The following is a 144179-nucleotide window of genomic DNA, read 5'->3' as shown; positions in this document are numbered from 1 at the left end:
TTTCTCCAAGATTGTAAGGAATCTGGCATCATCCCGAAAGAAGCCGTATGCTTTCAGGTGAAGAAGTGTGAGAACTTGTTGATGTTACGCTGATCGTTAGGAAGGTCACTAAAACGCTGCAGCCTCTGTAAGCTCACAGCTGGAAGATAGTTTTGCTCGACGTTAACTACAAAACAAAACAAAACAACTCGGTTAGCTTGGATACAATGCTCAAAAGCAACCCTTGCGTAAGCGGGGAATCAATGTCTTACTTGCATCCGAAACGAAAACACCAGTTTCCCGGGTTTGCAGAAGAAAAACGGAGAATCCCAGTGCGAGACCTTCTTCAGGACGTCGACTAGCCTGTTGAAACATACCTTTCTCGCCTTGGAAAGATAGTACATTTGGCCTTGCCCTTTCTTGAGCCTATACAGGTGAATAAGCTCTTCGACAGATGGCTCGCCCCACTTTGCGATCATGTACGCGATGTATAGACCAATGAGAATGACATATGAATTTGTGGACAACTGGAGAGGAATGATGTTGAACCACTTTAGCATGTTATCGATAAAACGATGAGGAGGAATAGATATCCCGCACCTCAGAAGGGTCTCAGAGATCAGCACCCATCAGGGCTGGGGGTTCTTCCGAGAATGTTCCCCTAAGACCACCAAGTTAAGTTGCGGCGCATAGACCTCTCTTACACATTCAAGATTCTTGACAATAATCAAGGATTATGGGTCATTGCACAACCTATGGGCTACGGATGGTTGGGAATGAGCTAGCTGAATCGAAGGACAGTTGGACAAGCCTGCAGCGTTGAGGTTCGAACTTCGTGTGATGAATTCTTCGAAAACCTTAGGTGTCACGTCCCTAAGAACTGCCAAGCCCACGGGTGAATCGAACATACTATCTATGGTATGACTGTTGGAGGAAGACATGGCTATAGCTCGCTTCTGGTTACTTGAAAAAGAAGCAAACAAGTGTCAAAGCTCGAGCAACTCGGCGATCAGTCCATACTTGCTTCCAATTCAAGCACTTGAGATAGCTCGCGCAATACGACAAATGTATGTGACCTATCTAGGATACCGATAGCTTTCACGTTAAACCCTTGTAAAACCTAAGACCGTCGAAGATGCACCCAAAAACCTTACTAAAACCCTAAAATATACAATGTGGCCACTACGGTAACCACCCTTTGACGCAAAAGTCAGGAAAATGGAAAGAGAAGAGAAAAGAACCTTATCGAAATAAGAAGTGCAGAAAACTCGCTGGAAAGAGTATCGCGATAATGATAAAACAACAGCAAATGCACAAGAACACTAGAGAACTTTCGTGGACTGAATGAGGATTTTGACGACTTCGCCACTTTTTATAGTAGCTTACATGGGAGACGAAAGGGTAGGGTTTAATCGCAGCCATCGAGTTGTATTGAATCTCGACCCTTCATTCATCGAGCAATCTCAGTCATGGTTGTTAGTATCCTACGATATCTGATACATATCATACGATACGATTTGATATAGGTCACCAATGATACGTATTAGAGAGTATATCTTAAATCTTTCGATATGTTGATATGTATCCTACGATACGATATGCATCTGTTTGTATTCTTAAAAATATCGATAAAATCGATACGACCTTATTAATTTGGGCCAAAGGCCCAAACAAATTTTCGGATCGGAACCGGATCACCCAATCCGATTCACTAAAATCTATCCAAATTTACCCATTTTGCATAGAGAAAGTGAAGAGGAACATGTGTTGCCCATTTTGTATGATAATAATATATAAGTGGAGATATAGATATTGATATTGATCTTGGAAATGATATGAATGGTTGAGAGAAAACAATATAGATTCTTAATTTTGTGATTAATTTGATTATGTAATACCAAAATTTAAAGCTAATAATACCACAAATTTCTTTAATTAATTTTGGGGATGATATTAATTTTTAGAAAGTTTTGATTATTTTATTAATTTTTTTTGAAAAAGGTGTATCCTACGATACATGATACACAATTCAAAAAATTAAGTTTTCGATACACGATACGATACGCGATTTGACAATCATGATCTCAGCCTTTAGATGTGGCCACATGTCGACCATCCACTGGGGGCAATGAATCATTAGACTGTCACACTGATAACCGTCGTTACACGTCACCTCAACCTCGCGCGTGGACAGCTGTAGTCTCCTACGCGCGACGAAACGTGACTGACAAAGGTTGCCGCATTTAATACGACACAACGACACGAAAATTTTATGTTTGCCCTAACTTTTTATATTATGAGTTTTGTCAGGCATTGCAGGAAATAAAGACCCAAGTGTGGAGTACGTCGGCTAGACATAAGGTCAACCCCTAATGCTCGATCGAACCTGCACCCAGAGGCTTGCTGATAAGACCTAGCTTGACATCAAATCGAGCAATAGTCTTCGAAGCCCGAAACGAGCATCGAACACTAGGGGGTAGATATTGTGTGTGATTTTTCTGCCAAGCTTAGGCTATCATGAGGATATAGCTCGACCCAGAACCAGCTCGGCAACGATGTTTGATCGACCTAGCATAAGTTTGTCAAGCTGTAGCTCGACCCAGCAGAAGCTAGTCGCAAATAATCTGAGCAATCATTCAATCAATTCTAGGATTATTTTAATCCCCGATATTGCAGAAAAGATTAGATCAACAACAATCTCTGCACAATCTCAACACCCAATCGCAAGAATATCGAAATTACATTTCAAATCAATTGTAATCCCTTTGTTTTCACTCTTTCTTTCCTACAAATCTTGTATATAAACCCCCTCAAATTATGAAAAAAGGGTTACAAAATTTTCATAGAATTTACGTTGTAAGCTCTCACTACAAATACAAAACATTAGACATAGGCTTAAGAGTTTTACCTTGCTGAACTACTTAAAAAACTCTCATTGTCTTTTACTTTATTGCATCTTTATACCTTCATCGCTAATTATTTTTAATTACACCTACATCAGTTCTGATCCTAGTAAAGTCGATCAAATCTCGTTGGTTGGTACAGATTTTTGTATCAATAGTTATAATTAAAACTTTAATTATAGTTTTCCTAATATTATCAGAAGAATGTTAATAAAGATTTAAGGGGAAAAAAAAGTCAATAAAACACATGATTACATGTGTCAAGAGGTATTTCAACATTTAAAAAAAATAATGGGGTACAATTGTAATTTCTCGAAACTTGAGGGATTTGCAGTGACTTTCTTATTATTAAGCAACGTCAACATCCAGCATTTAAAACAGGCTGAGCTCTTGTACGAGCGATTGACCACGCAAATCACCATCGAGCCACGTGTCAAGATCCGGTGGGGGGATAATAAATGTAGGTTAGACGTATGTACGAGGTGTCGGCGACTTTCAGTCTCTAACAATAAATGCGGGTGTCGTTTTGGCGAGATTGGCGTTCTGTGATTTACGACAGAACGAAAGTGTGGAAATCCAAATGGCATTAATTGTAAGTTGCTCACGGTTTATTGTGTTGTTGATAGGATCAAGACTTTCAAGGCATTCAAAGAAAATTGTCTTTTACTTTTAATGAAATTAAAAATTCAAAGATATTTGATGTGATTTAATTTAATTCACTATTATCCACTCATCGGATCTTGCAATGTTAATTAATATCAAGTCAATTTTAGGAAAAATATTGGGTGTGAATGTGATGGATGTGTGTGATTGTTACTACTTTTATCTTTATTTTAAACATTATTATAGAGATTATACTTGGGAGATTTGGCAAGCCTATCCGTCACTTAATTAATTTTCATGGTCCTAAAAGGACTAGGAGATAATATTCCAGTAGCCACCCTGTTAGGATATGGATGGAGTCAAACTAAGAAGTTTGAAGAATTTTATTTTATTCTTTTATTATCAAAACTTATAATAGCTCTGTATAAAATTTTTGTAAGTACACTATTATTTATAAACAAAATTCCTCCATAAAATATAAAGAATAGATTAATTTTTTTTTTTTTTTTTATGTGAAATCGTTAGACATTTGAATTATATGATATTTTATTATATGATATGTTTTATTAATGAAAAGATAAATCACCTTGAAGATTACTAAGAATGCTTAGGAAATATGTTTAATTGGTAAATAATATGATTGGAAAAATAAATAGGTGGGTATGTTATATATATTACTAAATTACCCTCATTTTTAAATATTAATATAATAATATTATTATTTTTTTGAATAATTTTTTTAATCCCCTACATTTAAATTTTTTCTAAAACACCCCGGCCATATAAAATTTTAATTTATAGCAAAATTACCTCTACCCACCACAAGCCACTGTCGGTAGCCAACCAACACCACCGACAGTCGATGAAATGTTGCACGATTGGCTGTATATGGTTGACCATGCGTCGGCAAAGCCATTTTTGGCCATGGATCACAAATCCATGACCGTGAAATGGCTACAAATCCATGGTCAGAAAAAGCCTTACCGATGCACAACCAGCTAGATCTTGCCGATCGTGAGCCATTACGACGGCTGATGCTGGCAGCCAGCGGTGGTGAGTAATGGTCAACAGTGGTCTTGGGTAGCTGGGGGTATTTTGTTAACTTTTAAACTTTTTTATGGCTGTAGTGTTTTAGCTAAATTCTCAAATGTAGGAGGGCTGGGTAATTGTTATTTGGTAGACATTTGAGGGTAATTGTGTTCAAAATGGTACTTAATTAAGGGCAAAATAGGTACAAAAATCAGATTAATTGGTAATTTTTTAATAATAGCCTTAGGAGAAGGTATCAGATTACCCTCTACATTGCCAAGAGTAAACACTAATTACAATAAAAGATACTTGTAATATTTTATTACTTGTAAACCAAACATTAGAATCTTGCAAAATAAATGAAGATTAACCCGGTTATCTTATGTACCCCCGATCCAAAGTCCAAACGCACCTATAATGTTAAAATTATCTGCTTCGATAAAAAAGTATTAAAAACATTCATATTAAGGGGTTTTTCATAATTTTGTAAGGAGGAGTTTGATATTTTTTTAGGAGAATTTTGTTAATATTAGGGGTATTTTTGTTGAAATCGCATTTTGTATGATATTAATTACTTGTTTCTCATGCATCGTTAAGATTGAAATTTGAGGCTTCTGTTTTTACTTTGTTTTTGTTCTCTTTTTCGACTTCTATGTAATTCTTGAATTATGTAAATTTGTTCCGTAAATGTTTATACGGCAATGGACTTTGGTCATTTTATTTTATATCATGTTCCGTAATTCAATTTTCAATGTAAATGAAGAAGACGAAATAACATAAACTCAAATTAGATTTCAAGTGGGCCGCATATGATGCATAGCGGACCCAAAATGGCCCACTATAATGAATGAATCCAAACAATAAAGAAAGCCGATAAATTAGGCCTTTTGCAAGGCATTCTTTAATCCTATCAATGTGGATAGGGACGTAACCAGAATTTCTAGTGAGTGGGGTTAAAGTATCTAAGCTAATAAATTTACAATAAAATATATACTAAATAATAAGCATCAAATCTTAAACCTAGGTTTTTCTAACAATTTTTACTAACTTGATAAAATTCAACCCATAAACCTATGAAAATTCATCAAATCCAACTCTAAATAACTAAATATCAAGCAATTGACTAATATATCAAAATTAAACTAAATCCCCAAAGTTCAACAATTTAGAGTTTCACCAATTATTTAAACTCATTCAAAATTAACTCAATAACTAACCAAAATTTATAAAACCCAACTTAAAACAAGAACTAATTAACCTATACTTTAATATAAGCAATATTAAATTAAAACCCACATCAAAGTCTAGGAACTTAGTCTTTTAATTTCAAAACCATTTATTAAACTAAAAAAAAACCCATAGCTCATGATCTTTCATCAATTAAGAAAGCTAAAAAAATATTTAATAAAAAAAATGAGCATCATCATCTAAACTTATAACCTCTAGAGTAGCATTTCTTGAGTAATCTAACCAAAGGTAGAAGAGAATATGAAAGAAAAAAAAGAGAAAATGAAGAATAGAAAAATGTGAAAATTTGTTAATTAATACAAATTTTTTTGGGGTCAAAATTATTAATACTATAAGATTTTTTTTTTTTTTAAATATCGAGATGATGTTTTTTCTGTACCATATTGTTGACGCTGGATTTTGATACCAACTATTTGCACATATAAGATGCTCAGCTGACTTAGAAATTACACGTGAATGGAATGAAATGAATAAAAGCAAGACAATTTTTAAAGTGGTACGGATGCTCAAAGTGAATCCTACATCCACTGTCTTTTTTATAAATGAAAAAGTACAATCAGATCGCAAATAGCGATCAGAGAAATAGAAATACATAGAGGGAGAGTGAGTGTTTATGTTATCAGAATCAAAATCCCAAAAAATGAGAACAGAGCTCTCTGTTTATAGTAAGAGGTTTCTGGGTAATGATTACGAGTCTGCCAGTGGGTAGGTACCATATAGTTCCTATCCTGCTTCCCATTAGCTAGTTGTATAGAAGATATTCTTAAATCGCATAGGGCTTGGGCTGGTGGGTGACTCCTAGCCACTCACTAGCAGACCTTTACCTGCCAAGTTGATGACAACCTTACTCCTTCTATCCTTGGACGACGTAGCAGTGCCTGGGTGGCACAATGCCTTCTTGAACTTTGATTGGTCCTCGTTGATGTAAGCCTATGTCAGCCCTGATTTTTTAGGCATAACAGAAGCCCCCCAGTTCTTAAGGTTCAAGGCTTAAACTTTGAGAACTTCACGATTATGCCATGATTTAACTCATCCTGAGGATCGCTTGCTCGAACTGTAAGAGGAGAATGGTTGAAATAACATAAGGTTCACATTCTAAATCAACCAGCGAACTGAGAGGAGTTGCGATGTGGATCGTAGTGAATTGTAAAAGCGACCTAAGGTGATTGTCCCCTAAAGGTTCAACGACTTGGGGTCAGATCTTGCACAGTGCTATATCAATGTGCTTTGAACTTTACCCATCGCTTGTGACCTGAAAACACTTAGAATATTTTTGTTGAAAATCAGAAGTCACTTCGCTTCGAGCTCAATACATGGAGAAGAGTGTTTCATTTGAATAACATCTTCAGATGTTTTCTATTACGCTTGACAACTGGCCTAGTCAATAAAATAATATTTATCTAACAAACGTGTCTTTGAGCAATAAGTGTCAACCATGAGCATTAAATGCAAGCCATGCTAAAACGACTTTCTCTTTTTAAGTATTAAATGTGGATGAGGGCACATTTAATATGGTGGAGATAACCATGCTGACGTCTAGTGTCTTCAATGGAGGGAAAAGTCGATTGATCTTCACGAAGTGTGAAAGTTACTTTTCACGAGGATTGGCGACACATGGTCACATCCAACGGCTAGGAACGCGTCTTGCTTAAACGTTGCTTGCAAAAGAAACCAAATGTCGCCTTTTTCCCTATAAAAACCCTAAGCCCACTTCATGATTTTTACATAACTCGAATCTTCAGAGAGAAAAACAGAGTTTTTGCACTCAAGAAACCAATTCATCCTTCTTCCCAGTTGATACGCTGCCGTTACGACAAAACGTTTGTCCCTAGCAACCAAGAGGTAAGGATATCTCTTCCCTTTCTTTTTTTCATTCCTGTTAAAAATCGGTTCTTTCACAGCAATGGTGGGTTTGAACGCCTGGTAAAGTTACATGATGCGCATTCGTGGGTAGTGTTAAAAAAGAAACACTCTTAAAAATCGAAAACCTAGGGCATAGATCCTTGGGAACTCATTCTCAAGGATGTTTAGGGATTTTAGGGGCTAAGGAAGGAAAATTAGGGTTTTCTTATGAAACAATGTGTATGGAGACTGAGTCACCTCTATGTGTCACCCCTTTTCAAACCTTAGGAGCAATGGATGCTTAGAAGATGAGAGCAATCGAAGAAACAAGCGCCTAGCCCTCAAGCACCTCGGCGGGTCTCGCACGGTTGGTGCTATTAGCAGCCACTGAGGATGAGATTCAAAAGACAGTAGACCAGTTTGTGATCAACATAAACGTCTACCAACATAGGTCGCACATCACTCAAGATCCTCCAGATAGAATGGCTGCGATCTTAGAAGCAATCTTCAAATACAGGGTGACAATGCCTTTTCACCCCTTTATCAGATCGATCCTTGACCACTTCGAGGTCACGCCATTCCAACAGACATCCAATGCGTATACGATAGCGGTTGCTATGTATATCGCATGCCACGAACATGAATTCGGCGAGTTAACTATGTTGGAACTTGCATGCGCTTACTACTTAAAGAAAAGCAAGGACAAGAATTTCTTCTACCCCTCGAAGCGATCTACGATCGAAGGAGGGATATTTGGCTACCCCAGCAATGTTGAGGCTTATGACACAAATATTTCTTCTTCGAGTACAATGGTATTTGTAAATTTAGAGAATTAAGTAGGTTTTTCTCTTTTATTTTTCAAACTGATTATCATTTCCTTTAACTCTTTTTTGGTAGTTAAGCCTAATGAAATTTTTCTTTTTCGTAGAAAACAAGATGACTAGGTTGTCGTCTCTAGTAGATTTCAGTCGCATCGAGGCGTTTGGTCATTTGCCTAATCAGAGTCGCAATGCAAGACTAATTGTAACCACTGCCAACCAGCAAAAGTATGATTTTTTCAGCCCCGAGGCATCTTTAGAAACTCTAGCTCGTAAGTATCTTCGTATCCAGCCTTGTACCAAAGATAACTCCTTTTTTTTTTTTTTTTTTTTTTTTTAATAACTCATTTTCTTGGTGTGCGATGATCATGCCATCAAGGTTTCCAAAGCTGTTGATGAAGGCTAGGGGGTTTTGCATTCCCTTGGGTCAACCCGACTAAGCAAGCCGAAGTGACCTTTGGTGCCATCCCCACAGGAGGGATACGGATTGGTGCCAAAAGGCGATTGCCCAAGAAGCGAGACGAAAAAGCTTTTCGGCTCGTGGTTGCTCGTGCCACGAAACAGAAAATCATGGGCCAGAAGACCAAGAAAAGGAAACAACTAACCGTCGAGGAGGAAACAGAGTTAGAGTTAGAGGGTTTCGGGGTATTGCTGGAAAGAACTCAACCCCTAGCACTTCGATAAGCCTCAGGAGCTCACACAAGGGAGCGGGAGTGACCACGATTGCCTAGAAGAGAGCATGCAAGCAATGGGTAGAGGATGCACTTGCCCCTTTGGGACTAAACCCCTCCGTGCTAGATTCCCTAGAGCAACTGCTGAAGCACTTACAGTCGGTAATGAATATCCTATTGTAGTGTCAACTTGTCATGACCTTTAAGGAGTTTGTGGCTTCCTGAACTATCGATCTGGTGGCTACCACTCTCTGGCTGCACAGTAAGGCAAAGTGGCATGTTCTCTTCGAGAACTGTCTAATACTAGCTGATTCCTTAACTTTTTTATGATTTTTATAAAAGAAAGCTAATTTTTGTCTTTTTTCCCATGTATTCCTTGCTCACCCTAACCAGACCCAGTAGAAGATTGATATGGACTCTGCCGACAGACTCCACGAGTTGAAGGAGGAGAATGCCAAGCTAAAATAGGACCTCACAGCCATGGATGCAGCGGCTAAAATGGCTCACATCCAAGCGAATCAATATCTGGCAGAGAGAGATTTTGCACTTCGAGCTATAAACTTTCAGAAGGCCGAGCTCAAAAAGAGAGATGGGGACAATAAGGAGCTCTAACAGACTGTGGTAAGACTTACCAAAGAGATAAGTGAGAGAGAAAAGGAGCTGAAGGTGAGCACCAATCACACGAAGGCGATGGAGGAGAATCACTCTCAATTGTCAGAGAACTCTAAGAAGTAGAAGAAGGCAATGGAGGCGGACCTCGAGCTGTCTCAAGGACGAGTCGTTTCATTAACTGAGTAGATGAAGCAACAAATCCTTCAGCTCGAGAACAAAGCTACTCATTGGGCAATGCAAGCTATTTATAGCTGGTGGCCGAGGAACCCAGAGATGTACATCTTTGACCTTCCGGATGAATACCAATTCATCCTTGTTTCCATGTTTCAAGTTGAAGAGACCAAGTAGTAGGAGGAATGGGAACTTCCTCTAGAAGATGATCAGTAGAACATTCTTGAAGATCGAGTGGACGATCCAGAGGTTGACAATCATCCAAAGGATTGGGAGGTCACGCTTGGGGGGCCTGGAAATGAAGAACAATGATCGCTCTCTTTTCTGTTCTTATAGTTCTCCCATCTTTTAATTTTTGTAACCTCCTGTACATATTTTCTCAGTATATAAAAGGAACTTTTGGTCACTTGTGATAGTACTTTTATAACTTAAGCACTTCACAAAACAAATATAACTTATTTGACCATTGAACTTGCAAAATGTTATAAAGAACGAGATTATTAACAAAAAGACTTGAGATCACGACACAAGTTTCTCTTTGAGAAGAAGCGAAACAATCTTATTCATAATACTGATAAGAAGGAAAATTTTACAAGTAAAAAGAAATGATCAAAGCGATAAGCGAGTTTGGAATTACTGATAATAAGGGCAAAAATGCTCAACATTCCAAGCTCGCAGCACTTCAGAATCATTAAGCTTTTTAAGGTGATATATCTTAGGTCGTATTACCTTTGCGATATGGTATATAACTTTCCAGTTGGGTCCCAATACTCCTGTACTTGGTTCTCTTGTACTGAGAAGGACTTCTTTCAGAACCAGGTCGCCAACATGAAAGTCTCTTCTCCTGACCTTGGAGTCGAAGAATCTTTTGCCTATTGCTTGTAGGAAGCTATCCTTAATCGAGCTTTGCCACAATGCTCTTTAACCAAGTCGAGACTTGCATGCAAGAGTGCTTTATTGTCTGTCTCGTTAAAAAATTCCCTTCAAAGTGAACCAATTCCTACTTCCACTAGAATCATCGCCTCGTAGCCATACACTGGTGAGAATGATGTTTTTGAAGTAGAGATTCCCAGAGTTGTCCTATATGCCTGTAGGACTTTTGGGAAGTCATTAGCCCAATTACCCTTGGTTGCGCTAAGCTTGGCCTTTAATGTGTGCTTAATAGTCTTGTTGATAGCTTCAACCTGACGATTGGCTTGCAGTTTTACTACTAAGGAAAACTTCTTACAAATCAATAACTCGTTGCAAAACTACTTAAATTCCTCATTGTCGAACTGTTTCCCATTATCAGAGATGAGTCTATGAGGAATCTCGTAGCAGCACACTATATTTTTAAAGATGAAGTCTTCGAGCTTCTTAGTAGTGATCGCAGCCAAATGCTTAACTTCGACCCACTTAGTGAAATAATCTACTACGACTACTATATACTTGATGCCCCCTTTACCGGTTAGCATGGGCCGATGAGATCAATTCCCCATATAGAGAATGGGAAGGGACTTGTCATTGTCGTTAGTTGGTGGGAAGGAACTCATAGAACATTTGCAAATCTCTGCACTTATCACACTTCTTCACAAAATTGAAGGTGTCCTTGTGAAATAGAGGCTAATAATATCCTTGAGGAACAATTTTATTGGTGAGAGATCATGTAGTAGTTTGATTACTACATATCCCTTCACGTATATCCCTCATGTTATAGTCCGCTTCATCATTGTCTATACATCAGAGAAGGGAATGCAAAACCCTCGCTTGTATAATTAATTCCCAATAAGTGTGTAACGAGCAACTCTAGTTCGCAGGATTCTTGCCTCAATTTTATCGCTGGGTAGAGTACCATCTCAAAGATACTAAATAATTTGAGTCATCCAGGAAGTAGATTCAGTTGTACCTATAGGTTTCTCAAGCGAGCTAATGCCAGGAACCTCGATGTACTAAACTGGACTGCTATCCGAGACATCAGAGTCCAACGAGAAGGATATTTTTACCAAAGCATCCGCGATAGAATTACTGTCTCTCAAGATTTGATTGATCATATAATGCTTGAAAGGCTTGAGCACGACCTTAACTTTCCTCATATTGCTAATCACGTTCTCTTCTTTGGCTTGATATTCTACCAGGATCTAATTAAGAACCAGTTAGGAGTTGTTATTGATGTCAATCATTTCTGACCCCATTTCTGTTGTTAGTTGCAGACTAGCAAGTAGCACTTCATTTTCGGTCTCATTATTCATAGTTTTGAATCTAAACCTAAGGATTCCATGAATCCAAGTCCCTTTAGGACTAAGGAGTAGAAGACTAGCTCCGACTCTTCTTATAATCGAAGACCCATCAACATAGAGGCTTTAAGTTGATAAATTTTGAATGGTTTCTTGGACAACTTTGCTGGCCAGTTGTTCGAGTCCTCGATCTGGCTGATAAGAGAGCTCTAAAATAAAATTAGCAACAGGCTACCCTTTGACTCTTGTTTTTGGTCTGTATGCAGATTGAGCTAGCTTAATTCTATAGCTAATTTAAGCAACTTACCTGAAGCCTCTTGCTTCTGAAGAACTTGTTTGAGTGGGTAGCTAGTTAGACATGGATGGTATGAGCATGGAAATAAGGTCACTGAAAGAACAGCATGCATGCATGAAGAGTGGTGGAAATGGAGAAGAAAGCATGAAATGATGGATTCAAAAAAACGGTTTTTAAACAAAGCATGGAAATGAGATTATACCTTCTCCTTTGCTTTGGATTGATGAAGATTGGCCCCAAAAAGATGAGACCTTCACACTTTAACACCACCTTGAGAGATTAGAGAGTGGCAGTGGGTTTGAGAGAGAGTTTTAGTTTGTTTTTGACTGAACAAGTGAAAAATGAACTAAAATGCAACCTTTTGCATTTATATATACTTGGGCAATTTTGCAATTATTTATTTTTCACTTCCAAGCCCAATAAAATATTATTTTATAAAGGGACCCCACGAATTTAATATGCTACCCTTTGAATAATCCATATTATTCAAGGGCCCATGTAAACTAAACTAGTTTACATTAACAACCCATAAATTTACCCTTTTTACCCTTTAACTATCAAAATGTTATTTTTGTTCATCTCATTAATCCTAACACTTTAAGATATAATAATTAAATATAATTAATTATTGCTTGACCATTTTAACCCTTAAAATGTCACAAAAAATTTTCTATGTAACTATTACTATAGAAATCCCGTCATTACCCTTGGAAGGTGCTAGCCCTCTTCGGATAATTATTTCTCTCTCTCATCCTTCTCTAACTTCTCAAGGCTATTGGTGTGACCATGTAGGTCCACCGTGGATTAGCCGTGAGCCAGTTCTGGATGAATCCGGAAACCTGTCCGGAGGCCCAACGACTATGGTAAACCTGTAGCAATGTGCTATAGTCCCTAAACCACGATGAAGAAATACTTCATCAAACCCATTTCAGATCATAAGTACCATGCAGGTAAAGTCCCTCCATTGAGATATCCTGATCGAGCATGGATTCATGGAATGTCAAAATCCTAAACTCGATCTTCTACTGAATCGTCGATCAATATGTCCGGAACTCGTCATCACAAACTTGCTTTTATATGACTAATAATAAACTCTGGCCAGAGATTCTGTTTTTCGACATTTATCGATGTTCATCTAGGAACTTGAATCCGGATGGAGTCAGCGGTACTTCCGATCCTATATTTTCGAGTCAATGGATCCCTTCCTGACCATCGTTTGTTTCCGCATATGAACAACGTATGACCAAATAGGCTTTATTATACGAAACATGATTAGTCTCATACTTATACACCGTATGAACCATACGCATCCATATCGGATCTGACTACAATGTCTCAGGTCAAAGGACTACATCGTGCACTGATATAATCAAACGATAAATCATTGACTACATGCTTTTCCAAGTGATTTATCGTTATTCGGTCACGTTCGAAAAACAGTTCACCAACCGTTAATCCATACCAATGCCCTAGTGACATGACTATCATCGTCATCCGTACTTATATCAACTCATGATATCTTTCGGAAGCATCTGATATGCCTACTATGCAATATAGTTGCCCAAATTATATTGCTTCAGTAGAGAACACTTTTAGATAATTCATTTACCGATTAAATGAATCATCTGGACAATTCATATACATACTTTATTTTAAATGCATGACTGAATAAAGGAAGCAATTTATATATATGAATTGAAGAACTCTTTCTTCTATTATTTATGATATATATAGATACAAGACAACATGCTCTGAAACCGACAACACGAATAGTTTCTAGGGCATACACTAATATACACTAACAGTCACAACTTCCTGGAAGTGATTAGCAAGGCATAGGCTAATCATTCTATCTCCGAATACCATGTCTCAGCATCCAGGAGTCATCTGCTCATGTAATGCATTGGCCACTGAACTCTGCCTTCTTCCCAGATAAGAGCTATGTTGACCGCATACTGAGTGATAGACATGTAGATAAATAAAATTTCCTTGGGAAGAGGTTTGGATAGAAGATATGGTTTTTTGAGATCTTCTTTTATGCTTTGGAAGGCTCGCTCATATTTTGGAGTCCATTCAAACTTCTTGTTGGTGTTGAGTATATTAAAGAATGGTAAGCAATGATCAGTTGCTCTCGATATGAAACGAATGAGAGTCGCTATCTTCCCATTCAAGCTCTGAACTTGCTTTCGATTTACGGGACTTTTCATAACTAAGAGAGTTCGAATCTTTTTGAGGTTGATCTCAATCCCCCCGTGGTTAACCATACACCTTAGGAATTTCTCTGAGGATACTCTAAACGAACACTTTAGAGATTAAGCTTCATTCTATACCTTCGGAGTATGTCGAACATCTCAGTGAGATGTGATATGTGATATGAAACTGTATGCGACTTAATTAGCATGTCATCGACATAGACTTCTATCGATTTTCCAGTTTGCTCGGAAAACATACTGATAGACCTCCTGTCAACATAGTCTATAAGTCAAGGGGGCATAAAAAGGGAGCACTAAGGGGACATGAGTGTGAGTGAAGGTTGTTACACTAAGGGGAATGAGTGTGAATGAGGGTTGTTACAATTTGTTACGGGATTTTGCATGCATGTGGCTGGATAGAATAAAGTTGTTAAATTAAGGGTAGTATAGGGAGTAATTGGGTATAAATAGCTAGGGAGTTGTAGAGGAGGCATTAGGTTGATTCAGATAAGTGTTGTGGGAGGTCTCCAACTCCTCGAATTGCTAGGAATTGTTCTGGGGTCACTTTTTCTTGCTACTGTTATTTCATTCAGCTTTTAATAATAATATTCAGTTTAATCAAATTGATTTTTATTTCGATTCTGCTCTTGTGTGTGTGTGTTGGGATTGAGTTGCTTGAACGGGTGGTTCCATCAGTTTGGTATCAGAGCCTGGTTGGGTAATGGTAAAATCCAAAATGGAAAATAGAATGGAAAATGTAGAGAAAGGGATAAGGAATGTAAATGAAGATATGGGCACAATGAAGACTGATTTGGGTAGTTTCAAGGAGTACTTAATAGAGATACGAGAATTGATGAAGCTAAGGGAAGAAGGGGAGGAAAAACGTTACCAGGAGAAAATGTCGGAAACTCTAGAAAATCAAAATTCTAGCAAAGATAAGGGATGTGAACGAAATCACAGTGGGGATAACGAGAAAGACGACAAAAAAATCCGCAAGCTCGAGCAACCCATTTTTAACGGAGATGATCCGTTTGGCTGGACTTTCAATGCTAACAGATACTTCGCCATTAATCGATCCGAAGAGAAGGAGATGGTGGAGGCAGTAGCCATGTGCATGGAAGGAAGAGCCTTAAACTGGTATCAATGGCTGGAATCCCAAAGACTAGTCTAGAGTTGGAAGGACTTCAAAGTGGCTCTAATTGACAGATTCAGACCATCCTTTCAGTGGACAGCCTATGAAGCATTGGTAGCATTAAGACAAACTGTTTTGGTGATAGAGTACTGTGAAGAATTTGAAGCACATATAGCTCCATTGAAGGAATTAGGAGAGCAGATGCTGATGGGAATCTTAATCAATGGACTGAAAGAAGAAATTAGGGCTGAGTTGTGTATTATACAGGCCAAGGATCTGGGTGAAGTGATGGAGCAGGCCCATCGGGTTGAAGAAAAAACTGGGTGCTAGAGAAAATTAGGCCCAAAATGACTAGAGCCCAAAATGTTAAATTGGAAGGATACTCACGGGTCACTCCAAGCCCAAAAGTTGGGCGACCCGCTTTGTGGTTCAATACCACCAAAAACCTAGGGATAGCCACTCATCGTCAATGCGAACTAGCAACAGGAGAGAAATACCACCATCGACAACAACTTTGAGCTCTAGAGGCGAGAATTTTCATCGACTAACAGAAGCAGAAATCAAACTCAGAAGAGAGAAGAGGCTTTGCTTTATATGTGACGAAAAATTCATCTCTAACCACCAATGTAGGAGCAAATCTCTGCAGATCTTGTTAGCTTGGGAAGATGAGGATCCAGAGAAGGACGAAACAGTACCAGATAACAACGAAGAACTTAATACTGAAGGTAATCCTCTAGCTCTATCCATGAATTCTATTGTGGGAATCACCTCTGACAAGACTCTGACAATGAAAGGGGAGATTGAAGGGGTGGAAGTTATTGTGTTGGTTGACAGTGGGGCATCCCACAATTTTATTTCGCATGTGCGCAAACTGGGCATACAAATTGAAACAGGAAAAAAATTTGGGGTAATGGTTGGTAATGGTGTCACGATAAGAGGAGAATGAGTTTGTATGGCAATACAACTAGAAGTTCAAGGCATCAGGATTACCCAAGATTTATGTTCTTTTGAGTTGGGTAGAGTTGATGTTGTTCTAGGGGTGACATGGTTGAGTTCCTTGGGTGATGTTTGCGCAAACTGGAAAAACCTGACAATGAAATTTGAATGGGAAGGCAGAAGGGTGAACCTATAGGGAGATCTATCCTTGGTTAAGACAGTGATATCTCTAAGAGCCATGTTAAGGTCATTCTAGTCTACCGGAGGAGGCTATTTAGTCAAATTCTGCTCTATGGAAGGGGGGCCAGAACAAGATGGAGAACCCACCGATCCTAGGATTTTGTCATTTATGGAAGAGTATAACCAATTGTTTAACCAACCCACTAAACTACCCCCACACCGACAGCATGGCCATGCCATAGTCCTAAAGGCAAGAGCTCGACCACCCAATATATGCCCCTGTAGATACCCTTATTTCCAGAAAAATGAAATAGAGAAAATGGCGAGAGAAATGTTGGTAGTAGGGACCATCCAGCCTAGCACTAGCCTTTTTGCCAGCCCAGTATTATTAGTCAAAAAAAGAGATGGGAGTTGGAGGTTTTGTGTTGACTATAGGGCACTCAATAAGATAACTATCCCCAATAATTTCCTATACCCACCATCGAGGAGTTGCTTGATGAATTAGCTGGGGCTATTTTCTTTTCAAAGATTGATCTACGATCTAGTTACCATCAGATTTGAGTGAAGGAGGAGGATATTCACAAAACGGCCTTCTAAACTCATGACCACCATTATGAGTTCCTAGTAATGCCATTTGGCCTAACTAATGTGTTGTCAACCTTTCAAGCACTAATGAATGCTATTTTTAAACCTGTTTTAAGGAAATTTGTGTTGGTTTTCTTCGATGATATTCTGATGTACAGTCCTGATCTTGATTCTCATGTGATCCATCTAGAACAAGCCCTTAAGATTCTACAAGACAACGAACTGGTAATGAACATGAAGAAGTGTTTCTTCAGTCAGCAGAAGCTAGACTACCTAGGCCATATAATTTCAGCATAGGGAGTGGAAGCAAATCCACACAAGATTGAGGCAATGGTTAAGTGGCCTGTGCTGACTAATGTGAAAGGTTTACGGGGGTTTTAGGCATCACAGGGTATTACAGGAGGTTCGTCAAGGGATATGGCAGTATTGCACAACCACTTACTAATTTGCTAAAAAAAGATGCATCTCGTTGGAATAAAGGGGCTCAAATGGCATTTGATAGACTCAAGGAAGCTATGACTATAGTTCCAATCCTAGCAGTCCCAAACTTTATACTTCCCTTTAAAATTCAAACTGATCCTTCAGATCACGGAATGGGTGCAGTTCTGGTCTAGTAGTCCAGACCCGTAGTTTACCTAAGCAAAGCCTTTTCACCACAAGCAAAACAGAATTCCGTATATGAACAGGAACTAATGGCCATTGTTTTTGCAGTGCATAAGTGGAGTCCGTATTTATTGGGAAAACGATTCATCATCAGGACTGACCAAAGGAGTCTACAGTTTCTCATGGACCAGCGAATAAAAACTCCGGAACAGCAACAGTTGTTGTCCAAACTAATGGGGTTCTCTTTTGACATTCATTATTGGCTGAGAAAAACGAACACGGTAGCAGATGCTTTATCACTGAGAGGGGAGGGGCTAAATTTGAATACCATTTTAGTAGTAACAATTTACAAAGTATGATGAGCTAGCCACTAAAGCACACCAAGATCCCAAGCTACAACCTATCATTCAGGATCTTCTCTTTGACCTCGACAGCTGCCCACACTACAGACTTAGATAGGGGTGTCTTTTGTACAAAAACAGAATTCTTTTACCAAAAAGCTCCAAATTTATAGCTAAACTTTTGACAGAATTCCATTCCAGCTCAAGTGGGGGGCATTCGGGGTTTTTCAGGACTTACAAATGGGTGTTAAACATTGTGTATTGGGAAGGGATAAAGCAAGATGTTCAAGAGTTTGTAAAGGCTTGCACTATTTGTCAAGTCAATAAATATTTAGCCCTCAAGCCAACTGGGCTTCTACAGCCCTTGCCTATACCAGAGCAAGTCTTTGATGACTTAACAATGGATTTTATTGGAGGTTTACCACGAGCAAGATAGTATTCTTTTGGTGGTTGATCAGCTCACTAAATACGCCCACTTCATCCTCTTGTCTCACTCTTTTAGTGCAAAAGAGGTTACTAAAATATTCATGAGGGAAATTGTTAAGCTCCACGGTTTTCCCAAGTCCATAGTGTCGGACCTAGATCGACTCTTTATGAGCCATTTCTGGCAAGAAATTTTCAGGGCAACAAGGACCTCTCTAAAGTTCAGTTCCGCATACCACCCACAAACGGATGGCCAAACGGAAGTGGTTAATCGGTGTGTAGAGGCTTATCTGCGATGCTTCTGCAGTTCCCAACCTAAACAGTGGCCAAATTGGCTCTCTTGGGCTGAATTATGGTACAACACAACCTACAATCGTTCCACAAAAATGACACCATTTAAGGCCCTTTATGGCAAAGACCCCCCACTTCTTCTCAAGATGACCGATTACCCTTCCTTAGTGGAAGATGTGAACTAGTAGCTCATTCACCGCAATGCCATTATAAATGAACTTAAACACCACATGGAATCTGCTCAAGGACACATGAAGGAGCAAGCTGATAAACATCGCAAAGACATTAGTTTCTCTCCGGGAGATTCTGTGTACCTAAAACTGCAGCCTTAGAGGTTCAGGTCTTTGGCCAGAAAATTGAATGAGAAACTCAGTCCTCAGTTCTATAGACCATTCAAGGTGTTAGACAGAATTGGTCTGACAGCTTACATACTGGATATGCCCCCCATTGCCTTTATTCATCCAATGTTCCATGTGTCCCAGGTCAAACCCAGGGTGCATAACTCCATTCCAGTTCAGCCACTCCCTACTTTTCTGACCAAGAGATGGAACTTCAAGTTCAACCACAATCAGTCTTGGCAACACCGTCCCTACTCGATGGCACCAAAGAGGTCCTCATTCAATGGCAGGATCTGCCCCCCTTTGAAGCTACATGGGAGTCCTTCGACGTCATCAACACACAATTCCCTCAATTCCTCCTTGAGGACAAGGTGGCTCTCCTCGTAAAATTTGGGGGGGGGGGGGGGGGGGGGGGGGAGTATTGATAGACCTCCTGTCAATATAGTCTATAAGTTAAGGGGGCATAAAAAGGGAGCACTAAGGGGAAATGAGTGTGAATGAGGGTTGTTAAAGTTTATTACGGGCTTTTGCATGCATGTGGCTGGATAGAATAAAGTTTTTAGAGTAAAGGTAGTGTTAGTGTATATTAGTGTATGCCCTAGAAACCATTCATGTTGTCAGTTTCAGAGCATTTTGTCTTGTATCTATATATATCATAAATAATAGAAGAAAGAGTTCTTCAATTCATATATGTAAATTGCTTCCTTTATTCAGTCATGAATTTAAAATAAAGTATGTATATGAATTGTCCAGATGATTCATTTAATAGGTAAATGAATTATCAAAAAGGGTTCCCTACGGAAGCAATATAAATTTGGGCAACTATATTGTACAGTAGGCATACCAGATGCTTCCGAAAGATATCATGAGTTGATATAAGTACGGATGACGATGATAGTCATGTCACTAGGGCATTGGTATGGATTAACGGTTGGTGAACTGTTTTTCGAACGTGACCGAATAACGACAAATCACTTGGAAAAGCATGTAGTCAATGATTTATCGTTTGGTTATATCAGTGCACGATGTAGTCCTTTGACCTGAGACATTGTAGTCGGATCCGATATGGATGCGTATGGTTCATACGGTGTATAAGTACGAGACTAATCATGTTTCGTACAATAAAGCCTATTTGGTCATGCGTTGTTCATATGCGGAAACGAACGATGGTCAAGAGGGGATCCATTGACTCGGAAATATAGGATCGGGAGTACCGCTGACTCCATCCGGATTCGAGTTCCTAGACGAACATCGATAAATGTCGGAAAACTGAATCTCTGGCCAGAGTCTATTATTAGTCATACAAAAGTAAGTTTGTGATGACAAGTTTCGGACATATTGATCGACAATTCGGTAGAAGATCGAGTTTAGGATTTTGACGTTCCATGAATCCATACTCGATTAGGATATCTCAATGGAGGGACTTTACCTGCATGGTACGTATGATCTGAAATGGGTTCGATGAAGTATTTCTTCATCGTGGTTTAGGGACTATGGCACATTGCTAGATGTTTACCATAGTCGTTGGGCCTCCGGACAGGTTTCCGGATTCATCCAGAACCGGCTCACGGCTAATCCACGGTGGACCTACATGGTCACACCAATAGCCTTGAGAAGTTAGAGAATGATGAGAGAGAGAAATGATTATCCGAAGAGGGCTAGCACCTTCCGAGGGTAATAACGGGATTTCTATAGTAATAGTTACATAGAAAACAATTTGTGACATTTTAAGGGTTAAAATGGTCAAGCAATAATTAATTATATTTAATTATTATATCTTAAAGTGTTAAGATTAATGAGATGAACAAAAATAACCTTTTAATAGTTAAAGGGTAAAAAGGGTAAATTTATGGGTTGTTAATGTAAACTAGTTTAGTTTACATGGGCCCTTGAATAATATTGATTATTCAAAGGGTAGCATATTAAATTCGTGGGGTCCCTTTATAAAATAAGATTTTATTGGGCTTGGAAGTGAAAAATAAATAATTACAATATTGCCCAAGTATATATAAGTGCAAAAGGTTGCATTTTTGTTCATTCTTGACTAGTTCACAAAAACACAAACCAAAACTCTCTCTCAAACCCAAGGCCACTCTCTAATCTCTCAAGGTAGTGTTAAAGTGTGGAGGTTTCATCCTTTTGAAGCTAATCTTCATCAATCCAAAGCAAAGTAGCAGGTATAATCTCTTTTCCAAGCATTGTTTAAAAACCGGTTTTAGAATCCATGCTTTCATTCTCCATCTCCACCACTCTTCAAGCATGCTGATTCTTTCAGTTAGTATAAAAAGTAATGGGTATAAATAGCTAGGGAGTGGTAAAGGAGGTATTAGGTTGATTCAGATAAGTGTTTGTGGGAGGTCTCTAGCTCCTCGAATTGCTGAGAATTGTTCTGGGGTCACTTTTTCTTGCTACTATTATTTCATTTAGTTTTCAATACTAATATTCAGTTTAATCAAATTGAGTGTTATTTCGATTCTGCTCTTGTGTGTGTGTTGGGATTGAGTTGCTTGAACAGGTGGTTCCATCACATACGGTTAACCAAATGCTTGTAGGTTACCTTAGCATTCTTCAAACTGAAGGGCATAAACTTATAATAGTACAGTCCCCGATCTGTGATGAATAAGGTATTTTCCTCGTCAGGCTCATACATCAGGATCTAATTATACCCCAAGTAGGCATCTATGAAGCTCAACAACTCGTGCCTAGAGGTGACATTGATGAGTTGATCGATCCTAGGCAAAGGGAAAATGTCCTTCGGATAGCATTGGTTGAGATAAGAGAAATCAACACAAGTTCACCACTTGTCATTGGGTTTCTTCACCAAAATCGGATTGATGACCCAACTCAAGTAATGAGCTTTCCAAATGAACCTGTTTGAGAGGAGCTTATCCATCTCAACTTTAAGAGCAATACATCGCTTCGGATCCATGGCTCTTCTCTTCTGGTGAATCGACTTGATTGCCCTATCGATGTTGAGTGCATAACGTATTATATTTAGGCTGATCCTAACCATATTAGCATGAGTCCATGCAAAAAATCAGTATTTTGTCTGAGGAAGCTCCTTAAATCTACGGTGAGTTGAGGGCTGAGATTACTCCTGATTCTCTACACTTGCGTCAGCTCATCCTGGTCGACAGATACCTTAGACAAAGACTCAACTAGCCTACTGTAGGAATACTTCTCATGAACACGAGAATCTATGTAATCTTTCGCTAGACTCAGCTGTGGTCCAATCCTGCTGATCACCATTGCCTGCTCAAGAATGCACATCAGCTTCCCTTTCCTTTTGCATGCCATCTGTACTGCTCTCACATAACAGTCGTGAGATTCGCTTTGAGACCCTTTCATTTCCCACACCCCGTTGGAGTGGGAAACTTCATCTTCATATGATAAATGGAGGTGACAGCCTTGAAACTTCGTAGTAGATGTTGTCCCAGAATGCCATTAAAAGCAGATGGACAATCAATCACTAAAAATTTTGTCATCTTGGTCACTTCGTTGGTCTCACCCAAAGTGATAGGAAATGCGATCGTTCCCTTGGGAATTAGATGATTCCTAGTAAAACCATAGAGAATGATAGATGCAGGCTTTAGATCTACCTCATCCAATTGAAACTCCTCAAAAGCTCGTTGAAACAGGAAGTTCACAATGCTGCCATTGTCCACCAACATTCTGTGAACTTCGCACTAACCTATTTCAGGCGCGACGAGTGCATCCTCATAGAGATGATGAAATCACACCGCCTCTTTCTTTGAAAAGGTAATCTCTCATTTTCTGTGAACTTAGTAGGTCATGATGTCGTGCTCATCACATTCTCGGGGTCATGGTGAGCTTCTCGAGCATACCACTCCTTGGTACCTCGAGAATTTTCAGTGAGATGTTGTTCTCTAAAGATGATCCCCATAAAGTAGAGACCCTTACGACCATGGCCCTTCTCCCAAACGAGAGTTGGACCATCAACGTACTCCTTGAAGTGCCCTTACTTGATGAGGTATTGAATTGCTTGCTTGAGAGCCCAACACTCATCAGTGTGGTTCCCATTATTCTGATGATAACAATAATACTTCTTGCTGTTTCTTGTTGAAGGGGGATTGTTCATGGGCGTTAGCTCTCCGAGTAGGTTGGCCTCTTCTGACTTATCCATAATAGTAGATACTAATGCGTTCAGAGGTCTTATCGCAATTGGTATGCAAAACCTAGGCATAGGGTTTCTTGGGCTCAAACCGCTGCTTCTTTCCTTTTCGATGATCGTGATTAGCCTCTTTGTGATCAACTTTTCTACTACCTTCCCCCCAGTCAGGAGCATTGGTCAAAGGACCAGGGTCGTGGCGATTGAGAGCAGCCATAGAATTTTCTATTCAAAGGTACTTCTCCACAATGTCGTAGAAGCGAGTGAGGGAAATGTTATCCTTGGATTGTAGTTTTTTCCACAGGTTGGTTTGCGAGTGAACTCCTGCAATAATGAGAGTCTAAACAGATTCTTCAGGAGTATTAGCCACTTTGTGCAGCTCCTTGTGGAACCTATCAATGTAGGACTGGAGGGATTCATTCTTCTCTTGCCGTATGTTGCTCAGATAGCTCAATGACATTGAGAACTTTCTATTCGCCTGGAAGTGTCTTAAGAATAATTAGCTCATTTGCTACCACAAGTTAATAGATCCTAGCAGAAGCGATCTAAACCAGTGCTTGGTGTGGGTAGCTAGGGTCATTACCAACAACAACATTTGGCCAAGTTGGAAACTTAGTGAAGCTCCATGAGGTCGTTAAACTCATAGAAGTGATCCTATAGATTAGAATTCCCATCGAATGCTCGCAAATCGGGCATTCTAAACCTTGATAGGAGAGGAGCAGCTAGCACTACTGGAGAAAAGAGAGATGCCTCAGTGATCTACCCACGCTCATTTCGTTGAGCTTTAAGCTGATCTGGAACTTGCTGTAACTCTTCAATCTGAGGTAGCAGAGCTACCTAAGGATTACTTTCTGCAACGTGGGTTCAACCCTCATGAGTATGGTTGAGGAAAGACCGCTGATCAAACTTTTCCTCACCTCGGCTAAAAGCTCCAACATATCTTAACACATGCTGACTGCAACCGTATGAAGGCAATGAATGGTTCGGGGAGTTATTTTGACCTATATGGTGGTCAAAACCGACCCATAGTTGTTGGGGGTTTCCCTGCCTTACACTCTTGTGGAGGTGCCCATGCGATGTGGCGTGGGACGGTTCATGATGCGACATATTGCCAAGTCGCAAAGCCATAGGTATTTCTACCTGTTTCACGATCGGTATTTGCTGGTCCCTTAGAGCCCTTCGGCCCATTATCTACCACCTGCTTTCCCTTGCCTTTACGTGTTGTAGTGTGCGTGGCATGAGCCTTTGCCTATTTTCACGTTTTAGTGCGACCTACAAGCATTTTTGGTGGTGGCACCGGCTTGTCAAACTCAGGTGGTACGACTTGATCCAAATGGTCTAACTTTCAGTTAACCATTTGGAGAGTGTTATTGAACCTCTCCAAATAATCCATCATAATTGGGTCGAGCTGTGAGCTCAAAAGAATGTCTGCTGTGGTACTATGCTGAATCGGTGCACCTCGAGAAAAGTGTCATCCTATATTCGGGGTACTTCCTCGTTGTTGGGGCTAGCTCTCTTGGTTTCGAAACCATGGGCCATTTGCTAACGAACATAATTGATTGATCAGAGAGTCTTGATGAAGAGCATATATTAAATTAGGCCCTCCTTTTAGCGCCAAACTGTTCATGCTGGATTATGATACCAACTATTCGCACGTGTAAGGTGCTAAGCGGACTTAGAAATTACATGTGAATGGAAAAGAAATGAATAAAAGGGAGACGATTTTTAAATTGGTATGGATGCTCAAAGCGAATCCTACGTCCACTGTCTTTTTTATAAATGAAAGATTACAATCAGGTCGCAAGTAGCAATCAGAGAAATAAAAATACAGAGAGGGAGAGTGAATGTTTATGTTATCAGAATCAGAATCTCGAAAGCTCTCTATTTATAGTAAGAGGTTTTCGGGTAATAATTACGAGTCTGCTAGTGGGCAGGTGCCATACAGTTCCTACCCTGCTTCCCATTGGCTAGTTGCACGGAAGATATCCTTAAATCGCACAAGGCTTGCGTAGGTGGGTGTCTCCTAGCCACTCACTAGCCAGACTTTACCATCCAAGCTGGTGATAACCTTACTCCTTCTGTCCTTGGATGACGTCGTAGCGCCTAGGTGGCACAATGCCTTCCTAAACTTTGATTGGTCCTTTCTGATGTAAGCTTACATCAGTCTTGATTTTTTAAGCATAACACATATAAACATCTTATTAAAACATACCATATATTGCTCACAGAGACATTTGAACCAACTTGTCTTTCAAAATAAAACGACTTATCATACAGGCTTCAGATACCCAAAAGCTTTTCCCTCGTTCAGTTTTATTACATTGGTGTTACCGGGGATGTATGTAACCTCACCTCCAAGTACTGGTCACTTCGGACCAAGATCCATAAATGAAAAGCTCATCTAAATTAAGGGGGCCGTACCTGTCAATAATTAAGCACATCTTAATTGGAATTGGAAGCATATGAAGATGTAGTTTAGATAATTGATCTGCTCTAATTCTAGGTAATTAATGTGTGATAAAGGCTCTCTTTGGCCTCACATTCATGATAATTGTGTATGTAGTGTGGTTGTTGCATTTATGGAAATAGACAAAATTTAGATACTTTTCAACATTCATATAGAAAAAATTGAGAATATCATGCAGATACCATACAGCATATTATAAACCAACAATTTTAGAGTGGTGGTATACGTGCAAACTATATATATATAAACGATGTAGTACAACTCTCTTATTGCCATATCATTCACCCGTATAAATTATCATTTACTAAGGTGATTTCATATATAAATTCATCCATTTACTTAATCATACATTAGTTTGTATGAAAGAGTTTGTCTAAATAATTTGTACATATAGTATTACTCGTAATTTCATAAGGATTTCAACCCTACCATGCATATTGCCACCGCTAATTTTGATGTTATGTCTGAATTTTTCTGGCTCATCTTGTAAGCAGAAATTAATTAATTATAAGATCAAGGATTGTTGAAATAATATTTATATTTAAGATGTCTATAAGAGGGAAGCTTAAAATCTGTAAAAAGAGGTGTTACCACGGATGAGTTTGATAGACTTTTTGGGCAATTGCTTAGTGAAAATAACAATTATGCCCTTAATTTATTGAATTTTTATATGTAAAGTGACGTGATATAAAATGAACAATGAGTGTTTAAAAAAAAGTTAATAAATGATATATCAATTAAAGATTTTTTCTTTGATTACTTACTAAAAATTTAGGAATTGCCTATTTGTACGTGCAGAATAAAATTGTGCGAGGAAACCGTGGTTTTTAGTTTATGTCTGATTTTTTCTAGCTCATCCTTTTAGGAAAATTTGATGAATTATAAGATTGCGGTATGCTGTAATATAATATATTTAAGGTTGACTTTGGTTTTGCAGCACAGTCTCCTGGTATAAAATAGGTTTTGTAAGCATAAAGTCTCAATTGAAAACCCTACAATAGCCCGTGGGAATGTGGTGACTCCCATCCCCGTCCTGGCCCGGCCCGCCCCAGCATAACATGTCAATAGCCCATAGATTTTAGCCCATTACTCATTTTATAGGAATCTCAGGTGCAGATTACCCCAAGCCCAATTTTTTTTTCACTTAGCCCATTTAACTCTTTTAGAGCTAGCCCTTAATTATCTCCAACCTTTAAAAAAGCAGTTTTTTTTTTTTAAAAAAAAAAAAATTGGAATAGTGTTATTTAAGCCTCATTGATATGTGTTAAACTTATCACTTACTAAAAAGTACTTTAATCTAACATAAATTAATTATTCCACTTTTTATGTGAAAAAAAAAGGATAGTAACATTTATAAGTTATTTGAATAAAATATGTTATTATCATCAATAATATAACATATATATTTTTACATTTACATATATATTTAATTTAGTCATTTTCTCTAGTAATACCCATTTGTATATGGTTTCACTCAATGTTCCTACAGCTGTAATCACATTTGATCATTAATATGTGAAAAAAATAATTATAAAAGTGATAATTTCTTGACAGATGTGTTTTTCTTTTAACATTAGTAAATTATTAATTGTGTCTGTGTATGTGACACAATTTATGTGGTCTCTCCATCTTTATAATGCAATGTATGAATTCTTTGAATTCCACATAAAATTATTCATTCTTCTAATAATGGTAAATTTTAATTTACAACAATTAAATGTCAATTTAAGTAATTATTTCTCTTGTATAAAATTCCCCTTCTTCTAAAATTTGTTTAATTTGCTTCATTGATTGATTTTCAACTATCAAATTATAAAGATTAACAAAATTTAAACTATTAAACCTGACTACAATTTTTAGTAAGGCTATACATTAAGGCTATTACATTAAGTCTTATATTAATAAATATATATATATATATATATATATATATATATACCGGGCAGGCGAGCTGGGGCATGCCCACCTCTGTCCCCAGGGTTGGGAAACTTCATTGGGTCCTAGCCCAGCTCAGCCCCCTACTGTTTAGGGGAATCCTCACTAGTCAAACGCCCATCCCTAAGAATAGCCATGATCATAAAAGAGATCAATTTTATTGGTAAGGAAAACCCTTTGTCCAAAGAAAAATTAGTCCATAAGAGGGCAGCATAGAATGTGTAAAACAAGGTGTTACCATGGCATGAATACAAGATGAGTTTAAAAAACCTGTGGACAACTGCTTAATGAAACTAACAATTATGACTGTGATTAATAAACATAAGTCAATAACTCTCCATACAAACTCTTATATATGGTTTGTTTAATATATAAGACTTCTTTGAGTAGAGCTTAAGGAAGAAGAGTTCATTAGAGTTGAGCTTTTATGTAAATTTTGTTAGTTATTTGGCTAGGAAAATGTAAAAGATTTGTCTAATATTAATTTATCAAAAAGGGTTTTAATATACAATAATAGATAAAGAGAAATTAAAAAGATTGAATAGAGATATTTTTTAAATTTCAACATTTTTAATAAACTCAAAAAACGCTTATGCGAAAAGTTCAAATTTTGAACTTCTCTTAGAAGCTATAAAATTTTTAATGACCGTGTAAGCATTTCTGAAATGCAACCAAACAACCAAAATAAAATTCAAAAGTGTTTATAGGATTAAAAAAACTCTTTTGGCTAGTAAAGAAGCCCAACCAAATAAGTTCTATGTGACGTAATATAAATTAAATAGGTAAGTCTACATAAAAAATCAATTCAATAAATACGGATGAATAATATGGCAATTAAAGAGTTATACCACATCAATTTATGTATAATAATTTGTATATGATGTAACACCATGTGTCAATAAACATAATAGTAATTATCAAGCTTTGAATTGATGAAAAATGGCAATTAACTATGGTCATGACTATAATATATATATTCTGAAATTACTTGATGAATATAAAATACATATATTTGTAAATTAATGTGATTGATAATTATTAATGAAATCATGGTATCTATAATATAATACCATATAAACAAATATTATTTTTTAAATTATAAACTTTTCAACATATTAATTTTAAATTATTTAAGTAGCCCCAATTGGATCAAAAACCTGGTCAATCACTTTATATATATATACATATATATAATATCTATGAAAAATTGATAATTAGAATTTTCTTGAATAAATTTCACCCAAAAGCCAGCTGTTAATTTTTTTCTTTTTTTTTTTTTAATTTAAAAATCAATTATAAAATAAAATAAGTTTTTAAAATAAAAGCGCGGTAAAACTCTTGAGGAAGTTTCATCAAGCCCAACTCTTCTCAAAATCTTGCAGCCAAGTCCATTCTCATCCTCAGTCAAACGCTCTCCAGCACGAAATTGAGCACAAAATTGAGCACGAATCAGATTGTAATGGAGAGAACCAGCAACGATCCTGGGCTGGGTTTCAGTTTTCTCAGTACAGAGGTAGCTCCCTTACACATCACATTTAAGTTTTTCTTTGTATTAAAGTTTTTGAACTAATTGGATTCAATTTAGTGCACATTGGGAACTTAGGGCAACTAATAACTTCAAATCATCAGATTATGAAAGATTATTAAGAAGATTTTGATCCAGGTTACGTTGTTTAGGTCGAGTAATAGCATAATTAGGGTGTTGAATATTAGAGAGTCTTCAAATTCCTTCTCATAAATTGTTGTAACTGCTTCTGTTTGTTTAATTTTTGAATTTGTATTTTAAGTTACAACTGTACACTTATCTTTAGTGATAAGTTTCCAATCTGTTACAATCTTGTGTATTTATATCTGCTACTTTAATGAGAAGTCGTGTGGCATATTTCCTCTCCTTTGTTCCTCTGTTTCTCTCATTAATTATATGGTATCAGAGCATTTAATTGCTGCTACTCTCTTCTTCAGCCACCAGTACCATGACAACAACCAATAATTCCAACTCTCCACCTGTTATTCAAAACACAAATGAACCAAACACATCTCTCATCTCCATCAATATCGTTGCCCAAGCCCCACTGAAACTCACCACAACCAATTACATTTCTTGGAAACTTCAATTCCATACTCTCTTTGTCGGCTATGACCTCTTAGGATATATAGATGGATCCAAACCTTGTCTACCCTCCACTATCATTCAAAACAACACCACTGTACCAAATCCTGCTCGCAATACCTGGATTAGACAAGACCAACTGATCTTTAATGCTTTAGTTGGATCTCTTTCTCCCACACTTATCCCGTTCATTGCTAAAGCCAAAACATCAGCAGAAGCTTGGTTGATCTTAGCAAACACATATGCCAAGCCATCTTGAGGGCGCATCAAGTAGGTAAAGAATCAAATTAAAAATCTAACCAAGGGGTCTCAAACTGTTATAGAGTTTCTTCAATTGGTGAAGTGTTGGGCTGATAAACTTGCTATTCTTGGGGCACCAATGGATGAAGATGACCTCACAGACAAAATTCTTGATGGTCTTGGGGATGACTATAAAGAGCTTATATGTGCAGTTCAAGCCCGCAATACCATGATCACGTTTGATGAGCTCCACGAAAAGCTTCTAAATTTTGAAGCGTCTCTTCAAGGTACAAAATCTGAACCCTCTCATTTCCCAGCCTCAGCAAATCCTGCAAATCGTAACACTACAAGTTGGCGTCCCTCTTTCAACTATCGTAACACTAACAATAATTAGCGTCCATCAACACACTCTGGTAACGACAGTACAGGTTGGCGTCCTTCACCCAATACCAATAATCGCTCCCCAGCCAACGACCTCCTTCTCGACCTTATCTTGGTTATTGCCAGATATGTGGACTATAGGGGCACACTGCCAAGAGATGTCCCTCTTTTCGCTTGGTGCCAAATCAACCCAATACAACTCCAGTTGCACTAGTGAACAGCACTACGACATCATGGCAACCTCGAGCTCATTTTGCAGCCAACACTACTCCCACCACTCCGCAATGGCTACTAGACAATGGTGCTTCTCATCATGTCACTGTCGACCTGAGTAATCTATCTCTTCACACACCTTATAATGGTTCAGATGACATTATGATTGGTGATGGATCGAGTCTTCCTATAACTCACACTGGTTCTACATCTTTTACCACTTATAACACATCATTTAAATTAGACAATGTTTTGTGTGTCCCTTGCATGAAAAAGAATCTAATTTCAATTTCTCAATTTTGTACATCAAACAATGTCTCTTTTGAATTCTTACCATCCTCTTTTCATGTGAAGGAACTTCGCATGGGGGCAATCCTTTTGAAGGGTCACACGAAGGATGGGGTGTATGAATGGCCAATTTCCTCTTCCCCAACATCTCCATTAGTAGCCTTTTCCAGTGTCAAAACTTCTTCATCTAAGTGGCATCATGGATTAAGCCATCCTGCATTTCCCATTTTAAAACATATTGTTTCGCATTATCAGTTAGATTTGTCATCCTCTCTAATCTCTGATTTTTTGTGTAATGTTTGTCACTGCAATAAAAGCAATAAATTACCTTTCTCTACATCTATTGTTGTCTCCTCTCGACCACTTGAAATTATTTTCTTTGATGTGTGGACTTCCCCTGTTATCTCCCATGATGGTTTTAAATATTATGTCATATTTGTTGATCACTTCACTAAATACATTTGGTTTTATCCCCTTCAACAAAAATCTGAAGTTAAAGAAGTGTTTATCAGATTTAAAGCCATTGTGGAAACACACTTTCAAAATAAAATTCATACACTTTACTCCGATAATAGTGGTGAATACTTGGCTCTTCGACCTTTTCTTGCTACCAATGGGATCACTCACCTTACTACTCCACCACACACTCTTGAACACAATGGGTACTCTGAAAGACGTCATCGTCACATTGTCGAAACAAGTCTCACTCTCTTCTCTCATGCATCACTTCCTTCAACGTTTTGGATTCATGCCTTTGCCACTGCTGTTTACCTAATAAATCGTATGCCCACTCCCACACTAAATCTATCATCTCCCTATGAAAACATTTTTGGCTCTCCCCCAAACTACTCTAAACTTAGGATTTTCGGTTGTTTGTGCTACCCATGGTTACATCCTTATTCATCTCACAAACTTGAGTCTCGTTCCAAGCCTTGTATTTTTCTAGGCTATTCTCTTACTTAAAGTGCTTATCTGTGCTATCATCCTCCCACATCTAGAATGTATGTCTCTCGTCATGTCAAATTTGTTGAGTCCATCTTCCCTCTCTTACTTTATCCATGCAATCTGTTCGTCCACAACCTGACACCGTCTTCACATGGATTCCTCCCATCATCACAGTTCCAACCAACCAAGCTTCCACCGGGACATTTAACACACCATCTGCAGTTCAACCTTAAGGACAACCCTCATGTGATGCTTCGTTCCCTACTACCAGCACAACCTCACACATACCACACGAGTCTCCTATCCAACCAACCACCTCTATACTTTCATCCGACACCCAACCAAACACATCCCCGTCCATAACACAACTTCACAGCCACCACCCATACATTCAATGACAACTAGAGCCAAAAACAAAATTCGAAAACCAATCCAGAAACTTAATCTCTCAACACAACTCTCTCACCCTTGTAATGTTGAACTAACCACTGTGACCCAAGCCCTCAAAGATCCAAAATGGCGTCAGGTCATGTCTGAGGAATATGATGCTCTTGTTCGAAATGGGACATGGGAGCTTGTCCAATCAGATTCTAGTCACAATATAGTTAGATGTAAGTGGATTTTTTGAACTAAACGTCACTCTGACGGTTCTATTGACAGGCATAAAGCATGCTTGGTTGCGAAAGGCTTTCATCAACGACCAGGAATTGACTACCATGACACTTTTAGTCCTGTGGTGAAGCCTACTACAATCCGTTTAGTTCTTAGCCTTGTTGTGAGTCGTGGTTGGTCTCTACGGCAACTGGATGTAAACAATGCCTTTTTGCAGGGTCATCTCTCTGACGATGTTTATATGTCCCAACCTCAAGGTTTTGTTGATTTAGATAATCCAACTCATGTTTGCAAGCTTCGGAAAGCAATTTATGGGCTTAAACAAGCTCCACGAGCATGGTACCATGAGCTTCGCAAATTTCTTGTTGCTTCAGGGTTTCACAATTCTCATGCCGATACATCTCTTTTTTGTCCTAAACACTAGTGGTAACTGTTTCTATCTTCTAGTTTATGTGGATGGTATTATTCTTACCAGTAATGATGATGCTATGGTTCACAAGTTTATGCAACTGCTTTCTCACCAATTTTCTCTAAAAGATCTGGGACACTTATCATATTTTCTTGGTGTGGAAGTTATTCGAAATAATCATGGTATACTGCTCTCTCAAAGATGTTACATTGTTGATCTTCTTACTCGTACAAAAATGATGGATGCCAAACCAGTACATACTCCATTACCTACCAGTCCTCCAATTCCATTGCACTCATGTTCTCCTCTCAAGGATCCCACAGAGTATAGAACAATTGTTGGCAGCTTACAATACTTACTAATTACATGGCCAGACATTGCCTTTGCTGTTAACAAGCTTTCTCAATACATGCATCAGCCAACCTCAGAACATTGGATTCTTGTGAAACGTCTCCTGTGTTATCTGTGTGGTTCCTTTAGTGATGGCATTCAACTTTACCATGATTCACCACTCTCTTTACATTCCTTTGCTGATGCAAACCCGCTTTCTCTACATGCCTTTTCTGATTTTGACTGGGCTGGCAACAAGGATGATTTCACATCTACTAGTGCCTATGTTGTTTATATTGGTCGTAATCCTATCTCATGGAGTTCCAAGAAGCAAAGAACAATTGCTAGATCCTCTACGGAGGCTGAATATAGGTCAGTAGCTGCCACAGCTGTAGAGCTTAACTGGATAAGTTCTCTCTTGACAAAACTTGGTGTTGTTCTTCTTCAATCACTTGTGATTTATTATGACAATATTGGGGCAACCAACTTGTGCTCAAATCCAGTTTTTCACTCCAGGATGAAGCATGTTGCCATTGGTTTTCATTTTATTCGTGAGCAAGTTCAAAATGGCACCTTACGTGTTTCTCATGTTTCAAGTGATGATCAACTTGCTGATGCCCTTACAAAACCTCTTCCCAGGTCTCGGTTTCTTTCACTTAAATCCAAGATTGGTCTCGTCACATGACCCCAATCTTGAGGGGGCATATTAGAGCGTCTTTCGATTCCTTCTCATAAATTGTTGTAACTGCTTCTGTTTGTTTAATTTTTGAATTTGTATTTTAAGTTACAGCTGTACACTTATCTTTAGTGATAAGTTTCCAATCTGTTACAATCTTGTGTATTTATATCTGCTACTTTAATGAGAAGCCGTGTGGCATATTTCCTCTCATCTGTTCCTCTGTTTCTCTCATTAATTATATTGAATGATGTTGATTTAGAAGAAAATCTTCAAAATGTTTTTTTTTTTTTTTTNCTTGCTTCCACACACTCTCCATTCCCAACCTTGATCTTTGACCGATGAGAATAATCTATGTTCACAAAGCTACTCAGATCAGGTGTCATGTGATGTGTGCACCCACTGTCAATCAGCCATGTATCATCACAAGTTTGGATCAAGCTAGATGAGGCCATAAACAACTATTTTGTCTTCTGCACAGACTATTGTTCATCAGCTGTTTGAGCTTGCTGTTGGGGCTGCTCTCCCTTGTTTCTGCATACTTTTTCAATATGCCCAAACTGTTTGCAAGCCCTACACTGTATACTAGGTCTGAAACAGCATTTATACTCCGCATGTCCCTTCTTTTTGCAATGAGAACAAGCTGGAAAATTTCGCATCCCACCAGCTTTGTTCCATTGGTTGTTGGACCTTTCTTTTCCTCTCTTTTCTCCAGCAGACTTTTTATAATTTCCTTGCATAGGTTTGCCCTTGTAGGTTGCCAGCATTGCCCCTTCATTTGCATCTTCAAGCCTTATGAGCCTTCTTTGCTCTTGTGCCTGCAGAGCATGGACCAGCTCAGTCAAAGTGATCTGAGTCAGGTCCTTTGAGTCCTCCAAGGATGAAATCTTGGCTTCAAACCTTTCCGGCAAACTCACCATTACCTTCTCCACTATTCTGCTGTCCAACATTTCCACTCCAAGTAATCTGATTTTGTTGAAAATGCTCATCAGCCTGTCAACATATTCTTTCACTTTCTCAGCCTCCTGCATTCTTAAAGATTCAAACTCCCTTCTTAAATTCAAAACTTGCATGTTTCTTGTAGTGCTACTTCCCATGAACTCTTATGTCAACTTGTCCCATGATTCCTTGGCTGTTTCGCATGCCATGATCCTTGTAAAAACAAGGTATGTGACAGTTGAGTGGATATGGGATAGGGCTCTTGGAGCCTTTGATGCTTCCTCTTCATGCATTTGAATTTGGTTGAGGGTGGGATTTGGTCCCAGCTGAGGGGGTTGTCTCTCTTCCTCTACATACTGCCAGAGTCCTTGGCCCCTTAGGTAAGCCTTCATTTTGATTGACCAAATATGGTAGTGTTCACCGTTGAACACAGGAGGTAGAAGGGAAGCTGTTTGAGTAGTCATTTGTTTGAAAGAAAATAGGTCTGATGCAAGGCAGTTTCCAGGAGAGCTGGATGTGTTGTTTGGAGAAGAAAATGTTCAGTTTTTTGTTGGAATCAACCAAGCTCTGATACCATGTTAGTGTTCTTGTGCTGGAGTTTAACAAAGAAAAGAAAAAGTGCTGGACAAGATGAAGAGTTGCGTTTTCTGCATTTTGAAATGAGTTTTAATTACAGCAGATAAAGCAAAGTTTTTACACTGACTTATACCTACTTTGCAGACATATAAAAACTTAAATTAATCCTAAGCCACACACTTAATGTCAACTAACAACTACATCATCAGAACATCCCTTACAATCTGGAATGCGTATCACACTTTTACAAAATGAACTAAACTTGCAGCATACCAAATACACCCCTGGCAGACTTCGGTTCAGGTTTTGCCGCCAACTTACTTTCAAAAGACTTTAACAAAACTACTGCATTTCCAGCCATGCATCAACGTTCAACATTAGTTCCCCTTCGGAACTTGACTTCACAAACTCAAACATACGAGGTCCGATCCCTTAACTTCCTCAACTTAAAAAACTTTATGTGCGCAACAATTCTGAAGTTACCATCGATTTGCATTCCATGTTTGCAGCTCCTTAACTAGAAATTCTTGATATTTCAAGTACTCTATTTAATGGATCATTACCTTCCTTTTTGGCCAACACAACTTCACTACGCCATTTCCAAACATGGAATTGTTTACTTCAGGGGCCCATACCTGCTTCCTTCATGAACCTTTCAAAATTAGAAACATTATCGCTTGCTTTTAATAACATAACAGGTCACCTATCGCCTTTGATATCCAATCTGAGATGCCTTAATACTTTGAATATGATGCAGAATTCTTTGGAAGGAACCATACCCACCTCAATCTGTAACATGACCTCTCTGGAGTATCTCTCTTTGTGGGACAACTTTCTTACTGGAAATTTACCAGGTTGCATCAGCCAGCTTTCCAGACTTGAGTTTTTTCTAATCAGTCAGAATAAAATGAATGGAACAATCCGGTCGTTGTCATCATTGTTTAAGAACGCAAATCCAATTATGATTATGATGAGTGATAGTGGGCTGACTGTGAAAGAAGTTCAACCTCTCCTTCCACCCAACTTTCGGCCTCAGTTTTTGGACCTAAGTGTATGTCTTTTAGGAGGAACCATCCCAGATTTCATTTCTAGTATGACTCAGTTAGCAACGTTAAGTTTAGCCTATAACAACTTATCAGGAACAATTCCACCCTGGCTATTTAATCTACCAAATCTCGGATACCTGGATCTCTCTTTCAATAACCTCCAAGGAGTTGTCCCACCACATATTAAATTACAGTCATTCATGGCACCGACGACATTAAATTTAGCAAACAACCAGCTCAAGGGAAATATCCCTTCCCTGATTAAGAATGTAGAAGTTATAGACTTGTCTGGGAACAGTTTCACTGGCCACATACCATTACAACTCGGAGTTGCAAAAATTAAATATTTATCATTATCTGGGAACGAACGTTATAGTCATCAGATCCCTTTACCTTTCTATCATTCTGGTAATTTATTGATGCTACTTGATCTTTCAAACAATAGTCTGAGTGGGACAATTCCTAAAAGTTTAGGAAATTGCACCGCTCTCATTTTTCTGAACCTTGGAGGGAACAACCTCATTGGAGAGATTCCAAGTGAACTGGAAAGGGCAAAAAATCTGAGTTACCTTGACCTTCCTGACAACCTTTGTAATGGTAGTTTTCCAGGTTTTATTCAGAAATTTCAGAGTTTGGAAGTTCTCAAGCTGGGGTTTAATAGATTTCAGGGAAGGATCCCACAGTTCATTGGAGCTCTCCAGAACCTCCATATTCTTGTGCTAGAGTCGAATTTCTTCAATGGATCAATTCCTTGGGAGATAACTAAGCTGGAGAAGCTGCAATATGTTGACTTTTCGAGTAACAAACTTTCAGGTCCCATCCCTGAAAACCTGAATGGTTTGAAAATGTTGAAAACCCGACCTCAGGATGGCTCTATTCTTGGTTTTGTCATTTCATCCATGTTCGCTGCAGTAGAGCTAACTGTGACGATGAAGGGATTGTTACAACACTATGTAATCGTCCGCTCATATCACAGTGGCATTGATCTCTCGTACAACTGTCTGACAGGAAATATTCCAATTGAAATAGGAACTTTAGAGGGTCTCCCTATGGTCAATCTCTCACATAATTGTCTCTATGGTGAGATCCCAAAGAGCATTGGAAATATGTCTGTTTTGGAGTCACTGGACCTGAGCTTCAACAATTTAAGTGGGGAGATTCCGGCAGAAATCACGTTGCTGGATTATCTTTCGATGTTCAACTTGTCATACAACAATTTGAGCGGGAAAATTCCATCGGGGCAGCATTTCAAAACTCTGAACATAGATGGATCGGCATATATTGGCAATGAGTTGCTGTGTGGAGATCCCCTTGGAATCAGTTGTACTGGTAAAAGCAATTCCTCAACTCCAGAAAGTGTTGAAGTTGAAGATGCCTGGTGGGAAAAGTTGTTTTATGCAGTTGTAATTTTTGGCTATGGAGTTGGCTTCTGGGGTTTTTTTGGGATTTTTTATTTGATGAAGGACAACTGATGGAACATTTACTGGAGGACCATCGATCGGATTGCATTTGGAATCATCCAACGCATGCGAAAACAGGATTAAAATAACAGAAAAGGACTAGTAATAATTTCGCATAGATGCATTCTCAGATGTTTACACCAGTGCTGTTATCTTAGCAGTTGAATATTGTAAAGTATTTATGTAAGATCTGTTAATTTAATTACTATAGGTTTAAGCTGGAGAACACAAAGAGAGTTGAAAACAGAGCTCAAAAAACTTAAGCTAAAAGTTCTGTGTATTTTTCATTGAAGTTATTCAATATAAATCAGTTAACAACTCTCTGCTAATTACACCAACTATAGCAGACATTTTCAACTTTTGAATTCAAATCTAACCACTAATATTACAATCATATTACACATAATAATCTTGAGTTAAATACCCTTAAGTCACTAAGCAACAAATCATTACAAAAAACACTCCCATGCACGTTGAACCACTGCTGTATGTAACCTTTAGCAGCTTTCCAAACACAAACTTGCATACTTGAATATTTGATGCATTTCCAGCAAGGTATCACTGCATCAACACTCCTCCTTGATGCCTTTGCTGGAAACACCAAGTTTGATCTAGTTCCTCAAACTTGGCTTTAGGCAAACTTTTAGTCATAATGTCTGCAATCTAGTCCACACCCCAGCAGTGCATCAAGGTCACTTCTCTATTATTTTCAGTCTCCCTTACTGCATGAAATTTAATCTTAATATGCTTGGTCCTGTCGTGGAGAACTGGATTCTTTGCCATTGCCATTGCTGATTGATTATCACACAATATTGGTGTTGGCCTATCTTGTTCCTGCTTCAAATCAGACAAGATTTTTCTTAACCAAGCAGCTTGGTTCACAGCTGCTGCGGCAGAAATGTACTCTGCCTTTGCTGTGGACTGAGCCACCGTGTCTTGTTTCTTTGACAACCAGCTAATGGTACCTTCATTAATGTAAAACACATACCTTGAGGTACTTTTCATGTCATCTAAAGAACCTCCCTAGTCACTGTCTGTGTATCCCTGCAAAACTGGTTTTTCTGCCCTCTTAAACCAAATGCCAAGGTTTGAAGTTCCTTTCACATACCATAACACCCTATTTGCTGCCCCATAATGTAATTCACTTGGACAACTCATAAATCCAGAAAGATAGCTAGCTGTAAACATCAGGCGTGTGGCTGTTAAGTACAGCAAGCATCCCACCAGACCGCTAAACATACTCTCATCCACTCTTTTCTCACCATCATTTTTTATCAGCTTTAGGTTAGAGACCAAGGGTGTATCTGCAAGTTTGGAATTCTCCATTCCAAATTTTACAAGAACCTCATTTGCATATTTTTGTTGGTACACAAAGATTCCAATTTTAGATTGAAAAATCTGCATACCAAGGAAGTATGTCATCTCCCCCAAATCTGTCATCTCAAATTCAGATTGCATGGACTGTTTGAACTTATTCAATTGGTCTGGATTGCTCCCTGTAAGCAGCAGATCATCCACATATAATGACACAACATTTCAGGTCACCCTTGGCTTCTTTAACATAAAGGGTATGCTCATTTGGACTTCTTGCATAGCCTAAACTGTTAAGATGATCACTTATGCGGTTGTACCAAGCCCTAGGTGCCTGTTTTAGGCCATAAAATGCCTTCTCCAATAGGTACACCTTACTTTCTTCACCCTTCACCTGGTAGCCTTCGGGTTAGTCCACAAAAATCTCCTCATCCAAGCAGCCATTTAGAAAAGCAGATTTGACATCAAGTTGGAAAATTTTCCAACCAAATTGGGCTACCATGGCAAGGATCAACCTTATAGTATCATGTCTAGCCACCAATGCAAATGTTTCAGTGTAATCCACTCCTTGCTGCTGTGCAAATCCTTTTTCCACAAGCCTAGCCTTGTGTTTGTGGATTGTACCATCAGGATTAAGCTTCAACTTGAAAATCCACTTCACTTGAATTACCCTTCTATTTTCAGGTCTTTCAACCAGCCTCCAAGTGTTGTTCTTCTCAATCATAAAAATCTCCTCCTGTATTGCATTCCTCCAAGCATCTGATCCAATAGCTTCAGCATATGTTTTAGGTTCTAACATAGCCACATTGCACCTTGCATAAACATCATCCAAAGTTCTGGTCCCACGAACTAATGGTTCTTCATCCTCTTCAGTTTTAGGTTCATCAAATGCATCTTCAGTTGGTTGTTGTACTTTACAGTTAGCAACAATCTTCTTACTCTCCCAATTCCACACTGCATTTTCATCTATCCTCACATCCCTAGTTATCACAATTCTTTTTGTCTCAGGAATGTACACTCTAAATCCTTTTGATTGGCTGATGTAACCAATGAAAATACCAACCTCTGCCTTATCATCCAGCTTGGTTCTCTTCACTGCTGGAACCATGACATAGCACACACTTCCAAACACTCTCAAATAGCCAACCGCTGGTTTAATTCCTGTCCCAGCCTCGGCTGGTGTTTGCCCCTTGACTACCTTATTGGCAGCCTATTCAGGAGATAAACTCCTATATTGACAGCCTCAGCACCTCTAGCCATCTCCATGATGGTCCTGTTTCTTCTCTCACTTACTCCATTTTGATGTGGAGTGTATGGAGCAGTGAATTGATGTCTAATACCTACTTCTAAACAAAGTGAACTGAATTCCTTTGAAGTGTATTCAATTCTATTACCACTTCTAAAGGATTTGATCTTTGTTCCAACCTCATTTTCTACCAGCAATTTAAACTTTCTAAACACTGCAGGGACCTCACTTTTTTGCTTTAAAAAATACGCCCATGTCATCCATGTATAATCATATATCAAGAGTATAAAATACCTGTTTCCACTCAAGGATTCTATCTGCATAGGACCACAAACATCTGAATGAATCAACTGAAGTTTCATTGTTGCTCTCCAGGTCTGATTCGAAGGAAATGCAGGTCTGCTCAATTTGCCAATTTGGCATGCACTGTACATAGTACTTTTCTCCTCAATTTCTGGTAGGTCATGAACCATGTTTTCATTCTTTAACTTTTTGAGGCCATTATAATGATAATGACCAAGATTTTTGTGTCAAGTTTCTAACTCTTCTAACCTAATTGATAGAGCCAAATCATTGGTGTTTTTCCACTCAACCGGGAAGCTTTTACCCAGCATCTTTACACACATCAATTTAGCCCCTTTAGGATCTAATATAGTACATGCTTGGTTTTTAAAGTGTAAGGAATAACCCCTCTCTAACATTTGTCCCACAATCAATAAATTTTGACTAATTCTAGGCACATACAACACATGAGAGATTATCTTTGTACCTGACCAAGTTTGGACAGCAACATCCCCCATGCCTTTGACCTCGATGAATTCACCATTTCCTATCTTGACTCTGGAGCTATACGATCTGTCCAGACTAACAAAATTTCACAGCTCTGTAGCCATGTGATTGGTGCAGCCACTGTCAATTAACCAAGCTTCATTGATGGTTTGTGCAGTGTAACAAGTGGCCACAAAAAGTTGCTCAGCCTCCTCACATTGTTGCTGATCCTTCTCCAACTTTTGCTTGCTGTGTTGGTTGGTTTCCTTTGTTCTTACAAACTCTCTCAATATGCCCGAATTGCTTACAGCTCCTACACTGTATACCAGGTCTGAACCAGCATCTTCTCTCCGGATGCCCTTTCTTTTTACAGTGAGTGCAGGCTGGAAATTCTTTCACTCCACCAGGCTTTTCCCATTGGTTACTACTCTTCTCTTTCCTCTTTCTATCTCTAGCATACTTCCTTGTTTGTCCTTGTGCATGTTTGCCTTTGTCGCTTGCAACCATTGCACCCTCACTAGTGTCTTCTTGCCTCAAGAGCCTTCTTTGCTCTTGAGCTTGGAGAGCATGGACAAGGTCAGTCAATGTGATCTAAGTCATGTCTTTAGAGTCATCTAGAGAAGAGATTTTGGACTCAAATCTCTCCGGGAGACTCACCAAGACCTTTTCCACAACCCTTCGATCTGTCAACTCCACTCCCATTAGCCTGATTTTGTTGACAACATTCATCAGTCTATCAACATAATCCTTCACTTTTTCAATTTCCTGCATCCTTTGCATCTCAAATTCTCTCCTTAGATTAAGCACCTGCATATTCCTTGTTGTAGTGCTTCCCATGTACTCTTCTCTCAATTTATCCCATGTTTCTTTGGGGTTTTCGTATGCCATGATCCTGGCAAATACAAGGTCAGTCACAGCTACATGTATGTGAGAGAGAGCTCTCGGTGCGTTGGCTGTTTCTTCCTCATGCAACCTCATTTGATTCAACATAGGATTATGTCCAAGAGGAGGTGGCTGCATGTTTTCTTCCACGTACTGCCACAGTCCCTATCCACGAAGAAAAGCTTTCATTTTTACAGCCCAAATGTGGTAATGTTCCCCATTGAATACCAGTGGAGCCATCAAGGCAGATTGAGTTGCCATGTCCCTGTTTTTGTGTCTGTCGCAAGGAAGAAAAAGAACAGATGCAAGTTAACGTTTTGAGAATGTAAGGTATTTTGGAAGTATGATCGATGGTTTAGAATGCTAAGTTTTTGGTTTTTGTAAGCTGCTCTAATTCCATTTGTAGGTTTAAGCCGAAGAACACAAAGAGAAAGTTGAAAACAGAGCTAAAAAATCTTAAGCAAAAAGTTCTGTGTATTTTTCATTGAAGATATTTAATGTAAATCAGTTAACAACTCTCTGCTAATTACACCAACTACAGCAGACATTTTCAACTTTTAAATTCAAATCTAACCACTAATATTACAATCATATTACACATAATAATCTTGACTTAAATACCCTTAAGTCACTAAGCAACAAATCATTACAAAAAACACTCCCATGCACGTTGAACCACTGCTGTATGTAACCTTCAGCAGCTTTCCAAACACAAACTTGCAGACTTGAATATTTGATGCATTTCCAGCAAAGTATCACTGCATCAACAATTACTCGTTAAAAAGAGAAAGGATAGTTATTTTTTTATTTACTTTTTCTTTTTTCTTTTTTTCCAAACTACAGAGGTTTATGTGATATAAGGAAAAACCTGAAGGCAGTGCAATATAATTTTTCCAGGATTTGTTATTATAATTAATTTGTCTTTTCAATTTCTACAGCTGATTTTTTTTATTATCTTGTGATGAACACTTTTATTTCTCTGTTAATAAATGCGTCTTGTTCTTATTACTTTTAACTAATAACGCGTAAGACTATCCTCGATATATATTTCTTTACACCCATGTCAAAAGATTCAGATTATAGCTCATTCTTCTACTTTATAATATTTGTTTAATGTGTTGAATTATTCGAAAGGGATAGATATAGGCATGTCATGCTTTGAAAAAGACATTCTAATATCGTATGTGCCGCCCTGAAGTAGGCCTCTTTGATTTTAATCTTACAGTCTGCCTGAAAAAGAAATGAAAAAGAAGTTTCATTGACTTTAGATGATAAGAAGCCATAGCCAGATGTAAGATTTCATCTTATTCAAATGTTATTTTGTAATTACTTCAAATGAAACTTCTAGGACTTTCATCCAAGTGTTTAACTGATGCCAATCAATAGTTATAAATCAGCAATTAAATCTGCAATAATAAGGACATGTGTATACTAGAACCATGAACCTTCTGATCCATGTTTCCTTGTTATTATTTCCCCTGATCTCTAATCTTCCATTCATAGCTTGTTACTATGATCAGGAAAGAGCAGCTTTGTTAAGCTTCAAATCACATCTTACAGACCCTTCAAATCGGTTGTCGTCATGGCAAGGCCAAAACTGTTGCACTTGGCATGGAATTAATTGTTTAGAATCACTTCATGTTACTGCTATTGATCTCCCAAACCCCAATCCAGATGCATACAGGTTCACAATCAATATGAATTCAGTGTTTTGAGTTGTCGACTACTTCAGCATTAATGGGTTACGCAGACGCATTAGAGGGGGTCCCGTTGACTGGGCAGCGGGTGTGAGGGCAGTACCCCTAGGCCTGTAGGTGGTTTGGGCCTCTTCCATGTATAACCGTTGTAGGATTTCTTTAAGTCATTAATTCCTTATTAGGCTTGGACTTAGGAATATGAATCCTTGTAAAACTAGGTTTTGTCACTTTAAACATAGTAAATAAACATATTTTTCTCTTGTAATGAGTGGGATAGTAATCATAGGACAATTCATTCGTTGAAAATGAGAGAGGTGAGGAAATATTGCAATAATATTGACTCAGCTGGATGTAGCCCATATTGGGTGAACCAGTGTAAATCATGCGTGTTATTTTCTTTATGTTTATTATCTGTGATTTGCTTTATTGTTGTTTTGTTCTCGCTGCTATCTCTATATTGTTCAATCCCTACCCTGCTTAAGGATATATAAGCTATAGACTTGCCCAGGAACAATTTCATAGGCATCATCCCAGGCACATTTAACAATTGAAGAAATCAGATTTTTATCATTCTTTGGGAACATATTGTACGGTCAGATACCCTTCTCTTTCTGTCATCCAAATAGTGTGCTGATGCTCCTTGGTCTTTCTAACAACAGTTTGGTGGGAACAATTCCTACTAGTTTAGGAAATTGCACTTCTCTCATCTTTTTGAACCTTGGAGGAAATAAACTTAGTGGAGAAATTCCAAATGAACTAGAGGGTGCTGAACGTTTGAGCTATCTTGACCTTACTAGCAACCAGTTTAATGGATCTTTTCCATCTTTCATTCGGAAACTTCAGATTTTGGGAATTCTTAAGCTGGGATGTAATAGATTTGGAGGAAGGATACCTGAATACATTGGAGATCTCCAATACCTCCACATTCTGGTACTAGAATCCAACTCTTTCAATGATTCAATTCCTCAGGAGATAAACAAACTAGAGAAGCTGCAATATTTAGACTTGTAAGGCAACAAGCTTTCAGGATATTTGCCAGGAAGACTAACTGGTTTGAAGATGATGAGAACTCGATCTCAGGATGGAAACATTCTTGGTTATGTCATCTCATCCATGTATACAGGGGTAGAGCTAGACATGGTGAGCAAAGGATTATTGCAACAACGCGAGGTCGTGCGCACGTATATCAGTGGCATAGATCTCTCAGGCAACTCTCTTATAGGAAACATTCCATCAGAAATAGGCATTTTAAAAGGACTCTATATGCTCAATCTATCACACAATCAGCTTTCTGGTGAAATCCCAAAGACCATTGGTAATATGTCAAGTTTGGAGTCACTAGACCTCAGTTTCAACAACTCTAGTTGGGAGATTCCTGGAGCAATCACATTGCTGGACTATCTCTCAACTTTTAACTTGTCTTACAACAATTTGGCGACAGAATTCCAATAGGGCAGCACTTTGACACAGTGAACATAGATGGATCAGCATACACTACAAATGAATTCTTATATGGAACTGCAATTGGAATCAATTGTACTGGTAACAACAGTTCCTCAAGTTCAGGAAGGGTTCAAGTTGAGGCTCCCTGGCAAGAGAAGATTTTTTTTGCAGTTGTAATTATCAACTATGGTGTTGGCTTGGGGGGCTTTTTTGGGGTTATTCATTTGATGAAGAAAAACTAGAGAAAGAACTAATAACATTCAGAATCATCCAATGCATGGGAAAATAGGATTAATACTGTTTGCCATCTGAATATTGTAAAATTCTAAAGCAATAGCAAGTGGCATATCAAGATAATTATACAACTTATATCTCATTTCTCTTTGATCTGTTAAAACAATAGTTCAAATATATATAGAAAATTTTGAAAAAAAATAATAAACCAAAATCATTTCATAAGTTAACCTTGAACAGACACAGAGAAGATTTTGACTTGATCAAAGAATTCCAAGTAAATCTTCACCTGAAATTATTGAATTATATTTCAAATGCATAACTATTAAATTGACAGAGAACCTAAGAAACTGCAATGGAACTATACTTATGCTCAGGGACTTACCAGCAGGCACTTTGAATTACATTTCATAGTATTTGATTTTAGGTTGATTTTTTATGGAGACGTTAATGTGAACTTGCTCCAACATGGCCCAAAAGACTTAATAACAAAAGCGTTTACAAAATTCAAATCAAAGGAAATAAAGTGAGTTAGACAATGCGACTTTTCTTCCCCACTTTGATGCTTAAGAAGTAAAGAATGGAATAAGGATAAGATTCTGTTGATGGCAGTGATGTTTTACTGAAAACATGAAGACAGGCAGCAGGTTTGTAGGTTTTTGGCACCAAGTTTGAAGTTTGCAGAGCTGAATTTGAATGATGGAGCTGTAAATTTTTTAATTTTTAATGATGGCTTTAGGTGGTAGCAACCAGTTGTTAGGTTTAGTACCAACATTAGTTTCAGATGAATAGTTAAGAGTGTATTTTGCAAAATATCCTTGGAATATTAGGTGAAACAGTAGATGATATTTTGTATAAAACACTCTTGTTTTATAAATGAAAAACAGAGCAAAATTTCAGTTTATTTTTTCCCTTCTCCATCTCTCTCACATCTATTTTGACCTCTCTTTCCTTAGTATCCTCTAGCTAAAAACCTACAATTGGTATCAAAGCCATCATGATTCTTAGGGCCAAAAACACACTCTACAATTCGTTCAACCCCATTAAATGTTTTTCATGTAAACAAACCCAACTCCTCTTCTCCACCCTCTTCAATGGTGAGTAGTTCCATATTTGGGCTGTCAAAATAAAGACTACTAGAGAGGCCACAGTTTATGGCAATATGTGAGGAAGAGAGACAAGTCCCTCAGCTTGGAGCAAACCTAACACTAATCAGATAAGGATTCATGAAGAGATTAGCAAAAGCTTAGAGCATTGTCGCATACATTCTGCTTTCACAGACCAGGTTTTCACAAGAATCATGGCATGTGAAACTCCTAAAGAGGCTTGGGATAAGCTAAGGAGGAGTTGAGGCAGCAATACAACATGCAACATGCAAGTGCTTAACCTGAGAAAGGAGTTTGAAATGCTTAAAATGCAGGAGATGAATTTGTTAAGGATATGTGGAAAAGCTAATGAATGTAAGAATAAAATAAAACTACTTGGAGAGGAGTTGATAATAAGAGGATTGTGGAGAAGGTTTTGGTTAGCTTGCAGAGATTTGAAGCAAAGATCTCTTCACTTGAAGACTCCAAAGACTGTCCCAAGTCAGTTAGCAGAACTTCTGCATGCTCTTCAAGCAAGAAGCAAAGGAGATTGCTGGTAGGAAGATTCAAGTGAGGGAGCTATATTAGAAAGCCAAAAAAAGGGGGATTTCAAGGTGAAAACATGAGGTAGCTGGAGAGAAGAAGGAAAGGAGAAAGTTAACAACCAAGGAGGAAGAATATGGAATGAGAACCTTTCCTCCTTGTTCTCACTACAAGAAAAAGAACCACTCTGAAAACAAAGTTGGTTTAGGCTGGCATACATGCAGGTCTTGTAAGAGTTTGGACAAATAGAAAGGTAGCAAGAATAAAGGAGGGCAGGCGAGAGCATCAATCCTAGGTAGTGGAGAATCATACATAATCAAGAGCAACTCTTTGTGGTTTTAGGATGCGTAGCTAATTGTGATCAAGAGGTGTGGTTAATTGACATGGTGCACCAGCCACACAAATGTCACCAAACATGTCCAATTTGTGAGCTGGATCAAAGCTACAGTCCAAAGTCAAAGTGGGAAATGGTGAGCTGCTGGTGTTAGGCAAGGAAATGTTGTAGTCCAAACCAATTCAGTACCAAGATTATAATTGATGTTTTGTTTGTTCCCAAGATTAGTCAAAGTTTGTTAAGGTAGGCCAAATGCTTGAGAAGAATTATTCTCTGCATTTTGAAAAAGCATCATTGTGTAATTGTAGAATGTGATGGGAATGAATAATGAAGGTGAGGAGCAAGGAAAAAGTTTTCTATGGTGTGGGATAGGACTGGTTTTCAGGCCATTTGGCCAAGGTAGATGAGTTAGACTTATGACATAGAAGAACGGGTGTTTCCATTATCAAGCTCTTAAAAAGCTAAGACTAAGACCTTGTTAAGACTTGCTAAAGATAGAACAAGGGAAGGGTTGTGCAATACATGCCTAATGGGAAGCTAAGTAGGCCATCTTTTCTGGCAAAGAAGGCATGGAGAGCAAGTGAGAAACCAACTTGTGCACACAGACAGTGGTGGACTATGTGACAAGCTTTCTTGAATGGAAGCATATATTTTATCTCTTCATAGATGACTTTTCCAGGCTGACATGGTGTGTGCTTCCTAAACCAGAAAGTGAGGTTGCTGTTGTGTTAAGAGATTCAAGCCACTTGTTGAAAACCAAACGGTCTAACACTCAAATTTGTGAGGAGTGATGATGGAACTAAATACACCTCCAATGAGTTTGAGGAGGTGTGCAGGGGAGCGGGATAATGCATCAATCAATAGTGCATACACTCCACAACAAAATGGAGTCAATGAGAAAAAAAAAAAAAAAAAAAAAAAAAAGAGGACTGCATAGAGATTACTAGGGCATGTTGGCTAGAAAAAACTGCCCAAAGTCTTTGGGCTGAAGCTGTACACTGCCATTTATTTGTTGAACAAACTTCCAACTAAAGCTCTTGAGAATATGACACCTTATGAGGTCTGGTATGCTGTAAAACCAGGGTGGATCACTTGAGGATATTTGGAAGTGTGTGTTATGTATATGTCCCAGCAAAAAAAGAACCAGGTAGATGAGAGGGAGAATGGGGAATCCTAATTGGGTATGGTAGCCAATCAAAGGCATATAGGATGTACAATCCAATCAGCAAAAAAATGCAAGTTACAGGGATGTCAAGGTGGATGAGTGTGTTGTTTGGAATTGGGAAAGAAATCAGGTTAAGGTCAAGCCAAGCTTCTAGCAAGATAGAATGCCGAAAACCAGATTGAAGAAATGAATTCAAATAAAGATTGAAGTTCCATCAGAGGCACAACACCATTCGAAATTTATGAAATATGTAATGTGGCTGAGTTAGACCAACAAACTACAATAAAGCAGTCAAATCCAATGCTTGGAGAGCTACAAAGGATGAGTTTTCCTCAATAGAAAGAAATGGAACTTGGAGCTGCTTGATAGGCTTATAGGCAGAAAAATGATTCAAGTCAGTGATTTTAAGAGAAAATTGAACCTGATGGGTCAGTAAAAAAGTATAAAGCAAGGCTTGTTGTGAAGGGCTTTGCATAACAATATGGAGGGATTTCATGGATCCTTTGCACTAGTTGCTAGACATGATACCATTCGAATGCTTCTTGCCATTTGTGCTCAATTTAAGTGGAAAATCTTCAACTTGATGTAAAATCAGCTTTCCTAAATGGGTGCTGATGAAGAGATATATGTTGAGAGCCCCAAGGACACTGAAGTTAAGGGGAAGGAAGATCAGGTTTATTGCTGAGAAAGGCCTTGTATGGCCTAAGCAGGCTCTTGAGTTTGGACCGTAGCATTAATGAGTATTTGGGTGACTTTGGGTATGACAAGAGTCCAAATAGATATGCTCTGTATGTGGATGATCTATGGTCACTAGAAGCAATGCTAATCAAAGAGGCAATGCAGAAGGAATTTGATATGACTGATCTTGGGGAGATGAGTTGTTTTCTTGGCATGGAAATATTTCAAGGCTATAATGGTATATTTGTATGCCAAAGGAAGTATGCAAATAAGGTATTGAAAAAGTTTGGTATGGAAAATAGCAAATCAATGGATACACCCTTGATTCTAAGTCAAAAATTGAGTTAAAATGATGGTGCAGAAACAGTAGATGAGGTTGTTTATAGAAGTCTAATTGACTACTTACTGTATTTAATAGCAACCAAACTAGATATCCAATAGCCTACTGTTAAGATTCATGAGCAATCCAAGTGAAACACATTTCAAGGTAGCCAAGAGGGTACTGAGGTATATCAAGGGTATTGTAGACTTGGGAATATGGTTTAAGAGGTTTGAAAATTTCGGTTTGAGAGGTTTTTTCAGATAGTGACTGGACTAGTTCCATTGATGATATGAGAAGCACTTCGGGTTATGTATTCTTTTTTAATATAGGAAACTTTAGCTGGATGTCCAAGAAGCAGGAGACAATTGCACAATCCATGGCTGAAGCAGAGTATATCTCTACTGCTACTACTGCCGTGAACTAGGTCATCCAGTTAAGAAAAATTTTGTATGATGTAAAACTGAAACAGAGTAGTCCAACAGTTATCCTCTGTGATAATCAATCGGCTGTGGCAATAGCAAAAAATCATGTGCTGCATGGTCGAACCAAGCACATTAGGATCAAGTATCATGCTATAAGGGAGGTTGAGCTGATTAGAGAAGTTAGTTTAGTTCACTGAAGAAGAGAGGACCAGGTTACAAATATTATGACTAAGGCTCTAAGCAAGTCCAAATTTGAAGAACTTAGGTTGAAGCTTGGTGTTTCCAGCAAAACATCAAGGATGAGTGTTGATGGTAGTGATGTTTTACTAAAAACATGAAGATAGGCAGTAGGTTTGCAGGGTTGAATTTGAATGACAGAGCTGTTAAATTTTTGAACTGTAATGTGATGGCTTTAGGTGATAGGCGTCGGTTGTTAAGGCTTTAGTATTAGCAGTAGTTTTAGATAAATGGTTAAGAACATATTATGCAAAATATCCTTGTAATATTAGGTGAAACAATAGATGATATTTTGTATAAAACGGCCATGTTTCATGAATGAAAAACAAAGCAAAATTTAAATTTAAATTTTGCCTCTCTACATCTCTCTCTCATGCCTATTTTGGTCTCTCTTTCCTTAATATTCTGTCGCTAAAAACCTACAGAGCCTCTATAAGAAGTGGAAATGGAGATGAGAGTGAGAAATTTTACCCGATCTGTAATACCTCAGTCCAATTCCATGATGTTATGGGTATCTCTTACCTATCTCAAATAGTGGGGCTCAAAATGCGTCCCCTTCAATTTAAACACAATTGGTCCTCTTGATTCATTTCTAATGAGAAGTCATAGATTTGAATCAATGAGGACATGCTCTGAGCCCACTATTTGATGTAGGAGATAAATAATCCACAATATCTTACAAGTGGCTAGAGTATTGCACAAACCATCCCTTGACGCCGAGTTGGCGTCCTTTTTGGTAGAAACATACCAGCATCAACCATAAGACTTGTAAAACAAATATTTGACTTGTTTATTTTGAATAATTTACTTATAATACATAATGTTTTGAAAATGTTGCTGCATATAGTTAATTTAGTTATTACTTACTTATGATGCCAAGATAAAAGAATAAATAAGATGTTATTATAATGCTCATTTATCATTATCAAATTGGAGATCGTTGACAAGATTACATTTATAGACTTCTTTAATGATTCTTAAAAATATATATGAATAGTTGAATTATTAGATAATAGATGAAGTATTGCGGTGTTAAAGATATATTTGTGAGTTATAACAGGCGCATTCTTGCACCATCTGAATTTGACTTGGTCTAATTATTGTTGGAGTAGGTGCCCTAGAGCCAATCAATTATTGTAGAATTGACTCCGTAATAAATGTTTATTTATCAATAAAAAGGCATATTCTTCCATATCGTGTAAATCATATTTATATGTAATGATATATGTCCTTAGGATGGTAGAACCATAACGAAGGTATCAAGTGTTTTAAATCTTGATAGTGAGAACCCTATAATCACATATGGTGTTCATTCTAGAAACGGCCGTAGCCCTAGTATTATTCTGACCAAGGACACAGATAATACGATAAGTTATCATAGTGTTGAACGACCTTGTCGAAAGGCAGTCGCTGATCTCACTTGTCAAGGTTGTTTGCCAGCAATCTGGTGCAACGCATGGGTGCTTGTTAGAGGCAAGTTCACTTTTCTATTGGCAGGTCTATGCATAAGCTTCCATGTTTCATTCTTTTCTATCATGGACAACTTCTTCTACATGTAATTCTCCATGCCTCTTATTTGGCTACCTCTGAATAGGATGATGGTTCAAGTATAGCTCCACTGCATCTTCCATAAATCTCAGCAAGAGGTTTGGTCCTTCTTACTGATGTTACTTCTTCTGCATCAAAATCTGCTCCATCAGATTGGTTAGTAGCTAATTCCCTTTGCTGTGGCCTTGCATCTTCTTGAATTTTCTTCTCCTCCCAGTTCCAAACTGACCTCTCATCAACCCTCACATCTCTAGAAATCACCACTTTCTTAAACTCTGGAATATAGATTATGCATGCCTTGGATTGGTGGTTGTAACCAACCAGGATTCCAGCTTTTGCTTTGTCATCAAGTTTGGATCTCTTGATGGCTAGTATAAGGACATAACAGACACTACCAAAGATTCTAAGATGGTTCACTTGAGGCTTAACTCCATACCATGCTTCAAATGGAGTTTGATCTTTTAAAGCCTTGGTTGGAAGCCTATTCAACAAGTACACACTAGTGTTTATAGATTCTGCCCACAACTCTTTTGGCAAACTTTATTAAGTTAACATGCATCTTGACATCTCCATCACTGTTCTATTTTTCCTTTCACTCACTCCATTTTGTTGAGGAGCGTAAGGACTGCTACATTAGTGCCAAATTCCAGCATCCTTGTATATTGATTCAAATTCCCATGACGTATATTCACCTCCATTGTCACTTCTCATAGCCTTTATACTTACACCAGCTTGGTTTTCAACTTGAGTTTTAAACTTCCTAAACACAACAGCAACTTCACTTTTTTGTTTTTGAAAGTATACCCAAGTCATCCTTGAGTAATCATCAATAAGAAAGATGAAATACTTGGATCCACTTAGGGATGAGGTCTGCATCGGTCCACACATATCAGTGTGTATCAACTGAAGCTTTTTAGTAGCTTTCCAGGCCTGGTTTGTTGGAAAGGCAATTTTGCTAAGCCTCCCTACTTGGCATGCATTACATAAACTCTCTTTCTTTTCTATTTTGAGTAAGTTGTGAACTATACTTTTTAGCTTCATTTGTCTAAGACCAGCATAATGATAATGACCATAGGTTTGTGTCATCTGAATTTACTGACATGGCTTGAAATTCTGATTTTTTGAGCTCAACTGGAAAGCTCGTTTCCACCATTTTTACATACATCATTACATTACCCTTATTGTCTAATATTGTGCAACATTGATTTTTAAAATGCAGAGTGTAGTTTCTGTCCAACATTTGTCCTACACTAAGCAAGTTTTGATTGATTTCAGGAACAAATAAAACATTGGTAATGATTTTTGTACCTGTCAAGGTTTGCACAGCCACATCTCCTCTACCTTTAACCTTCACATAGTCACCATTTCTAACCTTTACTCTTGACTGGTATGATTGGTCTAGGCTTACAAAATTCTCCAAATCAGGTGTCATATGATTGGTACACCCACCGTCAATTAGCCACGCCCCAGCATTAAACTGAGCAGCATAGTAAAAGGCCACAAACAGCTGCTCTGACTCCAAATTTTGCTGCAGATCTTGAACCATCTGTGCTGGCTATGTTGGCTGGTGTGGCTTGTTTTTGCAAACCTTTTCAATGTGGCCAAATTGCTTACATGCCCTACATTAAATATTTGTTCTAACCAGCGTTTACTCTCTACATGGTTCTTCTTTTTATAGTGAGAACATGGTGGAAAAAACCTCAATCCTCCTGGTTTGTTCCACGGATTGTTGGCTTTCTCTTTCCTTTCTTATCTCCAACATGTTTCTTGATTCCTCGCTGAGTTGGCTTGCTCTTATGAAGGACAACCAATGCTGCTTCATCACTATCTTCTTGCCCCAACTTCCTTTTTTGCTTTTGAGCTTGAAGTGCATGAACAAGCTCAGTCAAGGTGATCTGAGACATGTCCTTGGAATCCTCCAAATAGGATATTTTTTATTCAAACCTTTTGGGTAAGCTCACTAATAATTTCTCTACAATTCGTTTATCAGTTATATCCTTCCCTAACAACCTTATCTTGTTAACCACATTCATTAATCTATCAAATGCTCCTTAACCACTTCAGCTTCTTACATTTTTAATGTCTCAAACTCTCTCCTTAAGTTCAAGACTTGCATATTTCGGGTTTGACTACTTCCTCCAAATTCTTCCTTGACCTTGACCCAAGCTTCCTTTGTTGTCTCACAAGCCATTATCCTTGTGAAGACTTGATCTGTAACAGCATCATATATATGAGACAAAGCTCTTGGAGCTTTTGTAGTTTCTTCTTCATGGATTCTTATTTGATCCAAGGTTGGATTTGGCCCCAACTACGGCGGCGCTTCTCTTCTTCTATATACTACCATAAGCTTTGACCTCTTAGGTAAGCCTTCATCTTAATAGCCTACATATGGTACTGTTCTCCATTGAAGGTTGGAGGTAAGAGTGAGGTTGAACATGTTGCCATGAAGACAAGTTTTGGTGTAATGAGAACTGACTAAGTAAGTGCCGAATGCAAGCTTTGCAGGCCCTTTAAGAACAAGTGGAGCTCTGATACTAATTGTTGGTTATTGGAGCTGGAACACAGACTAAATGCATAGGTGAGAACAAAAAAGAAAGAAGAGATGGGAGAGTGGAAGACTAAGTTGAATACATTCATTAAGAAACAACAAAGTTTATACAACTTAGTCTCACTATTGTACCTAATATTAAAACATATTTAAATGTCAAAATACATACTTACCATAAACTTTAGCAACTCTAATTACATTACATTAACATGAAATAAAGTAAGCAGCTTAATGTGTGCTGAATCCACCAAAAACAATCACTTCAGCATGCCTACAAACAAGCTTTGGTGAACTGGTCCCAAGCCAATCTTCACCACTCCAAATTCGACTTTTTGCTGCCAATTTCCAGCTTCAGTTAACAATTAAAAACAATTTGTTTCATGCAAAATATCTTCACTTTGAACAAATTGCTACCATTGGAATTTATTGTTCAGAATCACTTCATGTTAATGCTATCAACTCCGGAAAATGAATCCAGACTCAAAAAACTTCATAATTAATATGAACTCACAGCTTGTTTCCACCTCAAACTCCAATTCTACAGCCCTTAATGGAACCATCTCCCCTTCTCTCTTTTCCCTCACCAATTGTTGGAAATTGGAAGCCAAACAAATCAAGTCTCAGGCTTCCAACTTCATAAAGATGAACACACGCATGAGAAAAGATAATTTCATTCATAAAAAACTCATACATGTGCCATAATACAACTTTACATTCAATTGCCTTTTTATAGATTCCTAAAGGGATAATATTACATTAAATAACTGCAAAGTAATTGCTGTACAAACTAATGATTTAAATATCAAATTTTAAAATGTAACTTCTTCTGTTTGACACATCAGATCTTCTTCTTCACTTTGACAGCACTTTGATGCATATATTCAATACCCTTCCTAGCATCAATAATGTTGCAAACTCCCGAACTCTGCAGCCATTCTTGTAGTCATCATCAAGCTCGCCCCTCCTTGTAATCAAGCATAAAACAACCAAGTGCATTACATGCTTGGCAAACTTTGCAGCCATACTTGTTGCCATACCTGCTTCCGTTCTTGCAGCCATCATCAAGCTTACTCCTCCTTGCGGGTAAGCATAAATCAACCAAGCACATTACATGCTTAGCCAACTTTGCAGCCATACGTTCTACCAATTATGCAACCAACCTTGCAGCCACCCTTGCTGCCTTGCTTTGAATTTTACAGCCACTCTCGCAGCACCCTTGTCGCCACTCCTGCAATCACTTCTTGCTACCACTCTTACAGCCACTCTTGCTGGTTTGCCACCAATCCTGCAGCCAACTTTGCAGCCTATCTTGTTGCCAAATTTGTTACATTGCTGCCACTTCTGCAGCCAACTTTGCAGCCTATCTTGCTACCAAACATTTTGCATTGCTGCCACTTTTGTAGCCACAATGATGAAAACCTCTCCAAGCTTTCATCCATCTCCCAGATAAAGGGTTCTGATACCATTTGTTGGAAATTGGAAGCCAAACAAATCCAGTCTCAGGCTTCCAATTTCATAAAGATGAACACATGCATGAGAAAAGATAATTTCATTCATAAAAAACTCATACTTGTGTCATAATACAACTTTACATTCAATTCCCTTTTTATAGATTCCTAAAAGGATAAGATTACATTAAATAACTGCAAAGCAATTGATGTACAAACTGCTTATTTAAATATCAAATTTAAAAATGTAAATTCTTCTTTTTGACACATCAGATCTTCTTCTTCACTTTGACAACACTTTGATGCATATCTTCAACACCAATTTCACCCATCTTGACCTCAGCTTCAACAACTTCATGTACTCAAACATTCCTTCACATTTTTCCAATCTCACTAAACTAGCTTACCTGAATCTTTCCAACGCAATGTTCAGTGGTTCAATTACAGCCCAATTTTCCAACCTTACTTCGCTTAAATGCCTTGATATTTCATGTTTTTATGTGGTATCTGACTTCTCATCACTTCCATATAATTTGACTTCATCACTTGAAATTAACTTTGGTGCTCAATATGGTTACATATATGGAGGCAGTCTTTCTTTGTTAACTTTTAATTTCTTTTAAGGGCTGCATAATCTGAGATAGCTAGTATTGAGAGGTGTTGATCTCTCTAAAGCTTCAGGCTCGACCCAATGGGCAAATCCTTTGTCATTTCTATCGAATCTCTGGTTGCTTCAGCTATCCAATTGTAGAATTTCAGGCAAAGTTCCTGCAAAGTAGCTTCTAAACCTCACCAATCTTGCAATATTGAAGATTGATTTTAATTCTTTCACATCCACAATCTCAAATGAGTTAGCAAATCTAACTTTTCTTTCAAAGCTTTATCTCACAAAGTCAAACCTATAAGGTCCAATCCCTTACCTTAACTGAAAGAATTTCAGCTCGGAAACAACTCTGATGTTAGAGTTGATTTGCACTCCATGTTTGCAACTCCATGGCCTGATTTAAAAGCTCTTGATATCTCATCTACTCAGCGTTATCGGATCATTGCCAACTTCTTTTGGTAACACTACTACTTTAACTCATTTCATAGCATCTGATTGCTTTCTTCAAGGACAATTGCCTGCTTCCTTAATGGACCTCTCAAATTTAGAAGCCTTATTGCTTGATTACAACAACATAACAGGCCATATTTCACCCAAAATATCCAATTTGAAGAACCTAAAGTTACTCTATATGAGACAAAATTCTTTGGAAGGAACCATACCAAGTTCAGTTTGTAACATATCCTCTTTCCAGGATCTTGCTTTGGCAAAGAACTTTCTCACAGGAAACTTGCCAAGTTGCATCAGCCAACTTTCTAGACTCCAGTTTCTTGTTATCAATTCGAACAACATGATTGGAACCATTCCTTTTTCATCTTTTTTCAAGAACTATAGGTCTAGGATTCAGTGGGTTGAGTGTGAAAGTAGACCAAAATCCACTTCCACCAAACTTTCAGCCACAGTATTTGGACCTAAGGGCATGTCATCCGAAAGAAACCATTCCAGATTTCTTATCTAACCTGACCCAGTTAACGCTCTTGGATTTAGCATATAACAATTTGTCTAGAACAATTCCTCCCTGGTTATTCGATCCACCAAATCTTAGATCTTTGGATCTCTCTTTCAATAACCCATAAGGAGTTCTCTCACCGCACATTAAATTGCATTCATTCTATGGACCAACAACATTAAATTTAGCAAACAATCATCTTCACGGTTGACGGTCCTATCCCTCCCTAGCTTGAGAATATAGAATCTATAGACTTATCTGTTAACAGTTTCACAAGCTTCATATCATTGCAACTTGGGGTTGAAAGATTGAGATATTTTTGTCTATCTAGGAACAAACTTTATGGTCAGATACCCTTTTCTTTCAGTCATTCAGATCATGTGTTGATGCTCTTTGATCTTTCTGATAACAACCTGAAGGGAACATTTCCGACTAGTTTAGGAAACTGTACCTCTCTCATCTTTCTAAATCTTGGTGGGAATAAACTCAGTGGAGAAGTTCCGAATGAACTGGAGAATGCAATGAATTTAAGCTATCTTGACCTTACAGATAATCACTTTGAAGGCCCTTTTCCTGGTTTCATTCTAGACCTTCAGGGTTTAAGTGTTCTTAAGCTAGGATACAATAGATTTCAAGGAAAGATACCATTATTTATTGGAGATCTCCAGAAGCTCTAAATTCTTATGCTAGAATCAATTTTTTTTCAATTCAATTCCACAGGAGATAAACAAGCTGGAGAAGCTGCAATATCTAGATTTGTTGATCAACAAGCTTTCCGGACCCATCCCCGAAAGACTAAATGGTTTAAAGATGCTGAGTACTCGAACTTGAGATGGAAATCTTCTTGGTTATGTCATCTCATACATGTACACTAGGGTTGAGCTAGACATGGTGAGCAAGGGCACATAAGATCGTCTGCACATATCTTAGTGGCATAGATCTCTCAGGTAATTCTCTTACAAGAAACATTCCAACAGAAATATGCCTTTTGAAGGGACTCTACATGCTCAACCTCTCACACAATCAGCTCTTTGGTGAGATCCCAATGAGCATCGGTGATATGTCTGGCTTGGAGTCACTAGACCGCACTGTTAGTTTTGGGCCAAAATCCTCACCCAGAAGGCCTTATTGAGTGAAAAGATTGCCGACTCTTATAAACCCATCGGCTTAAGCGTGCCTAGTCCCCCTCACTGTCAAGCCCATATGGTCCACTTGCCTCTGAATGGAGGTAGTTAAGTAGTCCACCGCTAGTCAATCACTCAACTCAAATGGGGTTGGCTCTGATACCACTTGTTGGTTTTTGGGTCTAACTCCTCACGCAAAAGGCTTTATTGAGTGAGAGGGTTGCTTACTCCTATAAATTCATTGGCTTGAGTGTGCCTAGTCGATGTAGGATCTCCAACACTTAGCTTCGACAACTTGAATGGAGAGATTCCTATAGCAATCACTTTGCTATACTAGCTTTCAACTTTTAATTTGTCCTACAACAATTTGAGTGGGAAAATTCCAAGAGGGCAGCACTTTGACACAGTGGATATAGATGGAGTAGCATAAATAGGAAACAAGTTCTTGTATGGAGGTGTTACTAGAATCAATAAGTTCAGAAAGTGCTCAAGTTGAGGCTCCCTAGTGGGAGAAGATGTTTTACGCAGTTGTAATTATCGGCTATGGTGTTGGCTTGTGGGCTTTTTTGGGATTCTTTATTTGATGAAAAAAAAAAAAAAAAAAAAAACTGGAGGAAGAACTATTGGAAGGTCATTGATCAGATTGCATTCAGAATCATACAATGCTTGAGAAAACAGGCTTAAAATAACAATCTCAAATGCTTACAGCTTAGCCATCTAAATACATCAAAATACTAGAACATCAGCACATATCAAAATAATCATAAATTACAATCTCTTTGTTAGATCTATTAAAAGAATATAGTTCAGAAATACATAGAAAATGTTCTGAAAAAATTACATGATAAGTGCCTACGCTTAGTACGAAATTCAGTGTGTTTTCTGTAAGTGTGCAAGTTCTTATGGGCTTAACCCAGAAAAACTTTGTACAATTCAAAGAATAAATTCGCAGTAATTCTTCAACTGGGGTTCCAACTTTTGATTGTAAGTATCACAGAGAAACAACAAAAACTACAATGGAAAAGTACTAAGGTGATGTGAGGTGATGTTGAGGGAGTTACTAGCCACGTGATTCTTGCAGCATGAAATTGGTTGCTAGAGAAGGAAGCTACTTATTGCTCTTTCCTGGTGCCCATTTAAAACAACGAGTACTCATTCGCCTCGATATTGACAACGATTTCTGTTAAGGATGAGGAATGTGGATCAATCTTCTTGTATAACTTAAGAAAATATAATGATATCCAATGTTATGAACGTGAGGGTGAGAGGGTCTTTATCAACCCGCTAACACACTAAATATCGTAACTTGCTATATCCAAGTTCTTATGGGTTTTGCACTGTTAAGTGTCCTCTCATTGTCTTTTCTAATATTTATATTCTATACTTATAAGGTTACATTTGCTTCGGGGTGATATAAGATTAATCCTGTAATCTTTGTTTAATTTTCAAGATTCTACCGTTTGGTTGTCAAATAATAAAATATTAAGTAATTATTTATTGTAAATAGTGTTTACTGTTGATAATGTTGGTGGAATTCAGATTACCTTCCCAAGGGGTTTATTAAGATTACCGTTATCGAGGTAATCTTAATTTTGACACTATTTACCCTTTATATTTAATCATTTAGGACCATTTGCCCTCATATGTCTACCAATAACAATTAGCTCACCCCCCTACATTTAAAAATATAGCTAAAACCCCAGCCACAAAAAAGTTTAAAAGTTAACAAATACCCCCAACCACCCAAGACTACCGCTGACCGCTAGCCACATCACTGCCGCCTGCGAAAGTTATCATATCAGGGCAAGACCAACAAATCTTGCAGTCATGTGCTGGTAAGGACATTTTCGGACTTAGATGTGATCCATTCGAAAACGACCATATTTGGCTGTGACCGCCATAGATCTAGCCATGAAAGGCCAGATCTTGGCCATGAAATGGCCGCCATTTCAGGGCCACATGTTTGGCTGTGAACGGCCATATCTAGCCGTTTTTGGCCATAGATTAGGCCTAACCGACGCACGACCAGCCAATCCGGTCGTCGTGCGCCATTACGGTGCTGCCATAGTGGTTGGGTGGGTGGAGGTGATTTTGCTACAAATGAAAGTTTTATATGGCTAGGGTTTTTTAGCAAAATTTTAAATATAGGGGTTAAAAAATAATTTAAAAATAATAGAATAAAAATATATTATATTATTATTTTAAAAAGAGGGCAATTTAGTAATCTATATACATACCCCCTCATTTATCCTCCCAACCAAACTATTATTATAACATACATACCATTACAGTAGCAGATCCAGGAATTTCTTTTAGGGTGGGCCAAAATATATAATTACTATTAATATTAAAAAAAAAATTTTAGGGGTGGCCATGTGCTGGATCCGCCACCCTATCAATTTATTCCAACCAACTAATACATTTCTCTAAAGATTTTTTGGTAACTATCTTTCTATTAATCCAACATTCCCTAAATCATAAGCACCCTAATTTTTTTATTAAAGTGTCATCTGAACCTTTGGTTGATAATAACCCTTATAAAAAGTGTGGAGATAAAAATAGTCGGGATACATATTAACTTTTGAAAATACTAGACTTATTAATTTTTATTATCAAGTATAACCTAGCTTGCTTTAAATATGATTCGAGATTTGGGGGAATAGAAGAAAATATTTGTGGATGAAAGGAAAGATTATATGTTAAAGCAAATTTTTTATATTTTTTATTAGGGTATAAATAGTAAGTATATGGTTTTACGTTTATATCCTTTAAAAAAGATTAATAAAACTTAATATTTGGGAATTATTAGAATTAGTGGATATATATATGTCCAAATCCAAACCCTTACAAGAAACAAGGTTCTTTGAACAACCCAATTGAGTCCCACTTGCTTCGTAATTACGCTTATAAACGCTTGGCATCTCCCTAGTCGCCTGTAAGCTGTTTTTGAGAGTGCCCTCATTGTCGTGGGTAGGCGACAACTTCCATTTGTCAATTTCGCCAGTAGGCATATAGACCAACCACGTTTGTTTGTTTTGTTTTTTTTTTTTTTCACTGAGTTGTTTGAACCTTAGATGTATCCAATGATTATCCCATTAACACTCAAAGAGGACTCAACTTAAATCTCTTAAAATCATCATGTGTTTATAACATTTAGATATTCTTATTATAAATCATTTTTTAAAGTAGTTTCTATTCGATGACTATAATTATATTATAGAATTCTAAGTTGGGTAATTTCCCCACAATTGAGCACTTATCTTTTTTTCTACAATCATAGAAGCAAACATTAGAACAATCAATGGAGTTGTCAGTTGTCGCCATTGTTATTTACCAAGGATAGTTAAATAAGTTATAAATTATTTGTTTATCATGCTAACTTTACCTTATTGCTAAGTTATGGTAGTTACGTGTTTAAACTACTCTTATTTTTTTTTTTTTAAAATGATGTAAAATATCGAATTAAGTACTAACCTTTTTTTTTTTACTCGGTACGGATTTTAATAATATAATGTTATTATCACGCTCTTTTATAAAATATTATAAACTTCATGATTATGACTAGATTTTTTTTTTTTTTTTTAATGGACTTGTTTAAGTTTTTTGATGTCTTCTTGGATCGCTGGTTGGCATATACTTGGGTATACTAAAAACTGTTATGTTAATATATATAGTATTAGTTATAACAGTAACAGTTGCTTGCAAAATCTGAATTTGACATGGTCTAATTACAAACAAATAAAAATAACATAAGTTAAATATATTTTGCATAATTATTTGTAATGTTTATAAAACAGATGAAGCTAAAAGTCATCGAAATAATGTTTTTAAAATTTTAGTAAATTAATTTTACCACCGAAGACTTTATGGTATCTTGCCTGAAATTAATGGTTGAGGGGGTTTGGGATGAAAGTGGAAGAAAATAAAGAATTCAATAAACTTAATTTCTTATCTATTAAATATTTATATTTTACATTTGATTCATTTACTATGTCCATAAGTATGTAATTTTCACCTCCTAATTGAAATGGTAAAAGCTAAAGGATAAGAAGTCCAATTTTTATTATTAATTATTATTTTTTTTTTTTACTCAAAAGTCACCTCTTTGCATGCCTCTGTTTGCATCACTCTGCATTTTAAAAACAAACCATTTACTGTCTTTTGAATTTAGGAAAGTTTAACACAATTTCAAATTTAACCTAGTCAAATGTCCTATCTCAATCTGAAATAATATATCAAAAAAATTACGTGTTACTAAAGGTTAGCAGACTTGGTTACTCTCACAAAATAGGGATTTGAACTACTTAGTCGTAGTTACCTATATCGCAAAAGTCCATTATTTCTCACTTTCCAAAAGTCGTGGCTTGATATATTCAATTTTAAACTCAGTTTGAATCATAAAAAAAATATATATAAATATAAAGAAGACTGGCATCTTTAAAAGTGTCCAACTATTCAGTTAGACCACAACACAACATGAAACTGAAAATCTTGTTTCCTTGGAAGTACTAATTCTGCTCCTCAATTTTTCTTCATAATATGTTCCATGATCATGAAAGGGAGCTTATTACATCAAATCCAGCTTACTGACCCGGAAATCTGTTGTCTTCATGGCAAGGCCAAAACTGCTGCACTTGGCATGGAATCATGCTCGGAATCATTCATGTTTCTTCTATCAATCTCAGGAACCCCAATCCACTCTCGGAATGTTCTATCAATAATGAACAAAGAGCTTGTTTCCAATCCAGCCCAAATCTACTGCCCTTAATGGCACCATTTCCCCTTTTTTCCCTACCATCTTACCTATCTTGACCTCACTTCACAACTAATGTACACAAACTCCCCTCAGGTTTTTCCACTCACAACTCACTTACTGAATCTTTCCAATGCAATGTTTAATGGCTCCATTACACCCAATTCTCCAACCTTACTTTGCTTACACACCTTGATGTTTCATGTTCTTATGGCAATGACTTTTCCACTATTGGTTAACACTTGTCATCCTCACTTCAGATTTACACTGGTGCTGAATATGGTTACATATAGCAGGCCACCTTTCTTTGCCATCTTTAGTTTCTTCGGGGTTTCATAATCTTAGAGTACTAAGTTTGAGAGGTGTGGATCCCCCCTTCTAAGGCTACAAACTCAAACCAGTGGGCTAATCCTTTATCTTTTCTGTCCAATCTCCAGCGTCTTCTGCTGTCGAATTGCAGGATTTCAGGAAAACTTCCTGCAAAGCAGCTTCTCAACCTCACCAATCTCTCTGTACTGATGATGGACTTCAATTTTTTCGCATCCCCGATTCCTGGAGAATTAGCCAATCTCACTTCTCTTTCCAGGCTCTATCTCACCAAATCACATCTACAGGGTCCAATCCCTTATCTTCCTCAACTGACAGAACTTTATGTGGAAAACAACTCTGAGATTATCATTGATTTGCATTCCATTTTGCAACTCCTTGGCCTCGATTATTAGCTCTTGATATCTCATCAACTCAAGTTATTGGATCATTTCAAACTTCTTTTGCCAACACCACTACTTTGACTCTATTCAAAGCTTCCAATTGTTTCCTCCAGGGGCCAATACCTCCTCTGATGAACCTCTCCAAGTTGAAAATTTTAGCACTGGATTTCAACAACATAACAGGCCATCTTTGGTCGGATATTTCCAAATTGAAAAACCTGAAGGTACTCTACATCAGGCGGAATTCTTTGCAAGGATCCATTCCCAGTTCAATCTGTAACATATCTTCCCTCCAGTATCTTTCTTTGGCAGGAAACCATTTCACAGGAAACTTACCAGGCTGCATCAGTCAGCTTTCCAGGCTGAAGTATCTTATAATCAGTTCCAACAACATGAATGGAATGATCGTGTCGTTTGCATCGTTGATCAAGAGCTCGAATCCTGAATGGATAGGTTTAGGATTCAGTGGGTTGACAGTGAAAGTAGACCAAAATCCATTTCCACCAAGCTTTCAACCTCTGTACCTGGACTTAAAATCATGTCTTTTGGGAGGAACTTGTTGGAGTTGTCGACTACTTCAGCATTAATGGGTAACGGATGCTGAAGTAGGCGGTTTTGGGCTTTTCCATGTATAACCGCTGTAGGATTCCTTTTAAGTTATTAATTCCTTTTTGGGTTGGGCTTAGGAATAGGAATTCTTGTAAAACTAGGTTTAATCACTTAAAACTAGTATATAAACATACTTTTCTCTTGTTATGTGTGTGAGAACAATTCATTCATTGTAAACGAGAGAAGTGAGGCATATTGCAATAATATTGACTCAGCTGAACGTAGCCTACATTGGGTGAACCAGGGTAAATCGCGCGTATTACATTCTTTGTTTACTGTTTGTTTTGTTTAATTATTATTATTTTGTTCCTGTTGCTTCTCTATTTCGTTCAGNCATCAGTTTCTTGTAGGCAAATTGATGCTTCTTGACCGACCAGCATCACTTTGAGGGGGGATGTCACCATGATACGCTTTCCTTAATTAGTTTTCACCAGTTGTACATATATACACTTCCTTATTTAGTCAGAATATGTATAGTTTTGGTATAAACAGATTTCATGGCTGTAATTTAGGCAGATTTTCTGCTGTAATTCAGGCTTGATTTTAGCCTTGTATATTGCACATTTGTGCCTATATAATGAGAAGAAATCCTCACTAAGAGGACATTGAATCCAAATGACACTCCCCGCAGCTGCATTCTTCTCCATCTACAACAGGATTAAATAGCACCCATTAACGTACACTACTTTAACAACCTAGATACCTGACACAGTTTACTACGAAGGATAGTAATACTAACCTGTGCTAAACCGTCCCTGATGTAAGTGCGAAATGCCTCACTAGCATTTTGGAGCTGAGCAAATATATCAACCTGAAATAAACATTACAAAATTTTAGTATGAATAAAAGGGAAAAAAATAATTAAAATAATAATAAATCAACCTAAGCCAAGTGGTTACTGTAGAAAACTTGAAGTATCCAGGGACGACAGAGTAGAATACTTACTTTGGGGAATAGTTGAGTAATGCGATATAGTTCATAGAGACCAATAGTGCATGTCTGCTTATCACCAATTTTCTTGAATATTGCAGCAAGTTCTTGCTGCAGATACAGTACATCCAAAAAACATCGTTGAGTTACAATAGGAGAAAAAAGAAAAGAAATAATGGTTGCACAAAGAATATCATTAGAATGTCTTAGAAATATATATAGCAGGAATAAGGAATATCGTAGAAGATCACCTACAAAGACAAGTATTACCTTTAACTGGGCATCAGCAGAATTTGTAGCAGACGACGAATTGTTGGCTGCTGAATCACCCCAATGAGTTTGACCCACAGGGCCAGTTGACGTCAACATTCTTGCTGCCGCTAAAGTCTGAAAAGATTATTGAGAAGGAAAAAGAGTCAACCAAAAAAGAATATCTTATATAGATCAAACCAATAAAATGATTGTTTGATTACTTTACTACCTCAAGATTAAGATCAATATAGGCAAGAATAATTGGCTGAGGTTTCATGTCTATAGGAACCATTGACAAGTGGCCCTTGATTGCAGCACCTAGGAGCTTAACAAGTTCATGTAGAACAGTTTTCACCATACGCAATGGTTTGTCATCAGCTCCAGCTCTATTTGAAAAATTATTACATGAGACAATGGAAAGCAGTAAAGATGTCAGTTAATGAAAATAAGAGCACTGAGATCAGGAAAACAACACAGAGCATTCAATCCCCCCTCCCCAAAATAAAAAGGAGCAGATGACAGTTAGACATATACCTTCTCCTAATTTCTTCCATTCCCAATTCTTGCAGGTATACATGAATGCTTTGAAGAATGCGGTCAAGATCGACATCATATATAGTACTTCCACCCCAATGGTTTGTCAAAACAGTCCCAGAAAGCAAAGCAGAAAGGCACCAACAATTAAAGATACCTTTGTCAGTTTGATGAGGCATTTTACAACCAGATCAGAAAACCTCTGATTTCTGCAGCAAAGGACTCATTAGTTGCAGGTGAAGGCCACCTTGAGGGATCTAAAGGACGCAAGAGATTAATAAGGACAACAAAGGACGATGTTCGATCAGCATTATCCTGTATGAACAATGCCCAAGTCAATTAAGCGAAACATACAATCAAATTATAGAAAATGTAATCAATTCAGATAAGTTTTTACCAGAATCTTAAGCATCAACACATTTAAAGCTCTCAAAAGTTGGCTACCATCATCCATATGAGGAACCCTTTCGTCCAAAAGCCAAAGTAGAAGCTCAGTAATTAGACTGTCAAGAGTACTCTCCTGGACAGCATGAGCAAGCCTTTTATTTTGAAACGTCTGCACAAAGTTCAAAAAGTTAGTATGTTGCAGCAAAATGATTCCATGAATCAGAGTTTAACAGCTAAGAAGACTAAGTAGAAGAATTTATATATCCTCAGTCGAAAGATTCTGAGTGTCCTTTTTACAATATTATCATAAACAAAAGGACAGATTTTTCATTACATTATACCTGCATAAGTGTGTTAAGAACATATTTACACGACCTTGATGATGCTCCTGTCAGACTGAAGTCAAAAGAAAAAAAAAACCACATATTACAACATAATGATTTTATGTTTAACAGTTCAATTACGCAGGAGCAACAATAGAAAGAGAAAGGAAGGACTAATTTGTAATTACATTACCTTATTTGCTAAGCATGAAACAAGTTTATCTGCATCCTTCACAAGTTCATCCATTGCACTACCTTCTGGATCGCTAGTTGCTTGTGCCAATTCATGGCATACAACTTTCATCCCTTCAACAGACTGCAACACATTGTTTAAAGTTAAAGAACTTTTCTTCATTGAAATTGATGCAAGTGGATCCCATAATATTCACAATTTCTAAAAGAACAATTGACACCTATCCACAATTAATTTTTCAAACCTTAAAATTTAAGAACATTACACATATAGATTTGGATGCACAGAGACAATATAATAAAGATAGGTATTATCTATTATTTCAAGAATATTTGAAAAATAATTCCCGGCAGAAATTTGAGTTTTAGTGATTTACATTTTAAGAGTATTTGGCATTCTAAGTGATCTTTTACTTGCTCCATATTTGTTAAGAAAATAACGAGTAGCAATAAGAATCATAGTGCACAAGTCTCATACATAAGAGGCTTTTTTCCCTTAGTGGCTAGACAACCTTGGACATGGTTCAGAATACTGATATTCAATGCAAATGAATAGAAACTACACTAAGAATGAAAACAAATCAACATTAGACAAGGTAAGTAGGAAACCTGCACTGGTGAACCGAAAGAAATAATATCCAGGGCTTCATTCCAGTCCGTGGGACCATTACCACCAGCTAGTGTAGGGGGCATTAAATGTCTCTCCACACGAAGCTCAGAATGGCCATAGTTTTTCCTGGAATTGAAACAATATTAATTTCTGTTGATGCAGTGATGCCTTGCCGGAAATGCATCAAATACTCAAGTCTGCAGGATTGTGTTCTAGAAAAATGCAGAATGTTTCATGCAGCAGTAACTTAACGTGCATGGGAGAGTTTTTGTGTAATTGGTTATCTTGTTTTTAAAGGGTATTTAAGTAAGTTCATTAGAAGTAAGTTTACTGTAATGTTGTGTTGAAATTTGAATTTGAAAGCTGTAACTTCTGCTATAGTTGGTGTAATTAGCAGAGAGTGGATATGTGTTATATATTGTTTTTTTAATGAAAGGTCTGATGCTTTTGCAAAAATTGTTTTTTGGTGCTCTGTTTTCATCTCTCTCTCTCTCTCTGAATGTTCTTCGGCTGAAACCAACAAATGGTATCAGAGCCTTCGCAAAAAACCAGAAACTTAGCATCCTAAACCTTTCGTTTACGACTCAACAACACACTCCATTCTCAGCAAAAACTTAACCTGCATCTGCCTTCCTTCTTCTCTGCATCAGACGTGNATCCATGCTATTATTACAGTAAAGTACATATATCTGAACAAATAAAAAAATTAAATAGCATAATAAGTTCCACAAGAAGCAACAACCAGCAGCAAGAAAACTGTAGGGATCACAAGGAATGACGACCAACCATATTGAAATTCCCTAAGGAAATTAGTTATCTCACAAAACAGTGAAGAAACTTCTTAAAATTTTGCAATTGCATTATTTTTCTTATTTCTCTAATTCAAGTATACAGGAAAACGACAATAACACCAGAGTACAGCATAACTTAAACAGATGACAACTAAGACTTTTCTCAATGCATCAACATCTAGAGTGAAAAGGTGAAACATTGTGCTTAAAAATTAAATTGAAAATACCTTGAAATATGATTTAAAAAATTAAGAATGGATACAGCAAAGAAATTAATTTTGGTCCAATAATGGGTACATTTAGATGCACAAGTATGAGATTCAAAAACAGACCCATTTTCCCTGACAGAACGCCTTAAAGCAGCTCTCGCTTCTCCAGGCTTTCCTTCCTTCCTTTTTTCCATCTCTCGGACCTTCCACTTAAATCTATCATCTAACATGCTTTTTTGAGCATCTGTGAGCTTGCCAACATATCTCCATATGTCCTCACCTGGGAAAGGGAAAAAGAAAATAACTCAACACAAAGAAAAAGAAGAGCAAAAATCAAAGAATAAAAGAACAATAGCAGGTAAACTCTAAAGCAACTACGTAATATCATGCTATGCCACACCTATAATCTTGTAACCAGTAGCCAATGTATTTAGAGCAGCTTTTCTTATTTCACCATCACGTTCTGCTGTCAAGCTTGCGACAATTTGCAAAGATTTTAATTGTCCACTGATCTGTTAAACAGAGAACATATATAAGTTTTCCAGAAAACATTCAAAAACGTGAAACAAGATAAAAGTGCTCTTCTTGCACCTCAGCCCCATGATGCTCCATCAAGAATCCAACAAGGTCAACACACTCTATGCGAGTACGGTTATTTTTAGAACGCAAACCCTCCAAAACGTAAGGAAGTGTTTTAGTAGCAGAATAAAAATTGATAATTTGTTTTGTCAATTCGCGCATTTTTTCTCGTACTTTCTCAATGTTATGCCCCGACTGCAGTACATTAAAATAAAAAAGGTCAAAATGGTAACAATTGACATCCAGATATTTATGGAATTCTTGCTACGGAAAATTCATGCACCTTTTCTATCAAACATGGAAGAAATATAGCTGCTTCTGATTCAGTCAAAGCATAGGCTTCCTCCCTTAATGCATCAAAAAGTTCAGGAAGAAATTCCAGCACCTGAATATTACAATAGAAAAGTGTAAATCATTATATCTCAAAACGCTGCACACTTAAGAGGAACAAAATGATTGAAAGGGAAATGTTTGGAAGCGAGAAAATAGTTATACCTTAAGCAAGCAAGTTGTGTTAGATTTACAGAACTGCAAAACAAACCACCTCAAAAGTATATCCAGAACTTCAATAATTTCCTTTCGTATAGATGGGAGCACCTGTAATTGAAAACTATATTCGGTTAAGATGGCATATTAACAAACTTGAAATAAATTCAAGAACCAAAATTGTGAGAAGACCACCTTCTGCAGCATCTCAAGCCCATCAACTTGCTTCTTAAAATCTGTGCTTAGTAAACGTCTATGCAAATCCTCTCTGAAATATCTCATCATATCATTCTGCAACAAAGGCACATTCTGTCTCATGACTATTTTTTTATAGCAAACAAAGAAATATCTCTAGTAATAAATCCTAGAACAAACCTCAAGATCTTGGATCTGTTCTATCCGTGGCTCTTCAAACTTAAATCTGCGAACAACTATTCTCTCCCTTTCATCCTGTAAATAAAAATGCTTATTTTAAAGATGTTTGCGGTATATTTAACACTTCACACAATATTCAATGCTTCAAATTAAACTGATCAATACCTTATTTGAATCCTTGACATTTAACAAAGCCTGTGATTGGACAGCTATATCTTGAACAGACATAATTGCATCTGGCCTTGCACCCTTTGTTGGAATGCCCCTCTGTCCAAGCCATCAAACAAATACTCAACACCCTCATTAAATTCAGAAATGGTTGTAACTCAAACATGTAAAACATACCGAAGATATTGTCCTGCTTCCATGCTTCAACAAACCATTAGAAGTAGATTTTGCAACCTTCGAGCTGCCTTTGGATGTAGGCCCCATTGAAATTGCTTTTGCAGATTCAAGTGATAATAAGAGCAAAAGAAATTAGCATAAAAAATATAAAAGGAAAAAAAGGGGAAAAATTACAAGAACCAGGTTACCAAATACACACCATGAGATCCCCCATAAGGTTTCAATCTTTCAACAATAAGAGCTAAAGCTGGCCCATGCACATCTTTCAAATGCTTTTCAATCTGAAAAAGGTTATATAAATCCAGAAAAAATAAAGTTAAAGTACAACATCAATCTCAAAAGAATGCTAAAGCACCAGAAAATTTATGGCACACGTACTGTTTCCTGTCCGCTAACTCTGATGATTTCAACAATGCATGTTTCTGCTGCCTTTCGAACATCTGATGATTTATCCTAATAAAGATTCCAGAAAATGATGTAGTTCAAAAAGGGGGGAATTAATAAACAATGCGTGCAACACTGGCAATCAGGCAAAAATAATAGGTCGAGATGACTAGCATTTATCTTTCTTCAAAGAACTTACCGCCATGGCAGAGCTAGCTGGTTTCAGCAGCTGTACAGCATCAGAAAAATCAGTTAATCCAGAGAGTTGCTTTGACAGCCAATCAAAAAGATCCTTACGCCCTTCCGCACCAATCTTAGCATCTGTCAGTATTGCTGTAATATATGGAACCTACAACAAAAAAATTAATCATGAAAAATGAAAATAAGACATCAGAATTGCCTCAAATAAAATGCGACAAACATTTACCATTTTATCCAGATGAACGGCAGCAAGCCAAGAGTCTAAAGCAGTCAAAGTGCATTCTCTCATATGCTTCTTGTTGTCACTGAGACATTTCAAAATATCTGATAAAATGCCCTGCAAGAAAGCGGTTCATGCTAAGCTTCAAATTTCTAAATTACCACCAACATATATACCTTAAAAAACATGATGATTGCATGTGCACAAACCTTGCTTGACTTCTCGACTGCTGGCCCCATTGCAGAAGCAACAGCACCAATAGTAGTCAAAGTTGCCATAACTAAATTTTTATTGCTGTCATATAGACGCCCTTTAAGAGCACCAAATAATTCCCCTGGCAATCAATTGACGCAATACAGATCAGCATATTCAAATGTTTATAAGAAAAAAGGCAAGCATAACATGGTTGCTTTTACTTATAAACACAATGCGGCACCACTTTTCTAAATAAAATTTCTAGTTTTTTAAGTCATTGGATCAATGGACTTCAAATGGCTAAGATTCAATTCAACTTGCACTATCAATAAAACTTGGAAATGACACAAATATAATTAATCTTAACTATTCAAATGCATTAATCCAATGGCTCAAAATTGTGTCATGTGTAAAACAAAAATTATATATCGGCACACATTGCATTATGGCAATAAAACTTGGAAATGACACAAATATAATTAATCTTAACTATTCAAATGCATTAATCCAATGGCTCAAAATTGTGTCATGTGTAAAACAATAAACATATATATAGGCACACATTGCATTATGGCATTGTACCAGTTCCAGTAGGCTGAATGCGCTTATTAGCCTCTTCCAGGATTTTATTAACAACTTCAATAGACTCCAAACGAACCTGAGAAAAGCAAAAGTGTGCATGACAAATGAAAATAATTTAAATTATTTGAACTTTACATCTGTCAATAACAGCATTGACAAGAAACACAAGGGAAAACATATCAAGCTCGTTTTATAAATGTTGAGCAACCAGACCTTCCAATCAGGGCTCTCCAAGCTCTTCAGCAAAGTGGGTGTGATCTTTCCACTTATATCTTCACGTGGCAAGCTATCTAGCCCACCAGAAGACACAGATGAAGAGGACTCTGATGCCCTAACAGTTTTCTTAGGAGCTGCAGCAGCGCCCTGAAAATGTTATAGGAGTGTGTTAGTATTCTATGAAAGAAAAACATTTTTTAAGTACAACTTTAACCAAATTGAAGTATACCTCAAATGGATTTTTTTCATATTCAGTGTCAAGTGCACTAAGCAGTGCGGGTTTGACATCTGTGAGAAACCCTTTAATGTCTGCAGAAGAGTGAAGTCTTAGAACCTTAATTATGAAATTAAATCAAATGGTGAGAAGTGACCGGTTACCTGGACCAACAAACTTATGTACAACACCCAATAACTTAATAGTAGCATTTCTAGTTGCTGCTGCACTGGACTGAAGTCCAATATCTTTACAAAAATCAATTAAATCCTGTGGAAGAATGATTGTATATCAATTTATTAAAAAAATTAATAAAATATTATCGCAAGAAAAAATTAAAGTACATAATAAAAGAGAGACATAATAAAAGAGAGAAGGAACTTAAAAAGAACTGCAACCTTGAGTTTTAAATGTGATACACCAAAGTCCTCAACAGCCGAAACCATCCATAGTATTCCCTCACTAAGAACCTTAGGATTCTTGTGCTCTTTCATGATCTTGTAAAGCTACAGAAGGAGTCTAAACTGTAAGTTTTAAGACCAAATTGAATAACAAAACACACCCATAAAAAGAAGAATTATTCATCTCTGCTTCATAGAACACTTGTTCTTTGCTAAGAAACAAAGATGCTTCATAGACCACTTACTGTACAGAGATGACTTTAGACACTGATGATAACCAAAATTTCATACTTACTCTTTCAAAAATAAATCCTGGACCTACTGCTTCAGAGAAAGTAGTGAGGCACTTCATGGCATGAGCACGGGTCTTGATATCTGCCACACGTTCGTTGATACCTGTTAATTAGGCAAATATAACCAGATAAGTAAATAGTTGAGGACATTCAAAGCATCTATTTCTGTCAAGCTAGAAAAAGGGCACATTAATTAAGCTGAAAGACTGCTACCCAATCCACTTTTAGTGAACGACCAAGCAAATCAAAGCAGTGAGCTATTGGATTTATACGAAAGAAACATGTAGTTGAGACCTAATACCCACCTAGAAGGCAAAGAACAACACATTTCTTCGGGAATTTAGTTGCAGTAGAAGCTAGGTGAGTGACAACTTCAATAACCTGCTGCTGAACCTGCATTGTTTATCAAATGCCATAATTTCTTATTTGAAAATTCTATGAAAAAGAAGGCAAAAATAAATCTATAAATTTTCTATTAATAAGAAACAAGAAACATTAACAAAAATGTGCAAGAATTACAAGGGAGTGAACTAGCTGTCAGAAAAAGAGAATAAGTCTCACCAACAAAAAAAAAATCTACTGATATAAAAAGAAAAACCTGTATATACCTGAACATTTTTCTCACTCCAACCAGGAAGAGTGCAAAGCAAACGGACCAAAATCTCCACTGACTGGTCCAGGTTTTCTAGTGCCTCAACTTGTTGCTTTAAAGACGTTATTGCTGCAACACAAGCCAAATAGAAACCATAGAAATAGTAATAAAATTCAATAAACAACAAAGAAAGACAAATAAATAACTACACCAAAACAATAAGATGACATCACATTAAGCACATTTGAACTGTTTTTTTTTTCGGCAAAAACTTGGATTCAATAAAAAACACAAGGCAAACATATTGGTCAACATCTTGAAGCAAACAAATTAATTAGTTAAGTGCAACCACTATAGTAAGGCAAATATGAAAATCATATTCAATGATTCACTTCAGAGCTTATTTTGAAACTCTGCCACTCTATCGTAACTCCAAAGGTTGACCAAAAGTTATCTGCCCAAAATTTGAAGGTGATAATTTTTTCTTCTTAAGCTGATTAGATACTCCTACTGTATTATTTTCATATCTCTGAATGGGACAGTTCAAATAAACACTATTAATATAAAAAGAAGCTAAGAACTAAAACACATATGTCAGGAATATGGTCACGGTGTTTCTATTGCTGATCTGTTTACTTGAGAAAAACTGTGAAAAAATAAAAAAGCATGGTAACATAAGTATCCCCAACTTTGACAAACATATGATACTTAAGTCATCTGAACTGGAGCATTTCACATGAACTGTGACAGATTACAAACAACAGCATTAGATAATATAATTTACCAATCTAGATAACCAGAGTACAAGATGCAGGAATTACTAGGCATTAAGGTTTTCACAAATACTCCACAATCCAAAGTATATAGTATATCTACAGGTATTTTCAAATTGATCAAGAAAGCATATGCTACAAATTTTACCACCCACATAAACACAGATACTCATGCCACAGCTTAGAAATAGATTATGTAAATAGACAAATATCAGGTCAATTAATATACACCTTTATGTCATCATTTCGCTTTCTCAGGCTAGTCTTTCTTTAGTGAAACATTTTTTCATTTTGGAAATGCACTCTTTGTTTTAACAAAATTTTCATATTTCTTATCAAGTAAATGAAAAGAAATAAAAGTAACATAGAGAATTGAAAGGATTCTAATAACCAACCTTCAAGGCGTTCTTTCCACACAGCACTCTTCAATTGACCTACTGTATCTCCCTGAATAAGAGAGCCTACTCTGCTTTCAATCTCTTCAAGACTCATCTCTGCTGGCTGCAAAACAAGAGAAATTAAAGACATAAAAATCATAAACTTATCAGGCCAAATACAAATCAAAAGCTTTGACTAACAGGTTATTAGTTTACCTCAACATCTTCAGGAGCCTCAACCAATTTTGAAGTTTCTTGCCGTCCAGCTCCATCACCCTTTTTGTTGGCACCAGATTTAACTGGACCTCCTTTTTTGCTGGCAGGCTGTCAGGGAACATCAGCATGATAGTGAAAAATTTAATTTTAAATCGAAATAACCACTCCTCCAAAACTTTCAAGAGTAACGTATCTTTCTCTGGTAGAAAGACACATGAAAAGGAAAAAAAATAAAAAATAATAATAATAATAATAAAGAACTCACTGCTGCTGGAATCGGCCTCTTCCCACTAAGCATGCTTGCCGCAGACTTTTTAACAAATGAACTTCCTGAATTCTGCATAAATTTCAATTTAATATATAATATTAGTAAAAGCAACTAATTTGATGGACTGATTAATGTTGTGTACAACACACATCATAACACTGTAATATTTATGGATACATAAGAAAAAACAATAATTAAACAAGTTATTGACTTGCAAACACATGAAATAACTCCTTTATAGTAATCAGAAAATAATTTAAACTCTCGAGCAAATTATAGAACTTGATTGCAATAACAAATTTTTTTTGGTCTTTTACATCAAATTTAAAAGAATATTCATAACCAGGATTTGTAGAAAATAAGGATTTACCACAAATTCATCAAAATAGTTGAACAAGAAAGCAGCAGGAAAGGATGCGTTTAAGTTTATATATATATATATATATATATATAAAGAGACCACAATATGACTGATAAATAAGTGATCCTTTTTGTCCACTATGGCACAGGTAATCTATAACTTTTAACTCCTGTTTTGGGCTTTCAAGTTACAGCATAGTTGACAAACACCCCAATGTAAAGTTTAAGGCCTTATTGGTCCAGAAATAGTAACCCAAGACACATGATAAAGAACAATAATATAGTCAAAGGAGTACCATATGAAAATGGAGAGAGAAAATAAAGCACAATAACCATATAAGAATAGATAGAAAAAATACAGTGACACTGTTAAAATAAAAAATTATAGAAAACCAACCTCCACAGATGGCACACTTCCACCAGAAGTAGGAACCCTAGCCACCACTGGATAAAAAATTTATGAAATAAACAGAATAAAAAATTTAAAACACTAAATTAACTGCAATGATTACTGGATTGAAACAAAAAATAAAAAGAAACAAACCTGAACCTGAACTAGTGGAGACACCACCTTCAGAGCTCGTAATCATTTCAGAAAGTTTTTTTCTTCTAACATCATCAAGTTTCTCAAGTGACCTCTCCAAAGGCCTCATGCCAACAGACTAAAGTTGGAAAAAAAAATATCATAAGAATTTACTACAATGAAAAATTTAATCAGAACCAACGGAGGGCTGAATTTAAATTTGACAGTATTACCTTTGCTATTGCAGCCAAAGCTGAAAAAGCAGCATCCCTCACCTCTGGGGTTCCATCATTAAGGCTCTACAAAATTCAATTTGTTTTATTTATACATATTACAGAAAAGATCAGAAAAAGTAATTGAAGAAAGTTCAGATGTCCAAACACACATGTACACAACTATGAATTCACAGCTGAAATATTGTTCGCAACAGAAATCACACATCTAAATAGATGATTATCTTAATCTGCAAATCATAATCATCCAAAAACCATGTCCAAGAGAATAAATAAAAATTCAGTAATTTTTCATTTTTTTAGCTATCCATATTTCAGAGGCGGTGAAATCAGAAGGATCTGATGTACCAAACTTCAATAGAGCAGAACCATAAGTGCCGATGATTGATAAATTCAGAGAAAAAGAAAGATAAAGCATAAGGAAAGAAGAACTTAAGTTATAGATTCACTGACCTCCATGCAAATAGGGACATAGTCCTTATGCGCCTTTAGAATAGTAGCTTTGTTACTTGTTTCAATGCAAAATGTCACCCAATTCAAAGTCATTGAGCGCACAAGCGGAACTTTATTTTTTAAAGCTGTCTTAACATCTGCAGTAGACAGTAGCAAATGCAATCAATGTAACAGTCAACCATCTATCGAACAATAAGTGCAATAATTCATTTCAAAAGCCCAGAACTCCCAGAAACAGCAATGCATTTCATCACCATGAGAGAGCTATGTCTCTAGAAAAACACCCATTGAATTAAAGACAATTGAAGAAATTTGCATTTCTAAGAAGTTATAAGTTCCTATTCACAATAGAAAGAAAAAAAACCTGCCTTCAACAATATCAACGAGATTTAAGCACCCAGCCTTGTGCATTGCTTGAAGAGTTTGTGTAAGTGCCTCAGCCATCGTAGGTTTTTTCTCTTTCAATTTTTCCTACAGAAGAAGAAACTTGTTTAGACCAGCAATAAATTGACTGCAAATAGCCCTTTATTAAGCTAGTGAAGAATTATGTACAAGAATATTTTTTTAAAATACATTTTCTATAACATGGGCACAAAACCATTAGTAATTAACCATCACAGAAATTTTGTAAATCGTGATATTACAAAGTCTACATCACAAACAGCTTCTCTCAAGAAAAAATAATAACTAATTAAACTATCATACTATATTTTAAATGTCATTCGATTCATCATTCCATTAACAAACATCATAAACAAAAATTCTTTTTATATTGACAACACTTTACAATCAGCAGTTCAACAATAATGGAATCTAACACATCAAAAGAATGAATTAAGATAAAGAAAGGGTTGAAGACCTAACTTCTAATTGGTCATCACACAGCCAAAAAGATCTTAAAGAAACCTAATAACTGTTCATGCCAGAAGAGAGAGAGAGAGAACAGCCATCATGCAGCAGCACAGGCAAAGAATCATAAAGAGGAGAAAAAATGGCTTATCACTAAAAAAGTACAAAATCATACAAGTTGAAAATATGAAATTATAGTACATCAAGTTTCTCTAGTAAGAAGCACTGGTTTAGAAAGTACAAACAAATGCAAGCAAGCAAGGGGGGAAGTCAAAGGTTGCCTCCCAAACAAAAAAGAATACATACATTAGAATTATTCTTTTGCACTAATTTTATGCTAGACATGGAAAGCCTCCACATTTGTAGGGGTCTTATTGGAAAACAAGGAAGAAAGAAGAGATTGCTAAAGAGAAACATAGGCAGACAAAAAATCCCAACTATATCAGAAGAAACATGGAAAGGTGTAAAGATACAGAACTCACAAGTAAAACTGGCAATAAAAAGCGTGAACTGGCAGAAAAATGGGTTCTAAGACCACGGGCAAGATTACCAATAGCTTGAATGGCTTCAACTGCAACAGCAATATTCACATCTGTTATAAGCTGCACAAAAACACCTGGTCAGAATGTAAGGCATTCATACAGAATGTAAGGCATATTCAAACATAGACAAAACAGAATATGAGGCAATATTCATATGTATATTCAAACATTGACAAAACAGAATATAAGGCATTCTAAATAGCAGAAATCAAATATTAAAAAGGCAGCAGGCTGCCCTCACTAGCCCATCTGCTATCAGAAACAATGAGTGAAAATATAGTGTGTCAAAAATAAACTTGTTCACTTCAGTTATAAAGATCAGAATACCTTCTTCAAGGTCCGGCAAACTTCTGAAAAATCACCAGGGGCTATCTTTTTTGTTGAAGCAAGCTTGGTTAGCTCTGCAACAGCCTCCTTCCGTTCTAACCACTTGGTAGCTTTCTAAAAAGACAGATAAATTATTACAACAAAATAAGCATGACAAACATTGAGTTATACCAACAACAAAAAGTAGTAAAGCCATTAACAACAGAAAAATATGGGATCACAATTACGTACAAAATAAAGATAAGAGATGTATTAAACATCAATAAAAAAAAAGAATACATATTAAAACACAAAGAGAGAGCACTTACCACTCCTTCCCAAAAACCAGATTTCTCTAAAGGTGTCAATATGTCAACAGGATCAACGAGTTCATATTCATCTATTTCCTGAGGAGCTGGCAAAAAAGGAAAACATATGAGGCACTAGGAAACACTCTTAAACAATAACAAGATCATAAATTCCATACTCCATAGTCCCTCAATGAAAATGGCATACCCTCAGCTGCAGACTCTTCGGGAGCACCAGGACCCACATTTTCAGACACAGTCTCCTGTTCTGGCTCCTTATCTTGTTCAGATCTAAAAATTATATATAAATTAATTCCACCACATGTATGGCAAAACTGACCAGCTAGATCTGCTCAATCAATTTTAAATTCAAGTAACACAACAGGATACAAGGACATGTTATACAAAATATATATAACAATACCACTATCATACAAATACCACCAACTTTGTTTGATCAACAAGATGAATTACACTCTAGACTAACTAACATCCTGGGTTTTGCCTTAAAACGGTCCTACACATCTTAGACAAATGTTTTTAATACAGATTGGTAGACATTAATTTACAAATAAAAGAAGACAATTGAACATTAACAAAACCCAACAGAACTCCTGACTCACAAAAATTACATATTCAGTATTTAGTGGACTTGAAAACAACACATCATACCAGCACATGGGCTTGAATGCATGTAGCTCCAGGTAATTGACAAAATTGAAAAACAAGGAAATTTCTTTTTAAAAAAGGGATAACACTAAATATATACATGTGTATTACATTATGAAGTTGATGAGATAACTTTTATCTACAGACAGCACAATACCAAAAATAGAGAGGAGCTCAAACAAGAGTATAAAAAGATAAAGCGTAACCAGAACATCAGCAAAAAGGGTCTGAATGCATCCTACAAAAACAAGTTTATCCTGTTATAACAAAGAAATACTTCTTCACAACAAAGCACTGACCTGATCTTCCTAGTTGGCCTAGCTGTCCCCATAACACTGACAAGCTCAGCCTCCAGCTCTTTTTTCTTCAAACAACAGAATGACAGAAATGCTAATTACTTCCAATTGAAACGTAAGTCACAAAATGCCAAGTACTGACAACTTAAAGTTTGGCATACCATTGTATCCCTCATTTTCTCGAACAATATTGACTTCACAGGGTCTTTTCCAATCCAACGACAAAGTTCAAGAGTCAGTCCTTTAGAGCATGCACGCACATTCTGATCTTGATGGTCAAAGAGCTCAGGAAGCATCTTCAAAATTCTTTTCGGAGGTACAATTTTTGATCCAAATTCACTAATTAAAAAAAGACAACAGAATCCTAATTAGACTAACAAACAACAATATCCAACAACGTATTCATACTTATCCCACAAAGATCTCATTCATGCACAAACCTTAGAGCTTGAAACATGACATCTATAGCAGGCACAACTGCTTTAGCAACCCTGTTCTTTATTGCTTTCTCCATCGTATCCTACAATTCCCAGATAAAACCCAATTACATAAACCCTAAAACTTAAAACTTCCCTTAACAGTGTACACTGTCCTCATACTTTAAATAATCATCAACTAATGAATCAAAAGCACATGCAATGCAATGAGTAGTAAAAGAAGAAGAAGCATACAAGAAAAACATCCACAGCCTCCAATTCAACCCAAAGCATAAACGCTGCTTGAGCTTTCTCAACTGTTTTCGGCCTCCCCGTCAAGCATTTTGCTGCAATCGCATCACAAACTTCTTTTGCGTACCTACACAACAAAAAAACCTCAATTAAATTATTCAAAAACCATTAATTTACTTAATTCATTCACATTTATTCACCCATTCACAATAAAAAAAAAAAACACAAGCATTTCAACTTCTTCACCTGCCAGCATCCGCATCCGCGGCCTTTAAAAATGCAATCAACGCATCAAGCGCCTTCTCTTGCACAGGCGCATTCGAATCCGCCACCGTCTTCCTAAATAACGGACCTAAAACAACCAAAACGACACCGTATCAACAACTCAAAACCTAATTAACCAAAACAAAAACACCGCACCACTTCACAACTACAATGACATTGAAATCAGATCCAAACAAACACCAATCAAAATCAGATCTAACACGTTCCATCAAAAATCAAACTCACCGAATTCTCTGAGACGCCCGTCCTTAGGATCAGCAATGGAGTCGCAAAGCGAAGCCAAATCAATGTTGGCGTCGTTCCGAACCTTCCAATTCTTGTGCAACAATCGATCTTCCCATGGCAGTTTCTTCGCCTCTTTCAATAGCTTTTCTTCTTCCGACATTTTCACTCACGACTCCGATCTCTGTCGTCTCCGCCAAAACGAATCGTTTTAGCTTCCTTGTCTTCGCCTTTGAATTGATTTGATTTGTTCGCTTTGATTTTCTTTTTTCTTTTTCTTTTTTTTTTTTTGGTTTCTTTTTCTGGTTTGTTTTTGTTTTGCCGAGAGCCGGCTCCGAAGTGACAAACGAAATGACAAAACGAGGGTACAATATCTTTATCTTACATCTAGAGAGAGAAAGAGAGGGGCGGGGTATTTTGGGTTGTACGTTTTGAATATTAAGTCACTCCCACGCGCTGGGAGCGGAGCGTGGAAACAGTAACCAATCAGGTGGAGAAGACAAATTTTCCTGTCCTCTATTCCTTATTCTACCCAAAATACACATTTATTTCCTTATTCTCAAAATATTATTCTATATTATTCAATTCTTTTTAAATCCCCTAGATTTATTAATTCACAAGAAACCCCAAAAAATTTAAAAATTGACAAAAACACCCCAACAACCTACATTTGTCAGATTCTAACCACCACCGCCGGAAGCTGATCGGAATCTGGTATAAAGGTGTACTATCGGTTGGATTTGGCCGGTGGTGAACCGATCTAGCCTTTTTCGGCCAGATCTACAACCAAAGATCTGGCCATCTTTGGCCGTAGCCAATCGTCAATGATGGCCGAGATACAGCCGTCGTTGACGACCAAATGCAGCCAGATATGGCTGTCAATGGTTAGATCTAGCTAAAAAATGTCATATCGGCATACGACCGACAAGATCCAATCAGTCGTGCACCAATACGATGACTCCAGCCACTCTCCGGTAGTGGTGGTCAGCTGTCAGTATTTAATGGGTGTGTGGGGGTGTTTTTATTAATTTTTAATATTTTATAGGGGTGTTTAGTAAATAAACAAACCTAGGGGGTATTTTATTAATTTTCAAATCCTACTTCGTGATAACCACCTAATTTTACTTTTTTAAAAATATTATTTTACAAAGTATCAGAATAATGAACCAAGTGCACCGTGTTTATATATATTTCACGGTATATAATTATTTTAAAGAATTAATTTTTTATCATATTTTCATGATTTTAAAATTAAATAAATATAATGGAATTAGATTTATATTACAAATCTAATATCGAATATTTGAATTTCTCCAAACAATTAAAAGTCTCTTATATGGTTTGTGTAATTTTTAATAATTTTAAAAGAATTTTAATAATTTATGAGTATTTTATTTAATTGATTGCAAGAATACGTAAAAATAATTCAATATAAGGCATACAGAATCAACAGAGAAAAAATAAATTTCATTTTCAACTATGGGTGCGTTTGGTTCAGGGAATGTTATATTACCGAGGAATGTTGTATTACTAAAAAGAAAGATTACTAGAGAATTTTTAGAGAAATGTGTTTGGTGTGTTTGAACAAATTGATGGGTATGTTATAATAATATGTTTGGTTGAGATGATAAATGAGTATGTATGTTATATAGATTACTAAATTGCCCTCATTTTTAAATAATAATATAATATTATTTTTTTAATAATTTCTTTTAACCCTCCTATATTTGAAATTTTATTAAAACACCTCAACCATATAAAACTTTAATTTATAGCAAAATCACCCCCACTCACCCTAAGCCACCGCCGAAAGCCGTTATAATGGCGCACGACCAGCCGGATCTGGCTAGTCGTACGCCGATAAGGCCTAATCCGGCTAGATCTAGCCATGAATATGGTCATTTCACAGCTAGATCTGGCCGTGAATATGGTCGTTTCACAGCCAAAGATGTGGCCGTGAAACTACAACCATTTCACGGCCAAATCTATGGCGTTTCATGACCACATCTTTGGCGGTAAAACAGTCAAATCTGGTCGTTTTCGGCCATAGATCACAAATTAATGGTCAGAAACGTCCTTATCGACACACGACCGATAAGATCCTGCCAGTCTTGTGCCGATATGACAACTTTTGTCGACGGCCAGCGATGGTGGCTAGCAGCCGACGGTGGTCTTAGATGGTTGCGGATATTTTGTTAACTTTTTAACTTTTTATGGTGGGGTGTTTTAGTTAAATTCTCAAATGTAAGGGGTCTGGGTAATTGTTATTTGGTAGACATATGGGGGCAAATGTGTCCGAAATGATAAAAGATTAAGGGCAAAATAAGGTCAAAATTAAGATTACCTCTGTAATCTTATATTAACACCCCTTGGGAAGATAATCTGATTACCCCCAAGATTACTAACAGTAAACACTGTTTGCAATAAAAAATTACATAATATTTTATTACTTGACAACCAAACAAGGGAATCTTAAAAATTAAACAAAGATTACAAGATTAATCTTATATCACCCCGAACCAAACGCTACCTATATGTATTATTAAATGACAAACACAAAGCGTTAATAATATTAAAATCTTAATTTTATTAAATTGATTTGTTCAAGTGATTAATACTTTAATAAAATTCAATAGGTGAATACTTTATTGAATGGAATTATTTTATTAAAAATGTTTTTATCGTAAATTTAATATCTAGAGATCTTATTATGAAACTTGAACATTTTAAAACCATAAAAATTAAATAAAATAATAATAAGATATCAAAAAAAGTTATTTTTGTCCTCTTATAAATAAGGTATATTAGTATAATGAAAATATTTCTTTTAATAATACACGCTCTTAGAACATGTTAAAACTACACATGATATATTAACAAAATTTATATTTTTGTTAATTTATAAATGAACTTTTTTGTTTCAATTATAATTATTTTGTTAATTTAATATAGATTTATCCATTTATAAATTTTCATTATTAATTTAATATAGATTTATAAATTTGTAAAATTTTAATTTTGCTATATTTGAAATTATAAATGTGTAAATTAAAATATAAATTGGAAAATAAAATTTAAAATTAGTGTGTTTTTGTTTTGGGTGCGTTTATTTTAGTATTTTAGATAAGATTTTTGAAAAAGTAAGGCTCCGTTTGGTTCACATTTTTACGTTTTTGGGAAAAGTCTTTTGAAAAAGTTAAAAAAAAGTTGAATTTGGCAAGTATTACGATGCAGGATTTATAAATTTAAAATACCCACTATGTTTGTTTTTTACAAAACACCCCTATAATAAAACATTAAAAATTAACAAAAACACCCCTAACCCACCCATCAAACACGGACAGCCGGCCACCACCGCCGGAGGGTGGCTAGAGTGGCCGTATCGGCACATGATCTGTTGGATCTTGCCGGTCGTGCACCGATATGGCCTTTTCCGACCAGATCCACTGTGGATCTGGCTGACAAAGGGCAGATCTACGGCTAGATCTGGCCTTTGCTGGCCAGATCTGGCCTTAGATCTTCGTCAATGACGGCCAAAGATACGGCCGTCGTTGATGGTCAACGACGACCATAATGTTGGTCGTCGTTGACGACTGGTTACAGCCAGATCCACCATGGATCTGGCCGAAAAAGGCTATCGGCGCACTACCAACAAAATCCAGCCGGTAGTGTGCCATCCTACCAGATTCTGGCCAACTTCCGGCAGTGGTGGCCGGAATCTGGTATAATGTGGGTTTAGGGGTGTTTTTGCAATTTCAAAAAAAATATTTAGGGGTATTTAATTAAATTAACAAATTTAAGGGGTTTAAAAGAAGTTGAATAATATTGGATAATATGGGTGCGTTTGGTTTATTATTTTGGATAGGATTTTGGGGATAGTATTGAGTTGTTGGATAGGGGAGTATTACGAGGTAAACTTTAAAAATTTATGAAAAAGCCCTTGGGTTTACTAATTTAATTAAAAAACTTAATATATAAAATGACAAAAACACCCCCACCACTTGCAGTGCCAGATTCCGACCACCACCACCAGAATTTGGCCGAAAAATTTCGTTACGACACTGACCGGTCGGATTTGTGCCGTAATGCGTCGTTATGGCCTTTTCCTGCCAGATCCACCACGGATATGACCGGAAAAGGCCAAATCTACGAACTACTGTGGCTGCGACGGCCGGAAAAGGCTGAAACAACTGCCATTTTTGGCTGTCGTTGACCACAGATCTAGCCATTACCGACAATTTTCGGTGGCTGTGTGACTATTGTGATAGATTCCGGCTACTACCGATAGTGGTTGCCAGAATCTGGAAGGTATTGGTGGGTGGGGGTGTTTTTGTTAGTTTTTAAACTTTTTTCTGGGGGGTATTTAATGAAATTAATAAACTTATAAGGTCTCAACGTAATTAAAAAAATAGACTGATATTTTGGGAATAACGTGACAAACAACATTTGAAAAATAGGATTGAGAATATGGATAAAAAATAATAAGCCAAACGCACCCATTGTGAGTTTTTGGGCATTTTACTGTTTAACTTTATTGGGAATACTAAAAGTAGTATTCCCAAACTTGAGCCAAACGAAGCCTAAGAGTTTAGTGGTTATTACGAGGTAAGATTTAAAAATTAATAAAAACACCCCCTAAGTTTGTTAATTTACTAAACACCTCTGTAATAAAATATTGAAAATTAACAAAAACACCCTCATCTACCCATTAAATACTAACAGCTGGCCACCACTACCGAGGGTGGTTAGAGTCACAGTATTGGCATACAACCGGCTGGATCTGGCCAGTCATGCGCCGATATAGTTTTTTTCTAGCCAGATCCACCATGAATCTAGGCGAAAAAGGTTAGATCTGGCTGTTGACGGCCAAGTCTAGCCACATTTGATCATCAACGATGGCCAAATTTGGCTGTTGTTGACGACAAGCTGAAGCTAAAGATCTGGTCGTCAACGGCCAGATATTTGGTCGTAAATCTAGCATTTTTCAGCCAGATCTATGATAGATCTAACCAAAAAAGGCTAGATTAGCACACTACTGGTCAGATCCAGCCGATAGTGTGCCATTATATTAGATTTCGGCTACTTTCTGGTATAGTGACTGGAATCTGGTAAATGTGGGTGAGTAGGGGTTTTTTTTTAATTTCTAAACTTTTTTGGGGGGTGTTTAGTTAAATTAATAAACTTAAAGGGTTTAAAAATAATTGAATAAAATATAATAGTATTTCCATAATAGGGAAACAAACTGGTATTTTGGAAATAGTATGGATAGGATAGTGAAAAATATTAAAACAAAGGCACCCAAATGTTTTTTTTGACAAAAAGTGACTATATGGGCACGGGAGATTCAAATTGTGGGGCCGGGGAGAGTGGAAGAAAAGCGGAGGAAGGCGCGTGGTTGGTATAATTATGGTTGAGCAGTGCAATTTTTGTAGGTCCTCAAAAAGGGTCCCCAACATAGTGAGACAGAGAAGGGATGTACTAATATAATAAAAATAAGAGCTCACTTCAGATATATATAATTTGATGATTCTCTGTTGCCGGTTCCTTTGTAGATTTCAGTGCTAACATCATAAATTACCTTCAATAGTTAAGATTTTGTCTCATCTAAATAAAATTACATAGATTGATAGTTTTAAATTTCTTAAATAAATAAAAATTTTAGATTTTATATAACAAAAATATTATTTTTTCTTGTTATTTAATGAGATATTTAGTAGAATATTAAATGTAAGTTTGATTCTTGAAATATTTACTTAAAATGAATACTTTATTAATATTTTAAATATGTTACAATTTATTTATTTTACTAATTTTATTTAATCTCTCTTAATAATTAAATATTTTTTATATTTAAATAGTTCATTAAAATATTTAATTTTGTTTGTTGACTAAGGTGTTCGGGTCAGTTTAAACATACATCGACTAATCCTCAAGGGAAAGTATCCCTCAATAACCCAACACTGCAACTTCCCAAGTAAATTATGGGCAAAAATACTACCTTTTATATCTAATGGGAAATCGAACCTAATACGGTTGAACATTGAATCTAAGACTATGGGTTAAAGTCATGCACAATCCATTAGTTTGCCTTTACCATTGTCCACCAAGCTACCTATGGGTGGGTAATATATTTTGAGTAAATGTATTTGATTGAAATTTTCATAAATATTTTTTAAGTATTATAGAATTAGTATAAAATTCAAAAGCCTAAAATTAAAATGTTTTAACTTAAATTTTAACGTGATAATTATTTTAATTGATATTATATAAAATGACAAATTAATGTTAACTTATTTAGGAAAATTATTTTTGATCGCAAACAAAATGGCAAATTATTTGTTTGTAAAACCTGTTTTATAGTTTTTTCTTTTTTTCTTAAAAAAAGCCTAATAATAGATGAATTTATGAATCAGAATTTTCGACAAAGAAAACTAATAATAATAAAAAAAAAAAGTACACGACTCTAAAATGTCATGATTTTAATTAAATTACGTAAATTATAGATATTAACATAGGTCGGAAAACTCCTCCAACAAAATAAATAAGTAAATTGGCAAACTAAACTAGCAAAATTTATCTGTCTTTCAATTAATCATCACAAATATACAACAAAGTCATTTTCAAATTCGAATCAACATACCTTGGTGTGATTCTGAAAACCAGAAAATCATCCAACGGTAGATATCAAAAGGACTCACATTACTAACATACGTATGACACATCCTATCAAAACCTAAGCGTCACTTTGCCGGCAGGTTTAGTCTAAATTATTATAATTATTAAATGCAGTATGAAATTTACTTGACTTGCTTCTCTACAGTGAGTCTTTTACGAGTACGTGGCAATTGGCTAAAAGTTCAATTTCAAATGTCACAATTCTCGGCCCACAATAATTTAGTTCCAAAATTTGACCATTCAACCCCCCGCGCTATTTGAAAATTTTTAAATTTTAGTTCCGTTGTGTTTTAACTTAATGATAATTTTATTTAATAATTTATGAGAATTTTTTATTAGGAGATTTTTAAACTGTAAGCTTTGTGCATGTGATGTTACAAAAACGTTTTTTTTAATTAAAATTTAATGTTTATAATAGATAATATAACATTTAAAAAGTGACAAATCTTTAAATAAATAGAAAGTAATAAAAATTAATAAATGATGATTTTTTTTGAGGGAGAATATCAACTTAGGATTATAATTTTAAAAAATTACGAGAGAATCAAAATGTTCAAAAGTTCTAATACACCAAGAAAAATATATTTTGTAGATTGAAATATATTTAATTTTGTAAAAGAAAAATCTTATAAATTATCCATTATCGACATTATATATCAACTAGTAGAAAAGATAATATGATTTAAAATATTTATTTTTCTGGTTGATTTTACTTAATTTAGAGATTTTTTAGGTTTGTTTATTTTTTAACTTTATGTGATAAAATCGAAAAGCCAAAAAATTTGGCTTTTATCTCAATACTAAAAAATTTGAATTAATAATATTTTAATTTGTCAACTGTATCTCTATCAAATTTATATAGTATTCTATTTTTATCAAAACCTTTACCTTGTATGTTTTTGTCTTCTTTATTTATCATAGCCATATAAATCAAAATCAACCATCAAAGACACTCGACTTGCTTGGAACAATCGATGAAATGTTCATAAAATAATTGTAAGACCTAATTGAGAATTAACTCTTTCAATGATCTAATTAATTTAGTTGTTTTTAATTTTTTTTTTTTATAATAAATTTTTACTTACTATATAAACACAATGATATAACGTAGTTATCATAAATTTTTATATCTTTATTTTATTTTGATTTTCATAATTTATAATAACATAGTTATAATGCAAGTAAAAATATAAAATTAACTTTATAAGGACATATGTGTCAAAATACCAATAAAAACAGACAATGCAATGCTTATGATTAGACATATCGACCAATCTTATATATCTAGACAAATTCAACAATTTTAGCTTTCAGGTAAAAAAACAAACACCAACTTAATTCAATAAATGATTAACATTTGGCCACAAAATCATCTCACAATTTTATGTTGTTTTTGTTCTTTAAACAAGAACATGAAAACTTATTCAACCAATCACAAGCAATCCAGATTACGTAAATATGTTGTTACCTAAAAATATCTAAATAAGTTCATCCCAACTTTTTTTTTTTTTTATCAATATTCATAAAACCACTTTATTTGTTAACATAAACTTTTTTTACTATAATTATAAATAAAATCCATTAAAATACATCTATGAATTTTTATTTTCAGTAGCTGAAAATATATATTTATAAGGTATTGTCATATTGTATGCCTAAAATAGTTAGTTAAGCCAATTTCCAAGTTGGTGAGCTACAATCTTTTGTTATCAAAATTGATGTTTTGAAGGTGACCTTAATAAAAAGTTATATTTACTCAAAATAACAACACGTTTATCCCTTTTAACCTAAATTTGGAATTAACTATGATTAGGTACGTGATAAATATATTTTGATCATGCGATCGCTTCCTAAGAACCACATCGGTTTTTATTGAAACTCCTATCATGGGTTTTTTTGTAAAAGTCTTTGGTACTTTTATATGAGTAAGTCTAACGCCACCACACATACCAAAAGAATTAGAACATGACTCTCTATCTAATCATAAAATTATCGTCGGCAAATAACTTCCATATTGGCTATAGGAAGTAGTCAACGTTCTGACATTAAAATACACTTAACAACTTTTTTTCATCTAAATAATGGTTTAATGACATTTTCACACCCATAAATTTTTAAAATATCATTTTATTATCCAAATTTATATTATAAAAATTGACAGAGAGCAAATTAGGTCCAAAGCCTCCATGCTATTGAGGTTTTTGAAAAGGGAAGGCTATTAAGTCTTTTAGTAATGGAATATTAGATTTTAATGGTTGAGATTGATCGCAATTTGACTCGAGAGGGACGACTATACGAACCTTAATCGCCCGATTGCCAATGATTAGTGGGGTCGATGAGAGTAGGGTTTGAGGATTTTTAGTGAGTGATGATCGAAGAAGAGAATGATGGTGGTGTGAGGTCATAACGATGCTAAAATCGGAAGCGAAATATAAATTTGGGTAATAAAATGATATTTTAAAAGTTTATGGGTAGAAAGGTGCTATTAAAGTATTATTTGGGTGGGAAAAGTCTTTTACTCATTCAAAAACTTTGTTGTTGTTTGCTGCCACAAATTGCATTTTTGGGCTAAGATGAGCACACAGTTATGTAGATCAAAATATAAAGATTGTTTTTCCGTAAACGATTCGTCGAAAGAGTTGTCGAGGGTTAAAGTAATCCGACGGTAATTCTATTTTGGAATTTTATATTAAATTAATTAATTGTTTAAAAAATTAAATTAGTGGTTATGTAGGTGGAGTAATGTTATATTTACATCACTTTTTTATATAATTTTAATTACATCATGATGTGGTATATGTCACAATCACACAAATTTATAATAGAATTTGTGTGGTCGTAGCATATACCACGTCATGATGTTTACAAAATAGTGTAAAAAAATAGTATAAGTGTAACATTACTCTATGTAGGTGAGCCAAGCCCACCCATACCCACTACAAACCCAATGAGTTTACCTAAACTTAGGATGTTCGTAGGTTCGAAACCAATCATTTTTACTAAACTCAATCCAATTTAAATATATATTGGATTTTATATTTTTCAATCCAATCCAACCCAATTGTGAATTAAAATCCGTTTGATTTCAATACATAGAAAACTAGAATACGATCCAATACAATCAAATTTATACAAAATTAAAATCCAATCAAATTCAATCATATCAAATTTAAGAAATATTGCATCCAATTAAATAAAAAATAAATAAGTAATGTTATGTCCACAACCCAATCTTACATCCCCTGACGTGCCAGCTTGTAGACTTAGCATTATTAAAAATAAATAGATTTCATCTAAATCAAATTTGATTATATATCCTACTATTTTTTTTTTTTTTGTCAAAGTTTGATTATTTCATAATTAAAAAATGCATACATCAGATAACTATTATATTATTTAAACATTTGGAGATGATCATATTCAAAATTTTAAACAAATAATTATATTATATAGAGAGATTTAAGAAAATTGCATCTAATAGAATGGAAGATAAATTTATTTAATCTAAATCCAATTTTAATTATATATTCTATTAAATTTTTTGTCAAAGTTCGATTATTTCATAAGTAAATAATTTAGACATTAGAAAACTATTATATTATTTAAACATATGGAAATGATCATATTCAAGGTTTTAGACAAATTTTTGTTATAAAGAGACATAAGTTGATTGTCCATTACAAAGATAAAAATAACAAATTTAAATAATCTTAATAAAATAAATCTATCAAGTATTAAAACTAAAAATTGATTGTCACATAATAACAATTAATAAAATAGACTAAAAATTGCAAATTGAAAGGCATAGTTGGATTGGAGCGGTTTGGAATTGGATCTACTTAGAAAATCCAATAACCGATCCAATCTCATTGGATATCTTACCTAATCCAGTTAAATCCTCAAAACCGATCAAAATGTGATTGGGGTGAACCCATTGGATTGGATTATAAACACCCCTATCGAGGGGTGTTAAAAAAAATACAAAAACAGAACCGAATGGATAATAGAACCAAATTTTCGGTTATCTCAAAAACCGATTCAGATTCAGTTAAAAAAAAATAAAAAACCGAATTTTCGGTTCGGTTACCAGTTTTGGAGAATATGAAATTTGGTTTAACCGAATATGGTTTATTATAAAAATATTAAATTAAAATAAAAAAATCCAGTTTATTATAAAAAATATTAAATTAAAATAAAAAATAAAAAATTTCGGTTTATTATAAAATATTAAATAAAAAATATATAATATATTAACTATTAAATTAAAACCGGTTTTTCAGTTAACAGAAAATCGGTTTTCCCTTTAACCGAAAAACCTGTTTTTCCCTTAACCGGTTTGGTTTCGGTTTAGGAAAATTCTTGAATCAAAAAACAGTTTCGGTTCATAAAATCGGTTAACTAGTTTTTAACATCTCTACCCTTACCTAAACTTAACCTGATCCTTAATAAGGTGGGGTGAACCCAACCAAAACGATCGCTTCAATGGATTTTTTTGCCATTCTACATCAAATGTGTTGAAGTGGGAACCTAATATCTTTGATTGAAGAGTTGGGAAAAAGTGGAGAAGATTCTCAAATTTTATCTTAGAGGTTTGAGAAAAGACCATTATAACCTTATAAGATTAAGAGATGGCTAACATAGTTAGGTCAATACAAGGTCAAAGCCCAAAGTGTAGTACTTGATGTATTTATGAAATTATAGGGTTATTGTGTGATTATTGTGTGATTAGAATCTCTTAAGCTGGGATGTCCCTGCCCTTTTAAGTAAACCTCAGGGGAGGTTATGATATTCTTCATCATTTAATTTCATTTTAATTATCAAAAATTTCACTATTGTTATTTACTCAAAACCCTACAAAACCCTACAAACAACCGCCAAAATTCACAGAAAATTCCAAGCTTTCTCATGTCTTTCTTTTAATTTTTCTCTTAATTTCCTTCTCCCCAAACACCCACGATGAACTCGCTTCGTCGAGCAGTCGCACAAATCGCGTATTCACAGTCCACAACAAAACGCACCGTTTTACGTCCGACGATCACGGCTCTTCTTGCTCAATCTTACTCCACTAAACAGTGGAGAAATGCCAAACCAGCAACAGCCGACGTTTGGCCGCGGCCGAGTGAAATTCCGTTCCAAACGAAGGTGGCCAACTCGGTGAGCCTGATTGGCCACGTGGACTCGCCGGTTCAGTTCGAGACTTCTCCTGATGGCAAGCATTGGGCTGGCACTGTCATCAACCAACGCGCCACTTCTGATTCTCCCCAACTTTGGTATTCCTTCAATTTGAACCTCTGTTGCTATTGTTTCCTTTTGGGTTTGTTTGTGTTTTAGACAAATTAGGGGACTTCATTTTAATTTGCCATAAACATTATGAAATTTTAGGGAGGTTTTTGACAGGTTTACCTGAATTTTAGCCTAAACTTTGGAGTTCAATGGAGTTTTCTTTAAATTTTATGCAATTTCAGCAAGGTTTTTAACCATTTAATTTTTTTTTTAATAAAATTAAGCGTTGATTTACTCAGTTTGCGTTGGAATTATAAACATACGTGGAATAGAAATCTATTTTTTTTTTTTAAATTTTGATGGTGTGGCCGGTTAGATAATTGTTGTAGATAGTACTTTATTAGGTTAGCCTTTGATGGGTCTGTTTGATTTTAGATAAATTCAGGGGAGCTGAATGGAAATATTCTTCTTTGGGTAAATTTTATTTACGCCCAGATTTTTGACCTAATTGCAAATGGTACCCCTGAAAATTAGGCAGAAAAAATTTGAAAGAGGTATTTGGTGATTTAGAAATCAAGTTTCTGATAAGTTTTCAATAAATTTTCAGAGAGGTCTCTAGGCTCTAATGATTTTAGAGGTAGTTTATCATGTGCGTTTTAGTTAATTTCAAATTTGGTGTGGTGCATCTCATATTTTGGACAAGATTCGTTGGAGTTCAATGGTGAATTTCTTTGATTAAATGAAGTTCATTTGATGTCTGTTTAGGATTCCTGTAGTATTTGAAGGTGATTTGGCTCACATTGCTGCTTGTCATTTGAAGAAAGATGATCATGTACATATAGCTGGGCAACTCACTGCGGATCCACCTTCTCCTATTGCAAGTCAACGTGCCAATGTCCAGGTAAGAGATGAGTTTTTGCTGTATGTAGTGACTTAATTATTGCTTAAAAAATTTAACTAAAGTTATGGTTTTAGGGTGTAAGAGAACTTACTCTTTGATTCCCTCGGTTGTCTCATCTAGTTGGGGAATGATTTGGTTGGACTGATTATCTTTTAGGAAAAAACTTATAGTGTATTAGAAGTTCAAGGTAGGCTTTCATGTCTTTTTTCTTCTAGCAGTTTCTTATTTAGGAGTCAAAAAATTTTGTAGAAGGAATAATCCAAAAATCTATAACATATGTGCTACCTAACACACTCAACTACTTTTTCTGGCAATGATATGATTGCTGCTGTAATAATCTAGTTAGGGTCTTTTTTATAGAGCTGCCTCTTGAGGTAGGTAACTCTTGCTACTCCAATTATTTTCTGCTTGTATATGAAACAAAGAAGAACCTTTGTTACTAATAAAGTAGAACTTTGACTATGAAGTCAAAGAAGCAGTCTACCAACCATCAAATAAATAGAAGAAAAGGAATCAACTAGCTAGTAAAAAACCCTCAATCTATTCATAAGATAACAGCACCCCAATAATGTTTGCGAAGGCTCTATTTTTGGTTACTGTGTAAAATACTCAATTTTTTTTATCTACTGTGCATTAACAAAGGTCCCCAACCAGGATGCTATGCTAGATCAAGTCATTAGAAAACACTTTAGTTTTCTCGTACGAATCTTGAACGCACACCTCTTGAATCCTCATCAACCTCCTTATACACATCTTGTGCTCAATTTCTTAATCCTTATATCTATATATGTGGCACATGCTTGAACAATTGGAGATGGTTTCTTGTGTTTTATGATGATTGCATCTTCTTCTTGTTAATTTGGTCCTTAATTTTTTCTCAGGTCTTGATTAATAGAAATTGATAGTTTTTGAAGGCATGAATCTCTCTCACCTACCCTCTTCTCCTCTTCTCTTATTGTGTATCTTTATCTTTCATTTTCTTCATTCTCAAAACTTTCTGCTTGTTGCTTGTTATTTGTGTATCCTTAATTATTAATGACAATGCCTTTTCTTGGTTTCTAAACCCATAAATTCTAATTGAGCCTGGCTCTTTTTCCTTAACAACCACTTAACGTTAGGTATGCTAACATCAAAGAAATCTAATCTATTTTATTGCATTTGAGAAATTCCAGCTGGAAGTTCTTGGCAGTTTTTAAGTATAGAATAACATATATAAGGAAGAGAAGAAGAAAAGATAGAAGGCTGGGAAAGTAAAAGTTGGTCGCAGTATGCAAACAACCCTTCTTATCTATATCTATCTATGAACAGGTCTGACCCACTTCAAGGAGACTAATGTGATATAGCATTAAAATGGACAGCAATAACATGAGTAAAAAGGATAGGCTACTGGCATATAAGTTTATGTCCATATAACAAATAAACGTTACTCTTATAACAAAATGTAAATATGAAAAATTCAAGAACTCGACTCATCCTCAGGCTGGAGCTTAGAGATCAAACATCTAAGCTTAGACAAAAAGAAGTGAAGGAAGAATGAGCTAGAGGTTTAGTGAGGTATCTGATTTTTGGCTCACATAGAGTGCAACAATATATTTCTCATCACTACCATCAAATCATTTATGTTTCACACTATCATGAAATACTAGATTACTATTGATAAAGATAATACCTTAACTGTCTCAATGCATTTCCATCATACCAGGAAACTTTATATCTTTGAATTTATTTATTTATTCTCTGTTTGGGCAGTTTTAGGTTATCATCTTGTGTAGGCTTTAACATCCAAGGTTTGATCATGTTAGGTTATGGTCCATAGTGTCCATTTTGTTGATGTATCTTATAAAAAAGGGAAGCCCTTTTCATCTCAAAAACAAGAAGTGGGAACCAAAGATCATTCAGGTAAAACCATAATTTCTGGTTCATATCCCATTTGTCTGTTTGTCACCTTATGTGGAAAAATATGGGCTTTCAAATTACTTGTTTTGTTGCTATGCTTCAAAGTTTCTAGAGGGATATTTGTAATCGATAATCTTGTAGATTTTTTTTTTTTTTTTTTTTTCTTTTTCCCCCTCCCAAAAAAACTTTAATGATAAGCTGTGAGATTGATTAAATGAAAAAGATGTAACCAATGAAGGGCGTAATTGCTTAGTAAAATTAGGAAGTCTTTCAAATATCAAACAGGGAAATGAAGTTAATGAAGGTACTGACAGCCATTACCCTGTTAGCTTGTTCCTAAGCAGATAGTGGGAGGGATAATATGGCTCAGTGATAGCCTGCTGTAGCTATTCATATGTAATTTCTCATTGTCGGGCTTTTCTCTGCAATTATTCTATCTTAGAAATTGGTTATTGTCATCGTTGTATGACACCTTAATTTTACTTGGTGTTAATTACCTTTTTTCAGCCAGCACAAAGAACGATAGTAATTCAGCTTCGAGTCCCTGGGATAATCTCCTTAATAATCCAGAACTGTGGTGGGATTACCGTAGTCAGAAGCGCAGTGGATTGGTGATGACCCTTGTATTTTGAAATTTCTTCATCATTTGAGTAACTATATTAAAATCTTTGATACCCTTAGCATACTTTAATAGGTAAAATCAGGACACCCTGACTTTAAACGTAAGGATGGTGGCCTTTCACTCTGGCTCACTAAGTCATCAGGATGGGTTTTGTCTCAACTTGATGGAATAGAGTTTGATGTTCAGACTCCTAAACAAAAAATTGCGAAGGAAGGTAAAAGTCTGAACTTTTCTTATATAGTGAATATTTTTTTATTGTATTTCCTACATGCTGACTTATTTCTGTCCACTGTTTAATTGAAAAGTTTTTCTCAAAACTTGAAGGAGTCGATTCTAATGTTCAGGCTCCTAAATTAAAATGCGCTATATGAACATTTCTTAAATATCTGAAATTTTTATTTTTATAATATATTGGCATATTTTAGTCTAGTATTTAATTTAAAATGTTTTTGTCTGACTTGACGGATCGGAACCAGATTTTCAGACTCCTAAATCGAATTATCCAAAACGACGGAAAGGTATGAACCTTTTCAATTTTCTGACTTATTTTTCTTGTGTTCGTTATATATTGGCATACTTTACTATATTTAATCTAAAAATCTTTACTTCTCTACATGATTTAATTTATTGCGGCTGGTAAGTACTAAATTTCACAGCCAAATTTATGATACTATTGAAATTTAAATGAAACAATTTGGAACCAGGTTACTTACTGTTGTTTTTGATTGTTTTGTGTGGTAGTCTAATGTGTCAATAATTTGTAGAATTCCTCGAACTCCATAACTTTCTTAAATTAAAACATTGGCTTCTTTATTATATGTGTCTTTTTGTTTTCTTTTTGCTTTCCCCTCTGCAACTGCTCAACCCTTTTCTAAAGCTAGTGCAAATAATATGTGAGATATGAGCCTAATTATAAATATAATCCTCAATTGCAGTCCCTTAGGGGGCATTTGATAAATGTGGAAAAATACTGAGAAGATTAGCATGGTTGTGGTGCAAGGATAACATACCTAAACCAAGTGAAGGTCTAATTTTTTTATTCTAAATATATATGGGGGGATGTAGGGATGTTCTGTTTGGCGTACAGAGTGACTAATAGTACAGATTGAGTACTTATCCTGGTACTAGAAAAATTCTAAGTCCTAACCCTCTTATAAATAAAAAATTTGGCTTTAAAATTTTGAATAGAGTAATCCTTTTGTGCAAAGCTGGAATTTCTTTTATATCTTTTATGATTATTGAAAGACACATTTGCTGTCTTAATTTTTCTTTACTAGAAAGAAAAAGTTCATGATACTTTATCATCAATACATGATAATTTAAAATGTTTTCTCAGTTGTTGGCCGTACTTATAAGTAAAATATGGCATCACCTCTGAGTTGGAGAATTTCTGCTTGATAAATGAATGAATGCCTTTAAGAAAAAAGAAAAAGAGGTTTCAATGTGGAGCAACATAATGTTAAGTTAAAATATCTATAAACCAAGAAATATCTATTCACATTGTAGCTTTTTTTTTTGTTGGTTTTGTGTAAATGGACATTTGTAGCCTAATAAGGCGATTTTCTAACTTTCAGGAGATGAACCTTGGAAAGACTTGACGGAAAATCCAAAAAAGTGGTGGGATAATAGATTGGATAAGGTAAAATTTTATATTTAATCGGCTGTAAGGTCGTATTTTCCGTGATTCACTCTTTTTTTTTTTTTTTGTTTTTTTTGGCTCGCTCATATGCATTGTTACTATTCTTTTCAGTTGAGCAAAAATGCTCCTGACTTTAAGCACAAGGAGACTGGCGAAGGACTATGGCTTAATAGTGCACCAGATTGGGTGCTACCAAAGTTGCCTGAGCCTGTAAAGAGTCAAAAAGCTGCTGCTTTCGGCAAGAGAGATACACTACTGTCTTGACTCGTATCAGAACTGGAGATGAATTTGTAAGTCATCACTTTAGATCGTACATTCTTTAGTTCTATGTATTTTCTTTTGTCCGGAAAGAAAATGATACTCGCAAGTTCCAGATGATTAACTGCTTTTGCAATCCATGGATGATATAAACATCTTAATTATCAATCTGTTTGGGGTTTTGAATCTCAATTGACTTTTTTGCCCCTCATCACCTAAGGTTCAATATTTTAAAATGTCTTTTAATATTTATTTTTCATAGCACAAACAGTGAATCTCGTAAATTTCATTATTATTTTCCAAAAATATCTCAGATGTACGACTACTTATATTATGAATAATATTTTGGGTACTAATAGATGAGTACTAATAGATGAGTACTAATATGTGTACTAACTAAAGTATAGTATCCGTATTATACGCATAATACGGGTACTATGCTTTAGTTAGTACACATATTAGTACTCATTCATTAGTACCCATAGCATCACTCCTCTCAAAGAGGCATACTTCTGTTCTGGCTTGACCATGGTCACCTTCGGCCCTACAGAATTTTTCATCCTTTAGGTTTCACGAGTTTAGTAGAAATTTTCCTTTATGTTAAACAGTGTAAGATATTTTTGTCTTCCTGACAAAAACATATCATCCATAATTGTACTGGACCCTAGTGTTATATATAGTGTTGAAGGAGGTTACATTATTTTCTTATAGGCTTATAGCAATTCATCCAACTGATATAAATATCAACTAGTACCATAGAATTTTCTAATTTATTTTTGTAAAGTCTGCCACATTATTTGTTTGGTAAACCAACGATACCACTTGTTTTTTTGAAGGATTATTAATGTAGGCTCATATAGAGAACGTCTTATTTTTTCAACATCCAATGTCTCGGAAAGATCTTTTGGTACTTTTGATAATTTAAAAGGCTCTATGATAATTTACCTGATGTCTTATGAGGATCTGTAATACTTTTTCAAAACACAGGAATTTGAAATATTGGTTGATTATTTAAATAATTTTTTATATGACTCAAACTCTTTATTATAAATTTATAAATAGTTTGTTCATAAAAATAAAATTTTTATTCTTTAAATATAAATTAAAGAGTGAGTTTGACTCTCTACATCTAGATAGTCAAATTTCAATCTCTATCCCAATTTTATTTAATAAATTACAAGTTTTTTTGTATTTTATTATTAATTCTCTTTCTTATTTATTAAGTCTAATTTAAAGAGTTTATTGGATTTGAATACAAATTTTATTCTTTATATTTAGAAATTAATAAAGTTACTCTTTATTTATATAAAATATGCTCTTTAAAATAAAGAACACTGGAGATGCTCTTACATAGTTATGTTAGATTGTATACGATAATAGCCCACTTTTAATTATCTCCTTATAAAAGGAGAAAATTCAAGCATGAAGAGAAAAAAAAAAAAATTAAATAAATGTTACACCCAATATAAGTACCAAAAGCACAAATTAAAAAAAATAAAAATAAAAATCGAATAACCTTTCTAGCAAATTACAAGCTCTTTTAACTTATATTACAACTGATCATTACTATATATATATAATTATATAGTAATACATATACACATCAAACTAGAAATTAATACGGAAAACTCAATAGCTCAGCTCGGAGTCAACTCAAGCATTTTGAAGTTGGTCCAGAGCGGCAACAAATGCAAATATAACTCAATCCTAATTAATCGAGTCAAACCATTCTCGACGGGAATTAGCATGAAGAAGACATAGTTGATAAAGTTGTGGAAGATGAAGTTCTTGGTGTTGGAAATGAATGCTTCAACACAACGGTTGGGAGAATACTTTTTTTTCTCCTCTCTTGTTCTTTGATTAATTCTCCTGCGAATACCTCTATCTTCTCTAGATTTGTGCTTTCCACCATCTTTTTCCCTTTGAAAAGAATTGATTCATATGTGTTTTTTGAAAACATTTCCTCTATTGCACATAATATTTCTGTTTTCTTGTTTGTTTTCATCGCTTTCTCTAGCTTCCCTTGCTCGCTCTTCGCTATTATCCCATTTGCCTGCAAAATTGTTTGGGACAAATAGATAAAATTATCGGACAGATATAGTAGTCTTAACACTGATTTACAAATAAAGGTAAAATTGTAATTATACATTAGCATTTTCATGAAGAATATTAGTACCTGAATTCTGACATAATTGCTTGTCCCACTTTGAGCAAATGCCATAGAAACAGCTTGATCAACCTATAAATTAAGAAAACAAAGATAAGATTTGGTTATTAATCAATTACAATCAGGACAAGAAGGTTATTTAATTATTAATTAATTTATTCAAGATTCTATTTCATCAATTTATTCTAATAAAAATACTGAAATATACATAGTGGTTGATGAAAACTTTTATGATTGTCCCCCCAACTACCATACATTAAGTACATTTTATACAGTCCCCCATAGTAATTAACTTATTGGACCATCACAATTAATACCCATTTTTTATTCACAAAATTGTTAAAAAATTAAAAAACTGTTTTGCAAAAACATTTTTGAAAAATAGAATTTTTTTTTTTTAAAGAAATATAAATGCCCATCTCTTGTAAGAGATATTTTTAGTTCTAAATTTGAAGACCCCATTTTTTTTTTTCAATAGAAAAATAATTTTTTTGGTTTAAGTAAAAAAAGAAAATTGAATAAAAAAGATAAATGGAAATTATTTTTACCATATCCGAAGCTCCTTCACCAGCAATTCTAACGAATTGTGACGGCAACAGACTCCTTTTCGACCCAACGCCGTAATCCGACTCTCCGTTACCCAACGACACTACCACGAGATCCTCGACGCCGTTACAAAACGGGAACTCCAGTTTATTATTTAACACGTGCGTAATAGCGGCAGCCGTCGGGTTATTCATCGCAATGCCGCCATCGACGGCCACAATCTTCGTCCTCTGGTCAACGGACTTCATCTCCACGGCCCCAGTCACCGTTGGATTAGCAGCCGTAGCCAAACAAACGTCTCTCATTTTGAAATCATAACCGTCCACTTCCAACGCGTCAGCGCGGGAAAACAAGAACGGCGCGCCCGTGGCGAGATCATAGCACGTGATCAGCACTGGCTTCACTGTATCCTTCAAAGTGTACTCGCCAAAAGTCTTCCGTAACAACTTCTCCACCTTAGCCGACCGGAGACACCGCCGGAGAATCCCACCGGACGATGATCGGAAAATATTCCGGCGATTCTCGATCATAAACTCAAGCGCTTGTTTAGCAGTGAACATTGGAGTACCATCTCTGCCACGTGTAAACAACAAAGCGGCGAGGATTCCTCCGGCTCCGGACCCCGCTACGACATCGAAGTAATCGGAGATACGAGCATTGGGGTTGCCTGATTTTTTGGACAGGAAAGATTCCAAGTGGGCAAGTGATTTCCCGGCAAGTATGCCGTCGGTGGCGCCGCCGCCATCAATGGAAAGGATTCTTACTTTGCCAGTCTTGACGGTTTTGTTATTGATTTTGTTTTGATGTTTGTGTTCTTCATTGTAGCCGAACAAAAACTTGTTTTCGAGAATGGAGAAGATCTCGTAACTGAGCTTGTCCATATCCATGTTATATTCAGCCATATGATTTCAAATAAAGATGAGAGATGAGAAATGGAAAAGCGAAGCTAAATGAGGTGGAGGAGAAGAGGGTGAGTGAAGATGAAGATGAGAAGGGGGAGTGGAAGTTATTTTATAGTGGGAAGAGTACGAAGAGAGGATGAATACTGTAGACATAAAGGAACATTCCTTGTATGGCGTTTAATCGGCGATTAGAAAGTTAGTGTTGAGAATGCATGCTTTCTTTTTTTTGACTGGCTTTATTTTAATAAAATACATGCTTTATTATATTAATAAATGGTTTGTTTTGGTTCAATTCTGTTTCCCTCCAATAGGGACATTATGATTAAATAAACGCCTCTATCAATATATATTTTACGATTCATCAACCTTTTTCTCTTTGCGTTGCTTGTACTAAATATTTAATTACTTATTTAACACTCTTTATTTATTAACAACCAACTTTTGTTTTAATTACATGCAAATCATAGTGTTTTAGTAACATTTAATATCTTATTTTACAGTGTCAATATATTGTGAATAAAGCCTATGATATCATAATAGTCTTACCTCAAACAAATAGCAACGTAGTGTGAGGGAGCTTCGGTGGGAACTGAGACCCACTTTTAAGTAGCTCAAGTGATAAGACGAACGTTGAGATGTGTAATACGGAAAACTCAATAGCTCAGCTCGGAGTCAACTCAAGCATTTTGAAGTTGGTCCAGAGCGGCAACAAATGCAAATATAACTCAATCCTAATTAATCGAGTCAAACCATTGTCGACGGGAATTAGCATGAAGAAGACATAGTTGATAAAGTTGTGGAAGATGAAGTTCTTGGTGTTGGAAATGAATGCTTCAACACAACCGTTGGGAGAATACTTGTTTTTCTCCTCTCTTGTTCTTTGATTAATTCTCCTGCGAATACCTCTATCTTCTCTAGATTTGTGCTTTCCACCATCTTTTTCCCTTTGAAAAGAATTGATTCATATGTGTTTTTTGAAAACATTTCCTCTATTGCACATAATATTTCTGTTTTCTTGTTTGTTTTCATCGCTTTCTCTAGCTTCCCTTGCTCGCTTTTCGCTATTATCCCATTTGCCTGCAAAATTGTTTGGGACAATTAGATAATATTATCGGACCGATATAGTAGTCTTAACTCTGATTTACAAATAATGGTAAAATTGTAATTATACATTAGCATTTTCATGAAGAATATTAGTACCTGAATTCTGACATAATTGCTTGTCCCACTTTGAGCAAATGCCATAGAAACAGCTTGATCAACCTATAAATTAAGAAAACAAAGATAAGATTTGGTTATTAATCAATTACAATCAGGACAAGAAGGTTATTTAATTATTAATTAATTTATTCAAGATTCTATTTCATCAATTTATTCTAATAAAAATACTGAAATATACATAGTGGTTGATGAAAACTTTTATGATTGTCCCCCCAACTACCATACATTAAGTACATTTTATACAGTCCCCCATAGTAATTAACTTATTGGACCATCACAATTAATACCCATTTTTTATTCACAAAATTGTTAAAAAATTAAAAAACTGTTTTGCAAAAACATTTTTGAAAAATAGAATTTTTTTTTTTTAAAGAAATATAAATGCCCATCTCTTGTAAGAGATATTTTTAGTTCTAAATTTGAAGACCCCATTTTTTTTTTTCAATAGAAAAATAATTTTTTTGGTTTAAGTAAAAAAAGAAAATTGAATAAAAAAGATAAATGGAAATTATTTTTACCATATCCGAAGCTCCTTCACCAGCAATTCTAACGAATTGTGACGGCAACAGACTCCTTTTCGACCCAACGCCGTAATCCGACTCTCCGTTACCCAACGACACTACCACGAGATCCTCGACGCCGTTACAAAACGGGAACTCCAGTTTATTATTTAACACGTGCGTAATAGCGGCAGCCGTCGGGTTATTCATCGCAATGCCGCCATCGACGGCCACAATCTTCGTCCTCTGGTCAACGGACTTCATCTCCACGGCCCCAGTCACCGTTGGATTAGCAGCCGTAGCCAAACAAACGTCTCTCATTTTGAAATCATAACCGTCCACTTCCAACGCGTCAGCGCGGGAAAACAAGAACGGCGCGCCCGTGGCGAGATCATAGCACGTGATCAGCACTGGCTTCACTGTATCCTTCAAAGTGTACTCGCCAAAAGTCTTCCGTAACAACTTCTCCACCTTAGCCGACCGGAGACACCGCCGGAGAATCCCACCGGACGATGATCGGAAAATATTCCGGCGATTCTCGATCATAAACTCAAGCGCTTGTTTAGCAGTGAACATTGGAGTACCATCTCTGCCACGTGTAAACAACAAAGCGGCGAGGATTCCTCCGGCTCCGGACCCCGCTACGACATCGAAGTAATCGGAGATACGAGCATTGGGGTTGCCTGATTTTTTGGACAGGAAAGATTCCAAGTGGGCAAGTGATTTCCCGGCAAGTATGCCGTCGGTGGCGCCGCCGCCATCAATGGAAAGGATTCTTACTTTGCCAGTCTTGACGGTTTTGTTATTGATTTTGTTTTGATGTTTGTGTTCTTCATTGTAGCCGAACAAAAACTTGTTTTCGAGAATGGAGAAGATCTCGTAACTGAGCTTGTCCATATCCGTGTTATATTCAGCCATATAATTTCAAATAAAGATGAGAGATGAGAAATGGAAAAGCGAAGCTAAATGAGGTGGAGGAGAAGAGGGTGAGTGAAGATGAAGATGAGAAGGGGGAGTGGAAGTTATTTTATAGTGGGAAGAGTACGAAGAGAGGATGAATATTGTAGACATCAAGGAACATTCCTTGTATGGCGTTTAATCGGCGATTAGAAAGTTAGTGTTGAGAATGCATGCTTTCTTTTTTTTTTTGACTGGCTTTATTTTAATAAAATACAATTTAAAATGTGATAATACATGCTTTATTATATTAATAAAAGGTTTGTTTTGGTTCAATTCTGTTTCCCTCCAATAGAGACATTATGATTAAATAAACGCCTCTATCAATATATATTTTACGATTCATCAACCTTTTTCTCTTTGCGTTGCTTGTACTAAAAATTTAATTACTTATTTAACACTCTTTATTTATTAACAACCAACTTTTGTTTTAATTACATGCAAATCATAGTGTTTTAGTAACATTTAACACTGTATTATCTTATTTTACAGTGTCAATATATTGTGAATAAAGTCTATGATATCATAATAGTCTTACCTCAAACAAATAGCGACGAAGTGTGAGGGAGCTCGGGTGGGAATTGAGACCCACTTTTGGGTAGCTCAAGTGATAGGACGAGCATTAAGATGTGTGGTTAAAACACACAATCTCAGGTTCGAATCTCTTTGACTTTCAAGATTTAAGCAGGTGATAATGATGGTAGGATATTGTATTAGTCACTTAGAGAAGTTAGTCAAGGTATGTGTAAGTTGGTCCGAACGCAATTTAAGAAAAAAGGTGGGAATTGAGAAAAAAAATGAAATTTAAATTATTTTTAGATTTTGTAATTAAATTGAAATTTATAAAATATTATGTAATATTTGAGATTTTTTTTTTCAAAAATATCTCTTAATTCTCCAATTTTGAATACTTTTGTTAGAATTTATTTTAATACCATTTCTTTCTCTTCTCTTCTTTTTCCATTGTTTTCTAAATTCTTAAATTAAAAATAAGATTTTATCTTCTCAACAACTTATCGAATGATGTTGTTTTCATTTCTCTTCATTTAGAATAAACTACACTTAATTTTTTTCGGCTCTCTTGAAAATTAATTCTTGGTTTTGCTCTTGTGTCAATTTAGGTATTAAATTTAATAATTATCAATCACATTTGATGTAAAAATAGACGTGAAAATATTCAAAGATGATGCAGTACTCCCATTATATTTTATAATTTTTTATATTGTAATATATAATTCATGTTATCGACACGAGTACTTATAATATAGAATGTTATATTTATTTTTCATATTTAATGGGCTCAAATTACATGAGGTGTGAGAGAGTAAACAACATGTTCCCACCCAAGATTTAGCAATATCCAAGGATGATACCCCTGGTTTCATAAATCCCAGATTTCCACCTTTAAACTAATAGCAAATCATTTAATGTAACGGTCAAAGAGTAAAGTAGTCATTTGCACTATTGCTCGTCAGTCATCGCCTTTCATTTTTTTTGGTGTGGCTCAAGCTTTTCTGGTCGATTTTGTCACCAGAAATCATCCTCAACACGCATAGTGTGTTGGGTTGGGATGCTGAGTGAGGCATTTCTTCAAACAGGTGGTGGGTGTGATTTGGATATGAGAGGTTATGTTGCTGTGGGTTTTTCGACGACCAGTTTACACACAACAGTCACAACCAAACACAGCAACAGAACCAAAGGTGAAGGAGGAAGGAGGTTAAGCAGTTGAAAGGGGTGGGTCGCAAAATGCGATTGTCGTGCACCAGCGTGTGTAATTTGCAAAGACAAACTATGACTGGGGATAGCAGGTGGGGGTAAGTGTTTTATTGAGGAGATGATGGAGAGTTTGAGTGGTGGTGTCAGTGGTGGTTTCTGGTGTCAAAATAGACCGTAATCTGGCCTAAAAAAGGGGAAAATGTGCAAAGGGGCAGTGGCCGTTGAGTGGCGATTTGAGGGTGCACTAGGTAAGGCAAGTTAGGGGTTTTGTTGAGGAGAGGATAGGGGTTTGAGTGGTGGTGTTAGTGGTGGTTTTCGGTGTCAAAATCGACCAAAATCTAGCCTTAAAAAACGGAAAACGTGTAAAGGGCTAGTGGCCGTCGGGCGGTGATTTAAGGCTGCACCAGGGAAGGAATGTTAGGGGTTTTGTAGTGGGTGATGTAGGGAATCTGATGGAAGTGTTAAGGGGTTAGGTGTAGTGGGTAATGTGGGGAAAACACGTAAAAGGGGATGTGCCAGTGATAGTGAAGAAGAGGAGGGGAGATGAAGAAGAAGAAGGTCTGAAGGTAGTTTTGTAAAAGCATCTCAACTTCTGTGTCAGATGCCATCCGTCACTAATGACGTCCATTCAGGGATGGTAATCTGGAATTTATGAAACCAGGGGTACCAACCTAGGATTTCGCTAAACCTTAGTAGGAATATGTCGTTTACTCGATGTGAGAAACTATTTGTGTCATGTGTAGTCATGACTAATTTATTGTTGATTAAAAATGCTATGAAATTCGCTTATATTATGTTGTATCTTGATAATATTATTAATCACTATTCAATGCACTAGGTAATTTATGATAAGCACATAGTCACATTTATGAATCTTATCTTATACTCAATCCGATATTTTTTTTTATTTTAAAAAAAAAATTGGTCCTTAATATTTAACTCAATACTACATGAATTGTAATGTATAAGTAGCATTTAATGTTGTTCAAAGTCTCTAACGAAATAGTGATATCATATACATGTAATACATATATTTTACTTTGACTTGGAATTATTTTTTTATAAATTTCTAATTCTAATTTTAACTTAGAAAAAGGAAATCATAATCCTATATATTATAGCAGAAATTTCGAAAAACAAATGTATCATTCAAAGGGTTCATTCTAAGCGTGAGCAAAAAAATAGGGTAAACCCTTAACCACAGGTTACCCGACATTGCAGTTTTGGTTCTTACTCGGAACTGATACTATGCGGATAGGTTTCGGTTTCAAATTTAAGGAACTGACACTGTATGGTTTTGGTTCCAATTCCACCATTTTAAGAATTGGAGCCGACTCAAGAACCAACAGCAGATCCGAGAATCGGGTACCTAGTCTGGACCCGGCTTAAGAGCTTGCTCTTAACCTTAACTTTTTTTTTTTCTTCACTTTCTTCAGGTCTGCTCGCCTTCTTCGCCTCTTGGTTCTCTGTACACATTTTCTTTTCTCTGAAACAAAATATAGTGTAAAAAAGCTATTGTGTTTAATAGGAACCGAAACAACTTGCCTGTGTCGTTGACCACATTTGAGCCAGATTCAGTCGTGTTCTACCTCACATCTCTGCTGGTTTTCTCCTTGTTTCAGCCATCGATCATGACTGCTTTGCTTGGGTTTCCTTTTAGTGCTTGTTGGTTGTCGACTGCTCCAAAACTACCCCACCATCACGATCGATTGAGAGATCGCGCTTTCACCATTGTGATCGATCGAGAGATTTAGGAACCTAACTGACAAGTTTCGGTTTCAATTCCTAAGATTTAGGAATGGGTACTATGCGAATAAGTTCCAATTCCTAAATCTCAAGAACCGATACTATGCGATTCCTATTCTGATTCCTAAGATTTGAGTAGGGTATCCAGACCTGCTCACTCCTATTTCATTCTATTCGTTCTTAAAAGATTGTTAAGTCTCAAGCGCTTAATAATTTTTGAAAACTATTAAATATTTTTTGAACTTATCAAATCTCCCATTGAAAGTATAAAAAAAGAACACCTCAAATAAAAAACATTTAATAGTTTTAAAATCGCTTGAATGCTTAAGACTTAATTATCTTTTTAAAACTAATCATTCAAAATGTTAAATCGACAAATTAATAAGATATATACATTATTGTACTATATCGCATTATTTATGTATCGAACTTTAGGTATGTCAAAGAGAAATTTTCTTGCTCGATTGATCTTAAAATAAAATATTTATATAAGAAAATTTTATTAGTTTGCCGCAGGTTGGTTGTGATATGTCCCATGAATCACAAAAAAATTCTCTGGTTATAATATGCATTTCATTTTGTACTTGAAAATGAAAACTGTAGTAAGCAAATTACTTGGACCCATAAAATATTTCATATCATATTCATAAAGCAACTCATAATTAATTTCTTGTACTGAAAAATAATCCTTTAAATAAAAATAAATAAAAAATAAAAAACAGCTGGAGACACCAAATGGATTATGGAAGATCTTTGTTTCTTGTTCACTGAAATTTTCTGAGCATCCAAACAAACATCAAAATATGAATAAATACTTTGTACCTTATAAAAGCTTTGATTGTGATAGTCAGAAACAAAATCCTTGTAGGTCCTTCTAAGATGTGGTGGTTGCTTCTATTTCTCTCTCTTTCTATTTCTTTTGCTTTTTTTTTTTTTATTAATTTTTTTGACGTGTAATTTGTGGTTAATTAATATTTGATTGTGTAAATGTAAAAAGATTAGAAAATTATGACTTAAAATGAACAAAAATCTTTATCTTAGCACTATTTATTTGTTCTAATGTCTATTGATTAAGAATTTCTTCCGGTGAAGGTAGGAGAATAAAATAAAATTAATAAAATCCACATAATTCTTTTCTTACAATTTCTCTATTTTTTTTTTAATAAATACCTTGTAAGCCACTTCAAAACTAAGAAAATCAACAAAAATAATAATTGTGGAAACACAACATAATAATAAAAATACTACGTTTACAATCAAATCTCATAACCCTAACATAGCAGCAGAGTTGACACTACCACATCAATTGACGATTTTAACTAAACACGAACGGTCGTTCCTTAGAGACGAACGATCGTTTCTTAAGGACGAACAACCGTTTATTCGTAAGGAATGACTGTTCCATTTATAAGGAATGATTGTTTTTTCATAAAAAAAATAATCATTCCTTATGAAGAAACGACTGTTCGTCCCTAAGAAATGATTGTTCGTGTTTAGTCAAAGTTATTTAGTGCATTGGGTGTAGTAAGAGATAACGTGACACCAACTCAACTACCACGTTAAGATTGTAAGAGGAGGTTGTGAGATTGAGTTGTAGACGTAATATTACTTAAACAATAATAAGGACTAAAAGTAATAGATATAAGATAAGGGACCATGGGTAATAAAAAAAAATAGAAGGGCTTAAATGTCATTTCTTTCTCATCATATTCACTTGGTTCTCATATAGTCATATTGGTACAACAAAATTAGAAAAGGAGGGAAGGGGTTTATATAGTAATTCTAGCCGCCCCCCAAACTAATCGAAAACTGCCATTAAGCCATTACGTGTCATACATGTATCAATCCTGTACAAAAATGTTTCCACCTTTTGCCTTATGTCAAAAGGTGGCACTGGCATGACGGAAAATGTGTCCAGTGGTGATAGATCCAGATATCTTTACAACATCCTCGATATTGTAATATCCTTCATTCAATGTATAATTCAATTTTCAGATGGTATGATTAACAAAGGTGAATTTTAAACTTTATAATAAGTGCAAGTCCGTGGCACTATACATGTACGGTTGTACCGACATGAAGAGCCAAATATCTTCAATTTTAAATTCCAGAAATGTACTGATAAAATCAGATAAAATCAAATGAGGCCCCTACCAAATAATACAATTTACTACCAAATCTCATAAATGAAGTTTTGTGGTTACATTGTAACTGGTCAGATTCAAAGACTATTATTTTTCTAAAAATTTTATTCAATTAACTCTTAAATTTTCAAATTTAAATAGTGAGTATATTCTTAGTCTTGGTATTATAATAATAATATTATTTTTTTAAACCAATATATTCGGACTAGTTTATCTGCACATCAAATCTTTATTCTCCTACTTAAATCGTGGATGCTCAAATGAAGAATCAAACTTGAGACTATACATTTATCCACATTATTTTAATTCGTTCTAACAATCTGAAATACTCACAAATAGATATAAAATAACTTTATAAATAAAATGAGAGAAGTTCGATATCATAACATTTTCTATGAAAGTTACAATGTAGATGTGCCACTTAGACGGTGTTAGTGTAGTGAACACCAATGAAAGTTATAATGTAGATGTGCTAATTAATCGGTGTTAGTGTAGTGAACACTAATGAGATTGTTGTCAACAATTAAAATGTGTCGGAGAAAAGCAATCTTGGTGTAGTTATTCTCTTTTCCTACGCTTTGTCTATGCTAGGATGTATAGAATTTTGAGTAGTGTTATAATATAATACTAATTTTATAATGTTTATTGATCCAATTTAATCGTTATATTTTAAACCTAAATTGAGGTCCCGCCCAATCTCGATGATATAGAAGAACAATGTAGGTATAGAGAGAGAGAGAGAGAGAGTATAGAAAACATAAATGAAATAAAAGCCAATAATAAATGTAAGGATAGAGTTGATATTTTCAATTACAGTTGTCCTTCCCAGTGGTGGTTCCGTACCAATCCACATCTGCCAACCTGTTATTTTTTGGTCGTACCAGGCCCATATCTCTCTTGTACTCCTATTTATTAAGTATGGTGGTTTAGATTTGTGAAATCACGACGACCAGTTCATCCAAATAGGAAATGGCTTCCCCAAGATTTTTCTAAAAATATCAGGACTTCAGGATTTGTATTTATATTATGCGATAAAAGCATTGTATCCTGTGATGATGTGGCTTATAACTTGCTGCGCTGAAGTCAAACTTTTTAAAAGAAGTCAAAGCAATGGCTTATGCGACGTCGTTTTACTCTAGGATCACTTGACATATCGTGTCAATTGATCCGTTTCTCCTGTAACAAACACTTCTCTCATTAACCTCGACAGAAGCATGAACATAGAGAAGATTCTAGGCCTTTTCTTCATCTCATGTCTGTGGAGATTTTCAATACAGTTGGATGTCAATCTGAAAGGTACATAGAGTGTATAAAATGAGTCTGGTTGTTAAAGGAAGGGCATAGCTATCATAGAGAGATTTAGTGTTTGCTATTCTTGGATGTGTTCCTTCCTTTACTACTCATTTCAATTCTTCTATGTATTGTTGGAATTCATGATTAATAATACCCTATAGTGAGTCTTGAAGAGTGGATGTATATTGCAAAACAGAATCACAATAAATCATTGTGTCTTTACTCTTTGCGATTGCTTTTATTCTTTGATCTATTTTTATTTGATGTGTTGATTGATTGATTTAGAGACTTAGAGTTGATTGTTTATCTCATTAAACCCCATTTGATAATCCAATTAAGACAAACTCAGTTAACCCTGGATTTCTACATATCATCTTTAAGGATTAATAATGTTTTACTTACAATTGAGTTATACAATCAGACAAAAATTATACAAAATTTATGTAAAATGATTATTTCGTCATTTATTTTTTGCCTAGTTGTATGACTCAGTTATATGACCATCTCCAACCCATTTATTGTTCAAACAGTATAATTATTATAAATATTAGTATAAATAATAATCAGATTAACTTAAATATAAATAACAAAAAAAAAAATTTATACTGTTTGAACAATGCCATGCCAAATTGGTGTGTATGAACAGGCTACACCAAATTTGGTGTGGCACAGTAGATAGACACCAAATTGGTGCAAAAATTACCATTGGATTAGAGGTCTCTTTCACACTATTTGGGTGTTTTTACATTAAAATAGGGCGGGTTGGAGACGTCCTACGTATAACATTGTTTCTTTAGACATAATGATTCTATTTCTTCAGTCAATCGGAAAAAAAATTGTATTCAACGGATGCATTTATCCTCCATCGATTATAAGATATTACGTGCTCTACTATTACATGAATGTATAAGCATTTATTGCACTGAATGTTCTAACTTTTAAATATTGAAAAAAAAAAAAATTAATTGTCCGAACTTGGATTAAAGATAAATATTTATATCCCTACCCTTTTTCTTTTAAATTAAAGATGGGGGTGGCTCATTACCGAAAGCATTTTTAAACCTCAATCCTACCCCTAAGGATCGATCCTTGTGAGTTGTGGCTAGCCAAAAACCACCAGGCTAAACCTTGGGGGCATATCCCTCTCTTATTTGATACTCGAATACTCATAAAACTAACAACGAAATAATCCATACATTACCTCCTATGTTTGTAAAATTGACAATCCAATCCAAGCTTTTCTACTGTTACACATAACAAGAATACTCCATCAACAATTCATTAAAAATTTGTTTTAGCAGCAAAAACTAAAGACTATGGGTGCGTTTGGCGTATTATTTATTTTCATATTCTCAAACCGATTATTTGAATAGTGTTTGGCTTATTATTCACACAATTCAACTATGAAAAAACGATCCTGACATGTTTTTGACCGTTAGACAGTTTGCAACTTTTTTTTCTCTTTCTCATTTTTATTTCATTTTCTTAGTTTTCTTCACTGCATCAGTGCTTCACGACGTTTACAAACTTGTTCTTCTTCCATCCAACTTCTTCTCCACCTGCAAATACCAAACATAACGCATCAACTTCTTCTCCACCTACAAATACCAAACAAAGCACATCCAACTTCTTCTCCGACTGCACCACCCAAACAATATTCACTGTGAACCACCCACCATTAGATCTATCCCACACTAATATTCACCGTGAACCACCCACCACCAGATCTGTCCCCCAGTAATATCCACCGTGAACCACCAACAACACCACATTTGTCCCACATTAATATCCACCGTGAACCACCCACAGCAGCAGATCTGTCCAACACTAATATTCACCGTGAACCACCCACCACCAAATCTGTCCCACACTAATATCCACCGTGAACCACCCACCACCAGATCTGTCCCATACTAATATCCACTGTGAACCACCAACAACACCAGATCTGTCCCACGTCGTAGATTTTGCGTGAACCACCCACCACCGTGAACCACCCCACAGCACCAGATCTGTCCCACGTCTTAGATTTTGCGTGAACCACCCACCACCGTGAACCACCCACAGCACCAGATCTGTCACACGTCGCAGATTCACCGTGAACCACCCACCACCGTGAACCACCCATAGCACCAGATCTGTCCCACGTCGCAGATTCACCGTGAACCACCCACGTCGTAGATCTGTCCAGAGGGAAAGGTGATTGTGTTTGATTTTTATTTTTTTTGCAGGTTATATCGTGTACAAAAGTTTAGGGAAGGGAAAGGTGTTTGATTTTTTTTTTTTTTCTTTTGCAGGTTATATCGTGTACAAAACTTTAGGGAAGGGAAATGTGTTTGATTTTTTTTTTTTTTGGTTTTCCAGGTTATATCGTGTATAAAATATCTGCGCATAATTTGTTATTTTATTGCATATCTGTCCAAAATATTCAGGAAGGGAAAGAGACCCACGAAGTACCCAAATCCAATTTCTGAGCTCCGTCACCTATTTGTTTTCAAGACACCGGAGATGCAATTTTCCTCATTTTTTTTAATGGAAATAATTTGTGTTAGTACTGTTTTTTCTTTTCATTAATCATTTTAATTTCGATTGTAATTATGCGTTTTATATTTTGTTGACTCAAACTGATATCTGCATATGCGTCAAAATATTGTGCAGTTTCATATGTTATTTATGTAACATGCTGTATGTAATGGATAAATTTTGGGAGTAAAAAATCATTGGATTATTGGAAATAATTTGTTGAGATTTTACTAACTGATATATTTGTTCTGTAGATTATGATCATATACACAAAAGTCAGTATAATTTGTCCGGATGTCACAGGATTGATTACTACTTGTAGCAGAGACATAAGTTTCGACGTTTTTCCAGACTTGGAGTTCGTCATACACCCTGTTGGTCGACATTGTCTATATCTTCCCTTGCATCTTTCCCTGCATTGACGTCTTCAAGCAGTGTCGGATCGAACGAGGTATAAGTTTATCTGTGTTTACTTGATTACGTTTACATGTGCGTATGTCTGTTTGTAATGTGATTGTGATTCATATGGTGTCCCAATATTGGTTTTCGTTCTCACCATACTCTCCTTAGATAGGTGATAACATGAATTGGTCTGCTGAGATGACCCATAAATTTCTGGTCTTGTTGTCTGAGCGGGTGAAAACTGCGCACGGTACTTCAATTAAAACAGCAGATTACCAGGAAATGTTGGATGACATATCATCAGTGGCTGGGAGGAGACTCAATGTCACACAACTAACCTCTAAGTACTTTCGCCTGCTAAGACTATATCACGCATGGCGGAAATTACTGCAACACACAGGGTTTGGGTAGGATCATGAGTCACAAAGTCCAACGTGTCCCGTAAAGGTTTGGCAAGAATATGTGAAGGTAAATTTTCAACTTTTTTAACTAATACTAATCAACGACACCATAATTGTACGCATATTTTTTTTAGGACTGCCAAATATTAATATATTATTCTTTTGCATTACCAGCAAAACCCACTAGCGCAACAATTCTACCCCAAGGGCCTTCCTCACAAGGACCTTTATGAAATCATATTTGAGAAGCAAACTGCCACTGGGAGATATGCGTACAACTCTACATCTCAACTGGTGGAGACCTCCAATTATTCTAATCAGGGCGCGGTTCCTATGGATGATTACAACTTTGAACTTGATCCAGATCGGATGACAGGGGAAAAACGGCCAAACACATCTGGCCATGGAAGAGCAAGAAGTAGGAGCAGGCGAAGCCGCTCGGGACACTCACTTGCAGATGTCATTGATAGATTGATGGACGAGCTTGTGGAGAAGCGGACTATGGGATCGAGGGCTAGCAAACGCAGTACATATGAGAGGGACGAAGAGAACACTAGTGGTCCATCTGATCCATTTTCCATGAGCAATTGTATTGACATTATGACGGCCATGCAAGTACCCACACAGTTTTACCTCCCGGTTGTCAAGTACTTGTATGAAAATCCAGGGTGGGGGGAGATATTCGTGAAACTCCCGCCCGAGGAAAAGGCAAACTGGATTTATAACGACTTTCCGAATTTGTAGATGACATTATATTTCCTAAGTGTTTGCTAGCCCTTTTGTATGCGTCAGTGGGCATTTGTCATTACAATTAGAATTTATAACACTACTGCATGAACTTATTAATTGTGCTACTGTTTTATGTGATATTACATGTTTCAACCCCGTTTTGGATTGTCATTAAAATTAAATATTGACTGTTATATTTTGTTAATTGTGGATCAATGTTTTGCAAATGTGCAGGTTTAAATGGCGTTGTCTAGCCGTACAGGAAGAAGACGACGTTCTACAGATGACGAAGAAGAAATACTGACAGATATAGCCATTACACTCTGCTGTGTTGCTGCGTTAGAAACAATTGGGCGTGAACCATGACATACATCCATATTAACTGGTCATGAGTACATGTTGGAAGTTCTCAATGGTCATGTTGACAGGATCTTTGACAAGTGCTGCATGGACAAAGACTGTTTTACATACTTATGTGAAATTTTGTCAGAGCAAGGCAAATTTCGACCATCAAGGAGGACGAGTGTGGAAGAACAAGTTATGATATTTCTAACAATTATTGGTAAAAACGAGACAACCAAAACAATGATGGAGGATTTCCAACATTCAGGTGAGACAATCTCTAGATATGTTGATGCAGTTTGAGAGGCGATATGTGAGTTGAAGAAAGAGTTTATCAGACCACCTGACTTCAGTTAGGTTCCATGGGAAATATCAGCCAACCGAAAATATTACCCTTTCTTTAAGGTACTAGTTCATTATGTTTTCAATTAGTGGATAGTTAAGTTCATTGTGTTATTCATGTTCATAGTCGGTTAATTTCAGTAAAATTCAATTTTGATGATAGGGTTGTATTGGAGCAATTGATGGCACACATGTATACGCTTCGGTTCCACATGAATTTGCTAATAGGTACCGAAATCGCAAAGGAACGTTGTCACAGAATGTAATGGCTGCATGCGACTTTAGGATATTGTTCACTTATGTTGTTACTGGATGAGAAGGATCTGCTTATGATTTAAGAGTTTTAAATTCAATTATTGATGATCCTAATTCTGGATTCCCACATCCTCCACCAGGCATAAGTATTTTCTTGACGTATTATAGCGTATTTGCTCCGCTGTTGAGACCCTGTAATTCAAATAACATGTATGATTTTATTGCAGGGAAATACTATTTGGTTGATGCAGGTTATCCAAATAGAGAGGGGTTCCTCGCCCCTCATAGGCGAGTGGCTTACCATATTTCTAATCACCGTCGTAACCGAAGGGGGCCATAAGAGTTGTTTAACTACAGACATGCTTCACTGCGCAATGTTGTCGAGAGAACTTTTGATGTTTTGAAAAGACGGTTCCGTATTCTGAATGAAATGAATAATTACCCGTTAGACAAACAAGGGAAAATTGTTATGGCATGTTGTGTACTTCATAATTATATCAGAATGTACAATATGGATGACCCTATCTTCGAACAGTATGCTGGAAATACGGGTAATGAGCAAGTATATTGTGATCGCCAAAATGGGGTAGAAGATGGCCGAAATGGAGAAGGACCGAGTCAACTGCAACAAGGAATTATAGACAATATGACGACTGTACGGGATAACATAACGAATGCACTGTGGGCAATACAGTGGACCATGTCGTAGTTGTTAATGGAGTATACGTGTAAGAACGATTGTAAGAGTTGATAATTAGTACTTTTGTCATATATGTATTAATGTGATGTTTTTAAACAGTTGGATTAGTACTTGAAATTAATATGAGTTTTTGTTTTTTAATATTTACTGGTGACAAAATTACTAATAAAATGTTTAATATTATTAAAATGTAAATTGATAAGTTACATATATAATAATACATTATTTTAACAAAATCCACCAAAATATTATATTAANGACAATTTCAATTTCAAGAGTTGACGCTTCCATCTGATTCTCAATCAATGCATCAACATTACAATTATCCTCGATTATCATGTTGTGCATAATAATACACGCAGTCATTAGTTTATATTGTATTTTCTTTTAATTTTAGTGTTTTTAAATTAGTATTAATTTTTATTTTGAGTTATTGTAGTATAATATTTGCATTGAATAAAGTTTCATTTTTAATTTTTCATTATTTTTTGAATTATATAATTATTATGAATTTATTATTATAAATAAGAATATAAATAATAATCAAATTAACTTAAATATAAATAACAAATAAAAAATATATATTTTTTATACTGTTGGTGTGGCATTGTAGATGAACACCAAATTGGTGCAAAAATTAGCGTTGGGTTGGAGGTCTATTTCACATTATTTTGGTGTTTTTACATCAAGATAGCGCTGGATTGGAGATGTTCTAAGTATAACATTGTTTCTTTAGAGATAATGATTCTATTTTTTCAGTCAATCCGGAAAAAAAGTTGTATTCAACGGATGCATATATACTCCATCGATTATAAGATATTAGGTGCTCTATTATTGCATGAATGTATGTGCATTTATTGCACTGAATGTTCTAACTTTTAAATATTGAAAAAAAATAAAATTAATTGTTAGAACTTGGTTTAAAGATAAATATTTATATCCCTACCCTTTTTTTTTTTAATTAAAGATGGGGGTGGCTCATTGCCTAAAGCATTTTTAAACCTCAATCCTACCCCTAAGGATCGATCCTTGTGAGTTGTGGCTAGCCAAAAACCACCAGGCTAAACCCTGGGGGCATATCCCTATCTTATTTGATACTCGAATACTCATAAACTAACAACGAAATAATCCATACATTACCTCCTATGTTTGTAAAATTGACAATCCAATCCAATCCAAGCTTTTCTACTGTTACACATAACAAGAATACTCAATCAACAATTAATTAAAAAATTGTTTTAGCGGCAAAAACTAAAGACTATAATGTTAGTATTAGATTAATGGTCTGAAATGTAAAAATCATAGATCAGATAGTCAATTTTGTAAACTTTTGATAATTATAGTATGAATTTTGTGGTTCTATTTTATCCTTACAACTAACTTTGATAACATGATTCAATTCAACGACCGCCAATTAAGCTAAATATGAACCCAAAACAAAACGTTCTTTCTTCAATCTCTCTTCTTTTTGACTTAAAAGAAAGTAACAGAATTTGTTGGTTAAGTTGAGTTGACCAGATTTGATTTGATTAAAAGCCCACCATGCCATGGGGCGGGTCCACGGGAACCCGCACGGGGGTTCCCGCCAAAGGATGTGGTCCCACAGAATGTGAATTCCTCGTGGCGATGTTTAGGGTCACCGACGTTTTTTGGGAGACGAAAACGACAATAAAAAGGATGGATGAAAAGGAATCAGCGATATTTGTAAAAACTGAGCGTGCCGGAAGACGTGGGGACACCGCCATAGCCAAAATTTAAGCGGTAGGTGGCTATGGCTATGGCTATAACTTAGAAGAGAAACCTTGCCTCCACGCACTCTTGTCGGACCACTCACCACTTCACCCCATTACTTTATTTATCTATTTCATTCGTTTTATTCTCTTAATCTCCACTCTTTTTTTACTATCTGAATTTAAATTTTTGGTATTTCACCCCATATGATAATGGATTCCACAAGTTAATTTATTTATCTTATTATTTTAATTATAAAGAGAAATTGTCAAATCAATTGCTATACAGACTGTGATATTATTATTGTTATATAAACGGAGAATAATTGCATGTGTTATTAGTGATATTAATATGGTAATATTATGTATATAAAATTCATCGATTTTATATTAAAATATAGATTTGGATTATAAAATATCGATAAATATTTATTATTTTAACTGAATTTATATCAAAACATTTTAATTAAAGAATGATTACGTATTATTTTAAGAAGACTACAATCTATATACAATGCAAATATAATTGAGTTTAATTTTGGAAAATTAGAAATATAGAATTTGAGGTGGAGATTCTTGATCCCACAAGAAGATTTTTTAATACTATGCGTGCAACGTAGTTGAAAAATATTTAATCATTTGAATTAATGTTTGATTAAACGTTTTAATCACTCTTTTATTGTATGTATACGACAATAGAATGGTCTCTTAATTATGTGTTTACAACTTTAATCATTTTATTGGTTTATTAATTAATTAAGTATTTTTAATTAATTTAAATAGTTTATCTTGTCTGTGGATAAAGGAGAATAATCTGGTAGAGTGTAGACATGTCACTATTTGAATAATACTTGATTCTTTTAAGTGGGTTTATATATTTTTTTTATACAAATCACTAACTACGCATATTCTCAAAATTTTGTCCTTTTTTGGCGTCATCGGATTAAAAATATTCAATGCAACAACCCTTTTATTTGCTTCCAAATTTAAAGAAATTAATATTATCTTTTAATCAAATGTAGTTGGAAAGAATGGAGAGAAAAATAATCAATTCAACTCGATAACATAAAGACGTTATCTATGAAAAACATGATCTCTCGTGCATTTCTTGATTTTCTTAAACTATTTACCTAGGGTTCGAAGTATATATCTATATAAATTTATGTATATAGACGATACACACAAGAAAATTCTCAGGTATAAAAATCTTATAAATTTGTGTTAAAATTTGGATTCTCCTGATCTATGATAATAGACATTAAAAGACATGATTTTGGGATTGTTTCTCATGTTGAATTTGATTTTATTATATTTATAAATTCCAAAGTCTTTCTCTTGCATACTACATGATTTAGAATGTGACAAATGATTAAAAAAAAAAAAAAAATATAGGTCATATGAACATAGACAAAATTGAAAGAATTTAATAAGTTTGGTCATATTTCTACAAAGCAGTCTTAACATGCATGAACATTCTTTCAAGGGAATTCATATTTTATAATGTTAAATTCTAGATTAAGAATGTAACAAATGTGTTCAAAGTCTCTAACGAAATAGTGAATCATATACATGTATACATATATTTACTTTGATTGGAATTATTTTTTTATAAATTTCTAATTCTAATTTTAACTTAGAAAAAGGTATCATAATCCTTATATTATAGCAGAAATTTCGAAAAACAAATATATCATTCTAAGGGTTCATTCTAAGCGTGAGCAAAAAAATAGGTAAACCCTAACCACAGGTTACCCGACATTGCAGTTTTGGTTCTTACTCGGAACTGATACTATGCGATAGGTTTCGGTTTCAAATTTAAGGAACTGACACTGTATGGTTTTGGTTCCAATTCCACCATTTTAAGAATTGGAGCCGACTCAAGAACCAACAGCAGATCCGAGAATCGGGTACCTAGTCTGGACCCGGCTTAAGAGCTTGCTCTTAACCTTAACTTTTTTTTTTTCTCACTTCCTTCAGGTCTGCTTGCCTTCTTCGCCTCTTGGTTCTCGTACACATTTTCTTTTCTCTGAAACAAAATATAGTGAAAAAAAGATATTGTGTTATAGGAACCGAAACAACCCGCCTGTGTTGTGATCACATTTGAGCCAGATTTAGTCGTGTTCTAACCTCACATCTCTGCTAGTTTTCTCTCCTTGTTTCAGCCACCGATCATGACTGCTTGCTTGGGTTTCTTTTAGTGCTTGCTGGTCGTCGACTGCTTCGAAACTACCCCACCATCACGATCGATTGAGAGATCGCGCTTTCACCATTGTGATCGATCGAGAGATTTAGGAACCTATCTGACAGTTTCGTGTTCAATTCCTAAGATTTAGGAATGGGTACTATGCGAATAAGTTCCAATTCCTAAATCTCAAGAACCGATACTATGCGGTTCCTATTCTGATTCCTAAGATTTGAGTAGGGTATCTGGACCTACTCATCCTATTTCACTCTATCTGTTCTTAAAAGATTGTTAAGTCTCAAGGGCTTATAATTTTTGAAAACTATTAAATATTTTTTGAACTTATCAAATCTCCCATTGAAAGTATAAAAAAAGAACACCTCAAATAAAAAACATTTAATAGTCTTAAAATCGCTTGAATGCTTAAGACTTAATTATCCTTTTAAAACTAATCATTCAAAATGTAAATCGACAAATTAATAAGATATATACATTACTGTACTATATCGCATTATTTATGTATCGAACTAATTTAGGTATGTCAAAGAGAAATTTTCTTGCTCGATTGATCTTAAAATAAAAATTTATATAAGAAAATTTTATTAGTTTGCCGCAGGTTGGTTGTGATATGTCCCATGAATCACAAAAAAATTCTCTGGTTATAATATGCATTTCATTTTGTACTGAAAATGAAACTGTAGTAAGCAAATTACTTGGACCCATAAAAATTTTCATATCAATTCATAGCAACTCATAATTAATTTCTTGACTGAAAAATATCCTTTAAATAAAAATAATAAAAAAAAAAAACAGCTGGAGACACGAAGTGGATGATGGAAGATCTTTGTTTCTTGTTCATTGAAATTTTCTGAGCATCCAAACGAACATCAAAATATGAATAAATACTTTGTACCTTATAAAGCTTGATTGTGATAGTCAGAAACAAAATCCTTGTAGGTCCTTCTAAGATGTGGTGGTTGCTTCTATTTCTCTCTCTTTCTATTTCTTTGCTTTTTTTTTTTTATTAATTTTTTTGACGTGTAATTGTGGTTAATTAATATTTGATTGTGTAAATGTAAAAAGATTAGAAAATTATGACTTAAAATGAACAAAATCTTTATCTTGCATATTATTTGTTCTAATCTCTATTGATTAAGAATTTCTTCCGGTGAAGGTAGGAGAATAAAATAAAATTAATAAAATCCACATATTCTTTTCTACAATTTCTATATTTTTATTTTATTTTTTTATTATAAATACCTGTAAGCCACTTCAAAACTAAGAAAATCAACAAAAATAATAATTGTGGAACACACAACATAATAATAAAATACTACGTTTACAATCAATCTCATAACCCTAACATAGCAGCAGAGTTGACACTACCACATCAATTGACGATTTAACTAAACACGAACGGTCGTTCCTTAGAGACGAACGATCGTTTCTTAAGGACGAACAAAACGTTTATTCGTAAGGAATGACTGTTCCATTTATAAGGATGATTGTTTTTTCATAAAAAAAATATCATTCCTTAGAAGAAACGACTGTTCGTCCCTAAGAAATGATGTCGTTTTAGTCAAAGTTATTGTGCATTGGGTGTAGTAAGAGTAACGTGACACCAACTCAACTACACACGTTAAGATTGTAAGAGGAGGTTGTGAGATTGAGTTGTAGACGTAATATTACTTAAACAATAATAAGGACTAAAAGTAATAGATATAAGATAAGGGACCATGGGTAATAAAAAAAATAGAAGGCTTAAATGTCATTTCTTTCTCATCAATTCACTTGGTTCTCATATAGTCATATTGGTACAACAAAATTGCCAAAGGAGGGAAGGGTTATATGGTAATTCCTCCCGCCCCAAAATTAATCGAAATTTGCCATTTAGCCATTAGGTGCATTCATGTATCAATCCTATACAAAATGTTACTACCTTTGCCTTATGTCAAAAGGTGGCATGGCATGACGGAAAATGTGTCCAGTGGTGATAGATCAGATATCTTTACAACATCCTCGATATTGTAATATCCTTCATTCAATGTATAATTCAATTTTCAAATGGATGATTAACAAAGGTGAATTTTAAACTATATAATAAGTGGTCCGTGGCACTATACATGTACGGTTGTACCGACATGAAGAGCCAAAATCTTCAATTTTAGATTCCAGAAATGTACTGATAAATCAGATAAAATCAAATGAGGCCCTACCAAATAATACAATTTACTACCAAATCTCATAAATGAAGTTTTGTGGTCACATTGTAACTGGTCAGATTCAAAGACTATTATTTTTCTAAAAATTTATTCAATTAACTCTAAATTTCAAATTTAAATGGAGTATATTCTTAGTCTTGATATTATAATAATATTATTATTTTTTAAACCAATATATTCGACTAGTTTATTGCACATCAAATCTTTATTCTCCTATTAAATCGTGGATGCTCAAATGAAGAATAACTTGAGACTATACATTTATCCACATTATTTAATTCGTTCAACAATCTGAATACTCACAATAGATATAAAAAACTTTATAAATAAAGAGAGAAGTTCGATATCATACATTTTCTATGAAAGTCAATGTAGATGTGCCACTTAGACGGTGTTAGTGTAGTGAACACCATGAAAGTTATAATGTAGATGTGCTAATTAATCGGTGTTAGTGTAGTGAACACTAATGAGATTGTTGTCAACAATTAAAATGTGTCGGAGAAAAGCAATCTTGGTGTAGTTATTCTCTTTTCCTACGCTTGTCTATGCTAGGATGTATAGAATTTTGAGTAGTGTTATAATAATACTAATTTTATAAGTTTATTGATCCAATTTAATCGTTATATTTTAAAATTTAAACCTAAATTGAGGTCTCCTCATAATCTCGATGATATAGAAGAACAATGTGGTATAGAGAGAGAGAGAGGAGAGTATAGAAAACATAAATGAAATAAAAGCCAATAATAAATGTAAGGATAGAGTTGATATTTTCAATTACAGTTGTCCTTCCCAGTGGTGGTTCCGTACCAATCCACATCTGCCAACCTGTTTTTTTTGGTCGTACCAGGCCCATATCTCTTGTACTCCTATTTATTAAGTATGGTGGTTTAGATTGTGAATATCACGACGACCAGTTCATCCAAATAGGAAATGGCTTCCCCAAGATTTTGTAATAATATCAGGACTTCTGGATGTATTTATATTATACGATAAAAGCATTGTTCCTGTGATGATGTGGCTTATAACTTGCTGCGCTGAAGTCAAACTTTTTAAAAGGAGTCAAAGCAATGGCTTATGCGACGTCGTTTTACTCTGGGATCACTTGACATATCGTGTCAATTGATCCGTTTCTCCGTAACAAACACTTCTCTCATTAACCTCGAGAAGCAATGAACATAGAGAAGATTCTAGGCCTTTTCTTCATCTCATGTCTGTGGAGATTTTCAATACAGTTGGATGTCAATCTGAAAGGTACATAGAGTGTATAAAATGAGTCTGGTTGTTAAAGAAGGCATAGCTATCATAGAGAGATTTAGTGTTTGCTATTCTTGGATGTGTTCCTTCCTTTACTACTCATTTCAATTCTTCTATGTATTGTTGGAACATGATAATAATACCCTATAGTGAGTCTTGAAGAGTGGATGTATATTGCAAAACAGAATCACAATAAATCATTGTGTCTTTACTCTTTGCGATGTTTTTTCTTTGATCTATTTTTATTTGATGTGTTGATTGATTGATTTAGAGACTAGAGTTGATTGTTTATCTCATTAAACCCCTTTGATAATCCAATTAAGACAAACTCAGTAACCTGGATTTCTACATATCATCTTTAAGGATTAATAATGTTTTACTTACAATTGAGTATACAATCAGACAAAATTATAAAAATTTATGTAAAATGATTATTTCGTCATTTATTTTTGCCTAGTTGTATGACTCAGTTATATGACCATCTCCAACCCATTTATTGTTCAAACAGTTAATTTATAAATATTAGTATAAATAATAATCAGATTAACTAAATAAAAATAACAAAAAAAAAATTTATACTGTTTGAACAATGCCATGCCAAATTGGTGTGTATGAACAGGCTACACAAATTTGGTGTGGCACAGTAGATAGACACCAATTGGTGCAAAAATACCATTGGATTAGAGGTCTCTTTCACACTATTTGGGTGTTTTTACATTAAAATAGGGCGGGTTGGAGACGTCCTACGTATAACCTGTTTCTTTAGACATAATGATTTATTTCTTCAGTCAATCGGAAAAAAAATTGTATTCAACGGATGCATTTATCCTCCATCGATTATAAGATATTACGTGCTCTACTATTACATGAATGTATAAGCATTTATGCACTGATGTTCTAACTTTTAAATATTGAAAAAAAAAAAAATTAATTGTCCGAACTTGGATTAAAGATAAATATTTATACCCTACCCTTTTTCTTTAAATTAAAGATGGGGGTGGCTCATTACCGAAAGCATTTTAAACCCAATCCTACCCTCAAGGATCGATCCTTGTGAGTTGTGGCTAGCCAAAAACCACCAGGCTAAACCTTGGGGGCATATCCCTCTCTATTTGATACTCGAATACTCATAAACTAACAACGAAATAATCCATACATTACCTCCTATGTTTGTAAAATTGACAATCCAATCCAAGCTTTTCTACTGTTACACATAACAAGAATACTCCATCAACAATTCATTAAAATTTGTTTAGCAGCAAAAACTAAAGACTATGGGTGCGTTTGGCGTATATTTATTTTCATATTCTCAAACCGATTATTGAATAGTGTTTGGCTTATTATTCACACAATTCAACTATGAAAAACGATCCTGACATGTTTTTGACCGTTAGACAGTTTGCAACTTTTTTTTCTCTTTCTCATTTTTATTTCATTTTCTTAGTTTTCTTCACTGCATAGTGCTTCACGACGTTTACAAACTTGTTCTTCTTCCATCAACTTCTTCTCCACCTGCAAATACCAAACATAACGCATCAACTTCTTCTCCACCTACAAATACCAAACAAAGCACACCAACTTCTTCTCCGACTGCACCACCCAAACAATATTCACTGTGACCACCCACCATTAGATCTATCCCACACTAATATCACCGTGAACCACCCACCACCAGATCTGTCCCCAGTAATATCCACCGTGAACCACCAACAACACCAATTTGTCCCACATTAATATCACCGTGAACCACACAGCAGCAGATCTGTCCAACACTAATATTCACCGTGAACCACCCACCACCAAATCTGTCCCCACTAAATCCACCGTGAACCACCCACCACCAGATCTGTCCCATACTAATATCCACGTGAACCACCAACAACACCAGATCTGTCCCACGTCGTAGATTTTTTCGTGAACCACCCACCACCGTGAACCACCCCACAGCACCAGATCTGTCCCACGTCTTAGATTTTGCGTGAACCACCCACCACCGTGAACCACCCACCAGCACCAGATCTGTCACACGTCGCAGATTCACCGTGAACCACCACCACCGTGAACCACCATAGCACCAGATCTGTCCCACGTCGCAGATACACCGTGAACCACCCACGTCGTAGATCTGTCCAGAGGGAAAGGTGATTGTGTTTGATTTTTATTTTTTTTGCAGGTTATATCGTGTACAAAAGTTTAGGGAAGGGAAAGGTGTTTGATTTTTTTTTTTTTTCTTTTGCAGGTTATATCGTGTACAAAACTTTAGGGAAGGGAAATGTGTTTGATTTTTTTTTTTTTGGTTTTCCAGGTTATATCGTGTATAAAATATCTGCGCATAATTTGTTATTTTATGCATATCTGTCAAAATATTCAGGAAGGGAAAGAGACCCACGAAGTACCCAAATCCAATTTCTGAGCTCCGTCACCTATTTGTTTTCAAGCACCGGAGATGCAATTTTCCTCATTTTTTTTAAGGAAATAATTTTGTTAGTACTGTTTTTTTCTTTTCATTAATCATTTTAATTTCGATTGTAATTATGCGTTTTATATTTTGTTGACTAAACTGATATCTGCATATGCGTCAAAATATTGTGCAGTTTCATATGTTATTTATGTACATGCTGTATGTAATGGATAAATTTTGGGAGTAAAAAATCATTGGATTATTGGAAATAATTTGTTGAGATTTTACTACTGAATATTTGTTCTGTAGATTATGATCATATACACAAAAGTCAGTATAATTTGCGGATGTCACAGGATTGATTACTACTGTAGCAGAGACATAAGTTTCGACGTTTTTCCAGACTTGGAGTTCGTCAACACCCTGTGGTACGACATTGTCTATATCTTCCCTTGCATCTTTCCCTGCATGACGTCTTCAAGCAGTGTCGGATCGAACGAGGTATAAGTTTATCTGTGTTTACTTGATTACGTTTACATGTGCGTATGTCTGTTTGTAATGTGATTGTGATTCATATGGTGTCCCAATATTGGTTTCGTTCTCACCACAACTCTCCTTAGATAGTGATAACATGAATTGGTCTGCTGAGATGACCCATAAATTTCTGGTCTTGTTGTCTGAGCGGTGAAAACTGCGCACGGTACTTCAATTAAAACAGCAGATTACCAGAAATGTTGGATGACATATCATCAGTGGCTGGGAGGAGACTCAATGTCACACAACTAACCTCTAAGTACTTTCGCCTGCTAAGACTATATCACGCATGGCGGAAATTACTGCAACACACAGGGTTTGGGTAGGATCATGAGTCACAAAGTCCAACGTGTCCCGTAAAGGTTTGGCAAGAATATGTGAAGGTAAATTTTCAACTTTTTAACTAATACTAATCACGACACCATAATTGTACGCATATTTTTTTTAGGACTGCCAAATATTAATATATTATTCTTTTGCATTACCAGCAAAACCCACTAGCGCAACAATTCTACCCAAGGCCTTCCTCACAAGGACCTTTATGAAATCATATTTGAGAAGCAAACTGCCACTGGGAGATATGCGTAAACTCTACATCTCAACTGGTGGAGACCTCAATTATTCTAATCAGGGCGCGGTTCCTAGGATGATTACAACTTTGAACTTGATCCAGATCGGATGACAGGGAAAAACGGCCAAACACATCTGGCCATGGAGAGCAGAAGTGGAGCAGGCGAAGCCGCTCGGGACACTCACTTGCAGATGTCATTGATAGATTGATGGACGAGCTTGTGGAGAAGCGGACTATGGGATCGAGGGCTAGCAAACGCAGTACATATGAGAGGGACGAAGAGAACACTAGTGGTCCATCTGATCCATTTTCCATGAGCAATTGTTTGACATTATGACGGCCATGCAAGTACCCACACAGTTTTACCTCCGGTTGTCAAGTACTTGTATGAAAATCCAGGGTGGGGGGAGATATTCGTGAAACTCCCCGCCCGAGGAAAAGGCAAACTGGATTATAACGACTTTCGAATTTGTAGATGACATTATATTCCTAAGTGTTTGCTAGCCCTTTTGTATGCGTCAGTGGGCATTGTCATTACAATTAGAATTTATAACACTACTGCATGAACTTATTAATTGTGCTACTGTTTATGTGAATTACATGTTTCAACCCCGTTTTGGATTGTCATTAAAATTAAATATTGACTGTTATATTTTGTTAATTGTGGATCAATGTTTTGCAAATGTGCAGGTTTAAATGGTTGTCTAGCCGTACAGGAAGAAGACGACTTCTACAGATGACGAAGAAGAAATACTGACAGATAAGCCATTACACTCTGCTGTGTTGCTGCGTTAGAAACAATTGGGCGTGAACCATGACATACATCCATATTAACTGGTCATGGTACATGTTGGAAGTTCTCAATGGTCATGTTGACAGGATCTTTGACAAGTGCTGCATGGACAAAGACTGTTTTACATACTTATGTGAAATTTTGTCAGAGCAAGGCAAATTCGACCATCAAGGAGGACGATGTGGAAGAACAAGTTATGATATTTCTAACAATTATTGGTAAAAACGAGACAACCAAAACAATGATGGAGGATTTCCAACATTCAGGTGAGACATCTCTAGATATGTTGATGCAGTTTGAGAGGCGATATGTGAGTTGAAGAAAGAGTTTATCAGACCACCTGACTTCAGTTGGTTCCATGGGAAATATCAGCCAACCGAAAATATACCCTTTCTTTAAGGTACTAGTTCATTATGTTTTCAATTAGTGGATAGTTAAGTTCATTGTGTTATTCATGTTCATAGTCGGTTATTTCGTAAAATTCAATTTTGATGATAGGGTTGTATTGGAGCAATTGATGCACATGTATACGTCGGTTCCACATGAATTTGCTAAAGGTACCGAAATCGCAAAGGAAGTTGTCACAGAATGTAATGGCTGCATGCGACTTTAGGATATTGTTCACTTATGTTGTTACTGGATGAGAAGGATCTGCTTATGATTTAAGAGTTTTAAACATTATGATGATCCTAATTCTGGATTCCCACATCCTCCACCAGGCATAAGTATTTTCTTGACGTATTATAGCGTATTTGCTCCGCGTTGAGAACCTGTAATTCAAATAACATGTATGATTTTTGCAGGGAAATACTATTTGGTTGATGCAGGTTATCCAAATAGAGAGGGGTTCCTCGCCCCTCATAGGCGAGTGGCTTACCTATTTCTAATCACGTCGTAACCGAAGGGGCCATAAGAGTTGTTTAACTACAGACATGCTTCAACTGCGCAATGTTGTCGAGAGAACTTTTGATTGTTTTGAAAAGACGGTTCCGTATTCTGAATGAAATGAATAATACCCGTTAGACAAACAAGGGAAAATTGTTATGGATGTTGTGTACTTAATTATATCAGAATGTACAATATGGATGACCCTATCTTCGAACAGTATGCTGGAAATACGGGTAATGACAAGTATATTGTGATCGCCAAAATGGGGTAGAAGATGGCCGAAATGGAGAAGGACCGAGTCAACTGCAACAAGAATTATAGACAATATGACGACTGTACGGGATAACATAACGAATGCACTGTGGGCAATACAGTGGACCATGTCGTAGTTGTTAATGGAGTATACGTGTAAGAACGATTGTAAGAGTTGATAATTAGTACTTTTGTCATATATGTATTAATGTGATGTTTTAAACAGTTGGATTAGTACTTGAAATTAATATGAGTTTTTGTTTTTAATATTTACTGGTGACAAATTACTATAAAAATGTTTAATATTATAAAATGTAAATTGATAAGTTACATATATATAATACATATTTTAACAAAATCCACCAAAATATATATTAATAAATATTTATAAAAAAATATATCAATCAAATATTCAACACAAATATCAAGGTAAATATACTATCAAACACATATTTTTCAAATCTTATTCTCGTAATCATAACCATACTCAACTATCCAATATTATTCCAAAAATCCTATCCAAAATAATAAACCAAACGCACCCTATAATGTTAGTATTAGATTAATGGTATGAAATGGAATACTTTTGTTAGAATTTATTTTAATACCATTTCTTTGTCTTCTTTTCTTTTTCCATTGTTTTCTAAATTCTTAAATTAAAAATAAGATTTTATCTTCTCAACAACTTGTCGTATGATGTTGTTTTCATTTCTCTTCATTTAGAATAAACTACACTTAATTTTTTTCAGCTCTCTTGAAAATTAATTCTTGGTTTTGCTCTTGTGTCAATTTAGGTATTAAATTTAATAATTATCAATCACATTTGATGTAAATATAGACGTGAAAAATATTCAAAGATTATGCAGTACTCCCATTATATTTTATAATTTTTTTATATTGTAACATATACTTCATGTTATCGACACGAGTACTTATAATGTCGAATGTTATATTTATTTTTCATATTTAATGGACTCAAATTACATGAGATGTGAGAAAGTAAACAACATGTTCCCACCCAAGATTTAGCAATATGCAAAGGTTGGTACCCCTAGTTTCATAAATCCTAGATTCTTACATTTAAACTAACAGCAAATCATTTAATATAACAGTCAAAGGGTAAAGTAGTCATTTGCACTATCGTTCGTTAGTCACCGCCTTTCGTTCGTTTTGGTGTGGCTCAAGCTTTTCTGGTCGATTTCGTCATCGGAAATCATCCCCAACACGCGTAGTGTGTTGGGCTGGGATGCTGAGTGAGGCATTTCTTCAAACAGGTGGTGGGTGTGATTTGGATATGAGAGGTTATGTTGCTGTGGGTTTTTCGGCGACCAGTGTACACACAACTATCACAACCGAACACAGCAACACAACCAAAGGTGAAGAAGGAAGGAGGTTATGAAGTGGAAAAGGGTGGGTCGCAAAATGCGATTGTCATGCATCGGTGTGTGTAATTCGCAAAGACAAACTGTGACTAGGGATAGCCGATGGAGGTAAGTGTTTTATTGAGGAGATGATGGGGGTTCGAGTGGTGGTGTAAGTGTTGGTTTCTGGTGTCAAAATCGACCGCAATCTGGCCTAAAAAAGGGGAAAATGTGCAAAAGGGCAGTGGTCGTCGAGTGGCGATTTGAGAGTGCACCAGGTAAGGCAAGTTAGGGGTTTTGTTAAGGAGAGGATAGGGGTTTGAGTGGTGGTGTTAGTGGTGTCAAAATCGACCAAAATCTAGCCTTAAAAAAGGGAAAACGTGTAAAGGGGTAGTGGTCATCAGACGGTGATTTAAGGCTGCACTAGGGAAGGAATGTTAGGGGTTTTGTTGTGGGTGATGTAGGGAATCTAATGGAAGTGTCGAGGGGTTAGGTGTAGTGGGTAATGTGGGGAAAACACGTAAAAGGGGATGTGCCGGTGATAGTGAAGAAGAGGAGGGGAGATGCAGAAGAAGAAGGTCTGAGGATAGTTTTATAAAAGCACCTCTACTCCTGTGTTAGATGCCATCTGTCACTAATGACATCCATTTAGAGATGGTAATCTAAAATTTATGAAACCAGAGGTACCAACTTAGGATTTCGATCGTTTACTTGATGTAAGAAACTATTTGTGTCATGTGTAGTCATGACTAATTTATCGTTGATTAAAAATGCTATGAAATTCGCTTATATTATGTTGTATCTTGATAATATTATTAATCACTATTCAATGCACTAGGTAATTTATGATAAGCACATAGTCACATTTATGAATGTTATCTTATACCCAATCCGATATTTTTTTTTATTTAAAAAAAAATTGCTCCTTAATATTTAACTCAATACTACATGAAGGGTATTGTTATAAGTGCATTTATTGTTGTTCAAAGTCTCTAAACGAAATGAGTGCTTCATACATGGTAATAAATATATGTATATTATACTTGACTTGGATTTTTTTTTTTATAAAATTTCTATTCTAATTTTAACTTAGAAAAAGGAAATCATAATCCTATTATTATAGCAGAAATTTCGAAAAACAAATGTATCATTCACAGGGTTCATTCTAAGCGTGAGCAAAAAAATAGGGAAACCTTAACCATTAGTTACCTAACATATACAGTTTTGGTTCTTACTCGGAAACTGATACTATGCAGATAGATTCGGTTTTAAATTTAAGGAACTGACACTGTATGGTTATGGTTCCAATTCCACCACTTTAAAGAATTGGAACTGACTCAAGAACCGAAAGCAGATCCAAGAACAGGTACCTAGTCTGGAACTGGCTTAAGAGCTGACTCTTACCTTAACTTTTTTTTTTTTCTCCTTTCTTCAGGTCTGCTCGCCTTCTGCTCTTGGTTCTCTGGTAATTCTTTTCACTGAAACAAAAATAGTGTAAAAAAGCTATTGTGTTTAATAGGAACCGAAACAACTTGCCTGGTGTGTGACCACATTGAGCCAGATTCAGCGTGTCTTACCTCACATCTCTGCGGGTTTCTCCTTGTTTCAGCCACGATCATGACTGCTTTGCTTGGGTTCCTTTTAGTGCTTGTGGGTTGCGACTGCTCCAAAACTACCCCACCATCACGATTGATTGGAGATCGTGCCTTCACCATTTGATCGATCGAGAGATTTGGAACCTACCTGATAGGTTTCGGTTAGTCCTAAGATTTAGGACGGGTACTGTGCGGGTAGGTTCCAATTCCTAAATCTCAAGAATCGGCACTATGCGATTCTATTCTGATTCCTAAGATTTGAGTAGGGTATCCAGACATGCTACTCCTATTTCAATTCTATTCGTTTTAAAGATTGGTAGTCTCAAGCGTAATAATTTTTGAAAACTATTAAATATTTTTGAAACTATCAAATCTCTCATGAAAGTATAAAAAAGAACACCTCAAATAAAAAACATTTAATAGTTTAAAATCGCTGAAGCTTAAGACTTAATTATCTTTTAAAACTAGTCATTCAAATGTTAAATCGACAATTAATAAGATATATACATTATTGTACTATCGCATATTTATGTATCGAACTTTAGGTATGTCAAAGAGAAATTTTCTTGCTCGATTGATTTAAATAAAATATTTATATAAGAAAATTTTATAGTTTGCCGCAGGTTGGTTGTGATATGTCCCATGAATCACAAAAAAATTCTCTGGTTATTAATAGCATTCATTTTGTACTTGAAAATGAAAACTGTAGTAGAGCAATTACTTGGACCCTAAATATTTCAATCATATTATAAAGCAACTCATAAATAATTTCGGTACTGAAAAATAATCCTTTAAATAAAAAAAAAATAAAAAATAAAAAAAACAGCTGGAGACACCACATGGATTATGGAAGATCTTTGTTTCTGGTTCACTGAAATTGAGCATCCAAACAAACATCAAACTTGAATAAAATACTTTGTACCGTTAAAAGCTTGATTGTGATAGTCAGAAACAAAATCCTTGTAGGTCTCTAGAAGATGTGGTTTGTTGCTTATTTCTTTCTCTTTTCTTTCTTTTGCTTTTTTTTTTTTTTTTTATTAATTTTTTTGACGGTGTAATTTGGGTTAATAATATTTGATTGTGTAAATGTAAAAAGATTAGAAATATTTGACTTAAAATGACAAAAATCTTTATCTTAGCACTATTTATTTGTTCTAATGTCTATTGATTAAGAATTTCTTCCGGTGAAGGTAGGAGAATAAAATAAAATAAATAAATCCACATAATTCTTTTCTTACAATTCTCTATTTTTTTAATAAATAACTTGGAAGCCACTTCAAAACTAAGAAAATCAACAAAAATAATAATGTGGAACAAAAACAATAATTAAAATACTAGTTACAATCAAATCTCACAATTTATACTACGTTTATAATCAAATCTCAAACCTACATAATAACAGAGTTGACCTACCACGTCAATTGACTATTTTAACTAAACATGAACGATCATTCTTAGAGAGAACGATCGTCTAAGGACGAATGAACGTTCATTCGTAAGGAATGATTGTCATTTATAAGAATGATCGTTTTATCATAAAAAAATAATCATTCCTTATGAAGAAAAGAACGATGTTCGTGTTAGTTAAAGTTATTAGTGCCTTGGATGTAGTGGGAGATAACGTGACCACCACTCAACTACTATGTTAGGATTGTAAGAGAAGGTTTGTGAGTGAGTTGTAGATATAATACTACTCAAACAATAATAAGGACTAAAAGTAATAGAATAAGATAAGGGACCATGGGTAGTAAGAAGAAATAGAAGGCTTAAATGGTTATTTCCTTTCATATATATTCACCTGGTTCGTATAGTCATATGGTACAACAAAATTAGAAAAGGAGGGAAGGGGTTTTATAGTAATATCTAGCCGCCCCAAACTAATCGAAAACTGCCATTAAGCCATTAGTGTCATACATGTATCATCCGTGACAAAATGTTTCCACTTTGCCTATGTCAAAAAGGTGGCAATGGGGAAGGAAAGTGTGTCCAGTGGTGATATATCCAGATATCTTGCAACATCCTCGATATGTTAATATCCTTCATTCAATGTATAATCTAATTTTCAGATGGTATGATTAACAAAGGTGAATGTTAAAATTTATAAGAAGGCAAGTCCGTGGCACTAACATGTACGGTTGTACCGACATGAAGAGCCAAATATCTTCAATTTTAAATTCCAGAAATGTACTGATAAAATCAGATAAACAAATGAGGCCCTACCAAAATACAATTTACTAACAAATCTATAAATGAAGTTTTGTGGTTACAATGGAACTGGTCAGATTCAAGACTATTATTTTTCTAAAAATTTATTCAATTAACTCTTAAATTTTCAAATTTAAAGTGAGTATATTCTAGTCTTGATTATATAATAATATTATTTTTTTAAACCAATATTCAGACTGTTTATTTGTACCTCAAACCCTTATTCTCTATTTAAATCGTGGATACTAAATGAAGAATAGAACTGAAACTATATATTATTACATTTTTAGTTGGTTCTAACCATTTGAAAACTCAAATACAGGTATAAATAACTTTATAAATAAAGTGAGAGAACTTTGATATCGTAACATTTCTATGAAAGTTGTAATGTAGATGTGCTACTTAGGCGGTGTTAGTGCAGTGAACAACAATAGATTGTTGTCAACAATTAAAATGTGTCGGAGAAAAGCAATCTGATGTAGTTATTCTCTTTTCCGACGCTATGTCTATGCTAGGATGTATAGAATGTGAGTAGGTGTTAAATATATACTAATTTATAATGTTTATTGATCCAATTTAATCGGTATATTTAAACCTAAATTGAGGTCCCGCCCAATCTCGATGATATAGAAGAACAATGTAGGTATAGAGAGAGAGAGAGTATAGAAAACATAAATGAAATAAAAGCCAATAATAAATGTAGGTAGAGTGATCTTTTCAATACAGTTGTCCTTCCCAGTGGTGGTTCCGTACCAATCCACATGCCAACCTGTTTATTTTGGGTCGTACCAGGGCCCATGTCTTGTACTCGTAGTATCAAGTATGGTGGTTAGATTTGTGAAATCACGCGACCAGTTCATCAAATAGGAAATGGCTTCCCCAAGATTTTTAAAAATTTCAGGACTTCAGATTTGTATTTATATATGCGATAAAAGCATTGTATCCTGTGATGATGTGGTTATAACTGCTGCGCGAGTCAAACTTTTAAAAGAAGTCAAAGCAATGGGCTTATGCGACGTCGTTTACTCTAGGATCACTTGACATAGTGTGTCAATGATCCGTTTCTCCTGTAACAAACACTTCTCTTATCATCTCAACAGAAGCATGAACATGGAGAAGATTCTAGGCCTTTTCTTATCTCATGTCTGTGGAGATTTTCAATACAGGTGGATGTCAATCTGAAAGGTATATGAGTGTATAAAATCAGTCTGGTTGTTAAGGAACAGCAGAGCTCTCATAGAGGGATTTGTGTTGTATTCTTGGGTGTGTTCCTTCCTTTACTAATTTCAATTCTGATGTACTGTTGGAATTCATGATAATAATACTCTATAGTGAGCCTTGAAGAGTGGATGTATGCTGCAAAACGAATCACAATAAATCATTGTGTCTTACTCTTGTGATTGGTATTCTTTGATCTATTTACTTGATGTGTTGATTGATTGATTTAGAGACTTAAGAGTGATTATTTATCTCATTAAACCCCATTGATAATCCAATTAAGACAAATCAGTTAAACTAGTTTCTATCTATCCTCTCTAATGATTAATAATGTTTGCTTACAATTGAGTTATACAACCAGACAAAAATATATAAAATTTATGTCAAATGATTATTATCCTTTGTTTCGCCTAATGTATGACTCAGATAAGATCATCTCCAACCCATTGCACCAAATTGGTGGCAAGTTTATACCAAATTGGTGTGATTTTTATGAAACACTATTGTATCTCCAACCCAGTGCACCAGTATACACAAAAAAGAATATTCTATTATTTTTTTTTTTTATTGTAATATCAACAATTAATCTATTTTACTCTATTATTTGTTATATTAATTAAATATGAGAATGATATTTATTAATAATATTTTAAAAAATATCTAATTAATAAAATAAACATTTATTTAATCAAATAAACATTACATTTATATAGAAAACATTACATCTAAATAAAATGATACAAAAAAAAAAAAAAAAAAAAAAGACAACAACAACATAAGTAAAATTCATATTGATAGTAATTTAATTTTCTGAATTAGTATATTTTTCTAACAAATGATCAATTAGCATTCGAAGAGCATGATGAGCCTCTGTATCCTTGATTTGTTTAGTTGAGCAAAAAATTTGAAATCGGAATTTTCATCTACGACACATTTCAATTTCAAGAGTTGACGTTCCATCTGATTCTCAATCAATGCATCAACATTACAATTATCCTCGATTATCATGTTGTGCATAATAATACACGCAGTCATCTAGTTTATATTGTATTTTTTTTAATTTTAGTGTTTTAAATTAGTATTATTTTATTTGAGTTAGTGTAGTATAATATTTGCATTGAATAAAGTTCATTTTTAATTTCATTATTTTTGAATTATATAATATATGAATTTATTATAAATAAGAATAAATAATAATCAATAACTTAAATATAAAAACAAATAAAAAATATATATTTTTATATGTTGGTGTGGCATTGTAGATGAACACCAAATTGGTGCAAAAAATTGCGTTGGGTGTGGAGGTCTATTTCACATATATTTTGGTGTTTTTCCTCAGATAGCGCTGGATTGGAGATGTCAGTATAACATTGTTCTTTAGAGATAATGATTCTATTTTTCAGTCAATCCGGAAAAAAAAGTTGTATTCAACGGATTGCATATTACTCATCGTTATAAGATATTAGGTGCTCTATTATTGCATGAATGTATGTGCATTTATTGCACTGAAGTTCTAACTTTTAAATATTGAAAAAAAATAAAATTAATGTTAGAACTTGGTTTAAAGATAAATATTATATCCCTACCCTTTTTTTTTTAATTAAAGATGGGGTGCCATTGCCTAAAGCATTTTAAACCTCAATCCTACCCCAAGGATCACCTTGTGAGTTGTGGCTAGCCAAAAACCACCAGGCTAAACCTGGGGGCATACCTATCTTATTGTATCGAATACTCAAACTACACAACGAAATAATCCATACATTACCTCCATGTTTTAAAATTCAATCCAATCCAACCAAGCTTTTCTACTGTTAAACATACAAGAATACTCAATCAACAATTAATTAAAAAAATGTTTAGCGGCAAAAACTAAAGACTATAATGTTAGTATTAGATTAATGGTCTGAAATGTAAAATCATAGATCAGATAGTCAATTTGTAAATTTGATAATTATAGTATGAATTTTGTGGTTCTATTTATCCTTACAACTAACTTTGATAACATGATTCAATTCAACTACCGCCAATTAAGCTAAAATGAGCCCAAAACAAAGCCTTCTTTCTTCAATCTCTCTCTTTTTGACTTAAAAGAAAGTAACAGAATTTGTTGGTTAAGTTGAGTTGACCAGATTTGATTTGATTAAAAGCCCACCATGCCATGGGGCGGGTCCACGGGAACCCGCAGGGGGTTCCGCCAAAGGATGTGGTCCCACAGAATGTGAATTCTCGTGGCGAGTTTAGGGTCACCGACGTTTTTGGGAGACGAAAACGACATAAAAAGGATGGATGAAAAGGAATCAGCGATATTTGTAAAAACTGAGCGTGCCGGAAGACGTGGGGACACCGCCATAGCCAAAATTAAGCGGTAGGTGGCTATGGCTATGGCTATAACTTAGAAGAGAAACCTTGCGCTCCACGCACTCTTGTCGGACCACTAACTTCACCCCATTACTTTATTTATCTATTTCATTCGTTTTATTCTCTTAATCTCCACTCTTTTTTTACTATCGGAATTTAAATTTTGGTATTCACCCTATATGATAATGGATTACACAGTTAATTTATTATTTATTATCTTAATTAAAGAGAAATTGTCAAATCAATTGCTATACAGACTGTGATTATTATTGTTATATAAACGGAGAATAATTGCATGTGTTTTAGTGATAATATGGTAATATTATGTATATAAAATCCGATTGATATTAAAATATAGATTTGGATTATAAAATTCGATAAATATTTATATTTTAACTGAATTTATATCAAAAAATTAATTAAAGAATGATTACGTATTATTTAAGAAGACTACAACTATAATACAATGCATATATAATTGAGTTTAATTTTGGAAAATTAGAAATATAGAATTTGAGGTGGAGATTCTTGATCCCACAAGAAGATTTTTTAATGCTATGCGTGCAACGTAGTTGAAAAATATTAATCATTTGAATTATGTTTGATTAAACGTTTAATCACTCTTTTATTGTATGTATACACGACAATAGAATGGTCTAAATGTTTACAACTTTAATCATTTTATTGTTAATTAATTAATTAAGTATTTAATTAATTTTAAATAGTTTTTGTCTGGGATAAAGGAGAAACTGGTAGACATGTCACTATTTGAATAATACTTGTTCTTTAAGTGGGTTTTATATATGTTTTTATACAAATCACTAACTAAGCATATTCTCAAAATTTTGTCCTTTTTGGCGTCATCGGATTAAAAATATTCAATGCAACAACCCTTTATTTGCTTCCAATTTAAAGAAATTATCTTTTAATCAAATGTAGTTGGAAAGAATGGAGAAGAAAATAATCAATTCAAATGATAACATAAAACGTTATCTACGAAAAACATGATCTCCGTGCATTCTTGATTTTCTTAAACTATTTACCTAGGGTTCGAAGTAATATCTATATAAATTTGTATATAGACAATACACACAACAAAATTCTCAGGTATAAAATCTGTATAAATTTGTGTTAAAATTTGGATTCTCCTGATCTATGATAATAGACATTAAAGACATATGATTTTGGATTGTTTCTCATGTTGAATTTGATTATTATATTTATAAATTCCAAAGTCTTTCTCTTGCATACCATGATTTAGAATGTGACAAATGATTAAAAAAAAAAAAAAAAATAAGGTCATATGAACATAGACAAAATTGAAAGAATTTATAGTTTGGTCCTATTTCTACAAAGCAGTCTAAACATGCATGAACTTTTCAAGGGAATTCATTTTATAATGTTAAATTCTAGATTAAGAATGTAACACGTGTGAAGAAGAGACAGAATGTCTTATGGAAAGACTGCAGAATCTGAAAATATATTAATTTAATTAATTTATTTTTGGTCGAAGCTGAAACCAAATATTTTGAGGTCCACCACCATCCCAACATTAGAATGGTTGGTACGTAGCTTGCAGCCGACAGTTCTACAGTGAATTATATTTGATTATTAGCCCTCAGATCCACGAATTCTCGACATTCATTTGCCGTATCTTATACCTTAACAACTATGAGTTTAAGTCAGTTTTATTCTTAAATTTTTAGGGTGATATACGTTTATGTGAATCTGAAAATAAATTATACGATCTACGTTTGAGTTACTACAATGGGTACTAAAATGGACACATAACCTGATGCTACAATGTGACACAACTCACAAGGACATGAGGTCCGTGAAGTCGAAAGACAAATTTGTATGTGCCAGATTTAAAGTAAACAACAATTTAAATAAACCAGATTTTATAAAGAATAATATTATATATACAAACTATTATCTAAAAACTGATGTTATAATTATGTTCCTTGACATGTAATCTCTTTAATTATTAATTTAAAATTTCAATTATCTAAAACATATTAGTTTGTGTTAGAGTGTTGGCTTCATACGGTGATGTTTTATCATTAAGTGGGATGACGCGTTTTGAGCCAAGCAAAGATTACATCTGTTCGTTGGTGGCTGAGCATCCAACGGTGGAAAATCAGTCTGATAGTCAATAGTAAAGCATGGCAACAGTCTCTTCTCAACAGTTGAAACCCTTTTTCGTTGTTTTCTTCTTTCGTTAAAACGAATAGCCTCCATTAGGGTTGGGTATAGTCTTGATCGAATCTGTAACAGGGGTTTGAGTGGCTGGTTTGAGGCATTGAGGGTGTCCTAGGAGTGCCGTGGATCGTGGGTGTTAGATCTGTTTCTCTAGGGTGTTACGGGTTTTGGAAAGATCTGTGTAAGGGTTTGATTCTTGGTTGAGTTGTGTTCTGTAATCTGAATCAATATAGTGCAGCAAGCTTGCTATTTTCCCGAGCTCAACGTGGACGTAGCTTGCTCATATCCGAGCAAGTGAACCACGGTAAATCTTGTTGTTTGTTGTGTGTGTGTGTGAATCCTTTTGTGATTTTGTGTTTGCTTTCTGGTTGATCTGTTCGAGTAGTTACAATAGTGGTATCAAAGCCATTTCTTGAAGGCTAGGGTTTCTTTACAAAATAAGGGTTTTGCAATTTTGGGGATTTTACAAAATTAGGGTTTCTGAAATTTTTGGGGCTTTTTCGAATCTGTGATTCTTTGAGTCTCCAATAGGTTTTAGGGAGTCAAATCTAGGTTAAGTGTAAAGGTATAAAGGCTGGAAACCAGTAACAGCCTTAAAAACTGCCTGGCAGTATTTGGCAACATCTGGTGTTACAACGCCGCGTACCTCTTAGCCCGTTTCTTTCTATCGTTTCAGAAAAATGAGTACTACTCGCATGGAGATCTCCCAATATGATGGGAAGATCGATTTCGGGAGTTGGAAGAAGAAAATGAAAGCTCTCCTCTCACACAACAAGGTTGCAATTGGACTGGAAGAAGACACCAAGAAATGGCCAGAAGAAAAACTGACTAAAAAGGAGGAGGTCAATGAAGAGGCTTACAATCTGATCGTTCTAAATTTGTCAGACAGTGTCCTCAGAAAGGTAGATGGTATCGAATCATCACTAGAATTGTGGAATAAACTCAATACTTTGTATGCTTTACAATCTGCTCCTAATTTTGCTTTCTTAAAGGGTACTTTGTTTTCTTACAAAATGGATAGTTTTAGGAGTATAGAGGACAACTTAGACGAGTTCATTAAAATGACTCTGATTCTTAAAGGAACAGATAAAAAATTAGGCAGTACTAGCCTTGCTATGATCCTCTTGAACTCTCTGGCTGATGACTACCAAGTAGTCAAGAATGCGTTACAGTACACTGGTACTGTACCAACCCTAGATCTAATAGTTGCAGGTCTTAAGGCTAGGGAGTTAGAGTTGAAAGTCCAGAAAAGGAGTGGGTCTAACCTGTTTGTTAAAACAAAAGTGGAGTCTAGTCAGACAGGGAGAAACAATTCAGGGAATCAGGGGAATAGGAATAAGAAAAATTGGAAGGGTAATTACAAGAATAAAGAAACTAGAGAATGTTTTTCTGTAATAAGGCTGGCCATATTAAGAAGAACTGTTTTGAATGGATCAAGAAACAAAAACAAGGGAACACAGAGACAAACCTAGCAGATGAACCTGAGGTGCTTACGGTGTCAATGTCTGACACTGCCAATGAATGGGTACTGGACTTAGGATGCTCTTTCCATATGAGTCCAAACAAAAATTGGTTCCAAGAGTTTGAGGATACTGACTCTGAAACTGTTTACATGGGGAATAATAATGCATGTAGGGTTAGAGGTATTGGCTCTATAACTCTAAGTCTTAACACTGGAAAGCTGGTCAAACTCACAAGAGTCAGGTATATCCCTGAACTAAAAAGAAACCTGATATCTCTAGGCACACTAGATGAAACAGGCTGTAGTTATAAGGCTGAGAATTGTAGCCTGAACATATACAAAAATAGGAACCTTATCCTGACAGGAGAGAAAAAGAATGGGCTCTATATACTCTGTGAGAACATATCCTCAAATCGTTTGAATTCTGTGACTAAGCCTGTCAACCTGTCCAACACTGAAAAATGGCACCTTAGACTAGGTCACATAAGCCAAAGAGGCATGGATACCCTGAACAGTCAAGGTCAGTTTGGTAAAGATAAGATATCTTCTCTGGATTTCTGTGAGAACTGTATATTAGGAAAACAACATAGAAACAGTTTCCAAAAAGGGGTACACCAAGCCACTAGTCCACTTGAGTACATCCACTCTGACCTGTAGGGACCTGGGAGGATTAGAACCTATGGGGGAAACAGCTACTTTATGTCCCTAGTAGATGACTACAGCAGAAAGGTTTGGGTTTACCTGTTAAAGACTAAGGATCAAGCTTTAGAAAAGTTTAGGGAGTGGAAACTATTAGTTGAAAACCAGATGAATAAGAGGGTTAAGGTTCTCAGAACTGACAATGGGCTAGAATACTGCAACCAAGAGTTTGGTAAGTTTTGCACGGATGAAGGGATTCTGAGGCATAGGACTGTGAAACACACCCCTCAACAGAATGGGGTGGCTGAGAGAATGAACAGAACACTCTTGGACAAAGTGAGGTGCATGCTTATTACCTCCAAACTCCTCACCTCTTTTTGGGGAGAAGCCCTTACAATTTCTGCCTACTTGATAAATAGAAGCCCCTCCACTGCTATCAACCTAAAATGTCCAGAAGAGATGTGGACTGGAAGAAAACCTGATCTGAGACACTTGAGAGTTTTTGGCTGTGCTGCATATGCACACACTGTTGGTGGAAAACTGGAACCAAGGTCAACAAAGTGTGTTTTTCTGGCATACCAAGAAGGAACAAAAGGATACAGACTATGGGACAAGGAATTACCTAGGGTTAAAGTTGTAGTAAGCCGAGATGTAATCTTTAATGAGAGTATTTTCCCTTGTAAAAGTACTAACTTTAATGTAGGTCCAAATCCAAGTGTAAGGGAGAGTACC

The 144179-nt window shown here is 35.5% G+C and overlaps 7 protein-coding genes and 1 non-coding gene across 8 annotated transcripts; 4 read left to right on the top strand and 4 right to left on the bottom strand.

Annotated features, from left to right (window-relative positions):
• Positions 1 to 36451: 36451 nt before the first annotated feature.
• Positions 36452 to 38173, top strand: LOC116141018 (probable leucine-rich repeat receptor-like protein kinase At5g63930). The gene has a single exon (XM_031426580.1). The coding sequence runs from the start codon at positions 36452 to 36454 to the stop codon at positions 38171 to 38173; it is 1722 nt and encodes a 573-aa protein (XP_031282440.1).
• Positions 38174 to 41699: 3526 nt separating this feature from the next.
• LOC116141017 lies at positions 41700 to 42629 on the bottom strand. Its single transcript, XM_031426579.1, has 3 exons — positions 42597 to 42629; positions 42144 to 42533; positions 41700 to 42077 (listed from the first exon to the last, which is right to left on the bottom strand). The coding sequence occupies exons 1-3, from the start codon at positions 42627 to 42629 to the stop codon at positions 41700 to 41702; spliced, it is 801 nt and encodes a 266-aa protein (XP_031282439.1).
• Positions 42630 to 44698: 2069 nt separating this feature from the next.
• On the top strand, positions 44699 to 45517 carry LOC116141016 (leucine-rich repeat receptor-like protein FASCIATED EAR2). The gene is made up of 2 exons (XM_031426578.1): positions 44699 to 44995; positions 45146 to 45517. Exons 1-2 carry the CDS (start codon positions 44699 to 44701, stop codon positions 45515 to 45517), a joined length of 669 nt encoding a protein of 222 aa, XP_031282438.1.
• A 19762-nt stretch (positions 45518 to 65279) lies between these two features.
• LOC116141015 (protein MOR1-like) lies at positions 65280 to 81765 on the bottom strand. Its single transcript, XM_031426577.1, is given in 52 exon segments — positions 65280 to 65468; positions 65561 to 65632; positions 65767 to 65862; positions 66022 to 66138; positions 66233 to 66389; positions 66538 to 66631; positions 66691 to 66753; positions 66756 to 66852; positions 66935 to 67093; positions 67266 to 67335; positions 67433 to 67563; positions 68049 to 68184; positions 69134 to 69329; positions 69450 to 69561; positions 69641 to 69823; positions 69912 to 70013; positions 70124 to 70225; positions 70310 to 70405; positions 70490 to 70564; positions 70655 to 70756; positions 70835 to 70929; positions 71034 to 71115; positions 71213 to 71287; positions 71418 to 71567; positions 71646 to 71756; positions 71849 to 71973; positions 72417 to 72492; positions 72630 to 72779; positions 72862 to 72941; positions 73011 to 73116; positions 73245 to 73352; positions 73543 to 73643; positions 73846 to 73933; positions 74149 to 74261; positions 75301 to 75406; positions 75499 to 75606; positions 75764 to 75835; positions 76524 to 76570; positions 76671 to 76788; positions 76883 to 76948; positions 77336 to 77472; positions 77704 to 77806; positions 78667 to 78786; positions 79054 to 79167; positions 79362 to 79447; positions 79549 to 79631; positions 80309 to 80373; positions 80467 to 80644; positions 80746 to 80825; positions 80977 to 81100; positions 81220 to 81325; positions 81484 to 81765. Coding segments are annotated over 52 exon segments (5682 nt in total). The 5' UTR covers positions 81644 to 81765.
• An 11217-nt stretch (positions 81766 to 92982) lies between these two features.
• On the top strand, positions 92983 to 98929 carry LOC116141025 (protein OSB2, chloroplastic-like). Its single transcript, XM_031426586.1, has 8 exons — positions 92983 to 93425; positions 94144 to 94279; positions 96082 to 96178; positions 96683 to 96786; positions 96870 to 97011; positions 97274 to 97315; positions 98372 to 98436; positions 98548 to 98929. Exons 1-8 carry the CDS (start codon positions 93112 to 93114, stop codon positions 98698 to 98700), a joined length of 1053 nt encoding a protein of 350 aa, XP_031282446.1. The 5' UTR covers positions 92983 to 93111; the 3' UTR covers positions 98701 to 98929.
• LOC116141045 lies at positions 97732 to 97834 on the top strand. Its single transcript, XR_004129725.1, has one exon. It is a non-coding gene; the product is annotated as a U6 spliceosomal RNA (small nuclear RNA).
• A 1506-nt stretch (positions 98930 to 100435) lies between the features above and the next one.
• LOC116141014 (patatin-like protein 7) lies at positions 100436 to 102309 on the bottom strand. Its single transcript, XM_031426576.1, has 3 exons — positions 101410 to 102309; positions 100871 to 100933; positions 100436 to 100747 (listed from the first exon to the last, which is right to left on the bottom strand). The coding sequence occupies exons 1-3, from the start codon at positions 102307 to 102309 to the stop codon at positions 100436 to 100438; spliced, it is 1275 nt and encodes a 424-aa protein (XP_031282436.1).
• Positions 102310 to 102957: 648 nt separating this feature from the next.
• LOC116141029 (patatin-like protein 7) lies at positions 102958 to 105074 on the bottom strand. Its single transcript, XM_031426591.1, has 3 exons — positions 104049 to 105074; positions 103510 to 103572; positions 102958 to 103386 (listed from the first exon to the last, which is right to left on the bottom strand). The coding sequence occupies exons 1-3, from the start codon at positions 104946 to 104948 to the stop codon at positions 103075 to 103077; spliced, it is 1275 nt and encodes a 424-aa protein (XP_031282451.1). The 5' UTR covers positions 104949 to 105074; the 3' UTR covers positions 102958 to 103074.
• Between the last annotated feature and the right edge of the window lie 39105 nt (positions 105075 to 144179).

Source organism: Pistacia vera, unplaced genomic scaffold, assembly GCF_008641045.1.
Source record: "Pistacia vera cultivar Batoury unplaced genomic scaffold, PisVer_v2 Contig39, whole genome shotgun sequence".
In the NCBI taxonomy this organism is placed as follows: Eukaryota; Viridiplantae; Streptophyta; class Magnoliopsida; order Sapindales; family Anacardiaceae; genus Pistacia; species Pistacia vera.
Note: the sequence above shows the minus strand (reverse complement) of the source record. Positions and strands in the feature narration are given on the sequence as shown.

What these genes read in the sequence shown, in the direction of transcription:
- LOC116141018 (XM_031426580.1), top strand. Translation starts at nt 36,452, where the DNA reads ATGACCTCTCTGGAGTATCTCTCTTTGTGGGACAACTTTCTTACTGGA.
- LOC116141017 (XM_031426579.1), bottom strand. Translation starts at nt 42,629, where the DNA reads ATGGCAACTCAATCTGCCTTGATGGCTCCACTG. An exon ending in CTGCCTTGATGGCTCCACTG is followed by an intron (nt 42,534 to 42,596) that starts GTATTCAATGGG and finishes CTTCGTGGATAG; the next exon opens with GGACTGTGGCAGTACGTGGA. An exon ending in GGGTTGTGGAAAAGGTCTTG is followed by an intron (nt 42,078 to 42,143) that starts GTGAGTCTCCCG and finishes GACATGACTTAG; the next exon opens with ATCACATTGACTGACCTTGT.
- LOC116141016 (XM_031426578.1), top strand. Translation starts at nt 44,699, where the DNA reads ATGCTCCTTGGTCTTTCTAACAACAGTTTGGTGGGAACAATTCCTACT. An exon ending in TCCAATACCTCCACATTCTG is followed by an intron (nt 44,996 to 45,145) that starts GTACTAGAATCC and finishes ACTCGATCTCAG; the next exon opens with GATGGAAACATTCTTGGTTA.
- LOC116141025 (XM_031426586.1), top strand. Translation starts at nt 93,112, where the DNA reads ATGAACTCGCTTCGTCGAGCAGTCGCACAAATCGCGTATTCACAGTCC. An exon ending in GGGAACCAAAGATCATTCAG is followed by an intron (nt 96,179 to 96,682) that starts GTAAAACCATAA and finishes ACCTTTTTTCAG; the next exon opens with CCAGCACAAAGAACGATAGT. An exon ending in GGGATAATAGATTGGATAAG is followed by an intron (nt 98,437 to 98,547) that starts GTAAAATTTTAT and finishes TATTCTTTTCAG; the next exon opens with TTGAGCAAAAATGCTCCTGA.
- LOC116141014 (XM_031426576.1), bottom strand. Translation starts at nt 102,309, where the DNA reads ATGGCTGAATATAACATGGATATGGACAAGCTCAGTTACGAGATCTTC. An exon ending in GTGAAGGAGCTTCGGATATG is followed by an intron (nt 100,934 to 101,409) that starts GTAAAAATAATT and finishes CTTAATTTATAG; the next exon opens with GTTGATCAAGCTGTTTCTAT. An exon ending in GCAATTATGTCAGAATTCAG is followed by an intron (nt 100,748 to 100,870) that starts GTACTAATATTC and finishes ACAATTTTGCAG; the next exon opens with GCAAATGGGATAATAGCGAA.
- LOC116141029 (XM_031426591.1), bottom strand. Translation starts at nt 104,948, where the DNA reads ATGGCTGAATATAACACGGATATGGACAAGCTCAGTTACGAGATCTTC. An exon ending in GTGAAGGAGCTTCGGATATG is followed by an intron (nt 103,573 to 104,048) that starts GTAAAAATAATT and finishes CTTAATTTATAG; the next exon opens with GTTGATCAAGCTGTTTCTAT. An exon ending in GCAATTATGTCAGAATTCAG is followed by an intron (nt 103,387 to 103,509) that starts GTACTAATATTC and finishes ACAATTTTGCAG; the next exon opens with GCAAATGGGATAATAGCGAA.